Genomic DNA, 144179 nt, shown 5'->3' with positions numbered 1-144179 from the left:
TCTTCTTCCTTTGGGATTCTCTCTTCATTCTCTTTTATTCTGTTAATGATGCTTGCATCTATGACTCTTGGTCTTTTTTCTAGGTTTTCTATCTACAGGGTTGTCTCCCTTTGTGATTTGTTTATTGTTTCTATTTCCATTGTTGGATCCTGTATGGTTTTGTTCAATTCCTTCACCTTTTTGTTTGTGTTTTCCTCTAATTCTTAAAGGGATTTTTCTATTCCCTCTTCTACCTGTTTACCTGTTTTCTGTATTTTTATGGACTTATTTATGTACTTCTTAAAGTCCTCTATCATCATCATGTGATTATAAATCTGAATCTTGCTTGTCCAGTGTGATGGGGTATATAGGCCTTGCTGTAGTGGGAGAACTGGGTTCCGATGGTACTTAGTCTTGGTTTCTTTTCTTATATTCTTGTGCTTGCCTCTTGCCATCTGGTTACCTGTACTGCTACCTGCCCTTGCTTTCTCTGACTGGACCCCATCCTTTCTGTCATCCTGGTTGTATCAGAACTCCTCAGAATCCAGTTGTGTCTGATCCTGTGATTCTTGGATCCTGTGCTCTTGAGATCCTGAGTGTTTCAGAGCTCCTGGGAATCAAGCTGCCTCTGGGATCCTGAAATCCTAGTGTGATGAAGCTCCTGAGATCCTGCTGTGTCAGAGCTCCTAGGATTCAAGCTTTCTCTGGGTCTGGGTGTTGCAGTGTTAGGTGGGGAGCCAAAGCCTTGGGTTTGTTTCAGGCACAGGTACAAGCTGGAAGGAGCTGGTGCCTCTGGCTGGGTGGGGCTTTGTGTTTCCCTGGTTCATGTAGGGACCCAGTTATGGTCAGTGTTGGGAAAGATGTTGTGGCCTCAACTGTGATTTTGAGGGTGTCAGAGCTCTAGTGCTTCTTGGTATCTCTGATCTCCTGGGATACTAGCCTTCCTTTGTCTTTCTGTGATCCTTTGATGCTGGGCATTTCAGAGCACCTTGGAGGCAGGCTCCCTCTGGTTGTTGTAAGTGTAGATGCAGAATCACATGTCTGCTCCAGGTGAGTGTTCAGCCCAGATAGAACCCATGCCACTGACAAAGAGTGGGATCCTGCGTTCCAGGATTCAAGGTGATCCAGTTACTATGGGTGTTGGGGCAGATGTTGTGGGCCCCTCACCTGTGATCCTTGGCATTTCAGAGCATCCAGGAGCTGGGCTTCCTTTGGGTCTTGAAGGAGTGGGTACAATCCATTGCCCCCAGTCTTCTCCAGGTGCATTTTCAAACTGGAAGGAACCCTTGCCACTCCCAAAGCAACTCTTAAAAAATATTTAATTGGGGTTGGCTAACAAGGCAATAGGTTCAGTCTATAATCATCATGGCAGGAATCCAGGCAGACATAGAGCTAGAGGACCTGAGAGTACTATATGCTGTTCTGAAGGCAAATAGGAAATGACTGTCATCCAGGAAGCTAAGGTGATTGCCATGCCTACCCTTCCACCACAGGACCACACCTACTCCAACAAGACCACACTTCCAAATCATGCCACAGCATGGTCCAAGCATATTCAAATCTCCAGATCCTCACCCATCCATCATTATCTATTTTATTTTTCTTTCCTAGGAATAGCCAGTTCTTGTCCAAGTCCATTACTTTATACCAACCTTTTGTGGCCTCTTGAATTGTAACATGCATATCTCTCCATATCTCTTCAAACTAGTACTTGTGATCCCAGCTAGAGCAATTAAAAAACTAAAGGAAATAAGGCAGATATAAATTAGAATGTAAAAGGTAAAAAATAAATCAGTATTCACAGATGATATGATAGTACTAAAAAATATTGCCAAGGAATTTCTGTAGCTGATAAACAACTTCAGGAAAATGAATGGAAACAAAATTACCTAAAAAGAAATCAGTATCCTTCATTTATAAACACAATGAATGGGCTGAGAAAGAAATTAGGGAAAGAACACCCTTTCCAATTGCCACAAATACCATAAAATATCTCTCTGTAAATGTAACCAAGCAAGTGGAAAATATGTATGAAAAGAACTCCATGTCTCTGAAAAAAGAAGTTGAGGAAGATACCAAAAGAAGGAAAGACCTCCCATAATTGAGTATTGATAGGATTAACATGGTAAAAGTGGGCATTTTAAGAAAAGGATTCTATAGATTTAATGCATTTCCTATCACAATTCAAACACAAGTAATTCCAGAACTTGATTTGTTTTGTTTTGTTTTTTTTTTGCTTTTTGTTTTTTTGAGACAGGGTTTCTCTGTGTAGCCCTGGCTGTCCTAAAACTCACTCTGTAGACCAGGCTGGCCTCAAACTCAGAAATCTGCCTGCCTCTGCCTCCCAAGTGCTGGGATTAAAGGAGTGTGCCATCACTGCTCGGCTTAGTTCCAGAACATGAAAGAGCAATTCTCAATTTAAGAAGAAGAAGAAGGAGGAGGAGGAGGAGGAGGAGGAGGAGGAGGAGGAGGAGGAGGAGGACGACGACGACGACGATGACGACGACGATGACGACGACGATGACGACGACAACAACAACAACAACAACAACAAAACTAAACCAATTAGCTAAAACAATCCTGAAAAATAAAAAGAATTTCTGGAGGTTTCACTATCAATGTTCTCAAACTGTGCTACAGAACAATTGTAACAAAAACTACATGGTATTATTGTAGAAACATATAGGTTGATCAATGGAATTGAATTGAAGCCTCTTTTATTTTTTCTCTTTTTTATTAGATATTTTATTTAAATTTCAGATGTTATCCCCTTTCCCCATTACACCCCCAACCCAGGAACCCTTTATCCATTCCCCCTTCTCCTGCTTCTATGAGGATGTGCTCCCACCCACCTATCCACTCTTGCCTCCCCACACTTGAATTCCCCCACACTGGAGTATCCAGTCTTCACAGTACCAAGGATCTCCTCTCTCACCTATGCTCGACAAGGCCATTCTCCCCTACATATACAGCTGGGGTCATGGGTTTCTCCCTATGTGCTCCAAGGCTGGTGGTTTAGATGCTGGGAGCTCTGGTTGGTTGGTATTGTTGTTCTCCCCATGGGGCCACAAACCCTGAAGCCTTTATTATAAACCCACACAATTTTGGACATTTGGTATTTGACAAAAGAGGCAAAAATCATGCAATGAAAAATTGAAAGTATCTTCAACAAAATGTACTTGTCTAACTGGATGTCTACAGGTAAAAGAAAGCAAATAGAACTAGATCTACCACCCTGCATCAATTTCAAGTCAAAGTGGATCAAAGAACTCAACATAAAACTGATACTCTAAATCTAATGGATGAGAAAGTGGAGAATATCTTGCATGCATTGGTACAGGAGACAACTTCCTGAACAGATCACCAATGACTCAGGCACTAAGTTCAATAATTGAATAAAGGGCCTGCATGCAACTGAAAAGCCTCTGTAAGGCAAAAGCAAAGTCAATAACACAAAATAGCAAGCTATAGAGTCACAAAAGACCTTGAAAAAAAACCCTATATTCCAAAGAGAATTAATGTCTAAAATAATGAAGTAACTGAAAAAGTTAGACACCAATAATTCAAATAACCCAATTAAAATATCTACTACAGAGGTAAATGGAGAAATCTCAGGTGGTGTAGTAGCACTGTCATTCATGAAATATATAATCTTCATGAAACCATCCTCATATAAAAGAGATTCACCTTAGGAAGTTGGCAAGAAGTGAACTAGGGCATTGAAATACATTTAGTGTAGATTGAGATGAAGACAGTATAGATTTGAAGTAAAAAACAATTTTTAGTGTATGCGCTTCAGGAAGCTAAAATACTGTCAATTCAATAATGGTTACATTATTTATGATCATGTCATAGAGAAAAGAATATCTTGTTCCACAGAAATACCAGCAGTGATTACATAGATGTTTTAACTTTGGCTGGTGATGAACAATCATTTCTTGTCATAAATAAATATCTCTCAAATTAAGATTGCTGTAATAACTTGTACTTTCAATTCTGTTGCATTTTAATCAGCAGACATTTTGATAGTTTTACCATAAACATTTTTGCATGCATAGCTTATTATCCAACAAACTCTTTAGTGAATTTTTTGCAGGAAATAGTTACTAATTCATATCATATATATGTATACTTGGGGTGACATTTCTGATATTTCACAAGGTCAGGACATTTGTCAAAGATTTTGGATACTCTCCATACTTTAAGAGATATTTTTCTCAAGTCTAAGAACTGTAAATTTGATATTTATCAAAGAGTATCTTTTTACATTTTTTTAATTCCATGCATTTTCTTATGTCTTCAATAAGGGAGATTATGGTGAAGGGTGTTCCACATTTTTTACAAGCTTAAGCTTTCTCTCCTTTATGTATTTTGAGGTACATTTTATGCGTTCAGGTATTATTAAAATACCTCTACATTCTTTATGTTTATAATGTTTTTTCTTCTATGGATTCTAGTAGATACTAAAGACCAGATGAGACATTCAGCCACATGGACTGAGCCACTACTGGCCTCTTCAACCTCCCATTGATATATAGCTATTGTTGGTCTACTTGACCCTCAGCCATAAGCCATTCCAGTAAATCTACTTTTGACAAAATAGAGAGGTTGATTATGTCTGTTCTTTTCATCTAGAGAATTCTACTAATGCACCTGTGGTTTATTTTCTTTTTGTCTGCTTGCTTGTTTATTTGTTCATTTTATTTTAACTTTTGCACCTTCCTCCCAAGAAAAAAGTGCCTGGTAACATTTGCTCTTCATAGTGTTTGTTGTCTGCTTTCTGCTTTTCTCCTAGTGTTGTCACATACCTACCATGTGAAAAGTATCTGCAATTTACCTGATCCCAGCATGAAGCAAGAAACAAAACATTACAAAACAATCTCTGTTCCCTAAATTCTTTTTTTAATTGGTGAAATTCGGGGGAACCTTCCACATGTGGATCAAATTGTTCACTCCATTCCAGGTCTAGTACTATACTGGGAAAGTTATCCACATGGTATACAGTAGGAATAAGGGGAATGTCTACTGAGTGCTGTGATGGGAGCACAGACAACAAGGGAAGTCCTGATTTAGTGAACACAGGGTCACTGCCCACAAAGGGAAGGGGCAGGAAGCTAATCAGAGATGAGATTACCTCTTCCGGTTTAAATAATGCATGGGTGTAGCATAACACCCCTGAGACCAGTCCTGAGACTACCCAGACACTCAGAGTCCATGGGTGCCATTAAATGGAGTAAGTAAGTAGTAGAGAAAAAGAATAGAAAGAGAAAGTAAAGAATGTAGGCACAATGAAGAGAGGCAGAATTGGAGACTTGAGGGTAGTGAGGAACTATGTGACATGAGCAGGCAGTGATGCAACATGGAACCATGGTGGGGTCCTGGCTTCTGCAGCCACCAAGGCCACTTCTGGACAAGTGGTCCTGCTGTAGCAGGAGTCTATTACCACTGAAGGACAGCAGGGCATTCCTGGTCTGGTCCACCACGTAGGAACACCAAAGTTGTATAGGACTGGTGCCAATCCTCACTTGGGCATCCTGAAATAGTTGGTCCTGTAGCTAGGAGAGCAAGAGAGGTGATCTCATCCATATCCAGCTGTAGTATTTGGAAGAATAGTGGCCTTGCATGTTGCAAAAGTTAGGTGGGGTGAGCTGGCCACAAGGACATGAGCATGGGAGAACTGGCTCTGCCATTCATCTCCTATGATGTGTCATAAATGAGGGAGAGATACTGCCCTCCCTTACCACATACAGCAAGTGGGAGACCTAGCCCTGGAGTCACTGGAGCAGAAGAGCTGCCCCTACCCCTCAGTTGCTGTAGCAGTCAGGAAAGAAGGCCTTGCACTTTGCCTGGGCAACACAATAGAGCTGAATCTAGGGGCAGGGCTAGGGGATAGCTTGCCCATGAGGTGTGAGCATGAGAGAGCTGGCTCTGCAGTTGTGTACTATTTGGTGACACAGATGAGGGAAACATGCCCTCCACCCCTCTCTGGCCTGTCTATCCAGCTTCCTCTATGTTCCTGGGTGTGTTAGTGCTCCTGGGAGTCCAGCTTCCTCTAGGTGTTATGAAATTGGGTGCAGTGCTGGCACCCAAGGTCTGCTCAGAACACTACTGCAGACTGGAAGAACTATTTCTACATTCTTTATAATTTGTAAAATCTCTCAGTAAGAACACAGTTTCATAAAGAGCATCTGGAGTTCTTTTATTAAGGACTCTTTGAAAGTGTATTTACATCAGTCACATGGTTTACATTGCACACAGTGGAGACACTATTTTCTACTTTGATGCTTGTCACAGTTGTACAAACCAAAATATGCTCATCAAAGTCTAAGACACATTCTCTGGTTTTGTTACTTACCTGCTATGATATATATTATAAGAGTAAATATAGTACTTGGCAGTAGCTTCCTGGATATTAACTCAGCCAGCAATTCTACCCACTAAAAATAGGATGACAGTCTACAATATCCACTGGTATGCTTATGTCTACAGAATCAAAATGTTTTTTTTTTTATTCTGGCAATCCTGACTTCTGATACCACAGGGACTGTCCTATGAGGACAGTGTCCCTGTGCTCCAGGTTTACACCCATATACCTCCCATTCTTTGAACTAGATCCCTAGGCCACCATCCTTATGGCATTGTCACTGTGATTCCAATCAGAGAAATTCCCTGTTTTGTCCACTAGGCCACAGAACAGCCCCTGCAGGGAAACAGTCCAAAGTCCCCACTCTCCACAGAGACTCTGATCCTCTGAGACTGACTTTCTGAGGTACTTCAGCTCTCAGTACTTCACTTCAGAGAGTAGTCATGGAGACTCCTATTATCCTCTTCATATGAAAAAGGTGACACTGGCCCTCTGGGCTTACCCTACAGACACTACATCATTCTCTTCTGCATCTCTCATTTTAGAAAAGACTTCTTCCTTCAATAATCTCACTTTACAACCACAAATCCTTACCAGCTACCACACTTAGTCTTTCCCCTTCCTGTCTACTGTCTCTAAGCCATTCCAAACTCTAAGCTCTTTCCCTGCTAGTGTCTTCATGGCATCTCTAATTTGGTTTTACTTGATTTTTTTAGAAAGGACCACTAGGGAGACAAATGTCTAGGTCCAACTACGAATGATAACAACGTTATCACCAGCTGCAGATGCCTGGTGCAACAGGGGCTACTCATAGAAAGTGATCTCTGTCAATGAGAAACAGGTCCCCTGGTGACACACTTAAGGTACACTCAAAGCCTGTGAGAAAGAAGAGCACGCCTCTGTGAGAAGAGAATGGAGGCAAAAGAAAAGACAAATTCAACATTAAGAAGGGTTTTTTTATTTTTCCCAGATAGCTTCTTCAGAAGCACACATAATTCTATTTTCACACAGTCTAACTTCTTCTAAAACATAGTAAGAGAAGTGAAATGTACAAATTAAGAGTATTATACAATTTCTAAATCCAATGTAGAAACAGGTTGTAAAGCTCTTACTTATGGCTACATTTTCCAAGAACATTTCTGCTTCAATTTTTTCGGTGTTCATTTCTGAATGCAGTGGTGTAATGTCTCCTCACTACATGCCTCCTCTGACAGTCACTACTGTCAGCCATACTTCCTGGAAATCAATTGATTTATAATCTATAGGTAAGTGAAATATGTATTTGTCTTTCTGTGCTTGGATTATTTTACTTTGCATGCGAAATGTAGATTATACACTGTCTATACTGTGACCTATGCTGTGCTGTGTAGAGATGTACGCTGTACACAGGCAAACACCAAGTCCTAGCAGGATTGGAAAATGTTCAGACTGTGAGCTTCAGATATCAAAGGAGGACACCCCTGAAACAGTTGTAACAATTGTCTCTGTGCAGACATTATATGTTGTGCATTATATGTACACATTTGTACATATAATTTGTACATATGTACAAATATGTACATATGTACATATATACATATGTACATATACAAATATGTACATATGTACATATAATTTGTACATAATTTGTACATATGTACAAATGTGTACATATAATGCACAACACTACACACTCATGTACAAAACTGCACTTACTGAAACATTTATACTTGCCCATGCTGACAATCAAATTCACACACAAACTCATACACACAGTTACAAAAATACTCAAACACATACTCCCAGAGTCAGACACTGTCATATACACACATACATGCACAAAACAGTCACCATCAACAGAATAAAAAAACAATACTCAGAAGAGGAGAAAATATATGTGCATTGTGTATCTGGTCAGGGGTTCATATTTCAGAAACAAAAATAACTATAACTCAATAGGAAGAAAGAATCCAAGGCCAATGAGATGGTTTGACAGGTAAGATGACTATGCCAAGCTTGATAACGTGCAAACAATCCCTGAAATCCATGTGGTAGAGAAATCAGCTCTTGTAAATTGTCCTCTGCCTTTTATATGCAAGCTATAGGACATTCATGCCCACCTAAATTGTGGTGGTTTGAATATGCTTGGCCAAGGGCCTGGCACTATTAGCAGGTGTGACCTTATTGAAAGAACCTTATTTTGCTGACTGAAAGGGAGTCTTCTTTTTGCCTTCAGAACAAAGCCATAGACCTCTCAGCTTCTCCAGCATTATGTCTTCCCGGATGCTGTGATGCTTCCAGCTATGATGATAATGAACTGGAACTCAGAACCCACAAGGCAGCCTTAATTAAATATCCTTTTTATGAGTTGCCTAGGCCATGGTGTCTCTCTATAGCAATGAAAACCCTAACTAAGACACATATACACAAAATAAGTAAGTAAATAAATAATTTTTGGAATGAAAACAAAGTATTCCAATTTAAAATGGGATGGTGGGTGCTACAAAAAATTCAAAAAGCATCCAATGGATTCTCATTTGTTTTCTTCTAAGAAATCTTGTACAAAACAAGAGATAATATATTTGAGTGAGAATGTGGACCATCTTGAGCCCTTAAGTTCTGCTGGTATGAACATAAAATAGTACAGTGAAGTGGTAACAGGATAGCAGTTCCTCAAATTACACAATGGCCTTATGGTATGTCAACTCTAGCCCTCTATCATAAGGAAAAATTCCATGGCTCAAACACATGTATTGTACACTCAGCAGCATTGGTCATAGTAGCCAAAGGTGAAAGCAAACTGCATTTCCAGGCTCAGATAAATGAGAAGCAACAGCATGAGCATACAATGAACAATTATTCTGCCTCACAGAGCCCAAAGAAACCCCACACCTGGCACACTTTTATGAGCCCTGAAATATAAATATATTACATTAATGGAGTCAAGTCAGCCAGAACAAACAAGAACCTAATCAAACCAAAACAAACCACAAGTACTTTATGACTCCAATTCAGTGTGTGACATTAGTCATACTCAAAGACAGAGAGTAGAGTGGTGGATGCCAAAAATTGAGAGTGACTTGTATGGGGGTGGTCTCCTCCCAGGGCTATGGGATTCCATGTAGGAAGGTGAAAATTATCCTACGTTTAGAATGTGGTGTTAGTCTGCATCAAATGCATAGTTATCTGAAAATAATCATGATACAAATATTCTACAGCAATTCAAAGTTTTATGTTCTTAAATCTTCACTAACGCAAGGCTCAGGACTTGGAGTCAAGGTCACAGTGATTTGTGAGTCTTCTTTTAAAAATAATATTTCTATGTGGCACTGTGATTTTGACATTTCATTATAGCACATAATTCAGTAGTTTGGTTTCTTTCTATATAGAAATAGGTATTTTATAATATTCATGTCTTAGTAACCTTTCTAGTACTGTACTAAGGTACCATGACCAAAGCAATGCACAGAAGAAAGAATTTATTGGAGGGTACTAGTTTCAGAGGGTAAGTCCATGACCATTATGGCAGGGTACATGGATGCAGGCAAGCAGGCATTCCCTGGTGCAGTAGCTGAGAGCATACCTCTGATCCACAGCACAAGGCAGAGACAAAGAGCTATATGGGAATATGAGTCTTTTGAAACCTCAAAGCCCACCCAAGTGACACACCTCTTCCAACAAGGACACATGCCCCAATCCTCCCCAAACAGTTCTACCAACTGGGAAACCAAGCATTCAGATCCAATAGCTTAAGGGAGTCATTCACATTTAAATCACCACAATTCGTATACCATATTGAAATGTGTGTGTTCATGCTTACAACTTCCTCAGATATGTTGGTGGCATTATGTGTCTTCATGTGTATGAAGTTCCTCATCTTTGATGAGCTAGCATTAACTCAAAATAATATCAGAGCACATTTTCTTCTTCAGTGAAGTCACATAAGTGACTCTTTTAAAAACATTATTTAGACTTGCTTTTTATTTTATGTATATGGGTACTTTTCATGGAGGATTACATGAGTGTTTGATGCCTGTGGAGTTCAGTAGAGGGCTTGAGATGTCATGGAATTGGAATTATAGATGGTTGTAAGCCTCCGTGTGGGTGCCAGGGACAGAATCCATGTCCTTTGCAAGAGCAAGTACTCTTAACATTTGACCATCTCTTTTTTTAATTTATTTTTTTATTGGATATTATTTATTTACATTTCAGATGCCATCCCCTTTCCCCATTTCCCCTCCCTAGAAAACCCTTATCCCATAACCCCATCTTGTTTTTGTTTTTATACAATTTTTTAATGTCAACCAAAGGCTTTATAAGTTTGGTAATGCTCAATATCAATCAAAAGAGTAACCTAATACCCAATCTAGATATATCAACTATCTTTGACTGGCAGAGACATGTGAACATCTGCCTCCATGTCTGGCCCCCCTCTCTCTTTCTCTCTCATCACCTAGCTCCTCCTCTCTGTACTCCTCCCACCTTAGCTCCTCCTATATATCACCCTTCCTGTTAAAATAAAATTTTTCTCTCAAAATAGAGTTAGAGCATAACTATACCAATTTATGTCAGTAAGGTGCAAGATAGACCTAATACCTGTTCTATCATTTTGTTGGCTAAGCAGAACCTCTGTCATCTCTCCTAAATAAAAGACTTAGTTCTGAACCTGGCTTTTTTTTCTTGGCTTTAGAATGAATGTCAGCTGAAAACCATCCTCTCAAATCTTTTCTCTGATAGTAAGTAGTAAGGATTGGCTATGAAACTATAAGTTTTCAACCCCATCAGAAATCCAGAATGACTGAGTTAACTGAGATTATGAGAAGCACAAAGCATAGCTTCTAAAACATAGCCAATTTATAGAGACCTCTGAACACCTGGACAGTCCCTATACTACAGAATGTTGGAGCATCCGATCTTCAACCTTCTGGCCCAGGATCATCTGACAGACCTAGTGATGCAGAATTATTAAGGGCTGATTACTCTGTCTTGGCAGATAAAATCAGTCGATTATTCTGCAAGTGTGTCCTTTTTGAACAGTATTTTGTCTGTAGATGGAAAGAGGCAATTCTTGTATAGTGACTGTCTCACCACAATTGAAATAACTCCAAAGATGCTCCATTTCTTCTTAGAATCCAAGACAGGAAGCTGTCAGGAGCAGATAGGTCACTAATCAAAATGAACATTATTACAGAAACGTTTGTCATGTCAATTCTGTGGATTTCTGATGTTTTGAAAACCAACTATCTATGTAAGGTAATCTGAACTGTTGTCTGTTAACTCCTCTCAGCTATTTCTAAAGAAAATACAGAAAACTCCCTAACAATAAACTCAAAGCCATGAATTTGCTATAGTCCCTTAACTCACAGGCTAACCATCTCAAATAAGTTAAAAAATGTTAAAGAAGGACTGGGTCTAAGCCTTGTATTCCTAATTCTGTTCTACAGGCACAATGCCTATGATAGTAACAATATTCATCTCACTTTTATATTAATAAGAAGCTCGTACCAATAAAAACCTTAAATTTGAAATCAAAGTAAATTTTGTACCATTTAAGAAATTATAATTTCATCTTAATAACAATTATACATATTTTTACCAGTAAGTTATGGCTATGCAATAAATCCTAGCTAATCCTCCCTGTTCCACCAAAACCATTAATTTTCCCTAGAAAGACAGATCAATATTAACCACCTCAGTCCCCAAGCCCAGGGAATAGGGGCACTGACTCTTCATTAACTTCTTCACGCTGATTATGGGTGTTGAGATATTAGAAGAGGGGTTGGGGGAAGAATAAATTGATAAGCCTCTGACACTGTCTTCACTGCATCCGGCTGGAATTCCAGGACATCAGAGGTTCGAGCAGGTGTGCTCAGCTTGCCTGATGAGTAGATACGCCAAGGCTATGTATTCTGCAATATACAATTCTCAAAACAAATTTTAGTATCAAGATAATTGTTTGTTTGAATTCTGGAATCTAATCTTCTGGCTGCCTGCCTCTATTATGTCTGATCCATATAATTCTGGGTGTTTCTATGGAGGTGTGCTCTCACCATCCTCCCATTTTCACCTCCCTGCTCTCAAATTCCTCAACACTAGGGAATCCAAATTTTCAGGCACCAAGGCTCTCTACTTCCACTGATGCCTAACCCCTTACCCCATCTTTCCTCCTGCAATTACTATGAGGGTGTGCTCCCACCATCCTTTCATTTCCACCTCCCTGCTCTTGAAATACCCCAACACTAGGGAATCCTAACTTTCAGGTACCAAGGCTGTCCACTTTCATTGATGCTTGGCAAGGATACCCTCAACTACCTATACAGGTGGAGCCATGAGTCCCCCTGCCCCCTTTGTGTTCTTTGGGTGGAGATTTTAGAATGGCTACTCCAGCTTGTTTCTTAGGACCATTTGCTTGAAAAATTGTTTTCCAGCCTTTTACTCTAAGGTAGAGTCTGTCTTTGTACTGAGGTGGCTTTCTTGTATGCAGCAAAATGCTGGGTCCCCTTTATGTATCCAGTCCATTAGTCTATGTCTTTTAATTTGGAAATTGAGTCAATTAATGTTAAAAGATATTAAGGAACAGTGATTGTTGTCTCCTGTTATTTTTGTTATTAGAGGTGAAATTATCTTTGTGTGGCTATCTTCTTTTGGATTTGTTCGAAGAGGGTTACTTTCTTGCTCTTTCTAGGGTGTAATTTCCCTCCTTGTATTGGAGCTTTCCTGCTATTATCCTTTGTAATACTGGGTTTCTGGAAAGATATTGTGTAAATTTGGTTTTGTTATGGGATATCTTGGTTTCTCCATCTATGCTAATTGAGAGTTTTGCTGGGTTTAGTAGGCTGGGCTGGCATTTGTGTTCTCTTAGGGTCTGTATGACATCTATCCAGCATCTTCTAGCTTTTACAGTATCTGGTGAGAAGTCTGGTGTCATTCTAATAGGTCTGCCTATCTTGATTGTTTCTACTTCCATTTTTATGTCCTGGATGGTTTTGTTCAAGTCCTTCACCTGTTTGATTGTGTTCTCTTGTAATTCTTTAAGGATTTTTTTGTGTTTCTTCTTTAAGGGCTTCTACCTGTTTACCTGTGTTCTCAAATTCTTTGAAAGTGATATTTATGTCCTTCTTAAAGTCCTCTATCATCATCATTAGAAGTGATTTTAAATCTGAGTCTTGCTTTCCTGGTGATATGGGGAATTCAAGACTTTCTCGTGTGGGAGAACTAGGTTCTAATGATGCCAAGTACCCTGGGTTACTGATGCTTATGTTCTTGTGCTTGCTTTTTGCCATCTGTATCTCCTTAGTGCTACCTGCCCTGTCCCTGACTGGAGCCTGTCTTTCCTATTATCTTGGTTGTATCAGAACTTTGTGGGGTGGGTGTAACTACTGGAGTAAGTGCTGGGGCCCAAAATCTGCTGAGTGCTCAAGCTCAGACAGGATACTGCCCAGGTGAGAGCTCTGGGAGCCCAGTTTCCTCTAGGTTCTTAGAGATTGGGGCCAGAGCTGCCACTCAAGATCTGCTCAGTGCTCTGGCCCAGACCCTTGACCATCTCTGTACCTCTAACAGAGAACTTATTTGTTATGAAGACCTTCAGGAGTTTTAGCCATGGTAAGGGAAGTGCCAACTCACAACATCCTGAAAATATTCATATGCTTCATGATTTTAAATGAATACAGTGTGGCTTAGCCTGCCAATTCTGTCTTTTCCTCTCAAATTTAATGTTAACAGGAAAGTATTTTTTTGTGGACAACTTTGATGATTTTAGAAAGTTGATCATTTATTTTCTATCAGTTTATTAGTTCTCTGAGAATTTTTTACAATTGATTTTGATCACATCCTCACCAACCACTCCCAGATACATTCTTACATCCCCACCCAACCAACTTTAGATCTTTTCTCTCAAACACTTGGAGTAGAGTCCCAGGAGTGATTTTTTGAGGCTGGCAGCAAGTTTGTGCTGCCCATATACTCCAGTGTGTATAGCATTCTCTGGAGAGTTGTCATCCCACCATGGGCTGCAACATAAAAGAATAAAGATCTGACTCTTTTTCCCCAGTAGCTATGACTCCTTAGCTAAGGGTGAAACTGTGTGTCTCTGTTTCCTCTCCACAGTAGAATTTCTTCCGGCCTAGACCAATAGAGGTGATAATATTATGTTTAATGTTAGAGCCCAGGCAAAAGTGGAATAAAATGTAAACATGAACATGCAGGCTCTGACAGTTAGAGTAAGTACAGTCATGCATGCTTTCATGTCTTTTGGTGCTAGGATTTAAAATCCCACAAACAAACAGGATAAACATAAAAACAACAGAAAACTGTTTCTTAGCTTTCGACCCTGGGACTTTAACATCAGAGTGCCAGCATGCTGGTGTCTAGTGGGATGTTACCTAGGTCAATGACCACTGGCTTATGGTTTCTTCTTATGCTATGGAAGGGTCAGTGAGTTGTCTGGGGAGCATTTTGTAAGAACAGCAATTCTAGCCACAAGACCTCGGCACCTGCCAATTGAACATCTCATGAAAGGCTGTGGAGTAGAGTTCAAAAAGTGATTTTTTGAGGAAGGCAAATGTTTACTCCATTGCAGTAAGTGTTTGTGATCTTAGACTCAATCTCAGAGCCATGGATCTGACTGAGTTGGAGACTTGCTATTTATATATCTTTTCAGAAAGTTCACAAAGGACTGGGGACTCAGGTGACAACCCAGGTGGATGCTATCAACAGTGCCACAGTTGTGATAGAGAAGTTATTTCTATCACAAAAGTGATAGAAATACTATCACCATCGTTGGTCCATGCCAGATAGAAGGGGACACATGGTTCCATTTCTAGCTAAGGAGTCATAGCTACTGGTGAGGGTGGGGTGGGTGAGTGGAGTCAAGGTTTTAGTTTTTAATGCTGCAGCCCCTAGTGGGATGACCACTGGCCAGTGAATGTTATATACCCAAGAGTGTATGGGCAGCATCAATTGTACTTAGTGCCTTGTCTGGATAATGCAGTGACAACTCTGGCCCAGTGTGAGAACTCAGCATCTGTGCAGCAAGCAGCTGACCACTATAGTGAGCAGAAGGCCCAGCAAGTGAGGCTTCCCACAGACATCCTCCAGGATTTAACAGACTGTGGGAAGGAAGCCATTGCTGTCTTCTTAGTTGTGAATAAACCACATTTTAAATTCTTGACTTATTCCAAGTCTTAATATACCAGAATATGCTTCTCATGATAAGTAATCAAACTGACATTTCTACTGGGTTCTTTGAAAGTTCCTTTCTCATTTTTTTCCATTTGGTCACATTGCTGTACATTTTCTTTTGTTTTCTTTTCTTTTCTTTTCTTTTCTTTTCTTTTTTGGTTTTTTTCGAGACGGGTTTTTCTGTGAATTCCTGGCTCTCCTAGAACTCACTCTGTAGACCAGGATGGCCTTGAACTCAGAAATCTGCCTGCCTCTGCATCCCAAGTGCTGGGATTAAAGGCATGCACCACCACTGCATAGTGGCTGTACATTTTCCATGCAGGAATCAGTAGCAAATAAGGAGGGGATTTGTACAGAAGAATGAAGAGACATCTGTGAACACTGAGGAAGAGCTGGATCAACTTCAGGGGCTCTAACAGAAAGTATTCAGCCCGGATGGCTTCAGTTTCTGGAGGTCATGAGGGAGAAGATTGAACAGGACTATTGGAGGGTGTTCAGGAAAGGAGTGAAGGTAAAGAGCAGGGAGCACGGGAGAGGAGTGAAAGTGAGGAGTAGGGAGCACAGGAGAGGATTGAGAGTGAGGAGTAGGGAGCACTGGAGAGGAGTGAGGGTGAGAAGCAGAGAGCATGGGAGAGGAGTGAGGGTGAGGAGCAAGGAGCATGGGAGAGGAGTGAGGGTGAGGAGCTTGGAGCATGGAAGCTCTGTGGTGAGCAAGAGGAGGTGTCTGATGGTGTGGGCACACTGCAGCACTTGAAAAACCCAAGGAAACTAGGTGCGTTAGCCCCATTTCAGCTTTGGGAACCAAACTCAGGCACCTGCAAAGATGATATATTAAGCCACCCCAGATTGACCTTCATGTATGTGCATGTGTGCACATGTATGTGCACGTGCACGTGTGGGTGTGCATGTCTGTGCACTGTAATGTATGTGCATGTGTGTGCACATCTATGCATGTATGTGTGTGCATGTTCATGCTTGGGTGTGCAGCAGACCTGTCTACATGCAGTTTAAGTATAGAAAGACTTTAAGAGTGCCCTACATACACCTGTCATGAAATCGTGAATCTGGGGGTTTGACCTATGAGGATTCACCCTCCAAACTGAATGCACTTCCAGCTTAGCAGGGTTGCTGTGCAGCCAGAGAGACAAAGCTCAGCCCTTGGAAGGCATTTCCTGGAACAGGACTCTAATGGAAACTGAAAGCAGCTGAGCTCTTCTGTAACAGGCATTTCTAGGCACTTTGCTTTTTTTGTCAGCAAAATAAGAAAGTGATTTTTTAAGGCTCCAAAGAAGTATCCAACTACAAAATTAAAGTACAAAGACATTTAAACTACTTACTCCTGTTCTTGTTTTTTTAAAAAAGTCTCTCTCTCCTCTCTCTGTCTCTCTCTCTTTTTCTCTCTCAGGTCTGAGTCTTTCTGACTCTGTCTCTCTTTGTGTATGTGTGTGCATGCTGTGTGCATACATGTTTGTATGACTGAGTGCATGTTCATGTGTGTAAGTGCAGTTACATGTGTGCCACACTGTGGTGGAGGTCCTTGCTCTCCATGCTGTGTGAGGCAGGGTACCTCTTTTGTTTCCAGTCTTTTCCTGCCTCTGTCACATGCCTTGCCACACTAGCACCGAGACTACATATGCACACTACATGACTTTCACATGGGGAATCTAAACTCAGGTCCTCAGGCTTGAATGGGCAGGGATCTACAAACTGAGCTATGTGTCCACAACCTGAGTACTTTTGCAGAGTTCTTTTAGACAGTGCATTTCCTCGCTTCCATACCTGTGGGTCACAGTCTAGAAAGGCTTCCTGGCATGGATGGTGGTTTTGGCTGAAAACTTCACCAAAGTCTCACAACTTGTCAATGTGACTCTTCAGTGTCTGCTGTCTCCCTGACCTCCATAGAGCACGGCCCCACAGGGCTTCCAAAGTCAGTGTGGCTGTGTGATTTGCAACTGTCCATGTAATTGCACAGTCTCCCTGTCATCTGCTATAGAATAGCTCCTGGGAAAACATAGTAAAAAGGCAAACCCAGAAGCTTATTGTTTGAAGACACAATGAAAATTCTTGATAAAAAGGGTTATAAAAGGAGACGTATAAAATCTCTCAACATACCTTTGCAGCAGGACAGGGGCATAAATAAGAATATAAACACCAGAAGAAACCCTAACAATGAGAGGATAATGCCAAAGTCCCATTAGAGAATGTTTTCATGGTTGACAAGAGTGAGAGAATAAGGTAGAGAGTGTGTAGCCAAGTGTAAGGCATGAGCCTGTTATTTCCCTCAATTGTGACAGTTGGAGTCTTTAGAAAATATGGTGTTCTAGACCTTCAGTGGGATTCCCACACTCATCTTTGAGTTTTGGGGTCTCCCATTTGGTGGTGGGGTTCCCACAAAGTGTTGAACCCAGTTCTGTGTCAGCTGAAGCCACTGTTCTCAAGCCCAGGGTCACACCCAAGAGCACAACAAGGTCCCTGCTGCAGTAGGCTTCAGATTGGGGCCCAGCAGCTTCTGAGTCTGCCTTTGAGCTCACTAAAGCACCACAGGAAAATGAGGGAGCCTTTGATTTACCTTTTCTTTTGGTGGACATGTACTTTGAGACTGGATACTCAAGTTAGAGCCGACTTGGTCTCAATCAATAAATGATTCCATGAGAAACAAGTGTATTAGTGGAGCTCTGAGAGCAACACCCTGAAGGCAAGTCCATGACAGGGATGCTGGACTCTGCTTGGAACTGGTTCTGTATGTGGGGTGAAGTTGCCCATTGGGGGAAAAAGTGCTTTGTTAGTCTTCTTGTGTTCTCACAGAAGTCCTTAGAAATAAACCAGAATAGAAAAAGAAAAAAAAATAAAAGAGAAGAAAAGAAAAAGCACCACACACATACATACATCAAACATGCACACACACACACACACACACACACACACACACACACACACACACCAACCCAATAAAAACAAAATAAAAACAAACAAGGCAACAGGAGGCAAAATGTCTATACAAACACCACTGATCTCCTTTTGTGCTGACCATCATGCACTGGGTGTGGGTCCTAACCATAATTGTAGTTTATTACCCACTGACTCCTTTGGAGAAAACAGATTTTTTCTTTTGCAAGCAATTGTCATTTGGAGATACCTCCTTGGTTAGGTATCTATCTTGTGTTTACTTCCCATCTCAGCACTGGGATCCCCACTGATATGTACCAGGGCAGATCCTGTGAACGCTGCCACAGTCCCTGTGAGTTTACATGTCTGTCAGTCTTGTGTCTGAAAGACTTTTGTTTCCTGATGTCTTCCATCACTTCTGGATCTCACAATCTTTCTGCCTCCTTTTCCACATAGCTCCCTGAACCCTGAGGAGAGGGCTTTGATAAAGATGTCCCATTTAAGACTGAGAGTTCCAAAGTCTCTCACTGTCTGCACATTGCCCAGTTGTAGGTCTCTGTGTTGATTTCCATCTACTGCAAGAGGAAGTCCTACTGATGTAGCCTAAAAAAGGCACCAATCCACGGGTAAAGTAATGTCATAAGGAGTCACTTTATTGCTTTGTTCTTCTGTCCAGAGAATTAGTATATGATATTCCCCTAGGCCTATGGCATAACATTTAAGGACCTTGGACTCTTTAGTAATGCCATGTGAAGGTTCCATCTCATGGAGTAGGCCTTAAATTCAATGAAAAAGTGAATGGTTACTTCTAAGAACACAACCCACAGTACTGTGGTCATGACTATTGATATTATCATACTACTGATATTAACTCAACATGGATATGGAAAAATCTGGGGATGTGCTGAATGCTGAATGTGGACCTTCCTACTTCTCAGCTGGGAGTTAGTAGTGCTCTGTGAGAAGGATGATGGTCTGTGCTGAGTTACAAGTCAGTCGTGTAGTTACAGAAAGGGAAGCGACCCAAAAAGCTCTCTCTCTGTTAAAAACTTCACCTACTTTCCGCCAAGCCTGATAATGTGAGCCATACTTGGGACTTATGATAAGAGGAGGGAAGTAACTTCTGCAGTAGTTGTCTTCTGCTCTGAAGTGCACAGCTCCTGTACACACCACCTGGCACACCTGTTTAACCTTTGTACTTACTGAATGTGCAGTTAGGGAGCTACTCAGACATAAGCAGGTTTGGGGACACTGAGAATGGGATCTCCTATAACTAGCTTTGGGACTTCTCTCTCTCATTTTAAGGAGAGAGTAAGTGTCTCCTGCTTCCACATGTCTGTTTAGAATTTGAACTACTATGGCAACTGAAGAAAAGTACCACAGTTTCCCCCAGAAGAACTTTTAACACCAGGGTAGAGAGGGAAGTAGCATAATTAACCATACTTATGTTGAAAATACCTTAGGAAAGGGAGGCATGTGGAAGTGGCAGGTGTGGAGGAGGAAGGTGTGGAGGTGGCAGGTGTGGAGATAGCAGGTGTGGAGGTGACAAGTGTGGAAGAGTCAGGTATGGAGGAGGCAGGTGTGGAGGTGGCAGGTGTGGAGGAGGCAGGTGTGGAAATGGCAGGTGTGGAAGAGGCAGGTATGAAGGAGGCAGGTGTGGAGATGGCAGGTGTGGAAGAGGCAGGTATGAAGGAGGCAGGTGTGGAGATGGCAGGTGTGGAGGTGGCAGGTGTGGAGATAGCAGGTGTGGAGGTGACAAGTGTGGAAGAGTCAGGTATGGAGGAGGCAGGTGTGGAGATAGCAGGTGTGGAGGTGGCAGGTGTGGAGATAGCAGGTGTGGAAGAGTCAGGTATGGAGGAGGCAGGTGTGGAGGAGGCAGGTGTGGAGATGGCAGGTGTGGAGGAGGCAGGTGTGAAGGTGGCAGGTATGAAGGAGACAGGTGTGGAGGAGACAGGTGTGGAGGAGACAGGTGTGGAGGTCGCAGGTGTGGAGATAGCAGGTGTGGAGGAGGCAGGTGTGGAGATGGCAGGTGTGAAGGAGACAGGTGTGGGGGAGACTGGTGTGGAGGTGGCAGGTGTGAAGATAGCAGGTGTGGAGGTGACAGGTGTTGAAGAGTCAGGTATGGAGGAGGCAGGTGTGGAGATGGCAGGTGTGGAGGAGGCAGGTGTGGAGGTGGCAGGTATGGAGGAAGCAAAATATGGAGGAGACAGTTGTGGAGGAAGCATGTATGAAGGAGGCAGGTGTGAAAGAGACAGGTGTGGAGGAGACAGGTGTGAAGAAAGGTGTGGAAGAGACAGGTATGGAGGAGGCAGGTGTGGAGAAGACAGGTGTGGAGGAAGCAGGTGTGGAGATGGCAGGCATGGAGGAGACAAGTGTAGAAGATGCAGGTGTGTAGGAGGCACGTATGGAGGAGGCAGGTGTGAAGAGGGCAGGTGTGGAAAAGGTAGGTGTGGAAGAGGTGGGTATGGAGGAGGCAGGTGTGGAGGAGGCAGGTGTAGAGGTGGCAGGCGTGGAGGTGACAGGTGTGGAGGTGTCGGGTATGGAGAAGGCAGGTGTGGAGATGGTAGGTGTCGAACAGACAGATGTGGAAGAGGCAAGTATGGAGGAGGCAGGTGTGGAGATGGCAGGTGTGGAGAAGGCAAACATAGAGGTGACATGTGTGGAAGAGGCAGGTGTGGAGGAGGCAGGTGTGAAGGTGGCAGATGTGGAGGAGACAGGTGTGGAGATGGCAGGTGTGGAGGTGGCAGGTATGGAAGAGGCAGGTGTGGAGATGGCAGGTGTGGAAGAGGCAGGTATGGAGGAGGCAGGCATAGAGGTGGCAGGTGTGGAGCTGGCAGGTATGGAAGAATCAGGTGTGAAAGTGACAGATGTGAGGATAGCAGGGTTTGGTGAGGCCCAGTAGGGAAGGTTATTTCTTCCTGGCAAAGCATGTGTATGTTATAGATTTATTTATTTTATTTATTTTAAAATTATTTTCATCTGCTCTGTTACCTGAGTTTTGCTTAAAACAATTAGAGTTAGGGTAATATCATTAACCATTGGGGCAGAGATTACATTCTTAAGGTCTCCAAAGAGTGTAGTGTTACAAAGACATGCTATTGTGTCTGTCCTTAAGAGTTCATCCAAATAAACCTGTCAAATCACCAATAGACCCTCAGTTAGAAAGTGTAACTCTTTCTTTCCCTTCTTGGTTTTTTTCCCATGGGTACCACTCCAAATCCCTAGCCTGCTGCCCTGATATGAGACACTGAAATGGGCATTCTCTCTTCTCTCTCTCTCTCTCTCTCTCTCTCTCTCTCTCTCTCTCTCTCTCTCTCTCTCTGAAGAAACATCCCTCTCCCATTTTGGGCTAATAGCTGTCCACTGTTGGTCTTCCTTGCTTTCTTGGTCCACGACCAGAAAGCATGACCCACTCTCATTCCTCTTGATGTGATCTTTTTCTTCTGTGTAGCTGATAAGGTTTGCAGTTTGTCTGCCCGATTGCTCTGGAACACCAGTAAAATTGTCTTCAAGTTTGTCCCTAAGCTTGTTTGTGATTTCCTTTATGTGCAAGATTTAAGAACCCACAAAAGGGACCCTGTATCCCTGGGTCATCCTACTACAAAAGAAATAAATTTTATTCATGTTAACGCAGTTGCAGTTGGTATCTGTTGGCATTTCTTCTATGCTCTGCCCAAAAGTTACCTAGCAAAAGCCAGGTAAGCCTGGCTTGCTATAAAAGGGACTATTTGGCCTCTCTGGCTCTCTCTGACTCTCTGATCCCTTTTGCTTGCTATCCCTGACTCCTTTCTCCCTCTTTCCTCTTGCCCCTCCCCTTCTCTCCATGTGTTCCCTGGCCAGCCTCTTCCCCCTTCTCAATCACTGTTTGTGTGTGTGTGTGTGTGTGTGTGTGTGTATGTGTATGTGTGTGTGTGTGTCCTCTGTTTCCTCACTTTCCCTGCCTCTATTCCCCTCTCAACTCTCCTTCCCATCCCTCCAAATAAACTCTGTTCTATACTAGACCCCTCCTATGGCTGGGACCTGGGGGTTGGAGAGGGATGTCTTATTCTGGGCCTGCTGAAGTACTCCCTTCCCACCACACCATACTGTGCTCTATAAAACATATCCTTGGCTTTATAAAACACGTCAGTATCTGCTTTCAAACCAATGAAAATATCACCCCATTTCAAAAGAGATAAAATAAACCATACTTTTAAAAATTACCAAAAAATGTCTAAATTCTCTTTCTGCAACTGTGGGCTACTTCTGTGAAAGTCTGGCAAGGACACCCAAGCCTTCCATCTGACATCATTGTGGCAATCCCCTTAACAGTGTAGCCTCAACTTATTTTGTCGTTTCTGTTTGCTTTGTAGGTTAGAAAACTGCGTTGGCTTCCATGGTTCTTTGAGTAGGAGAGAACAGGGAGGAGAAGGGAGTTCCCAGTCTTTATCAGAAACAAACACAGCTCAGGGAGGGAATAACTGTCAGCAATCTTGCCAAGCCCTCGCAGAAGCAGCTTGCTTTCACTTTTAAACATTGTAGTAAGCCTCTGGCAGTGGTGGTACAAGCCTTTAATCCCTAGCACTTGGGAGGCAGAGGCAGGCAGATCTGTGAGTTCCAGGCCAGCCTGGTCTACAGAGTGAGTTCCAGGACAGCCAGGACTACACAGAGAAACACTGTCTCAAAAACTCAAAACACAAACAAACAAACAAACAAACAAACAAAAAACCACACAAAAAAAAAAAAAAAACAAAAAACAAAAAAAAAAAAAAAAAAAAAACCCACTGTGGTACACTTCTTTATTGCTGAAACAGGTTCTACACACTATGTGTACAAACTCATAACCTAGTGGAGAGTTACTTTTCTCCTACATTCTGAGCATGTCTGAGAGAACTGGTTAGAGCTAGGATGAAAAAATTTCCCTTTTATTGGAAATAAATTTATTTCTCTAACGTAATGTACACTGATTCCAGTTTCCTGTCCCCAAACTTCTCATTTCCCCTCCCATTAGAAACAAACAGGCTTCTAGGGAGCAATAATAAAATAAAATAAAACAAAAAGTAACGCATCAGGATAAAACAAAACAAACAGAAGTGGGGGAAAAGACCAAGAGAAGGTACAGAACTTCTTTGCATGTCCTGGAACCCTGCGAGAGCAGCTTTCTCGCCAGCTGTGCACTCTGCTGGTGAAGTAAGATGAGGCATAGGTATGAACAGACTGTTTTGATTTAGTTTTAAAATATTCTGTCCAGGATAGAAGGCAGCCAAGCCTGGGATAGTCTTGTCAGAGGTTAGATTGTCATATTATCAGACAAGCAGGGTTGCTCATCCACCATCAGAGGGTTCATTCACTGTCTGGTTACATTTGCCTCCTGAGGATGAAAGGCCAGCATCCTTAGGGACTAATTGAGAGGTGAAAATAACCTCCCAACTCTTTCTCTCCCATCGCTGTATTTGAACCTCTTGGGGTCCCGATTGCTACTCAGTTTGCTCCTTTCATCGTAAAACCCTAAGGAGCCTTTCCCATTTGAGGCCTGTAGGATTTAAGAGTGATGCTGGAACCATTTGCCTGAGGAAGAGTGAGGAATGAGCTGCAGTGTAAGAGCCAACACTGATACATTCAGAACAAATGAGAAAGAAAAGGAAAAGGTGATAGGTCAGCCCCTAAGAGAAGCTTCCTGAGGCAGGTGGGCTGTGAGCTGCAGTGCAGCCTGAGGGAGGGCGGGTCTCCTTAGAGACTATCCTCATACCCTGTGTGAGTTTGCATGGCACTTTCTGTTTTTTTTGTTTTGTTTTGTTTTGTTTTGTTTTGTTTTTTTGTTTTGTTTTTTTTTTTTCCCCTTTCACGGGTTCTGTCTCTGATTTCTTACCTCTACACAAGCCTTAGCAGGTGCATCATTCTTAGAGATTTCCACTGAGCTACTTAAAAACATTTCCCCCACCCCTCTCTTTCTCCAAACAGACCCAAAGCAGTACAAAATAAGGGAAGCCCACGTAAGAATAAAAAATGAAAACAGCTTAAAGCCTTGCTTTAGGGTTTTCTTTCTTCCAGAAGCTCCACCCCAGTATCTCAGGATCTTCTCTCCTGTTTCTTCATACTATTTTTCACCATAGTGTCCCCCACCTGCCCCCGTAAAAATTGTGAAAATTGAAAAAATATTTTATATTATTTAAGCATGTGTGCCTGAGAGTATGCATGTGTACCACATGGGTACAGGTGTCCACAGAAGTGAGCAGTGGGTATCACAGCTATGGGAAGTGAGGGTGTAAGGCACTTGAGAGCCACGAGTGCTGGGAACAAAACCCAGGTCTTTTACAATAACAGCAAGTGCTCTTAACCTCTGAGCCCTCTCTCCACACTAGCCCCACCTTTTTCAAGCCAGTAGGTTGCACTGATGGAAACACATATTTATGTATTTATTTACTCATGGATTGTAGGGTCTGTAAGGGGATAGAACTACTGTCATTTGTTACTTCTTTTTATTTATTTATTTATTTTTATTTTTTGAATTTTCAGAAACTTCAGCCATACTAAGAGATCACTTGTTACTAGGTTCAGTGGGTAAAATATCTTCCCCTAAATGTTAGAAATCCCAGACCACACCACCTCTTCCCCTGCAGACAAAGTAACACCTTAGACATGGCCCCAGAGAGCCATATGCCAGAACCCATGAGTATCATCTGGAACAATGAGACACAGCTAGTGACCAGTCAGGAACCCTGGAAATCTTGTCTGCCATTCTGCAGCCCCTGGTGGTGGGGGCAATCTTGAACCTCTACCACACAGGCAAATCCTACTTGATGAGCAAGCTGGCTGGGAAGGGAAATGGTTAGGACCACCAGGCAGGTCTTCCTGAGTCCCATCTCCTGACCCACATGGCAAGCCTGGGGTGTGAGGAGACACATTTCGGGAAGGGCTGGAATTTGAAAGCTGGTATGTGTGCCTCAGCCGCTGTTAATGTTTCTTGATAAATGAAGGGATGTTTTATATCTAAGACTGCACATCTGTTTATTTCTTAACAGCTTCCTGGAAAAGCAAAACAGGTTCTCCTGATAGTGAGTAGGACAAGGATGAGATAATTCTATGCACTAACTATCAAACTTTTAGTAGTGTAATGTTGCCTGTGCCCAGCTGCCCTTGAGGGTGGGAGGTGAGGTGGCAGGGAAGTCAACAACACAGACTCCAGGAGCAAGTGAGAAACTGCAGCAAGCTCCTTAAAACCCTCCACCTGAGCCACATTGGTCCCACGAAAGCATGTCTTCTGAACAGCAGTTCCTGATTGGCTGGCATTGACTGCACCAGCAATTCTTGGTCTCTCAGGCAGTCCTCAATTAGGTCCTCCTGTAGGAGATGCTGTTGTGGCTTAGCAGGCTCTGGTATTTACATAGAGGTGGCCCTGCTGTTCCTGCTACAGTGTGATATGCTACTTTTAAAAAGATCATTAACTCTGCCTTTCTGTGCTTACTATTTGCCCATTCCTCTGTTGCTGGTTGGGTTATTACTTGTGGCTCTGACTACCTCCATCTTGTCTCCTGCACATACCAGCTTAGTCATTAAGGGAACACTGGATTCCAGACCCGTCCTTCATTGACGCTTTGCTTTTCAGTTTGTTGTTGTTGTTCAATCAGCACTGCAGCCTCACTGCAGAGGCCTCCGCGCAGCACCTTTGTAAACAATATCATGGACAAAACTGGTCAGAGGCTATGAAGCTACTATGCCATTCTAATTGGTCAGGAGACTGTCCACCTACTCCTGTATCATTTTGTTGTCCAGGATGGCACCACACTAGTGAGAGCAAACCACCTGTGCATCTATAACACCACATGGACTCCTAAGATGCCTTATTCAGTGAAATGTTTGTTATGGAAGCAAAGGGACATCAAGCTGGGCACAGCAGTGTGTATTCCTGTAATCCCAAGGCTGGGGTGGGGTCAGAGACAGGAAGGCCCCTGAGGCTCACTAGTCAGCTAGTATAGCAAAGCAGTGAGTTCAGTGGGTACTATACACACATGGTGCACTTGCATGCATATGGGCAAACATCCAAATAAATAAAAATAAAAAGAGAGAATGAACCTTTAAACAAAGGGAATGAGAGCACACTGTAAAGTCAGGGCTGCCAAGAGATGGCAGACAAGTTTCAGAGCAGTTCACTGAGGGAGGAATCTTTTCTGGGAAAGGTCTGAGGCAAGTGCTGGTTGGGGTAAGTTTATCCTGAATAAACTCCAATGAAAGCTGAGGCAGAATGGAAGTCTTCTATTACAAGCTAAATCAATTCTAAAGACACAAGATTTCCAAATTGGTCCCCAAAACAGGGCAGCCCGACCTCTGACCTCTGGCCCACTGTAGTAGGATGTCTTGCTGTGGGGAGAGCTGTTTATGTTACAGTTAGTCACAGGTGACAAGAGAAACAGGGCTGTGATTTTATCCTTTGGGTAGGAACCCCGGGGTTTAAACTTAAACCATCAAATGACCTCATCAAGATTCACCTCAGAGACCATGTGTCTGCAGCAAGAGCTTTGGGAACCTCAGGAATTTAGCATAGTGACTCAAGTCAAACCCTTTTTGATATTCTCTTAGTAAATACCGTTACTTGTGGCCAAGTAAGGAAAACAACATTTTCTGGAAAATCCATAGAATATTACACACCTATTAGAAATAGTTACTATGTCAGGGAAATACTTTTTATATGGTTTCTTTAAATTAAAAAAATTATTTATTCATGTATTTTATACATGTGAGTGTCCTGTCTGCCTGTACATGTGCAGGCCAGAAGAGAGAATCGGATCTCATTATAGATGGTGTGAGTTACCATGTGGTTGCTGGGAATTGAGCTCAGGGCCTCTGGAAGAATAGCCAGTGGGTTTTTTTTTTTTTTTTTTTTTTTTTTTTTTTTTGCATCCGAGGCATCTCTCCAGCCACACAAGAACTTTAATTACAAAGAGTTCAAGGGGTTTACAGAAGATGCAAAGAAACATCTCAATGAAATTAAGGAAACAGAAATTAAGGAGAATAAATTCCTAAGTGATGCCCGAGAGAACACAAACCAGGCTGAAGGAAATGATGAACACAGGCCTGGGCTTGAGAATGGGACTCCATGAGGAGACAGAAACACTGTGGACTCAATCTGAGACAGACAGGGAGAGTCCAGTAACTCAGCTAGAACCCACAGGAACCCTGATGCATAGACGATCAGGACTCAAAGTTAAAGCTATATCTAAAGCAAATAATCAAGGAACATGGAGGAAAAAACATAGGAAAGGAAGACCCGGGGAATGAGGAAAACATGGACAAACCAAACCTTGGAATTACAGGTTCAGGTGAAGGAGAAAAACCCCTAGTCAGTGGCAGAGACCTTCAGCAGGGTCATAGAATAAAACTTGCCTAGACTAATGAGAAGCACTTACAAGAAGCACACAGAACACCAAATAGACAAGGTCAGAAATGACATGCTATAGCATGTGTATCCACCTCTCTCTCTCTCTCTCTCTCTCTCTCTCTCTCTCTCTCTCTCTCTCTCTCTCTCTCTCCCTCTCTCTCTCCCATACACACACACACACACACATACATGAAATAATAATAATAGTAATAATAATTGTAAAAACTGGAGGTCAGTTCCTAAACAATCTTTTTTTGCTTTTGTTTTTGTTTTTGTTTTTCGAGACAGGGTTTCTCTATGTAGCCCTGGCTGTCCTAGAACTCACTCTGTAGACCAGGCTGGCCTCGCCTGCCTCTGCCTTCCAAGTGCCAGGATTAAACGCTTGAGCCACCACTGCCTGGCTGGAAGCAGTCTCATAGTTTTTATTTTCAAGTTTACGGCACAGATCCTTGGTACCTCACCATCACAACTGAGGAAGTCTCTTGACAAACTTCTATTCAGTAGTTATTCCAAGAAAGTGAGAGGGCTCACTTAATGGTACTGTCTTTCTACCAAACCAGAAAATGTAGACTTGTGATTGATTTTAAAAGCTCCCAGTCATGGCTGGAGAGATGGCTCCATGGTAAAGAGCACTTGCTGTTCTGCCTGAGGACCAGGGTTCTATTCCCAGCCCACCACCATCTGGAACTCTAGTTCCAGGGAGTCTGGAGCCCTCTCTGGCCTCTGCAGGCACCAGGCATGGAAGTCATGCACAGACATAGACGCAGGCAGTAATGCCCATACATATGAAAGTAAGGAAAATAATCAAGAGATTTTAGTCAGGTTTGGGGTACAACCATCTCCTTCATTCCAGGACAGGTGGCCACGTCTAGAAGCTAAAACTGTAGAACGGGAGTGAGGGTGGGGTGTGGGGGGGCTGACTCGGATGTTCCTTCTGAATCCATGTTTGAATGTTAAAAACTTCTTGAGTACTAAAATTTTACTTCAACACTGGCCTAGGGTGCGTCCTATGCTGCACACACTGCACAGTCTGACCCATGCTAACAGTCCACACTTGATCACTACGCCCTGTTCTTGCTCTTTTTGAGATAGAGTTCGATGTTCAGGCCTAGCACCCAAACTCCCAAACTCCTGCCTCAGCCTTTCAATTATAGGGACACTCAATTATTTCTTAATTGGCCCCTTCAAACATATAAAGAAGCTAAGAATCAAATTATATTAACAACATAGGCGCTTAACAAAACATATCCTTAGTTGTCCTGACCCGTGTTTGTCCTGTCCTGTGATACTCTGTTTTATTTTCTCCCTTTTGTTAAATAAAACAAAACAAAATTTAAAAACCCAAAACACACCACAGAAACCTTTACTTTCACTTTGTCTCTTCCTGTAAGGTGGCTTCTCAGAGTCCAGCACTGATGTGAGTCTGACTTAGGGCATGATGTCCGCCCAGGTCTCTGGATCTGGCTGGACCCCAAGTGAGCCCTCAACCCAAGATGCCACTCCAACAGTGCCTCACGGAGACTCCCCCGCCCTGAACCCCCCCACCCCCCGCCCTCACCGCATGGCTAGCTCCTGCCCCAAGGTGCATCCCCAGTCCACAGAGCCCCCTATGGCATCCTCCCCACTGCGCGCCCCTCCCCAGACACTTGGCATGGCCCGCCCCCTTTTCCACCCTACTGACTGCTACTTCCTCTCCTGTCCTCTGTTGATCTCTGCTCCCAGATCACCACCCTGACCACAGAGGCTTGAGCAGGCAGCTGAGCAGAAGCCAGAGCCTCTTGAGCCTTCCTGAAGGTCAGAGCTGCAACTCCTCCTGTACAAGGAGCAGGGCCCCTGCATTATCTGACAGAGGTGAGTGCGGGAGAGCAGGATGCAGAAGAGTGCAGTGGAGGGCCAGGAAACCCACTGAAGTTTCAATTGCAAGTGTGAAAGGCAAAGTAACTTGGTCACATCATGCAGTCCATAGAGGGTCCCTGTTTGGGGCGGGTTGGCAATGTACAACTTTTGATTTCCAAATGTATGAAGGCAAACACAGTTGGTGTTGAGCAGGTAAAAGTTTTATTGAGTAGCAGATATACCATTAAAAATGCATAAGAAATTTATTAACACTGTCATTTTAAGGGAGCTGGGGGCAGTTTATTATTTTTCTTTATACCATGATATAAAATTTGTCCGGCAGTCTCTAGTTCGATATACAAATATTCATCAACTTTTTAAGACTTTTTCTCAGATAGTGCCTGAAAGGTTTCAACAGACGGAAAAATTAAAGATCAAAATCATTAGATTGCACACCTTTTAGTAAATTGTGTATCTATAATGCTATCATGTTTTATTTTCTTCTGTAGTACTAGAAATGTAATCACTCCTTTTAGTTCTAGAAAGACAAAACGATTCTTAGGGACACCACTTTACTAAGCATTGTGTGTGCAGCCTATGAATTTACACATGACATCTTCTTATGGTGTTAACCCAACCTAGTGTGTCCTCTTGGATCAATGTGCATTAAGATGCAAACACATGCAGAACCTATTTCTGCACATATTATGGCTGAGCATCTGTGAAGCATTTGAAAAGAGGAGAAATATCATAAGCGGAAATAAAATGCCATCTAGAGTGGAGGGCTGTGCGAGAGCCATGGACGTGAGGAAGTCAGAAGGGACACGGGTGCGTTGAGGGACCCTCGAAGCTGAAAGTTGCATTTTCAGGTGATTGATTTGTTTTTATTTTATGTGTCTGAATGTTTTGCTTGCATGTATGTAGGTGCACTGCTTGCATGACTGCAGTCCACAGAGGCCAGAGAGGGCACTGGCTCCTCTGGAACTGGCGTTGTAGATGTTGTCAGTCCCTGCATTATGTAGGTGCCGGGAACAGGAGCAGTGTGTGCTCTTGATTGCGGAGCCATTTCTCCAGCCCCTGACGTTGCAGTACTGTGAGCATAACAAGAAGGGCTTGCTCAGCCCCACAGCTCAAGAATAAGGGAAACGCACTGCTCTTCAGAGAGGCTCTCACCAGTTTGCTTTTGAGGGAACCTTTTTATGCATGTGTCAATTTGGCATGTAGAGGAGACCCAAAGGAAGACTGTGCCTGAACCATGTCATAGTGTCAGCAGGAGCGCCCATGCGGGGAACTGTGGCTGCCATTTTCCTTACCCTGTGAGGTACAGACACCCTTGATGAGCAGGTCTCATTTAAAGATATGCTGAGAGTTCATATGTGATTATGTGAGTCTCGTGTTCTGTAAGTATTTGGTAAACACTTACCTTATAGCCACATTACATATATTTTGGGGGCACCATGTGACATTCAGTACATGAGGACGAGGATCAGTTCAGCACAATTTTCCTGTCACTGCAGACATTTTGTTTAATATTTTTGACTTAAGTTTGGTCATAATTGAAAACTGTTTGAAGTAGGAAGTCTTAGAATCAGCTCTTGAGGAAATTATTTAGAATTAAGGTGGATTATGAAAGTTAAAGAACTTGAAAACGTTACATACACATAAACTCACACAAGCATACTCATATGCGCACACATACATACACACATACATATATACACAGACATACACACATACACACATGCACACATACACACATATACATATGCACATATACACACATACACTCACACACATATATACACACCTACACACTCTCATACATGCATACACACACATATATACACATATACACACATACACTATGTATGCATATACATACTCACATATATACACACATATAAACTTATACTACACACACATATACACATACATACACACATATAAACACATACACATACAAATACACTGATACAAACATTACACACATGCACACACACTCACACACACATATACATACTCACACATATACACACAAACATACATACACATGCATACAAACACACACATATACAGACACACTCATACACGCATACACACAGATACACAGATATATACATATACAGATACATACATACATATACATACAAACATATATACACATAATACACACACTCACACACATACACACATATATACATATACACATACACACACACACACAGAGAGAGAGAGAGAGAGAGAGAGAGAGATTGATTGGTGGTCGTGTTTTTTGCCTCTGAACATGTACTATATCATAATATTCTTTTGAAGTAAGTAAAATCTGCCCTCTCATCTGTCTCTTTCTTTATTAATTATAGATAGCATTTATCTTAAGCTCAATGTGCTCATTTGTTTCTTAAGAATATGGTGTCTAAGGGGTCTGTGTACTCAGTAATGTCTGTTTCTCATCTGGGTCCTCAGGTAATCACAGAGATATGGACTGTTCATCAGGAAGGAGTCTACCTATGAAAGCCCAGTTTAAAACCATCCATGAGTGTGATGATTTGTGTTATGACTTCTTGTGTGGACCTTCAACTTGCTATTGCTTTTCTTTACACAGGAAGGAAGAACATCTCGAGATGGCCTCCAATAACGACCCCACTGTAATCCCAATGATAGAAAGACATCCTTGTGACCTTGCTGAAACAAACACCAGTGACCCGAAGACACTGACTGGAGAGGCTGTGTTAAGTTTTCACAACATCAGCTACCGAGAAACAGTGCAGCGTGGCTTTCTACTTCGGAAAAAGACTTCGATAGAAACACTATGGAACATCAAGTATGTCCATGAGCTAAAGACAACAGTGTACACAAACCTTCCTTTATAAGTCAGCTGTGTGTGTGTATGTTTGCACATATGTGTGTGTATAAATGTATCTGTGTGTGCATGTGTGTGTATGTATGTGTATGTCTGTGCATGTTTATGTTTTTTGTGTATGTGTGTGGTGTGTAAGCACACATGTGCACACAGATATGCATGTCTGCAGATGTGTGGATGCTATGACACACATGTGCCACAAGGCTCTCAGGACAACCTTAAGCATTAGTCTTTACTTTTTCCTTGTTGGAAATGGAGTCTCAGATTTTTCTCTGCTATGTATGGCAAGATAGTAGCTTGCAAGTTTCTGGGAATTCTCCTGTCTCTGTCTCCTCTCTCCACTGGCTTTGGAGATGCTCACTACTGCACTCAACTTTATGTTAGTTCTGGGGGTTTCTCTTAGGTCCTTACCTATCAAGTGCTTCCCCATCAATCCAGCCTTACCATGTTTTGCCTACAGATAGGATCAAGACCACAGTGAATTTAATGAGGTGGAGACTAAAGAACAATAGAATGGATGAATGACACAAAAAGTTTGCTCTTTGGAAATACAAACAAGTTTGACAAAGCCTTAGACACCTTACCAAAAAAGAACATAATAAATGATTTTCATTCAATAAAATTAGGAATGAAGAAATAATACTGAAGACATACTGCTAAAATCAAGGGACGATAAAGGAATATTGAAATTTAAATCCTAGAAATTTAAAAATCTAAAAGTGTTGTGTACATTTCTGTGCACACAGCCCTCCTGACACTGAACTGAAAGGCTGACCGGGTCAGTCACAGGTGATGAAATGGGAACAATGAGCAAAGTCCCGACAGCAGACAGTCAGGGCCTGATGTATCTGCTCAGAGTTCATTGACAGCTAAAAAGAGCAAAAGCAATGTGGAAACAGTGTTCCACAGAGAGAGCAGCCCATAACAAATCCTAAGGAGAGCAAACATATCAAGATTTCCCCCACTCAGTCTGAACACTCTTTCTCCCAAGCCCAACCCTACACTGCTCTTGGGCACTGGTCATTTCTGCTCCTTTATCTCCAACTTCCACCATTTCTTATAAAGAAGGGCATGAACAAGGCAAAGGGCTGGCACATTATCTGAATGTGAAATGATGAAAGGGAAGGTAACTAAGCTTCTATAAGAATATGCCCTTTCCAGTCTGAATGTTCACTACTCTGAAGCATTCAGTCAGTTTTCTGAGACTGATTCATGTGTGCACTGTATCTGTACATCAATAAGGAATATCCATGTTCTGCACGGTGTACTTCAATTCTAAACTGAGTGTAGTGTATTCTAATTTGTGTATTGAAGAAGGAAACCATCATTTTGTGGGATGTATATTCTTGTTTTCTATTTTGATTCAGGTTGTTTTTCTTGAGTGTTGATCTTGGCAAAACTTTCTTATCCACTGTAATGCTTCTTTCTAGTCTCTGGATTTCTACCGAAGGTGTCTTGATTTTGGTTCTAATCCATTTTAATAGTAATGACAGAGATTCTGATACCCTATGAATTATTGGTTTCTCATGTAGAGGTTCACTTAGTAGCAAGCAGGGTTATGAAGACACTGATCATCACACATTAGTGGGAAGCTGTATGTGACACATTAAGGCTGTGTGTACAGTGGAGTCTTAATGAGAACTGACTATCACTTCAAGGAACACTAAACTTAGATGAATTGCTTTTCAAAAATGACAAATGGTTTAAATATTAAACAAAAGGAATTTGTGATATATGAGGCATTTTTCTCATGACTCCTTACTAGCAGTTGACATATTTCATAAATAATATGTCTCTAATAATATTTTCCTGTGAGTTTGTCCTTATTTTTGTCTACTATTGCAACCAACTTCAAGGACCATTCTCAATCTAGACCATAACCTAATTTAACTTTTTAAAAATAGAAACATAAACCAGTATGATTTTGTGTTTGCAGTGGGATCATGAAACCTGGCCTCAATGCCATTATGGGACCTCAAGATGGGAGCAGATCTTTGTGAGTATAACAGAAAGCATACATAAGCCATTTGCATCCAGTTCATGTGTTTTAAAACCAGTCACCTTTATGGCTATTATTTAAGTTGTTATTACAGCTTATCTGGTACTCTATGCTGGGGATGATGTGCAGGAGGGATGTGTTCTAATATTCCACAAAGTACATAAAGTCTTTCTGGGTCCACTTTATGAATAGCACGTGGTAAAGTGATTGGCATATGGTGTTGATAAATACTATTCTTATTTAATGACGTAGATAGATAGTATTGTAATAGGGAAAAGAAGAAGAAGAAGAAGAAGAAGAAGAAGAAGAAGAAGAAGAAGAAGAAGAAGAAGAAGAAGAAGAAGAAGAAGAAGAAGAAGAAATAAAAGTAGTTGTTGTTGGTGGTGGTGTTGGTGGTATTTCCTGAGGCTGAGAAAGCATCAACAGGCCTAATTCTCAAAATACAGCAGCACATTAACAGGATTGAGTCCCGAGGTCAGATAGCAGGGAATGGTAGCCATGTGGATCATGTCCTATATTCAAAAATCTGGGCTGTCTTACAGCACACAATGAACATTAAGATGTGTGTGTGTGTGTGTGGGTGTCCAGTCATGTGTGTACTTGTACTTGTGTGTGTACATGAGTGTGTGTGATTATAGTTCAACTGTTTCCTTGTTCATTACATTATGTTTTGTATTATTTAATATGCAAATTTTTTGGTTTTTGAGACAGGGTTTCTCTGTGTAGCTCTGTCTGTCCTGGAACTCACTCTGTAGACCAGGCTGGCCTCAAACTCAGAAATCTGCCTGCCTCTGCCTCCCAAGTGCTGGGATTAAAGGCAGGAGCCACCACTGCACAGCTAATATGCAAAATTTTTGTTTTGAGAAGTTAAAGGATGATAGTTTTCATTGAAGGGAGAAAATAAACTCCACAATATAATTAACCCTTTGTAGGTTCTTAGATGTCTTAGCTGCAAGGAGAGATCCACGTGGATTATCAGGAGATATTTTGATAAATGGTAAACACCGACCTGCTAATTTCAAATGTTCATCTGGTTATGTACCACGAGTAAGTGTTGGTGGGTTGCAATTTTAAACCACTTCTGCTTGGGTATGGGCAGGTGCTCAGCTTATGGACATATGACTTTCCAGTTAAGTATATGACACACTCAGAGGCCCCACTTTTTCTATGCTAAAACTTTATAGTGACTCATTACCCTGAGTCTGATATCTGTGGCACAGTATTAGCAATTGCAGCTGTGACTTAAGTTTAAAGGACCACTCTGTCCACCTCTGTCCTTTCTTCACCTCTCTCCACTCCTTAGAATATGTCTTCTTCAAATAATTACAGGCAGCAGTCACCAAAATTCCTATCCTCTGTTCTGAAGGCAAATGGGAGTGGGGGGAATAAAACATTTGGATCAGGCTCTGAGTTTGGGATTAGTGAAATTGAAAGCTAATATTAAGTGGAGCATTACACTGAGTGTGTTGTTTGTGTGGACTAGGTTACATTTGTTTGAGTCTCAGTGATAATTGTACCTAATTAAAATTTCATCTGCCATTAAGAATGATGTGGTGTTGGACACAGTGACTGTGAGAGAGAATTTAGAGTTCTCAGCAGCTCTTCGTCTTCCAATGACCATAACAAGAGATGAAAAAAGAAGACGGATTAATGAGGTGCTGGAGCTTCTGCATCTGGATAAAGAAGAACAAAAGAGCAAGGTAATGTGAGGGAAATCTTGAAAGGCTCAGAGAGAGAGGAGAGAGAGAGACAGAGACAGAGAGAGAGACAGAGAGAGAGACAGAGAGAGAGAGAGATCGGTGTGTGGATGACCTGACCCTCTACATGCTGTTTCCTGTAGTTTGTGTGGTCAAAGGTGGCTGCTTTCTCTGTTAATGACTAAGTGACTGGATACTTTATGTTAAGGTGGAAATAAAACTGTGAAGCCATCTTAACAATGGTCAAGCCTGGGAATCGAAAGTGATCCAGCAGGGAAAAGTGCTCCTCGAATGGCCATTTCCATATTTTCCTCACATGACCCCTCTGCCCTTAGAATTGAGAATTTGATGAGTTTTTGTTTTCTGTTTATCTTCCCTTCCTCCAGAGCAATGGTTCTCATCATTCCTAAAGCTGCAACCCTTCAATACAGTTCCTCATTCCTGGTGATCCAGGAGCACACAATTATTTTGTTGGTACCTCATGACTGTAATTTGCTAGTGTTGTGAATTCTAATGCAAATATCGGATATGTGACACCTAAGGGGACAACAGCCCACAGGTTGAGAAGCCCTGGTCCAGAAGACTTTGTTTCCTTGTTGTTTCAAATGTATTTCTGGAACTGGCCTATGCTGGGAGACTGAGGATGCATGTATGTATGTGTGTTGGGGTATTGTTAAATGATTACTAAATTACTAGAGATATTTTACCTTCTCCTCTCCCCTCTTCCTCATTTCTTTTGACAGTCATCTCACTTTGCATGTGACAACTCCTCCTCTAGAATATGTGACCTGATAGGGAGCCAAACAATAAGTGTTGTTAACAAGGCTTCATTTCAAGTCTGACCTGAGCCTCATTCTACTCTCTTGTTAGAAGAGAAACCTTATTCTCCTAGGTGCCCATATTTTGGCTCTTTGGAATAATGATTTAACACAGTCTTTTATTGCTGGAACAAGCTAGTTCACCAAATGGCAGTGATATGTTCTTGTTGATAACAATGGTCATTGGTGTTTTAGCCTAGATCCAAAGAACTCAAGAAAAGGACCAGGATAGCAATGGAGCTGGTCACTGAGCATCCCATCTTGTTCTTGGATGATCCCACCACTGGCTTAGACTTGAAAACTACAACTGATATCATCTCAGTCCTGAGAAGGTATGTGCTAAAGGGACATTATATTTATTAACTTATTACCTAGTCACTTCTGTGCATTTTTTGGTGCAGGAGATTCAGAAGTAGGGCATAAAACTCTTGTTTGTTAGAGGGAAACTTCAACCAACAGAGAAGAGGCATCAAGAACAAAGCCTAGAGCATAGGATGGGTGGCTGTGGAGAAGGTGGAACACTGCATTAAATAGCATGTCCCTAAACCTGCAAACATGTGACAAGTGAGATGGGGCTGAGTGGAGAGATCTAAACACAGTGACAGCTGAGGCAAAGCAAGTTTGATGTGTCTGGAACATTCAAAAGACAGGGGGCTGACCCAGTGGGCTGAGGGGAAGGAAGATTCTTGCTAGTGCACTGTTAGGGACACCCCAGACTAAATGAGTTGACAGAAGTTAAATTTCTTACAGACTGGATACATTAAGGCAGATATGAAGGTATCCACAGGCCATATCTGCAGAGCATGTCTCACTGAGCTGAGGATTGTGTACTTTCCTTCTCTCTGTGTCTATGCCCTGATCTGTCATTTAAGAGAGGTTCAGTCCATAATCATCAAAGCAGGAGCATAGCAGCATCCAGGCAGGCATGGTGCAGGAGGAGCTGAGAGTTCTACATCTTCATCTGAAGGCTGCTAGCAGAATAAAGACGTCCAGGCAGCTAGGATGAGGTTTTAAACACCACACCTACAGCAGCACACCTGCTCCTACAAGGCCAAACCTACCCTAACAGGGCCACACCTTCTAATAGTGACATTCCCTGGGCTGAGCATATACAAACCATCACACTGATCCAATTCATTGTCTCAGATGAATTGGATGTCTACACTGCCTGGGTATTGGCAGTGTCAATAAAACTCTGATGGACTGTGAACACCTGATATTCCATATGTTAAGAAGTTGTAGACTTTTAAATAAAAGCATAGAGTGTGGTTTGTCTCTTGGATGCATAACACAAGTGAGATGAGGTGTTTATAAGGAAAATTCAACATGAAATGAGAACAAAGTGTATAACTTTTGTGGATAACTATTGTGTGGAGAATTCAAGGTTCCAGTGTCCAGTAACTTAGCATGTTTCCCTCTCTGAACTTAGGGTATCGGAGAAGGGTCGGACAATCATCTTCTCCATCAATCAGCCTCAGTACTCCATCTTCAGTGTTTTTGATAGCCTCACCTTAGTGGCTTCAGGAAAACTCATGTTTCATGGACCTGCTCAGGATGCTTTAGGGTACTTCAAATCTGGAGGTATGGGGTTGTCTATTGTTATAAGAGCTTCTTCATTCACAGGATCTGCAAAGAGAAACAGGGGATATCAGGGATGCTGTTTGACTCCTGTGCAGACTTACTATGTGTAGGTTTCTCCACTTTAAATACTGTTGGTTAATTTGGAGGCAGGATTTTTGTTAGTTTGACAGTATGGCTTGTTGGTCATGTCTCTTTTTTGGCCTCAGGGCCCACTATCCATCACTTGAATAGCTCGAGAAAGGCCTTACAACATAGTGTTCTTGCTCATGTAGCTGATGATGGTTTTCAGGTTTCCCGTAGTATGTGAGTTGACTCTGAGGTGCTGCAGAGATGTTACTTACTTATGGCTATGTTTGTATTTTAGGTTCAGTCCTTACATAGGGGCTTGAGAGACTTAAGTCTGACTTCACATTTTTGGTCTGCTGGTGTTTTTCATAGTGTATGGTGAGATTTTTTTCAAAAGTTCATGCAGTCAGTTTTATCATTTAGAAGTATGGTTGCAATTATGAAGGATTATCTGAGTCCAAGTATAGGCTTAACTATTTAGTTTCTAGCATTCCTTATTTGTTATTAATTAACCATTGTCATTTAAAATGTACAAACTTAGTGAGTCTATGGAGCCCAATAAAAATTTAAGCTTAGTTCAAATGTTTGTCTCACAGGAAGAGTTTGCATGTATATAAGAGTTTATGTACACATAAACATATATACTCTCTATATATTAGACAGGAAACAGAGATTGCTGAAATATTGTATGAGGAAACCATACACACACACACACACACACACACACACACACACACGTATATGTAAAAAATAAATAGTGGAGGAAAACTGCAAGAAGAGGAGGAAGTTATACTGTGTCTTTTCTCCCCTCCCCCACTCTCTGACAGAGTGTCCTCAGGTTCGTGTTCTTGGGCTGTATTCTTTGTAGGTTACAAGTATGAGAACCACGACAACCCTGCAGATTTCTTCCTGGACATCATTAATGGAGGTTTCTCTGCTATATTAGGCACAAAAGAAGATGGCCATGACGGTATGTGAGTCTTCTAGAGTCAGACATTTTTGCCTAAGTGACTTCATTTAAACACCACAATGTGGTTCATTAGAATATAGCATTTTATGTTAATTAAGTGTCCTAAAATTAGCTGATAGACTTTGCTGCTGGTCAGTGCTGGGTGACTTTGATTTAATTTATAAAGAACATTCATATGATATTGTCAGTAGTAGAAATTTCTGTTAGAAAGTAAATTCGCTCCTTGATCTGCATATTATCCTTGTACTGTTTTAGATAAGGTTTGCTTAGGTAGCCAGGCTGGCCTTGCATCTGTGCTCTTTCTGCCTCACCTCCCAAGTACAGGCATTGTAGGGCTATGTCAACTTGTCACAGAAAGTCACCTGAGAGGAAGAAACCTCTGTTAAGAAAATTCCCCCATAAGATTGGGCTGTAGACAAGTCTGTAGAGTATTTTTCTAATTAGTGATTAGTGGGGGTGGGGGGCTGACCCCATGAGCTGGCCCTGGTGGCACTGGAGCAGGTGAGTCAACCCTAGGGCAAGAGAGTGGAATGTGGGCTCTGCCCCTCACCTGGGCAGTGCAGTAGATCTTGACAGGGTTAAGAAAGCACAGGTGAGCCTGCCCTGAGGGTTCCAGAGCAGGAGAGCTGGCCTTGCCCCCTCTGGCTGCAGCACTCTACAGGGTGGGCCCAGTACCTCACCTGGGTACCACAATAAAGCTGACTCTGGTGGCATGAGGGATGGTGAGCTGGTTTTATGGGCATGAGAGGGGGAGAACTGGCCGTGTCCCTTGATGACTGCAGCACTGGGTGAGCTAGCTGGGGCAGTGCTACAGAGGTCACCCTGGTGAGGAAGATACTGGAGAGCTGGTGGGCTCTGCAGCTCAGTTACCACCGAGGCCCAAACCCAGGGCTTTGAGTTAGCCCACCCTATCATCTACTCCATCTTTGATCTGCTGGAGCTTGTGAAAGGACTGGTTCTATAGATCCAAAGATACAGGACCTCCATGACCCAGGGCAACAACAGGATATCTGAGAGAAGTCTTCATAAGAATCCAGTATTGATAGTGCAGCAGAAGCCAGAGGTTTCAAAACAGACCAATGACTCATTGCAATAAACAATTGCAAAATGGTATTCTGTGTGACAAACTGTGACACACTATAACTTAAAGAAAGAAATTTGGTATTTTATACATTTGAATGTACACTGGCATGTTGTAGAAAGCAGGGGCCAGACCTTTATATTAAGAAATGTAGAACCATATGAGAAAGAAGCCTTTGTTAAGAATTAGAGTCCAAAAGGGAAAAGGTATCCAGTTTGCTGAACCTATGGGATAATAACAATAGTCAGATCAGTTAGTGCATTAGTCAGGGTGTTCTAGAGTCACAGGACTTACGGAATGTTTCTATATATTAGGGGAATTTATTATAATGAGTTATAGTTTGTAGTCCAACTACTCCAACAATGGGCAGCTGTGAATGGTAAGTCGAAGGATCTAGTAGTTGCTTAGTCCTATGAGCTAGTTGTTTCAGCTGGTCTTCTGTAGAAGTAGGTTCCTACAGATGTGCTGAAAGGTAAGTGCAAGCAGTTGAAGAAGAGGGAATCTTCCTTCTTCCATTGTCCTTATGTAGGTCTCCAGCAGAAGGTGTGGTCCAGATTAAGGTGTGTACCACCACTCCTGGGTCTAAAACTTGCTTTGTCCCGGGCTGACCTTGAACTCAGAGATCTCCTTGCCTTAGTCTCCTGGGATTAAAGGCTTGTACTATCTTGCCTGGCCCTTAATTTTTTAAGGCCACTATGCATCAAGATCTTCATATCAAGATCCAGGTCAGAAACCTGTGTCTTCCAGCCTCAAGATCTGGATCAGAGGTGTGCCCTCCACTTCTGGATTGTAGTTCATTGTAGATGTAGTCAATCTGACAACCAGGAATAGCCATCACAGTTAGGGATGTTCTTCTAATATGTAAAAGAGTTCCACAGTAACAATTGTTTTATTCTCAAATTTTTGTGAGATGAGGATGTAAGTCAGCCAGGATAATGCTTGCCTAGGAAGCACAAAGCCTTGAGTTTGGTTCCTAGCCCCAATATCTGGGTGTTATGGTGGATGCCAGTAATCACAGCACTTGAGACATGGAATCAGGTTGACCAGGAAAAGTTTGAGGTCACCCTTGGCTACATAGCAATTTTGAGGAAGGTCTAGGTTACATAAGACTGTCTCAATGAAAAATCCACACATAAAACATGTGAAATGTCAACATATGATACATTCAGGAATTCAATATGCTATTCAACAAAAAATCAGTTAAATTATTTTCTGCTGTTTCTTGTCTTTATCCCCTTTCATTACAAAGTTGACAAATATGAAGAGCTTTGTAAGAGACAATCTCAAATCACAAGAAAATTGGCCAACATGTATACCCAGTCCACCTTATACAGGGAAACAAGAACCAAACTGGATCAACTCTTGGGGAAACAGAAGCTGGAGAGGGTCTTAGCTGTGGAGACCACATGTATCACCCCTTTGTGGCATCAGCTCGGGTGGATTATCTATCGATCATTCAAAAATCTCATGGTTCATCCACAGGACACTGTGAAGCAGGTAACCTGATGAATTCTTTTAAATGTACTGTGAAAAACTCAAGTGGGGACAATTTATGTCTGTGTCAGTGACTTCTGGGTCACTCTTGCCTTCTGCTGCTGTCCATGTATTTGAGTTCTCTCTGTATTTGCCATGCAGAATTTTTCACTGCAGCAAGTAAAACATGATTAACTTCATGCTACAGAAAGGGTTTTTAGTGGTTGTTTTTTACTTAGAGGGACTGTAATGACTAATCCAGTATGAAATTTAATTCAACAGTTGCATAAAGTAATGAGAGGCACACTTGGGAGTTCCTCTCAGCTGTATTCTTTAATTCACTTGCACATCCTCAAGTTCAAGTACAGGCATGAATAAAGTGAGCACAAAGGATTTTTCCTGATGCAAATTCCATGTGGGTAGATGGATGGTACCTGCACAAATAGATAAAATTTGTAGCATGTCAGGTGAAAGAACAGACTTTGGAGAAAGTTTAAGTGGAGAAGGTGTGGAGATGACTGGAGAAAGGGAGGGAAAGAAAGGATGATCTATAGCTGAAATCAGGTTATGAGGAAACAATGCCATTCCACATCTCTGATGGGAGCCTGTGCATCTACTGCCTGAGTGATGATTTTTGCTGTGGAGCACTGTTTCCCTATTTAGGGGCAGTAGCTATTCAAAGAGAATAGTTCATGCACAGTGCACCCAGACTTAACCCAGCTCCTCCCTGTCAGCTAACTGGGAACTGGGTGGAGGTCACTCTCTACTTTTCTTAAAACTGTCTCTGTAACAATGGTCATTCTTCTGTAACAATGGTAATTCTACTTTAAATTTTCTGTTATTCTAACATGAATGTCACAGAAATGTAGTTGTCCAAGCTTATTGGGGTCAAAACATATTCATTGATATTTTTATCTGGTGATGATGTTGACGATTCTGCTGCATTATCAATTGGTTTCAGGGTCTTAGCTATTAGAGGGCAAGCCTCTGCTGTGGATTTACATGCCCATTCCCGTGCGATCATTATAGTCAGTTTACCTGGTTATACTGTGGGTTGTTACTTCATTATCAGGTGTAATAGTAGATATTTGAAAAAGTAGTGCAGCGTGGAGCAGCTACTTCTGGACCATCACTGTATTCCCCACTAGTTTCCACACTAGTGACCAGCCATGCTAGCCAGGATACCTGCCCTGGCTCCACAAAATGGCATAGCTGGTTCCTCCACCAGTCAGCTTTGTGGACCCCATTGCTATCTTGGCTCATGGGCTAACTCTGCCAATCCCATGCAGTACATATAACAATTCCCATATCCAGTATAAATGAGACTGTTAATTCTTAAAGATTATCCAATGAATTTATATATTAGCAAATGGGCACTACACAAGATGCCCATGAAATTAGAATTGTTACCAAATATCTAACCTTTTGATATGTTTAATTACTGCTAGAGACCCAAATGTCTTCCTCCATCTTGCTTCTCTTCCTCCTTCCCCTCCTCTTTTCTTCCTCTTTTCTCCTCCCAACTCCTCGATCTGCCTACCTCTTCTACTGCCCAATCACAAAGCTCCACCTCAAATACAATAGGCAGAAAAATATCCTGCCACAATCAGAAATGTAGTTTTTGTTGAATACAGAAAGACAGCCAGTGATGGCTGTGATGAAACCCTGCCTAGCTCTTAACATGTGTACAGCCATTTTCATGTTTCAAAGTTGCTGCCTTCTCTGTGTGTATGTATGTTATCATTTGAATTATACGGTCAGTTGCTTCAAACACATTAGTCTTCACACTTGGAATTTTATGTCATAGGGTATTATTATGTCATATCTCATTGGGGAAAAAGGATCTGATATGATTTGGAAACAAGTGAGCAGTTACATTCATCAAATTGTGTCATTCATTTTTGAACATTGAGGCAATGGTATGACATAAAAAGACTGTGTGTGTATGTGTGTGAGTGAGTGTGTGACTGTGAGTGTGTACATGAGTGTGAGTGTGTGTGAGTGTATGTGAGTGTGAGAGTTTGTATGAGTGTGTATGTATGAGTGAGTGTGGTGTGTGAGTGTGTGAATGTGCACATGTTATTGAAGGTTATTGAGGACTAAAAATTTAAATTTGTATTTATTAATTTTTTGTGCATGGTGTTTTAGTCTGCATGTATAACTGTGCATCACTGGCATGCCAATGGAGGTTAGTAGAAGGCAACAGATCTTCTGGAACTGGAGTTTCAGGTGGTTGTGATAGGTCTTTAAGGTGCTGGGAACTGAACTCTACTCCTCTGCATGAGCAGCAAATGTTCTTAGCTGCTGGGCCATATCTCTAAGCCCGGGGATTTGGTTTTTAATTTAAGTTATCATGTTATATGAAAAACTATTTTTCCTTAGATTACAATTTCATGTTTTTAAAAAGTAACCAGTTGAATAATAGAATAAATATCTCAAAATGAGTCACAGAATCATGTTACCCTACTCCTTAGCTAAGTGAAGCCAGTTTTAAAGCCATTTAACTCTAAGACCAAAGGTTGTTCAACCTCCTTGTGAGCTGTCTGCACAGAGTAGATGGGGAGCTGAGGGTGTGGAGGAGTTGGGTGAGACTTGTTGGGCACAGGCCCCTCTGCTGAGGTGATGGAGCAGCACTGACAGAGATGGTGGACAACAGGAGCACTGGGTTCTGCAGAGCTAGCTGTGTGAATACATGCTGGCAGCAGAATTGCTCTTTGTTGCAGAGGCTTAGATGTCCCAGAGGTTGCAGAGGTGAAGACACACAAATGCACTGTTAGGAACTGCATCGTGAATGAATTTGAATTTTATTATTGGACCTTCATGGCCATTCCTCTGGGGGTACAAGAAGAAATCTTAGCTTTTCCAGGCTTTGTACAGTTAGGGCCTTAGATTACAGGGCCCTCAATTTTGAATTTAACATACTGGCAGTCTATAAACATGTGTGTTTTATATTCTGCCAGGATTCCGGTCAAAATATGATGTTCATCTCACTGTGGAGATATGATTTGGAAACCACGCATCTTAATATAATGGACAATGTGTTGAGCACTTTTTACTCCTAATAGAAATTTTCCTTTTTTTTTTTTCATTTTCTGTTTGATAGGTTGTTATCACAGTCATACTGGCGGCAGCTGTAGGCATCACTTTCCATGTCATAAAAGATGATTGTGTTGAAGTCCAGATGAGGTAATCGAACTTGGGTCCTGATTTTGAGACAGTGCTGTCATTTTGTTCAGGCTTACAGAAATCAATTCAGGCTTGGAATTCATGATGAGTAAGCATTTATTATGTGGTCGAGTGTGTTCTACATTGAAAGCTGAGTGGAAGAGCTTACTTTTCACGTGTTTATGTGTAGATGGTATGATACTATAGATACCAAACTGTTCACATTTTTGTATTCTCATCTTATATATTACATCCTTACCATATTTCTCCTTCCCTTCCCCAGTTTCTCTCCCTCCATCCTCTCTCTCTCAAATGCAACCCCATCTCAGCTCCTAAGAAAAGAGCAGCCCTCCTAGTTGTAGCCACCAGCAGCGACAATTGAACCGGGTTTTCCTGCAAGAGAGGCTGGGGATAGGAGAGAGGTGGGAAGAGATGAAGCCAGGACAAAGATCGAGGCTCAAAGTTTAATGTAAGACCATCAAATAAAAAGGGGGAGACCCTACTTCCACAAGAAGAGTCTCTTTAGTACTTCAGGTCAACAGCATAGGTGAGGGGTAGGCATCCTTAATCACAGGCCTGAGGTGCATCAAGGAAGCTCAGCAGGCAATCTATTCAACACGACTCTTGTGGCAGACTTTGGGTCTCCAATGCAGGTAGCCTATCAGGTCCTATGTTATTCAGTCTCTAGTGGTAAACTGCGTGTTCCAGCCTGCTCAGCCTGGACAGGCTGGCAGCCTCAGGGAAGGGTACAGTTCCCCCCTTAATTTTTTAAGACAGCAGTGCCAATATCTGGATGGGGCACAATATTTCATCCCTTCTAGGTCTCCAGTGGCTGGGCGACCATGCCTGGCTTAGGTTGGCATTTATATTACACCTATATTACCCATCATCGAGGAAATCATACATAGCATATTGATGCATGCAAGGTTTATAGGAGCTAAAAATTACTCCTATAATTACCTGTCATTGAGGAAAACATACATAGCATCATGATGTATGCCTCTGTCTTGGGTTTATAGGAGCTCAAAACACTCTTACCCATCATTGACTAACCAGCCATCATTGGCTCACTCTTTAGATCCAGACCACAATTAGACCAAGGAACCCATGGGAGTGTGCTAGCTGCAATTGTTCACAGATGTGTAACTGCCAGGAGTAGGTAGCTGAGCTTGCTAAAAGTGATCCTTTGTGAGGGTAATCAGCCTCCTTAAAATACAACATTCAAAGGTTAAAAGCAACATGATTATCTGAGCAAGGATTGAAAGCTGAAGTATTCCAGTATCTCATTCAACTGCTAATTAGCCGGGATCAGAAACAGGTCTGGCCACCAGGTGGGTGGCTTAAGAACAATTACTTACTCTCCAGCAAGAGTGGAGACTATTAAATCAAGTTAAATCAGCTGGCTGTTTTTGAGTCATCTTCATCATTAGAATCATGATTGTTAGGCTCAAGATTCGTGTCCACTTGACAGACCAATCTTTCAGGTAGCCATCGAGCTCCATTCTCTTTGTCTGAAAAAATACAGACTGATCCATGGCCCCAAATTAAAACAGGGTTGGGACCATTCCAAGTATTAGTTAATGGGTCTCTCCACAAGAACCTGGCAAATGAGCTGGAAGTAACTGGATGCCAGTGGCGAGCCACTGCAGACTGACCCTTAGTATCAGTTTGCAGAAAATTTAAAACAAATTAAACAAAAGCAAGGTGTGCTTTTGGTGACCTTGGAGGGTATATTTCCCCCTTTCTAGTTTTAATAAGCCAATTTGTTAAAGTGCGATGTGCACATTCAACAATTCCTTGTCCCATTGGGTTATAAGGAATTCCAGTTTTGTGTTTAATAATTCCTTACAAAATGATATAAAGTTGTTTCCAGTATAGTCTGGCCCATTGTCCATTTTGAGGACTTTATGCAATCCCATAGCATTAAAGGCTTATAAGCAATGATCAATTGCATTTCTAGAGGCTTCCCCTGAATGTAGAGAAGCAAAAAGGAATCCTGAGCAAGTGCCAATACAGACATGTATATATTTCAATTTTTCAAATTCTGCATAATGAGTTACATCCATTTGCCAAATATGATTAGGCACAAGGTCTCTTGGATTAACCCCTAAATGGGGAGCTGGAGATAAAATAAGGCAGTTAGGACACTGTATTACAGTCATTCTAGCCTGCTACTTAGTGATCTTATGTTGGAGCCTTAAAGTGTGACTAGAGAGATGAAATTTATTATTATCTCGTCTAGTCAAAGCAACAGGATCCAGAATTAAGGCTTCTCCTATTTAAGCTCTGTCAATATGATCATTGCCTGAAGCTAAAGGTCCAGGAAGGCCAGAATGAGCTCTTATATGGCCAATATAAAAGGGATTTTTCCTGGTAAGAATGAGGTTTTGTAGTCGAGAAAACAAGGATCCAGCTGGAGTATTGAACTGCAATATACCACAAGTTTCTAACAAAGGTATGGACTGAGCCACATACAGGCTATCCGTAAAAAAATTAAAAGCATTGTTTGTCAATTGAAACACATTTAGAACTGCTGTCAGTTCTACTAGTTGAGCTGAGAGTCTAGGCATCTCTATGACTACCTGTTGATTATTTAAGAGGTACCCTGTTCGTCCTTTAGAGGACCCATCAGTAAAGATTAAAAAAGCATTATACAAAGGCTGCAAAGAAGTCATGTTAGGAAATATAACCTCATGTACATTTAGAAACTGTATCAATTTATCTGGGGATAATGATTATCAACAATGCCATTAAATCCTATTTGAGCAAGCAACCAATCTGTACTACGTTGCTTTAATCAAGTAGTCTGATCTGCATTAAAAGGCTGAATAATGACATCTGGCTCTTTGCCAAAATAAGTCAATGCCTGTTTTCTTCCAAGTACAATCATATGGGCTACCGCCTCATAATACTGTAGGATGTTATGTTTAGGGGATGTCTTTGAATTTATCCACATGAATGGAGCCTTTTACCACAACAATCTGGTAGGAGTATAAGTTGTATTAAAAATTAACAAATGCAAAGTCAAGGAATAATCTATGTAAGTGACAAATTGTTCCTCAATGGCTCTTTCTACTCATTGTAATGCCAACAATCCTTCTGGATTTAAGGATCGAGGGTAGGTAGGATCATCATTTCCCTTGAGGATATCAAATAAAGGTTTTAGTTCCCCTGTTGTAAGCTTTAAATAGGGATGAAGCCAACTGATATTGCCTAGCAACTTTTAGAAATCATTTAGAGTTTTTAAACTATCCCTGCAAATAATTATTTTCTGGGGACAAGCAGCTTGATCTGTAAGCCTGAAGCCTAAGTAATTATAAGGCTCCTGAGTTTGTGCCCTTTCAGGAGCTATCTGCAATCCTTTATTAGCTAATGCCTGTTGTAAATCTCTGTAACATAAAAGCAAATCCTGAGGATCTTTCCCTCCTAAAAGAATATCATCTGTGTAATGACAGATGTACATCATTGGTCATTGCCGTCTTACAGGCTCAATAGCTTGTGCTACAAATTTCTGACATAATGTAGGACTATTAGCCATGCCCTGAGACAGAACTACCTATTGATACCTTTTCATCTTCTCTTTAAAATTAACAGAAGAAACATTGAAAGCAAATATTTTGCAATCCCGAGAATGCAAAGGAATGGTGAAAAAGCAAACCTTTAAATCTATTATTTTATGAAACTTTTTAGTAATGGCCACTGGAGATGGAAGCCCAGATTGTAGAGCTCCCATAGGTACCATGGTCTCATTAACCTTTCTTAAATCTTGTAACAACCGCCACTTTCCAGATTTTTTCTTTATGACAAATATTGGAGTGTTCCAAGGTGACTGAGATTCTACTATATGTCCTGCCTCTAATTGCTCCTGTACAAGCAATGAAGCAGCTTCTATTTTCTCTTTAGACAAAGACCACTGATCAACCCACACTGGGACAATATTAAGCCATTGAATTTTATCAGCATGGGATGCAGGCAAGATCGTGGCCATTATGAAAAATACCCCAAACCCCTATTGTCAGAATAAGGCTCAGGTGCTTCAAAAGTATTAATACCTTGCCCTTCTTTTCCTAGTCCTTGGCCAGGCAAAAATCCTTGTTTTAACATTTGTTTTGTCACGACTTCACTAGGACTGCACATCATAATACCCATCTGTGACAAAAAATCTCTTCCTCAGAGGGTGACAGGCACATTCGGCATCACATAGGGCTGAATTTGTCCTGAATTGCCCTCTTCAGCTCTCCAATTTAGGAGTTTAGAACACTGTTTCAGGTTATTAGCATAACCAATTCCCTGAAGTTGAGTGAGTATATCAGACAAGGGCCAAGCTGAAGGCCACTCTTGTCCTCTTATGATCGTTATGTCAGCTCCCATGTCCACAAGCCCTTCAAAACTTTTTCCTTCAATTATTAACTTAAGAGTAGGTCTCTTAATAGTAATAGATTGAACCCAATACACATCAGAAGAACCATGGCCAGACCCTTATTCTAAGAGGGTCCAATCTCAGTGCACAGACTAATATATCCATGTAAGTCTGCTTTTGTTTTATAAGGCCTGATAGCCTCGGGGCAAGCTGCATTAGCGTTTTCATAATCCAGTTGTGTAACAAAAGGATTTCCTGACTGAGCATCCCTGAAAATTCTACCAGCTGTCTTTTGTAGCCTGAGAAGTCCTGGAATAATTCATCAGGACTCTGCTTGATGCTGGATAAGCTCCCATTAACATCCCCTTTAGTAGGTAACTGATTCCAAGCACTGCAAGCAGCCATTGCAATCTGTGAGTACACACCTGCAGGCAGCTCAACCTGATTAGCATTACCTTCATATTGACCCTCTCCTAAGAGCATGTTTAGATCCCAGCTTGGATTACCTGCCTGAGCATTCATCGTGGTGGTTTTACTAGTTTCACGCCATTCTGAGCTCCAAAGCAAGTAATCTCCTCCTGACAAAGTAGCCTTACACAAAGTTTTCCAATCTTGGGGTGTTAAATTTGATTCTACCACAATATCCAATAAAGCTTGTGTAAAGGGCGCCATAGGCCTGTATTGAGAAACCGAAGTTTTTAATTGTTTTTATCACTTTAAACTCCAATGCCTAATATTGTCTAGTTCTTTGGTTCTGTTGATCAATTACTTCAACTACAGGAAATGATAACATGTCAGATGTATCTTGCCCATCCCTACAGACCCAATTTATAGCTCTTTTTAATGGCGATTGATGTATCTGAGAATCATCACCCCTTTTCGCACCTGACTGACACCTTAACTCCTGTAGCTCATTAGTCAATTTCTCCATCTTAATTTCCATCTCTAATTTATATACCTTCATGTCCATCTGGGCAGCTTCTGCTGCATCAATTACCATAGGTGGAGCAGAAGGTACATAGCAGGGGGGCAATCTTCATGATGTTTGGAAGCCCTTTCCTTTAAATTGGCTCTTTCCTCTAGATCTGATTCATCATCAGAATCTCCAACTTCTTTTATCTGAGCTGTAGGAGATTTATTAGGTTCAGATATCTCTGACTTAGATTTCAGAGTGCCCCTTCTTGTAGAAAGGCTCTCTGATAGGCATTCTTGGAATTCCTCAAGCTGTGCCTGGGCAGTGGCTAATGCCTCCAAGGTCTCTTTATCTATCTGATAATCGATAGCATCTTTTACAAGCTCCTAAAGGCAAAGAGTGATAGGATCTGCCTTCATAGTTCATAAAACCTGTCCAACTGTTTCCCAGGTTTTCTTATTCAAGGTTCCTTCCTGTGGGAACCATGGGCAGTACGAATTTATGTCTGCCAAAAATTTTTCTAACATACTATTTGAAAACCCTGATCCTCCAGCCTGGAGCAATTCTTGTAAGCTGCGGGTAAATGCCCGTTTGGAATTCTCCTGACCCATAATTCATTGTCAACTCCTAGGTAAATTTGACACTGAGCCAACGCCTATTTCTTAGACCCTATCCCTGACAAACACACTTCCTGCAAACCTGGCCTTCAACAATTAACCATAACTAGCACTAGTATCAAAATCGTTTGCTACTTATTAAGTGCGCAGGATACTCTTCTAATTATTCCGTTTTCCTTAGAGCCCTACACAAGACAACATCCCTCAGCTGGTCTTTTGTCCTCAGGTCCCTGTTCAAGGCGCCATTCTGTAGCCGCCAGCAGCCACAGTTGAACCAGGTTTCCTACAAGAGAGGCTGGGGATGGGAGAAAGGCGGGAAGAGATGAAGCCAGGACAAAGTTCTCTGATTGAGGCTCAAAGTTTAATGTACGACCATAAAATAAAAAGGGGGAGACCCCACCCCCACAAGAAGAGTCTCTTCAGCACTTCAGGTCAGCAGTGTGGGTGAGGGGTATGCATCCTTAATCACAGGCCTGAGGTGCATCAAGCAAGCTCAGCAGGCAATCTATTCAACAGGACTCTTGTGGCAGACTTTGGGTCTGCAATGCAGGCAGCCTACCAGGTCCTATGTTATTCGGTCTCTAGTGGTAAACAGTGTGTTCTGTCATGCTCAGCCTGGACAGGCTGGCAGCCTTGGGGAAGGGTACACCTAGTGACACCAACCAAACATGGAATAAAAAGCTTCAAGAAGACTAGGTACATACCCCCATATCAAGGCTAGATAAGGTAACCCAGAAAGAGAAAATGGTTTTAACAGGTTTTGGTGTATGTGCTTCTACCCACAATCTAAACGTAAGGACAATGTTTCAACTCTCTACATGGAGTCCCAAAGCTCTGAGAGAAGACTCCCCCACTCCATACTGAACACTCTCAATTCCTGGCAACCACCACTCTACTCTTTGCCTTCGAATATGACTAATGTTGGACCCTAAATTGGAGTCATAAAGGTCATAAAGTGTTTATGGTTTGTTGTTGGTTTGATTAGATTCTGGTTTGTTCTGGCTGACTTGTTCCATTTTTGTAATATATGCATATTTCAGGGTGCATAAAAGTGTGCCAGGTGTGGGGTTTCTTTGGGCTCTGTGAGGCAGAATAATTGTCCATTGTGTACTCATGCTGTTGCTTCTCATTCATCTGAGCCTGGAAATGCAGTTTGCTCTCACCTTTGGCTACACTATGACTGATGCTGCTGAGTGTGCAATACATGTGTTTGGGTCCTGGAATGTTGTCCTTAAGATAGAGGGATAGAGTTGACATACTGTAAGGCCATTGTGTTCCTTGAGGCAATTCTATCCTGTCTCCACTCACTGTACTATTTTATATTCTTACCAGCAGAACACAGGGGCTCAAGAATGTCCACAATCTCACCCAAACATATTCGTTCTTGCTTTGAACAAGGTTCCTTAGAAGAAAATAAACCAGTACCCATTGGATGCTTTATGAATTCTTTGTAAAACCTGTTTTCCCATTTTAAATTGGAATATTTCCTTTTCATTCCAAAATTATGTATTTATTTACTTAATGGGTGTATGTGGTGAGTATGTATGTCCTACAGCATGCATGTGGAGGACAGAGAACAATTTACAAGAGCTGATCCCTCCACCACATGGGTTTCAGGGATTGCTTGCAGGTCATCAAGCTTGTCATAGTCATCATCTGCCAAACCATCTCATTGGCCTTTGATTCTTCCTTGCTATTAAGTTATAGTTATTTTTGTTTCTCAAATATGAACTCCTCACCAGATACATGATGCACATACATTTCTCTTCTTCTCTGTGCTGCCTTTTTATTCTACTGATATGAATGGTTTTAGCTTACAATTTCATTCTCCATTTGTTGCTTAGGGGACAATTTTCTTGAATATAATTGGTTTGTTTGAACGTGAGTATTGGGTAGCAGGATGTGATTCAGTCATTCTGACTCCTCATATAGATGTCACTTTTGTGGTCATTGTCTAGTTTGAGTTACAATGTGGCCTAAAAAATACTTGAACATAAGTATTGGGTAGCAGGATGTGATTCAGTTATTCTGACTCCTCATATAGAAGTCACTTTTGTGGTCATTGTCTAGTTTGAGTTATAATATGGCCTTAAAAATATCTGTTCATGTTAAACTATAACACGTTCCAAACATAGTTTCTCAGCAGCATCACCGCTGTCAGAACTCTTACTAAAATTTATGTATCACAAATGCTTTGCTCAAAACTGTGCTCCCTGCTACACATCCACAGAGCAGGGTACCTCACACTGGCTAAAGAGGTTTGACAACTAAGGAAACTTCAGGAAGTTTCTCTCTCTCTCTCTCTCTCTCTCTCTCTCTCTCTCTCTCTCTCTCTCTCTCTGTTTGTCTCTCTTTCTCTCTCTGTGTGTGTATGATGGTGTAAGCATGTGTATGTGAGGTATGTGTGAGTGTATGTGTCAGTGTGTTTGTGTGTATGTGTGTGTATGATGGGAAGTGTGTGTGAGCATGTATATGTGAAGTGTGTGTCAGTGTGTGAGTGTTTATGCATATGTGAGAATGGTTGTGAGAGGGTGTGTGCATGAATATGTATAAATACATGACAAAGACTGTGTTAGTGTATTTGAGTGTAAGTATGCAGTGTTGTATGTTTTCTCTTCACTCTTGTGTGGACTTCGTCCATGTTTATGTAGGTGTGTATACATGTACATGTGGGTCAACATGCATATGTCTCCATGTTGTGGCTGGAGGTTGAGGCTAGGTTTTCCTTGATGATTTTCCACTGTCTCTTTTAAGACAGGTTTCTCATTCAACCTAGAGCTCAGTGATTGGCTGGGCTAGCTGGCCAATGAGTTCTAAGTTTCACCTCTGTATCTTTCATCTGTGTAGTATAGGTATGAAGTATGTGCCTGGCTTTCACATTGGTTCTGTCTCTAAACTCAAGTCTTCATGGTTGCATGGCTGATATTTTGCTGAACTGGCCTTTGTGTATAGTTTATTTCATGCTTTCTGTGTAGTGTTTATTTCTTTTGGTTGGTGGGCTTCTCAGTTGTCTACTTGGCACAAGCAAGGGGCATGTGGGAAAATGAACAGTTGAGAAAATGCCTCTGTCAGATTGGCTGTAGGCCAGATGATTGATGTGGCTGAGGCTAGCCCACTGGGAGCAGTGCAACCTCTGAGCAGGTGATTCTGAGATGTATGAGAAAGCAGTCTGAGTAAGTCATGAGGAGCAAGGCAGTAGGAGCATTCCTCCATGGCCTCAGCTTCCATTCCTGTCTCCAAATTCCTGCCTTGAATTTCTGTTCTGACTTCCCTCAGGGATGGAACATTACTTCAGATATGTAAGGCAAATAAACCCCATTCTCCCAAGGTTGTTTGGTTATAGTGTTTACCACAGCAACAGAAACCTGAACAGGACAGATAGAAACACTTCCTCAACATCATCTATTAAATTATTTTCAGGGTCAATATTAGCATTTGAACCATCGATAATGTTCAGAAGGACAGAAGTTACTTCTCATGTTTGGACCCAGCATTGCCTTTGCACTTTATCCAAACAGTGCAACTGGGACCTGGATTTGAATTTTGTGGCATATGAGCCCTTTTGGCTCAATAGCCTTATAGGGTTGAGATAGCAACAGAATTGGAAGGAATTGGCATTAAAAGAAATAATTAGACTCAGAAATTTATCCTGTGCATATGTCTTAGTTAGGGTTTTACTGCTGTGAACAGACACCATGAATAAGGCAGCTCTTATAAGAACAACATTTAACTGTGGCTGGCTTACAGGTTCAGAGGTTCAGTCCATTATTATCGAGGCAGGAACATAACAGCATCTAGGCAGGCATGAAGCAGGAGGAGCTGAGAGTTCTACAGCTTCATCTGAAGGCTGCTAGCAGATTACTCCCTTCCAGGCAGCTAGGGCTAGGATAGTAAAGCTCACACCCACAGTGCACACCTACTCCAACAGAGCCAAGCTGCCACTCTTTGGCCCAAGTATATACAAACCATCACAGCATACTAACAAACATATCTGAAATAACTTCCCAAAATGCATCTGTAGTCTGATGCTCATTGGAGCATTGCACACAGTAACCATGTTAAGGAAGTTAAGTGTCTGCCAACAGATAACTGGCAAAGAAACTGGGAATTGTAATGTGCTTATCTTGAAAATGGGAATTTCAACAATAAAGAATAGAATTGAAGATTTAAAGAGTATCATGAAAAAAAGTGTATGTGTAGAGTTAAGAAGCTCTTGTAAATTTATGATTTAATAAAATAATTCTAAAGGGAAAAAAGAATATCATGCAAAGTAAAAGACTCCAAGGACAGAGAGACACACACAAGTTTCACTTACTTGTGGATTGTATAGAGATTCACTTCCAGGCAGCATGTCTGACGATAGCGACTGCCAGAGATGGTGTGCATTGAAGAGACACATGTGGGCTAAGAGTATAAAATTTATTAAACTGAAGAAGTAACATTCTCTTCTACTGAAATAACTTCTATGGCACATTCAATTCAGTAAATGCAATACACACTTCCAAGTTTCTGAGCATATATTTCAAATGAGGTACCATAAGAGTGATGTAGAGATGGGTATCACTTCAGTTAGTTTGAGTAAATTATTTCACAAAAGTTTTTATGAATTATATTTTCTTTATACCTTATACATTTAACTATAATTTGTTAATCTATAACTAAAATATTTTAAAAGTCAGTTCAGTAAGTAGATATGGCATATAGTGAACTATAGCCAGGGCCACAAATTTCCATTTCTGAGTTCTTGGTTTTGTCAATGAAAACAAAACACAGATGGGAACTGGAGGACAATTTATTGCAGGAGAGGGAGAGGGAGGGGAAGGAGGAGAAAGTGAGGGAGAAGTAGAGAGGGAGGGAGAGGGAAAAGAAGAAGGAGGGAGGACACCTGCAACCTGAGATCAGATGTGTGGGGGAAGGGAAGAGTGGAGAGGGAAGGTGTGCACTTTCTAGAGTAGAGGTAAACCAGGTGAGCCTTGACATGCAGGGTTGGCTCCTCAGGAGAGGAGGGAGAACCCAGGCCTACTGTTCAGTGTTCTGTCATGGGCTACCCAAAGGTATGGCCAAAGTTGTAACATAACAGGCCCAGCATTGTTCTGTAGCACAGGCTAGCCTCAGTCTGCAGCTGTCTTCCTGCCTCTGCATCCCAAGTTTTTGGAGACCTGGAGGACAGTCTTCCTGCTCTTCTCAGAGTCTCAATCTCATTATTTCATTTACAACATGTTAGTTTAATTTGGTAGATGGTAAAAAGAATGGAATTCTTTACATAGGAGAAAACTTGTCTCCAGTAAGGTCCCTCATCTAATCTGGATATCCATCCACTATGTACCTATATAAGGAGAGTCACTGACTCCTGACTGTCATATGTGCCAGGATGTTAGGATCCAAATCATGGCTTTTGTCTTAGACAAACCTAACACACATATCCAGGAAACGCATTACTTCAGGGGATTTTTAACCCCTTCTTCCTGCTTACTATCCCTTGTCACATGGACACAAATTGTTTCTTCATAAATAATCATGACTTAATTTATCTGTTGGAAACCATGCAAGAAGATGGTTGTCCTATTTTAAGAATAATCATCTTTAAAGATGACTCTATGGGCAATGCCTGTGGTAAGCTACTGAGTGGGGATTACTTCCACTAGCTCATGTTTTCATTCTTACTCATCTATGAAAGCAAAGTGTCTAACTGGATGTGAAAACCCCTTGGAGTTTTATTTATCTTTCTTTATCTCTATATTAGGAATGATACTTACCAATTTTGTTAGTTAAACTGAAGTGATGGGTGATTGGGTTGCCATGATTAAATACTGCAGGCTCAGTGAATTTAAAACTAAATGTGTCTCCACACACTGCAGTGTGAAAGTCTAAGGGGAGAGTTCTGTCATAGGCTCTTCCTGTCTGGGCACCTTCTCTCAGGGCCCTCTCATGGCAGAGGCTACATTGCTGAGTTTTCCCCTAATGAGGACACAGACCACACTGTGAGACTCCACTCTCATCATCTTGTGTAAATCTAATTAACCCCTTAAAGACACACTAAAAGGTCATTGTATTAGGTACCATTATCAAAGTGTTGAAGTTTTAGAGAACACACAACAATTCATAGATGTTGGGGCTCGAGCTGCCCCACGTTCGGGGGCCAAAATGTCTTGGACTGTTCTGTCAATGTTGGAACCCGCACTGCCAAAAGCCTTGGGGACTAAATTGTTAGAGCCTGCACTGCCCCAAGCTGCTCTGGTCTGTGGGTCAGGGTTCAGCAAGAGAGCAAGTGGGGACAGATGCGAAGAATGGAGACCAGACAGAGTGTGATTCGATCCTGTTTATTCTTCAGTCTCTCTTCTTCTCTCTAAGTCCCAAGTCCTAAGTCTTGAGTTCCTAGTTCCTAGTACCTCCAAGTTCCAAGTAACTTCTTCCAAGTGCTAAGTGCCTAATACCTAATCATCTGCTGCAAGTTGTACTCCAAGTTGTACTCTAAGTTGTACTGATAATAATACTGAACTCTTCTGTCTGCCTCTTGCCTTTTATATGTCTCACTTCTAAGCTACACCTCTAAGTCACGCCTTTAAGTCATGCCCTTAGGCCTTGTCTCTAAATTTGATCTCTAATTCATGCCCTTAAATCACACACCTTTAATCTCACACACCCAAGGAAAGATATTGGGTATCTAAACCAAGATGTTATCAGAGTGTGCTCAGCTGTTGTAGGCTGATGTAATGAAGTCTCTTGTCAGGGTATATGGCTCAAGATGGCTGCAAGGATGATAGCCACCTTCTGTCAGCTCCCCACACATAGATACTGATGTGGAGACATAATGGGTGAATGCCTCATGGGACTTACACTTTCTAAGGGTTCTTTGTTTTAATCAGAACAGCTTTACATTTTTCCTTCCTTTTAAAAAAATATTTATTTACCTTTTACATGTATGAGTGTTATTCTGCATATATCTCTGTGTATTATGCATGTGCCTTGGTGCCCGTGATGATCACATGAACGTATCAGCTCCTGTCTTAGCTAAGGTCACTATTACTGCATTGAAACCCCATGACCTAAAGCCAAATTGGAGAGGAAAGGGTTTGATTGCCTTTTATTTCCATATTGTAGTTCATCACTGAAGTAAGTCAAGATACTCTCCCACACACGGGAGGAATATGAAGCAGGAGCTGATGCAGAGATCATGTAAGGTGCTGTTTCCTAGCTTATTCTCCATGGACTTCTCAGCCAGCTTTCCTATAGAACCTAGGACCACGGCCCAAGAATGGCACCAACCACAAGGGATTGGGTTCTCCAATATCAATAGCTAATTGGGAAACTGCTCTACAGGCTTGCCTACAAGTGGATCTTTTGGAAACATTTTCTCAGTTAAAGTTCTCTCCTCTAAGATAATTCTAGCTTGTGTCAAACTGACATAAAACTAGCTGGCACAGGATCCCCTCAAACTCTAATGACAGATGGTTATGATGTACCATGTAGGTGCTGACAACTAAACCTGTGTCTTTTTCAAGGACTTTTCACTGTGGAGTCATCTCTCCAGACCTGCTATCTATCTATCTATCTATCTATCTATCTATCTATCTATCTATTTATCTATCTTCTATCTATCTATCTATCTATCTATCTATCTATCTATCTATCTAAAAGCGAGGTCTGTGCAATGTCATTTAAACTATGGAGCAAGCTGTGTTGGGATGAAACCGTGCTAATGTTGAATTTGCTTCTATTCTCTTCTGACAGAGCCAGCCTGCTTTACGTGCTCTCGATCTTCCAGTGTACCACAAGAGTATCTATAGGAGAGCTCTTTATGCTTGACAGGGCTCGATTTCTGTGAGTAGACCCTACTGCACCAGGCATTCACAGCTGGTGATCAAAACCATTATATTCATAGTTGGACCTAGAGCTTTTTCTTATGAGTTACCAGTATTTTTCCTTGTTTGTTTTAGTTGAAAAATTAACAAATTATGAATTTTTGTTTATCACATGGTACCATATGTTTTGAAGTATGATTAGAAATTACTAATATTAACTGAAGAAATGTGTGGGAATTCAAGAGCAGAGATATCTGCAGCTCAGTGGAAGTTTCGAAGTTGGGGTATGGTCACCAGATCTCAGTGCTGTAGACAAAGCAGCAGTAGGGGGATGAAAGTCATAGTTCATTCATGAACCTCTAAAATGATGTCAGGGCTTTGACAGAGTTTGAGTGGAGTGGGTTTAGTAGCAAATTGGAGCTGGAGAGGTAAAGCTTCACAGGAATGAGCATGTGCAGCTTCCTTTGGATGAAGGGCTGGAAAGAGCCAGAGAGATACTGTATAGTGAGCAGCTGTCTGATCTCATCTGCTTTTCAAATGTGGAAGACTTCCCTGGCAGCCTATGATTAGGTTTCATGGTTTCAAAGCAGGGCAAATTTGCCTACAAATGTGTGCCGAGAAAAAAAATCATTAGAGATGAGCTGAAGGCATAGCTCAGTTAGTAAAGTATTTGCTTAGCAAGCATGAAACCCTGGCGTAGATTCACAGGACCACATAAACATCAGCAGGGAGATATTCCTGCAATGCCAGCACTTGAGGTGGGGCAGGAGGATGGACATTTTAGCTACATATGGAGTTTGAGGCCAGCCTGCACTAGTGGTCCTTTCTCAAAAATCAAATCAAATCAAATCAGAGATGCAATGAAGACACTGGCATGGTAAGATCTTGGAGTTTGGGATGGCTTAGGGCCAGGGGCCAGGAAGAGGAAGCACTGGGTGTGGTAGCTGGTAAGAATTCATGGTTGTAAAGTCAGATTATTGAAGGAAGAAGTCTACTCTAAAGTGAGAGATGCAGAAGAGTAGCAGGTAGTGGCTGCAGCATGACCTCACAGGGCCAGTGTTACCTTCTTCCTATGAAGGGGATAAGAGAAGTCTCCATCACCACTGTCTGAAGTGAGGTACTGAGATCTGAGTTACCTCAGGGAGCCAGCCTCAGAGGAGCAGAGTCTCTGTGAAGAGTGGGGACTTTAGACTGTTTCCTTGAAGAGGCTGTTCTGTGGCCTAGTGGACAAAACAGAGGATTTCTCTGATGGGAGTCACAATGAAAAGGCCTAAGGATTCTGGTTCTAAGATCAGGAGGTGTATGGGAGTCAGCCTGGAGTATAGGGACACTGTCCTCATAGGCTCTGTGTGGTATCAGAAGTCAGGGTAGCCAGCTTCTCACCTCTGGACTAACCTAAGGATGCATAACAAGGACTTTGGTTTCTGTAGACATGAGCACACCAGTGGCTACTACAGAGTGTCATCCTATTTCTTTGGGAAATTGCTGGCTGAGCTAATACCCAGGAGGCTATTGCCAAGTACTATATTTACTCTGATAACATGCATCATCACAGGTAAGTAACAAAACCAGAGATGTGTCTTTAGTGTTGGGGGACGATGTTTTGGTTTGTAGAACTGTGGTAAACCTTAAGTGAAAAAGCGTGTCTCCTCTGTGTGTGATCTAAAACAGATGATTGTGTGAGTACAGTCTCCAAAACCCCTTAACAAAAGAACTCCAAAAGCTGTTTACAAAGGAGAGAGAAAAAGTTCTCAAGATTGAGGCAGAGCTAATGGAGCAAAAACATTTATTATTAGATATCTCTCCATATGCATTTTAAAAGACTTTTTATTTGTGTGTTTCCATCCCCCAACACTTTCTCTCTCTCTCTCTCTCTCTCTCTCTCTCTCTCTCTCTCTCTCTCTCTCTCTCTCTCTCTGTGTGTGTGTGTGTGTGTGTGTGTGTGTGTGTGTGTGTGTGTGTGTGTGTACTAACTGAACCCAGTGCCTGGGAGGCCAGAAGAGGATGCCAGATCCCTAAAACTGGAGTTAAAAGAGAATGTGAGCAACCATGTGGGTGCTGGCAAGTGAATCCAGGGTTTCCTCAAGAATAGCACATGCTCTTCTTCACTGAGAATCACTGAGACATGTCTCTAGCCATGCCATATATTTTTCTTGTTTTTTTTTCCATTAGAGTCTTTATGTAAGTAAAATATTGGAAAGTGGATTATATGGCGTACATATGTATGTGTGTAAAAAGACTAAACATATACAGTGTCTTACAGTACTAGCTTGCAAAGAGAGAAGACACTGAATTGGGGATTTGTTGAAAGAAAATAATACAAATAGTTATTTAGAATATGTGTAGACTTTTGTATTTTATGGTTAGGGTTCATCATAGACTCTCTAGAATTTCCAAATTTTTAACATACACACACATGCTGTTATAAAATGAGTACAGGTAAAGCTTAGAATTCATTTAATAAGAGATTTATCATCTAAAATCAGTCATTTAGGTCATGCCATGGCTTATGGGTAGATGTTCTTGCCATGTAAACCTGAAAACCTAAATTTGATCCTCAGAATCCAAGATAGAAGAATCACTCCAGAAAGTCATCCTTCTCCATGATACATGAACCCCATGACACATGTACACCATGACACATGTACACAGTGACACATGCACACCATGACACATGCACATACTGACATATATACACTATGACACATATATACCATGATACATGCACACTGTGAGACATACATACCATGACACATGCAAATGATGATATATGTACACCATAGCACATGTAGATCATAACACATTCACTCCCTGTCACATGAACATCATAACACATACATACCATGCCACATGCACACCATCCCACATGTATACCATGACCCGTGCACACCATGACAAATGCACACCATGGCACATGCACACCATGACCAATGCACACCATGGCACATACACACTATGACATGAGCACAGCATCATACACACATACACACACACACACACACAATGAAACATGTACACCATGGCACATGCACACCATGGCAAATGAATACCATGATTCATATACACTATTGCATATACACAGCATTAGACAGGGTCCCCATGTTTAGTTGCCAGCACACACATTATTGGTTAGCTTTCAGATGCTTGAAACTATGTCTGTAGAAGATATGATGCTCTCTTCTGGCCTCCATAGGGAAACTGCACACATGTGGCATACTTTCACATAGACTAATGTAAATACATATTTAAAAAATAATAACAAAAACCCTATCTAACAACTCTCTGTGGACACATGGAAGGAAATGAGGAAATGGGAGATCCAGAGTAGTTGACTGGCTTTAAAGTGCTTACAAGTCCCTGTGATTATTAAAGTATTATTTGAAAAACGTACAGTTCTCTTGATTCAGAGAGTTGGACTAATTCATTTTATTCTCTAAGGAATAGAAACAAGTATGAACTGTTTCTTCACTATGATATGTACTGCCATGATGCTGGCTTATGCTGCCAGCTCCCTGTCACTGTCTATAGGAGCTGGGAAGAATGCAGAGGCAGTGCCGACACAGCTTGTGACTATTTACTTTGTGTTCATGCTGGTGAGTGTGTTTTTCTAAGAAAAAGAATTACCTCTCTTCCTTCTTGGACATGTAACCTGCTTGATTAATCAGTACTTGGGACATGAGGCCATATGCTAAAGTAGTAGAGAAGAAGCTGCCTTTCTTCCTCTTCTGTGACTATTGCTCTAATGTCAGCCCTAGGACGTAGTTAGCAGGCCATTTCTAGTGGGTTCTTAAAAGACATTTCTTGGAATCATGTTAGAAACCATAATAAACTGTCATTTAGGAAAATGCTGTGGTTGGCTGATTTTGTCACAAAGGGAACAGATTGCTGCCTTGCTTTCATGCTGGTGTAAGAGATTTACTGTCATTTTAGTCACAGCAGAGATGACTTGGTTTGTTCAGTAGTCTCTAATGGGACAGCAAAGGTCATGAGAATGTGAGTGTTTTCAGGAGGACTCTATCTCAGGTCTCCCTTGGGTTCTGAAATGCATTAGAAATAGTGGGAGATTCCAGAGTCTTTAGTACTAAGACAGTCTCCTATATTAGCATACTTCTGCTCATCTTTGTAGAACTGGTTACTCAGTTTTAGTCTTAAATGCCCATAAATTATACACTTAATGTATATGAATCAATGGATAAACAGAACCAGATTCTACACTTTCCCACCAAGCAGATAAAGTGAATAGAACTATGGAGTGTGCTACTATTTACAGCATTTCTTTTGGTACAAGACCATTCTGTAGTTTGGCACTGGGAAATGCATGACTTTGAGAAAGTGCTCAGTTTTGTTTATATTTTCTATTTATATGGTCCTATACATATGGCCATGCAGTAATGTAAATCTTCAATAATATGTTTTTAATTAAACTTTGTTTGAGTTGTATTAATGCCTATAAGGTATTTTGATCAAGTCTACCCCTATTTTCTCCCTCCCAAATTGAATGAGCCTTAGGGGAGACTGAATTCACAATTTCTGTGTGAGGTAGAGACATGATGGGGAAAGTATGTCTCTGGGCGCAGGTTTTGAGTGGTTGTGGTCTTCCCCGCTTGCTGTTCCCTCCCTGCTTTGTGTATTAATGTGAACATGTGAGCACTCTGCTTTCTGATCCCATGTCCATGCTGGCTGCCTGCTGCCATTGCCCCTCTGCCAAGATGGATTCTTATCACTCTGGAAACTGAAGGCTGAACAAACTCTGTCTTCTACAAGTTGTGTTGGCCATGGCACTGGATGACCATCTGAAAAGTAGCTGCTCCATGTCCTGTCACATTCATTACTCCTCCCATCCTGCCTCATGTTTTGTTTTGCTTTTTATAAACCCACTGGGTCACCTTAGACTGTCTGCATGTGCCTGTGTATAGGGCCATATTCTGGAACAAAGGTTGGCTTCCAAAGTCTACATCCTTAAAGAAAACAGATGCTACATTCCCAGAAGCTGTCAATAGGTCCTCAGATAAGTGTGGAACTTCATGTCCACCCCTCCCCTCCATGCTGGGATATGTCTGGCTTGATCTTGTTCAAGTGTTTCTCATGTTGTCACAACTGTTTTGCATTCACATTTGTCACTGCACAACTGGGACTAGTCGGCACTGCTTCACTGTAGTTACCCACTGCTTTTGGATCTTAAAGTCTTTCTAAACTGTGTTTCATAATGATCCTTGAACCTTGAGGAGAGAGGTGTAATTCAGACTTCCCAATCAGGGCTGGACCCTTTGCAGTCTCTTTTTCTGTAGTTGTAGGTCTTTGTCTATCACCAATACTGATGTTGTCTCTGTCAACACTGTCTACTGATGTTGTGGGTCCCTGCCAGTCACCATCTACTGATGTTGTGGGTCTCTGTGTCAGTTACCATCTATTGATGTTGTGGGTCCCTGCCAATCCCTATCTACTGATGTTGTGGGTCTCTGTCTATCACCATCACCTGTAAAAACAAGCTTCTCTGAATTAATGTCTGAGATGTACTAATCTATGCATGTAACAGTAACTCATTACAAGTCAGTTTAATACCATATTCATTTAGAAGAATAACAGCAGATTCTCCCCTGATACTTATGACCTCACTAGCCACAGCATCACACAGGGTTTGTATCTTGTAGAGCAGACCATAATACAATAGGAAAATGAGTGCTTGGTTACTGCCATTGTAGTAGTCTGTCCAGTATCCCCCATGTGTCTCCTTTTCAACCAAGGGAAAGAAAAGAAGAAAGAGGCAGGTGAAATGGTCACTTTCCTTGAGCATGCATGTAATTTTACCACATGTGTCCTGGAACCCCTTCCCCCAGGTTTCAGCACTTTTAGCTCACTGCCCATAGTTTATAACACCCAATCAAAATGTTAAGTCACTACACACAGGAGACAAAGTGATGAAACATTCTGTCTATTAATTACATCAGGACTTGGACTCACAGTACTCTGCGTAGCCTGCTGGCCTGCCCATCAACAAGTGTCTATAAAGGAAGCCTCAGCATTTTGGTTCTTAGAGCTAAAAGTCTGTAACATAGTTGGGCGCTCCTGTTGGGAGCACACCACCAGGAGTTGTTTGGTGCATTTCTCTCTATGGAATCCTGACAAATGCAGCTCAACTACTCAACATAAGGCAGACCAATGTGTGCCTGTTGTTAGCAAAGACTCCTCCATCATGTGTCCTTCACGTGCTTGCTTTAGCAGAACATCCTCTCTCCTGTAACCTCCCTTTAGCAAATTGTTCCTTCAGGAGTCTGCCTTAGTTCTCCACCTATGTTCACTTCAGGAAAACACTCCCTCATGTGTTTTCCCAGCAAAACACTTTGCAATGCAACTGACTTTCCAAAGAACTCTTACATTTCCACTTCACCCCTAACAAGTTTCAGAGCAAATAAGGGCACCCTGTACTGAAGCTGACAGGCTTCTTAGTGAGATAGTGAAACTCACTGGTAGATTTCAACAGCAACATCAAAGACCAACTTTAAACTACTGTATTCTTGTTATTGGTTTAAAAGACTTCATTTCATTCTTCTGTATCCTAAAGATAAAAAAATAGTTGCTTTTTAAATGTAGACTGTAAACAATCAAACACCCATGTCCCATGGAATTTTTTTAAAGTTAGTTTTAAAATATAGTAATGTAAAAGTGATGCTCAGAATGTTGGAGCACACCTTTAATCCCAGCTCTTGGGAAGCAGAGGCACGAAAATCTTTGTGAGTTTGAGGCCAGCCTAGTCTACAGAATGAGTTTCATGGCTGCAGAGTCTAAATATAGAGACCCATTCTCAAAAATGAAAAACAAACAAATAAATAAGAAGAAAGAAGGAGGAGGAAGTAGTAAAGATAAATTTTTTAAAAAGAACAATTCATGAATGAAAATTAAACTAAACATTTCCCGAACAGAAAGAAAAACTAGAAACTTTATGTAGGTTGCAAGTGGCCAGGTAAGTTATTTATGATATATAAGCAATAAATCTTAGAGTTGATAGACAGGATATTATAGTTTGTAAGTGAATGGTCAGTACATTGATGTCAAAATTTTACTTAAATCAACAGAGTCAATATAAGTGTTATCAACTCATGGTAACAGCTGTAAACACTGGCTTCTACAGCTTTATGCAATCAATTTCAATTATTACAGATACAAAACAAAAATACATGTAATCAATGTAATTACCTGTGGTTTTGCTACCTTTGTTTGACAAACTACTTGATAGAAAAAAAAAAACCAAATTCATTTTAAAATGTCTGAGCTTTATCCGTATGTTGCACAGAGTTAAAGTAACAAGACTGGGAGAGCTATCCTATTTTCAACAAAACTTGAAGGCCACAGCAAAGAGGACATGATGTTCAGAGAGGACATGGAGTATTTTGTCTTCCTAGGTCAGAAAAGATGCAGGACAATGAGAGCCCTCTAGTAAATGGTCTGTTTCAGGGAGGCTATGGAGTTTTGAGAAATTAAACTCTAACCATCCCACATCTTGTAAGAAATCCACTTGGGACTACAGGCTAGGAGTGATGCAATATAGAGGTTATGATTTCAATAGTTGGGTTTTTTTGGGTTTTGTTTTGTTTTGTTTTGTTTTGTTTTATTTTTTTGTCAACTTGAAAGAAGCTCTGGTCATTTTGAAGAGGGAACGTTATCAAAAGGTGGTGGGGCTTGCCCAGGCCAGCCTGGTTTACAGAGTAAAATCCAGGACAACCAGGGCTATACAGAGAAACCAGACAGAGAGAGAGAGGGGGGGAGAGGGGGAGAGAGAGAGAGAGAGAGAGAGAGAGAGAGAGAGAGAGAGAGAGAAACCAGCCTTAGTATCTCAGTTGGGAAAATGATTCCATCAGATTCACTTGTAGACAAACCTTTGAAAGTAGTTTCTGGATTAATGGATGTGGGAGGCCCAGCCCACTGTAGAAAGTACCATTCTGGGAAGGTCATCCTGGGTTGTATAAGAAAGTAGGCTGAGGAAGCCATTGGGTGGGTGCTGGTGATCATCATTTTTCATGGTCTTTGCTTCAGCTCCTGCCTTCAGATTCCTCCCTCTCTTGAGTCTCTATCTTGGCTGCTCTTAATGATAGAATATGGTCAGGATGGTTAGCTAAATAAAACTGCTTTTTCATGGACTTTTGCTCATAATGACTTTTTTTTTTACAACAATAGAAACCAAAGTGAGGTAGGAGTCTACACAGGTATCTGCCATCCATGTGTGTTAACAATGTATAATTTTCCAAAACAGAAAAAGGGGGTCGAGATAATTACAAACCCAGATGTGAGTTCTGAACTGAAACCCTGTGGAGGTATCCAGATGGATTGCCACAGACACCAAGGAAACAAATCAACAGACAAACATAACTATATTCTGATAGCATATGCCACCTCTTCCAATGTCACAGGCCTATTCCCCTCCACCGCTGCTGCCGGTAGCATGAAGCATCTTAGGGTAACTCATGACTAAATAGATTTAATTAAGGTTAAAATAGCTCTCAGGGAGAGGGGTCCTCTCTCCATATGAATGTTAAATGGCCTCCTGCATCTCAGCAGATCTACAGGCCTTCCCCCCAAGGAAACTTAAATCAGTCTCTCATAAATGATTTCCTGAATCTCTCCTCCCTAAGTTCTCTTTTATGTTACAGTTTCACTCAGACTCCTCTGCTAAAAATTACCAACCCATCATTTCCTGCTTGGGGACTAAACACTGATAAACAAACCAAAACAGAAAACAAACTGAAGCTGACCTGGTAGGGCCCCTTTCCTGAGATGTGAACTGAAACCACTGTTCAGAAGGTTCCAAAGGAGGACACATCACCCATAACAGTGCTCAGGGAAATGGATGCTCTCACCACAGTAACAACCTTAATAATTTAAAAATTTTGTTTATGATTTTTAAAAATGATAATAAAAATTGGATTGTATCACTAAAGCAGGTTTTCTACTAAGGGTTCAGTTATGAGTATCTAGTCTTAGACTTATTTTGAAAAGACAAAACAAAGCAGAAAGCTTTCATAGGATTAATTCATGTGTCCAAAGTTTTCCCCTTTGAATCATGCAGGCAGTTTTCAAAGTTAATTCTCAAGAGCATCCTAACAATACCTCCTTCCCTAAAGGACACAGTGTTGCTAGAGTTCACTAAGTTTTTACTTTTGCTAGATGTGCTTATAAAACTAGGTCTAGAGAAGCGAATATTTGGGTTCACGGTGCACCCAATGCGTGCTTGCTAAGCTTGAGAGGGAGGAAATCACGTGGTTCATGTATTCTTTGATTTGAATGAGACACTGATCTTACAGAGCAAACAGGAAGCTAGCCTCTTTATAAGAGGACACATGGGGTGATGAAGGTTGCCAGAGTCAGCTGTTCTTGTTCCTTGATATCCACACAATCCTCCAGAAACACTCCTATCAGTGGAGATGATGAATTATTCATCATATAAGGGGATGGATTCTCTCACCAAAAGGTTGTGATCCTTCCAGTGAGTGGTGATCCCTCCAATGAGTGGCAATTCCTCTAGTGGGTAGTGATCCTCCAGTGAGCGGTGATCCCTCCAGTGGATGGTGATCCCTTCATTGAGTATCTTAAGCAGTCTTGTTGTTGTTATTCAGGATTGTTCTGGCTATTCTGGGTCTTTTGTTTTTCCATGTGAAATTTGAGGGTTTTTTTTTTTTAATTTCTCTGATTTACATTGGAATTTTGATGGGGACTGCACTGTATCTGATGATTGCTTTTGGTGGGATATATATTTCATAATATTTATCCTATAGAATATAAGCATAGGATGTCTTTCTGTCTTTTAGTATCTTCTTCAATTTCTTTATTTTCAGTTTCTTAAATTTTATATTGTAGAATTATTTCACTTGATTGGATTTATTCCAGGATATGTACTTACTTCCCCAGTTTTGAAGTTATTGTGAATGAAAATTTTCCCTCATTTCTTTCCCATTATGTTTATAATTTGTATTTAGAAAAGCCTCTGACTTTTGGATGTGCTCTCATGGTGTTTTATCACAGCAACAGGAAAGTAACTAAGACAAATGGTGATTGTATAAATTTTCTATATGTGACCTTAAACACTAGTTCTGAAGCTGAATCTTCAGAAATTTTCCTAAGGCTGTATTTTAATTGAATCCCAAGTTACTCCTAGTCATGTTTAGAGAGTCAACACTCTTTTAACAAGTCTTATTGGTCGTTGAAAGTAGAAGTAGGTATATGACATTCAGTGTTTATCCTAGTGAGGATTTCTACAACTGTGAGAAAACATTATGCCCCAAATATCTTAGGGAAGAAAAGCTTTATTGAGCTTCTACTTCAACTTGTTCATCAGCAAAGGAGGTCAGGGCAGAAATTCATGCTTGGCAGGGTCATAAAGGCAGGAGCTTATATAGAGGTAATGGAGGGGTGCTGCCTCTGGGATTGCTTCCTATGCCTTGCTCAGCCTGTTTTCTTATAGAAACCAGGACCACAGCATAGGGATTATATCACCTACAATGAGCTGGGCCACACCCTATTAATCACTAATAAATAATGTCTCACTGACTTGACTATGGATGCTTTTATACAGGCATTTTCTTAATTGATGTTCCCTCCATTCCAGTGAATTTAGTTTGTGTCTGGTTGACATAAAATGAGATAGAAAAGCATTCTTCTGGTATGCTTCCTAAATGGCACTAGTTTTATTAGAATAGTAACTACACTTGGCCTATCATATTGTCAAGAGATTCAACCAATCAAATATCAACAATGTATGAATGTTTCTCTTCTAAATATCGCTATGCCCTCAATTATACAATATAAACTCTGTAGCTACATAAATTACATATAATAAGGAATCTGGAATGATTGTAAGTATGTAGCCTAGATGTATTTAAAGCTTAACATATGTGTATAGATTGAATGCCATCTTGAAGATAACATAAACATCTATGCAGTTTGGCTTCTGCAGAGTGGGGTGATAGGTCTTTCTTTTAAAAACCATAAAGAACCTTGGCTTTGCCAAGAGTGAAGACTTTTGTTTAGAGTTCACTGAAAGAATGTTTTGAAAGACCTGGTCTGAGGGCCAAAGCAGAAATGGTCAGAGGGATGTAGTGTTCTGGAAGAGGAAGGAACTTGTCTAGAATTCTTAGTCACAGGACTGGTACTAACTTGTGTTTTTGCTCTTTGTAGTTTTTTTCAGGTCTGTCACTATATTCTGGAAGCTTCCTGCCTACACTCTCATGGATTCAGTACTTTAACATTCTTCATTATGGATTTAAGGTAAGCTCTTCTGTCTGTCGCTGTACTTAAATACTCCAATTGTAGTAACAGAAATAAATCCCACCCAGACCCTTCACCAACTATAATCTCTAAGCAGCTCCTGCCCAGGAATGTCCTTCCAGGAGCAAAAGGGGGAAATTTTCCTGTTAGTTTTGCTTAGCCTGTGGTCAGTAAGTTGCCTGTGCCTTACGCTTGCTGTGCCTTATTTGAGAGAATTGAATGGGGAGAGAAAGCTCAGAGCAAAGAGGAAAGGTAGTTGATATGATGAAAAACGAATGAACCGCAGTGTTTGTGCCCAATGAAGTATTGATGACAGGATCAGACACTACAATGTGTAGTTCATAGCAGGAAATTAAAAGAAACAGAAACTATGTAATACCCACAGACATACTGGCTTCACAAGATTTCTCTACAGTGGAGTGTATCTTAATATAATTTTCCTCCTATAATTACAGCTGGTTTTAATGAAAACAAGCATGAAAATACTGTTACTATAACTCAATAGTATTCTTTTAATTACACCTTTTATGGGGTTGTAAAATTAGAGTGCAAAGGAGGAGATTTCATGGCTTAATGTAGTTAGAGATTTCACATTTTAGGCAATGGGAAACATCATTATTTCAATCATAAGCCTCTGGATTCTGAGGCAGTCCAGGTGGGCACATTGATGTGCTGAGCTTACTGTGAACTTGGTAGGGCTTTTTTTTAACATAATACTTTGCGAATAGTGGTAAAGATTGAACTTAAAGATATAGGTATGTTTATTGTTTGGAAACTTATGGAAATATAAGACTACTGTCTTTTTTCTGTTCCTGCTTGTGTTACAGGCTTTGATGCACAATGAATTCCTGGGACAAAACTTCTGTCCAGAACACAACACAGAAGAAGTCAGTACATGCCCTGATTATGTAATGTAAGCTTGAGTTCAGTATCATAATGGGGCATAGGATGTTAGTAGACTTGGAGGGACCTGCCCTTCCAGGGTTAACACTCTATCCTTGCCTATTTCCCAGAGTGAATCCATGTGCACCAGAGGTCATAGGAATGGGTTTCAACCCTACTTCTCCATGTTGTAGATAATGTGCAGAAAGGTTTCTTTAAGGCAACATGGAAAAAAGTTTTGGTGTTTTGATTGTGGATTTGAGTTGCTTGTTTCAGAATATATAAGTTTGTCATAGGCCGCTCTGATAGGTTAGCAAAGCCAAATAGTTTCTAAATTTATAGGGTATGGTACCTATTAGCTGACCCTGGTAATGGGCAGCAAGGGCAAGCTTTGCCTGCCAGCATTCAGGGTCTTCTTTCTATCTCACACTCTGGAAGACTTCAAGAAATCAAAGGCTGTGTGAGAGAAACAGAGAGAGAGAGAGAGAGAGAGAGAAAGAGAGAGAGAGAGAGAGAGAGAGAGAGAGAGAGAGAGAGAGAGAAAGTGTTTGTAAAATGTCCTATCAGATAATATGCCCTGCAATGGAAGAAACAAATATTTCAGCATATTGAGAAAAATCTCCTTTTTGTCTAATACTATTAAAATTCCAACACAGAATTTTGATACAATTAAACTGTTTTGTTTTAAAGTTAGAATACCTTGATTTTATGATTGTTCTCATGATTTGATTTTGATATAAAAATGAGAGAAGAATATTCTGATATCTTTCATAGAAATTCAAAATAATAGTAAATAATAGCAATTCAAAATTGTGTTTTGAATTGCTGATAATAATACCTGTTTGGAGAGAGATTTTATTTTTTCACATCTGCTCTTCTCTGATGTGGCCTGGCCTCTTCCCAATACAACCTTCTTACCAGTTTCTGATCAGAAGGACATGGATGGGAAAGGGAAAGCAGAGGGAGCTATACAAAGACTTCTTCCTCATAGGTTTGTCCTCTAAAGAGGAAGAAATCTGCTCTTTCAGAAGATTTGTGATCTGTTACATCATAACAGATAAAACGGAACAGAGAGTCACAGGGATGGAGAGACACAGGCAGTAATTGTAACTGAGGCAGAATTTTTAGCACCAGCTCCTGTCCTAACCTGTGTCAGGCCCACTCATGCTGCTGTTCTTTCACTGCTACCACAGGCTCAGTATGTGACCTCTGCTGCTGGAGATGTCCTGTAGCTAAGCAGCTGTGGTTGTCACTTCAGTCTTAGTACAGGAGAAGACAGCAATTCACTGACTCCTAGCTGAAACTCTTGACCTCCTCTGATCCAAGGTCTAGAATTCCATACTTCTGTTCTTGTACATGACTGTCTCCTGTGTTAGCAAAATGCTGACAAAACTTTTATCTCCTTGGAATATCTGTGTCCTTAGAAAGCTGGGGTTTTCTGCTTCAGGAGTAGCAATACTTGATCCATGCATTTGCCCTTTGAAAAGAGCAGCATTATAGATTTAGAAAGGAATGACACCATGAAGTCTACAGAGTTGGATCATAGTGTGACTCTAAACTCGCCATGGTTATGCGTTCAAGTAGACATGGCAGCTACACTTCTCTGTATAGTTTTTGAAATTAACGAAGGTGCCTGACTCAAGTAGTTTCAGTTGATTGGCATTATACATAACATATTTATAAGCATATCATGACTATTTTATTTAAATAAAAGGGAAAATTTTAATGGTATGTTGAAATTATGAGTTTTTAAGAGACACAACAGTAAATATACTGAATAAACTTTGACCTTACCTTTGTATGCGTTGAATTACAGATGTACTGGTGAAGAATTCTTGATGACCCAGGGCATTGACCTCTCATCATGGGGCTTCTGGGAGAATTACCTGGCTTTAGTTTACATAACAATAATACTCTTAACAATTACCTATGTGCGTCTATACAGGTTAACATATTAGAAGTTCTTAGATCCTGGGGGAGAAATTTTCTGCAGTTGTTTAAATAGATGTGATTCCAAACTATCTTATGAATGTTTGTAATTATATTGATGGACAAATGCTATAGCCAGAATAACCCAGAGAGGGTCATACTGTGAACTGTGGTGAATGCAGAAACTCATAGCTGCTCACAGAATAAGGATAAGGGACACTCAAGTGCTTAACTCCAAACAGGACACCTATAGCATCCCCTCTATAGCTTAGACCATTGTGAACTATAAGTAGAAGAGTGCAGGAGCCAGAAGATGAGAAGAAGGAATGGAAATGCAATATTGTGGTCATGTACAGCCAAGGAAACCATGGTCTATATCCTGACTCTACAGCTACCAGCACAAGTCTGAATCCCTCATCAGCAAAGCAAGGAACAGAGGGAAACTCAATGGGCCCAACCGCCATTCTGCTGAACTGTTGGCTACTGGCAGATCATGGGAGAAAAGCAGTCATGATTTCACATGTATACTCACATTTGAGCCAACACAACTCAAGTGGAAAGTCTAAAACCCAAGATCACACAGACAGCCCTGTTTAAACTCTGTGGGTAATGAAACAAATCCAAAGTTGTGAATGTGAGAAAGAGAACTGTAAAAAAGGAGTATTTAAAGGGAGTGTAAGGGAGATGAGAGAGGTGGGACAGAGGGGAGTGGCTGAAATGCATTATATATAGAATTGTATATTTTTTAAAATAAAAATTATAAATACGAAACAAAAACTTGATGTAAAGTATCTAATGAACATCCCCCCCCTTTCCTTTTCCTTCTTGTTCCCAGTGTGTGTACTCTAGCCCAAAGTACACTGTAGCTGTCTTCAGACACCCATATGAGAGCATCAGATCTCATTACAGATGATAGTGAACCACCATGTGGTTGCTGGAATTTGAATTTATGACCTCTTGAAGAGCAGTTGATGCTGTTAACCTCTGAGCCATCTCTCCAGCCCTCTAATGCAGTTTTTTTGTTTGTTTTGTTTTGGTTTTTTTTTTTTTTTTTTTTTTTTGGTATTTGGTATTTGGTATTTGGTATCTGTCATAATGTAAATAAGCAATGATTTCTTTAAAAAATTTACAAAATAACAACAAAACAAATTATAGAGTCTAAGCCCTAAATTAATGTTCTTAAGTAATGTTCTTAAGTATTAAGTATTAAGTATTAAGTATTCATCTCATCCATAATAATCATGAAAGACAATCAAAAATTTTTCACCTGTAAAAGAAGAGTTTGTCCTAGAAACTCTTACATTCATTTGTATCAGTTTCTTCATCTTTATAGTGAGAGTATAAACTATCATCCTCCAAATGTAATAGCCAATGAATCTGTGATTGGTGGTAGGAAGATCAGGTTCAAGCCCATTCTCAGCTAGATACTATGTTTGAGGCTAACCTGGGCTACAAAAGACACTATGTTAAAACAAAATCAAAGAAAAACCCACATATAATGAGTGACTATAAAAATATCCTAAATCAGCTCATTAAGTAAGTAGGATATATGAAAAGTATCTCAGAGTTTCTATTGATTCAACAAAACACCATGACCAAAAAGCAAGTTGGGGAAGAAAAGGTTTGTTGAGATTATGTTGCTGTTAATTTTTTAAATGGAGGTGGCATCTGATCTGTCTTGTGTTACAGAGCCACCATGTTCCCAACTAGACAAGGCCTGAGGTCATGAGCAGGGCATGTTCTTGCTGCTGCCCCAGCTCAGGCCATCAACTCAGGCTGGCCAGAACACTGGCCCTAGCACCCACGAGAAGCCAGCTTGGGAGATGGCTCTGCCAATCTTCCACGCTGTCTCCACAAGGCTGGGCTTAGACTAGCAATCCTGCCATCCATGCAGTACCCAGTAGAAATGATACTCTAATGTTTACAGATTATCTAAAGGCTTAATATATTTGGTAATGCTCAATAATAAGATGCCCACACAATTATAGATGTACCCCAATACCCAACCTAGATATATCAACTACCTTTGACTGCTAGAAACATGCACAGGTCGGCTGCCATGTTCCTCCCCCCTCATCCTCTCCCACTAGCTCCTCCTCTTCCTTCTCCTCTTTCTCTTCCTACTCTTCCCACATTAGCTCCTCCCAACTTGTGAGGAAAATATGTCACTTCAAGATTATACTTAAGCATTGCTCTGTTCATCACATAAGGAACTTAGGACATGATCTAATGCAGGGCAGTGACCTGGAGGCAGCATCTGATGGAGAGGCTATAGAGGGTGCTACATGCTGGCTTGCTTCACATGGCTTTCTTATCCTGCATTCAAACAGAACCCAAGTCCACCAGCTCAGGGATGACATCACCACAATGAGCTGGGAACTCCTCCATCAATCACTAGATAAGAAATTGCCTTACAGCTATTTTATGGAGGCATTTTCTCAATTGATGTTCCTTCCTTTCTGATGACCCTAGCTTGTGTCAAGTTGTCATAAAACTAGCCACTACTGATGGATACTCTCTCTGGTGATGTAATGGGTCAGAAGTCTTAACTTGGGACTTTGGCTATAGGTACAATAAAAAAGACAGGATTCTTGTGATATGAAATGGCTCTTCTGACAAGAATGCCTTCCTTATCTGTCATGGAATATGCATTATCCAAAGCAATGCACTTCTGTCTTAGGTTGGTAAGGCTCTGTGCAGAATCTTACCCACCCTTTCCTTGCCATGCTGTTCATTTAATAACTCTGTCTAGGGGTGCATTTTCATGTTCAAGCCATGTACTTTGGCTGCCAACATGTTGATGTTGTTTAAGAAAAGATTTAACACGAATTACAGGAATAAAAGTATTCCCAAAACAAAATTCAAGCTATATATGCCATTCTTGAAGCTTATCAAAATAGAAATACTGACCTCAGGCCATGGATAATTTTATCTGTAGTATCTACTGCATCAACACTCAGCAGAGCAGCATTCTTGAAATTCATAAGCTATGTATCATTAAAACATCCAGAGAGGTGTTAGAATTATGCCAAATACACGGCGATTGTCTTTAAACTTCTTCCTAATTATAATGTCTACCACTGTAAATTTTAGAACATACGTGAGTCCAATAGTATTTGGCATGGCACTCTAGATAGCTCCTTATGCTTAAATTCTGAACCTCCTTCCGATAATTTGAATAGGATAAACAGGCTCAGTCTTGTTAATGAAATAAAACAGGGGGAGAGGTGGAAAGCCTTTGGGGTTGCTTCTCAAGAATCTGACATAGGCCAAGGATAAGGAAATGGGCTGCTTGGCAGGAATATGACATTGGCCAAGGACAAGGAAGTAGGCTTGAGGCAGAAATCTGACATTAGGCTAGAACAAAGAAGTTATTTCAGGTAGGAATCTAAATCTTAGGCTAGAACAAAAAATAATTACAGGCAGGAATCTAAATTTTAGGCTAGAACAAGGAAGTGGGCTTCAGACAGGAAAATGACTTTGGGCTAGGACAAACAAGTAGGCTCAGATACTTTGGACATCCTGATAAGCCCTTAGAAAAAATGATCACAGGAGTGTTCAAGTAATTGGGTTTAATGCCTTCCTTGCTCTTTGATTATTTTTGTTTATTGTCTTGCTTGTTCCTTTACTATTTGCATCTATTGTATTGCTAGACCAGCAACCTAGAACTGAGCTTAGTATATGCATGTAACTAAAATGGTATAAAATCAAAAAGGAGGAGTGGGGATGGAATAGGGGGTTCTAGGGAGGGAAAATGTGGAAAGAGGATGATATCTGAAATATAAATGAATAAAATATCCAATAAAAACTAAAAATAAATAAGTAAATGTTGGGAGCCAACAGAAGGCAGCTATCATCATTGCAGCCATCTTGAGCCATATAACCTGACAAGAGACTTGTTTTCACCAGCCTACAACAGCTGAGCACACTCTGATAGCATCTTGTTTTATATACCCAGGATTTCCCCTTGGGTGTTTGCGACTTAAAGGTGTGACTTAGTGACGAGACTTAAAGGCATGACTAAAAGGAGTGACTTAGAAGTGAGACATATAAAAGGAAAGAGGCAGACAGAAGAGAAAACTCAAGACTTGAGATTGGAAACTTGGAGGCTGGAAACTTGGATCTTGGAGGCACTAGGGACTAGGAACTCAACACTTGGGACTTGGACTAGGAACAAGGGACTTGGAAAGAGAGAAGAGAGACTTGAGAATAAACAGGATTGAATAACACTCTGTCTGGTCTCCATCCTTCATGTCTGCCTTCACTCTCTCTCTTGCTGAACCCTGACCTGAGGACTGGAGCAGCAGTATGACCTGGGACAATTTAGCCCCCAAAGCTTGGGGCAGTGAAGGTTCCAACATTTGGCAGAGCGGCCCCCTGACAAATAAATAAATGGCTCTTCTGACATTTTTGGTTAAACTCTGGATGTGAAAAGTCACTTCACCTCCAGGATTAGCTCAGAGGTAGAGAATTTGGCAAGAGGCTTTCCTGAGCAAAGTCGCTAAGACAAAGATGTTTAGGCTTTGTCTTATACATTAGTCTCTGTACAAACTACCTCTTGGAATAATTGCCCACTCTCAGATCTGCTGGTTCCAAAGATCCTTTGCAGCCCTAGAGATCACAGGTTATTGGTTACTAGCTGCTGTATCTGTACATCCACAGGTCTATCCCTTGTGTTTCTACAATTTACTGTCATAACTTCTTCATTCAACCTATTTCCACAAAAGGAAAGTACTTATCAGTAATAAGAGTGTTTTTAAACATCTTAAACACAGATGCATAATGTAACAAAATATCCAGTTTAATTATTAGTACAGGCTTAGTGTTCCTGTTTGCCCCTTTCAGTCATTTTTTTCTACTCCTCTCAGTCCTCTGTGACTCTGCTGACCCCAGAATCTCTCTCCAGCAAGGACCCACAGCCTTGTTCAGGGAGTACCTTATTAGGGCCCACAGGCTGTACAGGAGGGCTTTCAATTTTTAACTGGATCTTAAACACAATCCCCAAGTCTGTTTCTGGAAAGTACCAGTGCAAGCCCCACATACCTTCCTGGATCCATTGTTGGTGTTTGCCAGTCTCCTTTCCTCGAGATTTAACAGAAATGTTTAGAGGGAGCCATTGATTTTTTGTCTGATGGTTATATGTAGTGGGCTTAGAGTAGTTTCTATCCACCATGATGAGGTCCCAAAAAGGATGAGGGGTTCCAATAAGCTTGTTCTGTTGTCTCACAATCCCAGGCCATGCAATAATAACTCTAGTCCTCCACACCACCTATCCGCACTCCTGTCCCTACCCTCCCTTGGACAGATGTAAAAATCTTGTTGAGCCAGACAACAGCTTGCTCTGGATTCCTGCACCCAAACTTCACTCCTGCTCATCCAGAGACGCTTCACCGAGGGTCTGTCTCAGGGAGGTTCTGGGGGTCTGCCTCAGGAATATCCCACTGTTCCAGGCCTGCAGCTAGCTGGCAGAAGTCAGGAGAGAGTTGAGGCCACCATGTCCAGTGGTGGGGGCTATTTTAGAGATTGACCAGACAACTTCTCCAGTTTGGGAAGCTCCTTGTCAGGTAAGTTTTTGAGAGGCATGGGGGTTGTTACCCTTCATCTGAAAAGCACCTGCGATGTAGGCGCAGCTTAAGAGGGTCCACAGTTTTTTCCAATTCCCACTTGTTGGGCCTTGGATGAGGTAACTCCATTTAACCTGCCACCTTGAGTCACATAATACACAGGTAGAGGGCGTGATTAACAAGTCTCCACCTCCAGAGATTTAAATATTAATGAATTATCAAAAGGCTAGGGGCATAGCTAATTAAGTTATTCCCTCCCTTTTTCCCCTCCCTATAAAATTAGGCTCCCCTGGCCTTTGGCTGGGGAAGCACATACCACCTACATCCATTTACCATGCCATGAACAATAAAACCTTTGGAAAACCTGATCCACGTGTCACCTGATCTGCCACTGCCAGGTTCCCAGCCTTTGGAAACTTGAGCCACCCACCGCCAGCCCACGGCAGCTGTAGCAATGTGGGACCCTCCGCTGGCGGCATGGGAAGCCTGCCCAGGACCCTGATGCCAGACCACCGTGGGACCGGCCGCCGGACTCCCTCTTCCCCCCGCCTGCGAGATTTTTTCCCCACACCCACTCATCCTTGGAGGGTTCAGGAGCTCTCTTCATGTGGGAGGTGTGAATCCAAGCAGAGATGTCCTCGACTTTCACCACAGTGGGGGTGGTCAGGAGTACCAGGTATGGTCCCTTCCAGCGAGGCCCAAGACTTCCACCTCAGTGACCCTGGACTAGTACTGCGTCTCCCACTTGAAATTGGTGTGGCACATTCAGATCTCTGGTCTCCTAGGCCTCTTTCAGCTGCTCCCAGACTTCACGAGAACCTCTTCAACTGCTTTCATTCCAGCGAACAAGGATTTAGAAAGAACAGCATCAGGATCTTGCACTCTGCCTGCCTCGGTAAGTGGTGGTGCCCCCTCCCCCACAGAATTTCATAAGGGGTCAGCTTAAACCATCCCAGGGTATTCTGAATCTGGAACAAGGCAAAGGGAAGGAGAGTTTTCCAGTCACCCCCACCAGTCTATGAGGCCAATTTAGTCAAGGTCTCTTTTAGAGTTCTATTCATCCTCTCTACCTGTCCTGAACTCTGGGATCTATATGCACAATGTAATTCCCAATTTATCCCCAGTTGGGTGGCCAGTCCCTGAATTACCTGGGCAACAAAGGTGGGTCCATTATCAGACCCTATTACCTTAGGTATTGCAAGCCTGGAAAAGATTTCTTCTAAGATCTTCTTGGCCACTATATTAGCATTCTCAATTTTGCTAGAGAAAGCCTCTACCCATCCTGAGAAGGTATTTATAAAAACTAGCAAATACTTGTTACCATATTTGGTGGGCTTGACTTCTGTGAAGTCCACTTCCCAGTAGGCTCCTGGCCTGTCTCCTTGGAGCCGCTTTCCAGAAGTATACATGGTGGGTCTGGCATTGGTCAGGACGCAGGCCCTACAGTTTCTTACCACTTCCTCAGTCAGGTCAGACAGTCCAATTACATAGTAGTCTGAAGATCTTACCACCTCTCTCAGCTTTTTAGCTCCTAGGTGGGTTAATTGATGTAGGTTAGTCACATACTTATGCCCCTCCTCTTGAGGGAGGACTTGTTTTCCACCTTTGACCTCTACAACTCCAAAGGGCAATTCTTGAGTCAGCCCCAGTTTTTTCATTATCTGGCAATCTTCGGGAGTGTATCTGAAGCTAGTATCTCTGGTGGCATAATGGTCTTTTGGGTGGATCCAGGGTGGTAGGGCCCTGGCCACCAGTGCTACAGATCCCTGCACGGCTTTTTTGCTTCTTTGTCTGCCATCCATTTGCCTCAGGCTACCACACTCTAATCCTTCTGGTGCCCATGGCAGTGAATGATAGCCACCTTCTTTGGTAACTGGATGGCCTCTAACAAACTTGAAATTTCTTCTTTATTTTTAATATCTTTTCCTGCTGATGTTAGCAGCCCCCTTTGTAAATAACCCTGTGCACGACTGGTGGCAAATTCATACCAGCTGTCAGTGTAAAGGTTGATGGGCTTGTTTTCTGCCATCTGCAAGGCCTGTATCAGGGCTATTAGCTTTGCTTCCTGGGCAGAGGTTCCTTCTTGCAAACTGCTGGCCCATATACTTGTTTTCCATTTACTACCACTGCTCCTGCCATCCACTTACCTTCTATCATGAAGCTACTACCATCCATGTACCAACTGGGGACACCAGTCCATGGTTGATCCATCAGGTCTTTCCGGACTCCTGTTTCCTCCTCCAGTATCTCAAGACATTGGTGTGCTGAGGGAGTGTTTCTCGTGTCAGGTAGCAGAGCAGCTGGGTTTAGGACAACTGGTGGGGCAAAAGTCATTCTTTCTGTTAACAACAATCTTTGGTAGTGTGTTATGCAGACATTAGTCATCCACCAGTCTTGGCGGTGGCTGCTGAATGATGCTCTCCAGAGTATGGGGTGCTACTACAGTGATATGCTGGCCCAGAGTCAGCTTATCAGAGTCTTTGACAAGAGCAGCTACAGCAGTGATGGCCTTCAAGCAAGTGGGCCACTCACTGGCAACTGGGTCTAATTTCTTGGATAAATAAGCCACTGGCCTTTTCCATGGCCCCATGGTCTGTGTCAGGACCCCTCTGGCAACCCCTTCCCTCTCATCTATGAAAAGCTTTGTTAAATCAGGCAGAGCCAAAGCTGGAGATTTTCGATGTCTTCAAAGGCTTTTTTCAATGTCTTCAAAGGCTTTTTGGTGTTCAGGAGTCCATGTAAATCTTCCTCCTTCTTTTGTAAGAGGGTACAAGGGGGCTGCCAATGTGGCAAAACCTGGAATCCACAGTCTACAAAAACCAGTTGTGCCCAAAAACTCTCTCACCTGTTATGGGGTGGTCAGGACAGGGATCTGGGTGACAGTCTTTTTCCTAGCTTCTTTCAGCCACCACTTTCCATCTTTCAGGGTATATCCCAGATAGGTGACCTCAGATTTACACAACTGAGCTTTTTTAGCAGAGGCCTGATATCCCAACCCACCCAGTTCTGTCAGCAGTCTCTTCATCCCTTGGAGACACTCAGATTCAGTAGATGCTGCCAAAAGTAAATCATCTATGAACTGAAGCAAAGTTATTTGAGAATTTTCAGCTCTGAAGGTGGCCAGGCCTCAGTGAAGAGGCTCATCAAAGAAGATGGGAGAGTTCTTAAATCCCTGAGGCAACCTGGTCCAGGTCAGCTGCCCAGTTAATCCAGTACCCGGATCCCTCCATTCAAAAGCAAAAATTGACTGGCTAGAAGGATGTAGTTTTAGACAGAAAAAAAGCATCTTTCAAGTCCAAAACAGTATACCAATTCCTTTCAGGTGGCAGTGAACTGAGGAGATTGTAGGGGTTTGGTATGGTCGGGTGAATATCCTGGACTCTCTTGTTAACCTCTCTCAGATCCTGAACTGGCCTGTAGTCATTAGTGCCTGGCCTTTTCGCTGGCAACAAGGGAGTATTCCATGTCGACTGGCAAGAAACCAGGATGCCCTGTTGAAACAGTTTCTGGATATGTGGCCTAATTCCCACTCTGACTTCTTTACTCATTGGGTACTGTCACACCCTGATGGGGAGGGCTGTCAGTTTTAGTTCAACCATGATAGTGTGAACTCTTTCTGCCATACCCATGCCCCCAGTCTCAGCCCACACTTTTGGGAATTCTGTCAACCATCTGCTAATTTCTGAAACATTCTGCACTCCTGGAGGTTTCTGAAGCAGATATCCATCTTCAATTTAATGGCCAGTATCACTGAGGTGGGGGTCCCACAGGTAACCTCCAACTCCATCTGTGTAAACTGGATCTGGGCTTTTAATTTCATCAGCAAGTCCCTCCCTAGAAAGGGCGTGGGACACTCAGGTATAACCAGGAATGAGTGGGACACTTTGCCACTTCCCAGGTCAACAATTCTGGAAGTGGTCCAAGGATATTTTTTCTGTTCCATGACCCCCACCACCATGGTCTTTTTGTCTTTAAGATTCCCTAATGGTTGTTTCAAGACTGAATATTCGGCTCTGGTATCTACCAGAAAGTCCATGGGAGTCCCCTCCATGCTCACAGTTACCCTAGGCTAGTGGAGGGGTTCCGAGCCCCCTCGCTTCTAATCATGTGCTTTGAGGGCCAGAACCTGAGGAGTCCTAGCCTTCTTCTTGGGGCAATCTCAGGCCCAATGCATTTTTTCTTTGCAATAGGCACACAGATCTTTGTCCAGCAGGCGTTGCTATAGCTCTCCATTTCTACTGGGTCTGGGTCTTCTTTTTTTTTTTTCCAAAATGCTTTATTTATCAATATTTGTATAAACATATATACATGTATACATATATAAACAATAATTAAACAATAAGATGTATTCAAAAAGTATGGGGGGTTGGGAAAAGTGGGAGGAAGGAGAGAAAGGGAAAAATTATGTAAATACAGTGTTTATATATGAAATTCTCAAAAAGGAATCCAGTTTTTTAAAATGTTCAACAGATTAACATTTTACAATATGAAAATAAATATGACCTATAATTATGTTAAAGGACATTTTAACTCACTACAAACTTTGATGTTTAAAATGAGATCAATAAAGATTATTTTACCCAGCATACTATCAAAAGCCACAATAACGTTCTACAATTCAAAGTATTTCTGAGAACAAGAAAATAGATTGTCAGGAGCTAAGTCAGCAGAACCAGGGAACACTCTGTGTGTGTGTGTGTGTGTGTGTGTGTGTGTGTGTGTGTGTGTGTGTGTGTGTGTGTGTGTGTTTTAATCAAATTATAATTTTTACTTTTTAACATGGGGGTTATAAACACAAAAATACAAGATGTGGGGAAGAGGATGACACAGGAGCATAGGTGTTCAGGGGGAGTACAGATATCTTTCAGAACAGGGTATCAGCTAGGTGAAGGTTCAGGGGTCAGGTCACTATGACTCTGCCTATGATTCACTTGTCCTTATCTAATTTGGTACTATCTGCTAAAGGCTGCCTATTTACCAAGTCTATGACTACTCAGGCTGGTAGATTTCAACAAAAGCTACCTGTTTACAATAATTTATAGCCCTCTGTTTCAGTGTTTTTTCCATAGAGACCCAAGACTTTGTGTTAGCTGGCATGTAAGTCAGGCCTATTTCTGATTTTAGGCTTATGGCTGCTTTTAGGCCTTCAGTATATAAGCAGGGCTGCCCCTGACATCTCCTCCTTTCTCCAAGTATAGAAGGGCTATGGCTATTCTAATCTTGCCAAGGTGGGGATAGAGGCCTGACCTCCAGTAATTAAAGGGGACCTTGTAATGGCTCTAGGCCTCCTGTCGTTGTTCAGTGAGGCATGAGGGCCATACCAATCCCGATGTCTTTTTCCTGGAGAGGGGATACTTTTGACATCAACCCCTACGCAGTCAGGCTTGTCCCTCAGGGAACCCAGAAATATATTTTAAACATTTTTTATATTCCCTTGCAGTGCTTAGCCTCGCAGCCTTAGCAAGAATTCAGATCGCCAGACAGAGGGGGTTCTGGGTGGCCCTTCTCTGCTTGGTCTAGGGGTGGAAGTCCCCTCTTTTAGGTTGGGTGGAAATGGGATTTGGGAACTCCCTGGATAGAGTAAAAACCTCATCTTGAGTCTCATGGTCCCCCATAGCTAACTTATGACAATGTATATGAATAGATTTTGCTATCAGATTATCTATCTTGTGTTTCACAAAGTTAGTCAGCCTATTTAAGGCCCAGGGACCAAAAGAAATAAGCAAAAATAACCCAATTAATGGTCCCAAGATGGAAGGAAGTAGGGTTGACAATCATGGAGAGGTTGAAAACCAATTCTTGTACCAGCTCTCATCTTTCTCTTTCTCTGTCTTCTCTCAAGACCTTCTCTGGCCTTTTTCATGCTCTCTTTAACCATCCCCCTGACTTGTCTATGTAAAAGCGACATTCTTCTTTAAGGGCTGTACACAGTCTAGAGCTGTACACGTCTTTTCAATTGTAAAAGTGTAAATCAGGTCTAATAAAGTCCTTCACAATTTTTGACGATCACTTCAGACAAGGAAACGAGGGATTTCTTCAGATTAGTAATGGCAATCTCTAGCTATTTGATGTCCTTGTCATTGGCCCATCGTAGGTCTGAGTAGTATAAGTCCAGAAGCCAGCATCAGGATTAGAACTCCTAACAGCAGACATCACCAGTGATTAATTTTTTATATGGAAAGAAAAAAAAGAAGGGAATTCTCAGGGAAATTTCTCTTCCCTGGATGTCAATTGTTATTCATCTTATTTATAATTGGGCCTGGTATTGTCAGGGTATCTATTTAGTTCATTAATCTTTTTGGTGGCCATTTAGCTGTGCCTTCTGTGGTATCAAACATGCATATCAGTCTTCAGCCCCATGTAGGAACTGGGTCCTGGCCATTCCATCTAAGAGTAAAAGGGTCCTTCCACATAGTTGTGGCTAGTTTTTATTGGTCTCAGCGATGCCAGAGGCAATCAGCAGCAGATTTTCCATGAGCTTTCAGTTTTAGAAAGTTAAGAGTAAACAAGGCATGCCCCTTCCACCCTCAGAGAGTCATGAAGACACTATTTAAAGAAATATAATTCTTTATTAATAATTTCTTTTATCAAAGGACTATTATAAAACAGCCAACAATTAATCAATCTATATCAGTCTATATAATATATAAATTAATGAGAGCTTCTACTTTTTGTAAAATTACTCCTCTTTTGTCAATTAATTGTTGAGAGAAATTAGGATTTGCATCTCTCTTGATAATATTAAACAGAGACATAAATTCTTTTGTGAAGAGCTTAAAATAAGATCTTAGCCAATAAACATCTCCTGGAAACCTTTGAAAATCATTTCAAATAAGTAAACTATCTTTTTTTTCCAGACCCATTATCTGGGGTTTTTTTTTTTTTTTTTTTTTTTTTGGATATTTTACATATTTACCTTTCACTGTTATCTCCACTTCCTTTCTCCCCCAAAACCCCTTATCTCATACCCCCTCTTCCAATTTTTATGAGGGTGTGCTCCCACCATTCTCCCAATCCTGCCTCCCTGCTCTCGAATTCCCCAACACTATGGATCCAATCTTTCGGGGAACATGGCCCTCCACTTCCACTGTTGCCTAATGAGGCCACTCTCAGTTACCTATACAAGTGGAGCCATGAGTCTCTCCCTTTCTGTTCTCAGGCTGGAGGTTTAGACCCTGGGAGCTCTGGTTAAGTATTTTGCTACTCCAAAAAAAAAGCACCCACTTTGGTCTTCCTTCCTCCTCTTGAGTTTTATGTGGTCTATGCATTGTGTCTTAGGTATTGTGAGCTTTTGGGCTAATATCCACTTATCAGTGATTGTATGCCATGTATGTTCTTTTATGATTGGGATACCTCACTCAGGATGATATTCTCAAGCTCCATCCATTTGCCTAAGAATTTCATGAGCTCATTGTTTTTAATAGCTGAGTAGTACTCCATTGTGTAAATATACCATATTTTCTGTATCCATTCCTCTATTGAAGGACATCAGAGTTCTTTCCAACTTCTGGCTATTATAAATAAGACTGCTATATACATAGTGGAGCATGTGTCCCTGTTGTATTTTGAAACATCTTTTGGGTATATGCCAAGGAGTGGTATAGCTGGGTCCTCAGATAATACTATGTTCAATTTTCTAAGGTACCACCAAACTGATTTCCATAGTGGTTGTACCAGCTAACAATCCCACCAACGATGGAGGAGTGTTCCTCTTTGTGCACATCCTCACCAGCATCTGCTGTCACCTGTGTTTTCGATCTTAGCCATTCTGACTGGTGTGAGGTGGAATCTCAATGTTGTTTTCATTTGCATTTCTCTGATGACTAGGAATGTTGAACACTTCTTTTGGTGCTTCTCAACCATTTGAGATTCCTCAATTGAGAATTTGATTATATAGTGAATTACATTGATGGACTTCCGTATATTGAACCAACCCTGTATTCCTGGAATAAAGCCTACTTGATCATGATGGATGATTGTTTTGATGTGTTCTTAGATTTGGTTTTTGAGAATTTTATTGAGTATTTTTGCATTGATATTCATTAGGGAAATTGGTCTGAAGTTCTCTTTATTTGTTGGGTCTTTGTGTGGTTTAGGTATGAGCATGATTGTGTCTTCATAGAATGAATTGGGCAGTGTTCCTTCTATTTCTATTTTGTGGAACAGTTTGAAAAGAATTGGTATTTGATCTTCCTTGAAGGTCTGATAGAATTCTGCACTGAAACCATCTGGTCCAGACTTTTTTTGGTGACTAGATTTTTAATGACTGCTTCTATTTCTTTCAGGATTATGGGACTGTTTAGATGGTTTATCTGCTCCTAATTTAACATTGATAACTGGTATTTGTCTAGAAAATTGTCCATTTCATCTAGATTTTCCAATTTTGTTGAGTATAGGCTTTTGTAGTAGGATCTGATGATTTTTTGGATTTCCTAAGTTTCTGTTAGTATGTCCCCCATTTCAGTTCTGATTTTATTAATTTGAATACTGTCTCTCTGCCCTCTGATTAGTCTGGCTAAGGGTTTATCTATTTTGTTGATTTTCTCAAGGAACCAACTCCTAGTTTTATTGATTCTTTGTATAGTTATTTTTGTTACTATTTAGTTGATTTCAGTCCTGAGTTTAATTATTTCCTCCTGTCTACTCCTCTTGGGTGTATTTGCTTCATTTTGTTTTAGAGCTTTCAGGTGTGTTGTCAAACTGCTAGTGTATACCTTCCCCAGTTTCTTTTTGTAATCACTTAGAGCTATGAGTTTTCCTCTTAGCACCACTTTCATTGTGTCCCATAGGTTTTGGTATGATGTGTCTTTGTTCCGTGCCCTTTTGTGTCCCCTTCGCCCACGAAAAGAGACACGTGAGGCAGTGTTCGGGTGGTTACTACAACGAGGCTTTACTTCTTGTATAAGCAGAAGCAGAAAGACGGAAAGACCAGAAAAGGCACTGTTTATATACACCCTAGAGTGACGTGTTCACTTCTGATTGGCTGTTCACTCATTACCCATAATATACCCCGGGATGGGCAGTAACTTTGGCACACTTTTTGCCTTTTGCACCTGTGCAGTCAGTTGTTTACTAGTAGGAGGACAGGATGCCCGCGCCATCTTGGAATGGCGAATGCTGACACGATCACTGTGGCTCCCAACATCTCCCCCTATCTATATATTAAAGATGGAAGAGCTTATTGCCTATCAAGCGTGGCACCAACTCAGTGAGGGAAAGCAGAGGCCTGATCCCCTGTGCAAAATGAGATATTGTAATGGGTTTACTTCCCATACCCATCTCGATGCCTTTTGACGAGGAAAGGGAGCCTCCACCCTGGGGCGCCACCGGGGAGGTTTCTTGGCATCAAACCTTTGTGCAATCAGGCATACTTTTGGGAAATCTAGCCACACTCATGGAACATTCCCTGTCGAGTACCCACTGGCAACACCTCTAGATATTCAGGTACCACAGTTATTCAGGCAAGGGCTGGCTAGACTTAGACCTCTCATCAACCCAGTGCAATGGGCTGAACCCTTGGGGTGCATCGACTGAGGGTCTCAGTCATCGGCTACTTTCTTAGCCTAGATAGCCAAATTTCAGGGGGAGATGCTTGCTCCAAGGCTTGGGCGATAGCGACCTTGTCACGTTTTTGTTGGGCTCTGAGCTTACAGACAACCATCACGAACACTAATCTACAACATAGGGCTGCACCAAACAGGCCTATCCCCACCCTTTAAGAAAGAAGGAAAAAGCAGATGTAAGCCAAGAAGTAAAATCGCCAGGGGTAACAGGATCCACTCATGTTCCATTAAGGCTCAAGATCCGGATCTGTAATTGCTGCTGCATCTGGTCCAGCTCCCCAGTCCACTTCCCTTATAAATAAACAGAAAGATTATGGCTTTGAACAAATGCATCATTCACAAATCTCAGAGGTGTAATACAAGATGTGGGGTTGTTGACACGAAGCTCATTGGAACCACATCTGTGAGCTGCTACACATGGGCTTGGAGCAAATCAACTCTCTGATTGACCAACAGAATGTCTGATGCCAGGTATGTATCCACTTTCTGTAGAATGGTCAATGTTGCGGTAAATCTTTTGCCCATAGGGAGTCCAGAGAATAACGACACAAGTCAATAAGTATCAAATGAATGCTGCATGCCTAGATTGGGCAGATTTACCATTAAACTACACTATTCCCGAGCTATGAGAGCTCTTAACAACTTGCGGTTTCCTAGGTCAAGGTCTTCTTCGTCTTCTCTCTCTCCACCAACTGCCTTCTAGCTTCAACCAACTGCCAACTCCGCCACTTCCCTCTCTCCTCTCCAGCTCTCCTCCTCTTCTCCCCTTTTTCTACCTCTGGCTCCTCCCACTCCTCTTCTACTGCCCAATCATTGGCTGTAGCCTTTATTTAACAAATTTGATTGGACAGAAGGTTTACAAGATTCACTCCTCCTTCACAGCCCCTCCCAGGAGTGGAGTTACCATGACAACAAGAGGCTAGGGCTATCCACCACATTTCCCCCTTTTTGTCCAATAATAAATTTTTTTTTCTTTTCACATATTAATTGAACACTAGCTATATTACCATGTTGTGTTTGTTAAAGTACAAGATAAACCTAACACCCAGTCCATCATTTTTGTTAACTAAATAGAACCTTTGCCATCTCTCTCAATTAAAAAACTTAGTTCTGAACCTGGCTTATGTCCTGTCTTCAAAATGAATAGCATCTGAAAATCATCTTCTCAAAGTAAATAGCCTGGGTTGGCTGTGAGATTATAAATCTTCAATCCCATCAGAAATCCAGGATGACTAGTTAATTAAAGATATGGGAAGCACAAAGCGTGGCTTCTAAAACTCAGCCAATTTAAATAGACCACTGAACATCTAGACAGTTCCTTATTTCAAAATGTTGGAGCATCTGGTCTTCAGCCTTCTGGCCCAGGAATCATCTGACAGACCTAGTAATGCAGAATTACTAAGGGCTGATTACTCTGTCTTGGCAGATATAATCAGTCGACTATTCTGCAAGTGTGTTTCTTTTTTGCACACTATTTTGTCTGTAGATTAAAAGAGGCAATTCTTGCCTAGTGGCTGTCATACCACAACTGGTGTAACTCCAAAGATGCTCAATTTCTTCTTAGAATCCAAGACTGGGAAGCTGTCAGGATCAGATAGGTCTCCAATAAAATAAATGTTTATATCAGAATGTTTGTAATGTCAATTCTATGGATTTCTGACGTTTTTGAAAATCAACTATGTAAGGCAATCTGAACAGTTGTCTGTTAATTCCTTTCCACTAATGGGTTTTTTTTTGTTTTGTTTTTTGTTTTTTTTGTTTGTTTTTGTTTTTTTTGTTTTTTTTTTTGTTTTTTTTGATTAAAAAGGACTGGGTCTAAGCCTTGTATTTCTAAATAAGATATATAGGTACAATGCCTACATGAGAGTAATATATTAATCTCACTTTTGTATTAATAAGAAACTTATGCCAGTGAAAATCCTAAATTTGTATAAAATAAATTCCATATCAATGTAAGAGATTATAATTTCAACCTTGTAACTATCATAAAGATTTCTTACCAATGTAAGATATACCTTTTTTTTTTAAACTGGGTCTAAGCTTTGTATTTCTGTATAAGTTATACAGGCACAATGCCTATATAAGAGTAAAATATTAATCCCACTTAATTCCTGAGATTTAGCTCTCTAATTCCCTTCCTGTCTGAAGCTACATTTGTAAAGTATTCCTTAAATTACAACACATGTATAATTTACAAAGTAACCAGAACCATCCACCCCAACATAAGGAACTGGGGCGATGATCTCCTTTTGTCTGCTTCCAGCTGAATTGGGGCGAAGAATTCCCATCTGGGGGCCCAAAGGGAAACAGGAAAATTGGCTTAGTCAAAGGAGAGCTAGCTGGCATCATTTGCCTTGAATTCACTGTGTACTGAGAAAGTTCATAGCAAAGCTGACACCATAACTGTTACAGTCAGAAAGGTTGGACAGGCAAGCTAGATGTTCTGGAAAAGTTCTGGAAGCAAGTCCTTAAAAGAAGAGGCTTCGATGCAGTTGCAGTAGAATCAAGCACGAAGCTGGAATAGGAGGTCCTAGAGACTCAGAATCCCCGAGTATAAATCATGCTAGGGCTGAGTTTCTCTTCTTTCATCCTGTAACATATAAAACTTAAAAGCAACAGGTAGTTTTATAAAAACATTTACGTGGAACATGTAGGGCACACAGCTTTGTCAATGAAGATCAATAAAGAAAGGCCACTGCCCTCTTCAGGTTAGTTTGATTACTTAATCAAACTATATATAACTTATATACATGCCCTCATAAAGGATGGCATGTATTAAGTCATAAGAAATTATTACCCAATTAAATGTTCTTGGCTTTGTATTGACATTTTAGTCCCAGCCAGTTAAGTCCATATAAGAGACATAACACCATATATACATCACCCATTTGGTTGGTTGAGTTAGTCTCCCTTTTCTTCTGTGTCGACTAGTGCTTCAGGGGGTCTCCCTTTGTCATTTCTGATCTTTATCATTTTGGAAGGAACCCACAGCTTTTCTTTTCCTGTGGAAACATAAACATAACCTCTCCCCCAGCGTAATACATTTCCCACTTTCCATTCTGACGTCATAATATCCTTAATATAAACAGGTTGATTTAGTTCAGAAGTTTTTTCCACAGTCCAATGTCTCTCAGCAGCTGTGGAGTTTTGTTCATTAGCATTTAAAAAATTTAGAGTTAATAAAGCACTATGTAATCTATCTTTGGGGGTTCTTATTGATCCCTTTTGCCTATTAAGCATCTCCTTTAGAGTTCGATTGAATCTCTCCACAACTGCTTGTCCCGTAGGATTATGTGATATGCCTGTAACATGTTTTATATTATAATATGTAAAAAACTTCTCCATTTTATTAGAGGTATATGCTGGACCATTGTCTGTTTTAATTTGTATGGGTATTCCCATAATGGCCATGACTTCTAACAAATGTGTAATTACAGAATCAGCCTTTTCTGATGCTAATGCAGTTGCCCATTGAAATCCTGAATATGTGTCTATAGTATGGTGCACATATTTCAGTTTGCCAAACTCTGTAAAATGAAAGACATCCATTTGCCAAATGTCATTTCTTTGAGTACCCTTAGGGTTAGTTCCTGTAGGCAAAGGAGTTTGGTTATATAATGAGCAAGTAGGGCACTGCCTCATAATTTCCTTGGCTTGTTGCCAAGTAATAGAGAACTCTTTCTTTAAACCTTTGCTATTAACATGATGTTTTTTATGAAATTCTGAAGCCTCTAGCACGCTTCCTATCAATAGCTGGTCGATATCATTATTACCTTGTGCTAGAGGGCCTGGCAGACCTGTATGGGATCTTATGTGTGTTATATATATGGGGTTACTTCTATTTCTAATAATTTGTTGTAGTTGAAAAAATAATGAGGTCAATTCAGAATTATCTTGAATAAGTTCAGCAGTCTCTATGTGTAAAACAACCCTTTCGGCATATTGAGAGTCAGTTACTATATTAAGGGATTCTTGAAAATCTGACAATACCATGATAATTGCGTATAATTCAGATTTTTGAACTGACTTATAAGGACTCTCAGCCACCTTACTTATGTCTTCTGATTTATATCCTGCCTTTCCTGATTTACTAGCATCAGTGTAAAATGTAGGGGCTCCAGATATCGGAGTTCCTTTTAAAATATGAGGGTTAATCCAATTAGTTCTTTTTATGAACTGAAGCCGCTTGCTTTTAGGATATTTGTTGGTAATCTCTCCCAAAAAGTTACTACATGCTCTTTGCCAATGTTCATCTTGTGCCCATAACGAGGTAATTTCTGCATTAGTAAAAGGTACAACAATTTCAGCTGGGTCCATTCCAACTAATTGTCTAAGTCTCATTTTTCCTTTCAGTATTAATTCAGAAACCTTCTCAACGTAGGTTTTTAATTTTTTACTCTGTTTATGGGCTAAAAATATCCACTCTAGAATATAATCTTCTCTCAGCATAAGAATTCCAGTAGGAGAGTGAGTAGAAGGTAAAATAACTAAGATGCAGGCCATTTTTGGATCAATACGATCTAGATGTGTATCCTGCAGTTTTCTTTCTACCAAGGCTAACTCCTTCTCAGCATCAGGAGTCAATTTCCTAGGACTATTTAAATCTTTATCACCTTGTAAGGTTTGAAATAAATTACTTAGTTCTTGAGTGGTCAAGCCAATTGCTGGTCGCAGCCAGTTTATATCTCCAAGTAGCTTCTGAAAATCATTTAGGGTTCTTAATTGGTTTCTTCTAATTTGTACCTTTTGTGGCTTAACCGTTTGTAGACTTATCTTATACCCTAGATAATTAATAGAATCTCCTCTTTGTATTTTTTCGGGGGCTATTTGCAATCCCCAGCAAGGCAAAATTTTCTTTACTTCATCAAACATTTTTTCCAAGATATTAATATCTGAATCAGCCAACAAAATATCATCCATATAATGATAAATAATTGATTTGGGAAACCTTTTGCGAATTATCTCCAATGGCTGTTGTACAAAGTATTAACACAAGGTAGGACTATTTACCATTCCTTGTGGTAAGACTTTCCAATGATATCTCTTTACTGGGCAACCTTTATTAAAGGTAGGTACTGAGAAAGCAAACCTTTCCCTATCACATTCATGTAGAGGAATTGTGAAGAAACAATCTTTCAGATCAATCACTATAATGGGCCAATCCTTAGGCAACAAGGAAGGCAATGGGATACCAGGCTGCAAAGAACCCATAGGCTGAATAATCTTATTAATTGCTCTGAGATCTGTCAACATCCTCCATTTGCCAGATTTCTTTTTAATGACAAATACTGGAGAATTCCAAGGACTGGTAGACTCTTCAATATGCTGAGCCTCCAGTTGTTCCTGGACCAGCTGTTCTAATACCTGTAATTTTTCTTTTGTCATAGACCACTGCTCAATCCAAATGGGTTGATTAGACAACCATTTTAGTGATAATGTTGTTGGTGTCTTGGTAGCAATGGCTCTTTGGGGTAGAACTAAATTGTCGGCCTCTACCATATGTTGTTTATGAACAGCTTGGACAGTGTGAGACTGCCTTAAATAACGTTTCTTAACAAATTTTAAATTTTTATTAGGAGCCTGATGAATTTCATGATTAAACATTGACACTGAGGGGATATTAATCTGGGTTTTCCACTGTTGTAATAGATCTCTTCCCCATAAGTTAATGGCTATATCAGCCACGTATGGCCTCAATTTTCCTAGCTGACCTTCTGGTCCTATACATTTAAGCCATCTGGTGCTTTGTTTTATTTTGGATAAAGTTCCAAGTCCTTGAAACTGGATGTCTACTTCATGAAGTGGCCAACTTTCAGGCCAAGAATTTGGAGAAATAACAGTGACATCTGCTCCAGTGTCAACCATCCCCTCAATCTCAATATTATTCACTAGTATTCTTAGTTTTGGTCTTTGATCTTCTATAGAAGTTTGCCAAAATATTTGCTTTTGACTCCCTGTGAGGCCTTCTGAATTGTCTATAAAACCTTCCTCAGCCTTATCTGGTCTTACAACATTTGTTTTTGAAGCAGTGACATTTAATTTTCCTGGGAAAGAGAACTCTTTTTGTCTGGCATTGGGGCCTGCAAGAGGCCCCCTGGAAGTTTTTTGGCAGGGTATTGCCCCATCTGTCTGTTGTTGCTCTACATTCCCTGGTCAGATGTTGGCCTTTGCCTCATCTTTGACATATTCCAGAAGGTCTAGGCCCCCATTTTGTATTACTTTGATTTGTCCTGTAGTCATTTCTGAGACGACCCCATTTACCACAATTAAAACATTTGAAATCTTGGGTCATCTCTAGGTTTCTAGTTGTAAATTTTCCTATTACTGACATATCAGCTGAGTGAGATCCAACATCAGCTGTGTATCTAATCCATTCATCTATTGATGCTGACCTTGCCCTCAGTGGTCTGATTACTTCCTTGCACTCAGCAGTTGCATTTTCAAAGGCTAAAGACTCAATTATTGCCTTTCTTGCTACTGAATCTGATATACTCCTTTCGACAGCTGAGGTTAGCCTTTGTAAAAAGTCAGGGAAGGTTTCTTTTGGCCCTTGTATGACTTGAGTAAATGGTTCAAGTCTCTTCCCGGATTCTGCAACTTTGTCCCAGGCATTTAAGGCTGACAATCTACACAATGCCAGAGTTTCTTCATCATATACAGCCTGCACCTCTATTTCAGCAAAACGACCTTCACCAAGCAGTTGGTCTATGGAAATCTCTCTTCCTCTGGCTCTATTTTGTCGTGCTATCTCCCTCGCCTCATCTCTCCACCATGCAACCCATTGTAAATTTGCAGCAGGTTCTAATATAGCTCTTGCCATATCTTTCCAGTCTTGGGGGATTATTCTATTTTTAATAGCCCAAGAAGTCAGAATTTGTTTAACAAATGGTGAGTGCATACCAAAATTATTGACACTCTCCTTAAATTTTCTCAGATCTAACACATCCACAGGTTGCCATTCAAATTCCTCATAACCCTGTGGGTAAACAACATTTGGAGGTCTTTGTTGTACCATAACTGGATAGACCAAGGTGTGTTTTCTAATAACTCTTGGTTGACTTTCTCTATTTACTTCTGTCTTAACCTCAGTATTTTCCTCAGCTGAAAATTTAAATTCCTCCCTTAAGGTTTGTATACATGCTTCATATGTTTTTTTATATTGTAATTGTTTCCATTCCTCATTATTTTCTATCTGTTTCTCCATCTGATCTGTGAGCTGTTGCATGCTCTGTTTGATCATCTTTTCTAGCTCCTGTCTCCCAGTTTCATTTTCATCTTTCTGTCTCTTATTCTGATCTATAATTTCTTGTGTCTTCATTATTTTTTATCTGTTTCTCCAGCTGATCTATTAACTGCTCTATCTTCTGTTCAATTATCCTTTTAATCTCCTGTCTCCCACTTTCATTTTCATCTTTTTGTTCCTGTAACTTCTGTTCTAAGCCCTGCTTCCATTTCTCATTATTTTCTATCTGTTTCTCCATCTGATCTGTGAGCTGTTGCATGCTCTGTTCGATCATCTTTTCTAGCTCCTGTCTCCCAGTTTCATTTTCATCTTTCTGTCTCTTATTCTGATCTATAATTTCTTGTGTCTTCAATTCATTATTTTTTTATCTGTTTCTCCATCTGATCTATTAACTGCTCTATCTTCTGTTCAATTATCCTTTTAATCTCCTGTCTCTCACTTTCATTTTCATCTTTTTGTTCCTGTAACTTCTGTTCTAAGCCCTGCTTCCATTCCTCATTATTTTCTATCTGTTTCTCCATCTGATCTGTGAGCTGTTGTATGCTCTGTTCGATCATCTTTTCTAGCTCCTGTACCAAAAGTTCTATTGTTTCTTGTAATCTCTTTTCCAAGGCAAAGAATTTTTTATCTAGAGCTTTGTCTTTTGAGAAGACATAGTATATCAACAAAATAAATATAGCAATACTGATAAATAATAAAGTGTTCCCTAAGTTGATTTCTGTCAAACCATTTGAAATATCATCATATAAAGCCCAAAAGATATCCATTGTTTTTGTCATCTTTATCAAAATATTTTTTTAATATTAAAAAATTATCTGGTTTGGAGCCCTCAATTCACTGTTTCTACCTGAAAACTACCTCGCAGGCAGCTGTTTTCTAGGATCAGCAGTCCCTCATTACAATTCATTACTCTAACCTTTCTATTTATCTGTTTGGCTTTCTTGACTCAGAGCAGCCTGCAATTTACTCCTCGCAACCTTAAAACCTTTTACATCTATTTATCTGTGTCTATTCACCTTTTTTTAATTTAATTTTTTAATTTAAGTGACCTACTGGTCTGGCTACAATAACTTTTGTTTCACTGTTGAATTTTCGGAAGACCCTTCTTTCAGTTTTCACAGGGCAGTGAGCAAGCCCAGCTGTAAACTGAGTGCTGCTCCTGACCTTGGCCGTTGGGGAAGTTTTTGTACTTTGTAACTTTTCTTTTGTTCTTTTGTCTCAAGTTAGTTGAGTTCTAAATAATACGTTAGGCCCAATTTGTTGCGGTAAATCTTTTGCCCATAGGGAGTCCAGAGAATAACAACACAAGTCAATAAGTATCAAATGAATGCTGCATGCCTAGATTGGGCAGATTTACCATTAAACTACACTATTCCCGGGCTATGAGAGCTCTTAACAACTTGCGGTTTCCTAGGTCAAGGTCTTCTTCGTCTTCTCTCTCTCCACCAACTGCCCTCTAGCTTCGACCAACTCCGCCACTTCCCTCTCTCCTCTCCGGCTCTCCTCCTCTTCTCCCCTTTTCCTGCCTCTGGCTCCTCCCACTCTTCTTCTACTGCCCAATCACTGGCTGTAGCCTTTATTTAACAAATTTGATTGGACAGAAGGTTTACAAGATTCACTCCTCCTTCGCAGCCCCTCCCAGGAGTGGAGTTACCATGACAACAAGAGGCTAGGGCTATCCACCACAGGTCAAAGCCTCAGAGGTCTTTTCTGAAATTTGATTAACAACAGTAGCTGCTGTAACTTGATTAACCAAGGCTATGCCGACTGTCACAGCTGCAGCGATGGTAATAGCAGTGATAATGGCTGCAGTAATGCCAAAGTCTCTTTTATGTCTCAATAATGATGTAGTGGGGAAAGTTTCAGGATCAGCTTCTACTGGGATGGGCACAAAGGTAGGCACGTGCACAACCAAGGCTAGGTCTAGTGATCCATTCCATCATTGTGCCAAAAGGCATGTAACATTCTAACAATCCAAGATATCAGAATTATTCTGAAAGTTGGATAACATAAAGAAAAATGGGGGGTCCACACACACTGACACCGGTTGTGCAGATGCATTCCTAAACACCTTATTCATTTTAATGTTATTCAAATGGCTAGAGATATTAGATCGTGTAGCTGAAACATTTTGTACTTCATGAAATATACCATTCAACAAGACAAAGGCAGATACACATTTTTTAACATTCTAAACAGTGGCTACAACACTTAATTTAATTGTGCTGAAGCAGGGTAAACTCAAGAAAATACACATATGATTTAATTACATATACTGTCTTCTCAATAGATGAGGCATCAGTAAATATAGTAAATATAGCAAACATCTTTTCTATGGTCTGCATGCATAGTAAATTTTAGGAAATATAAAAGCATGTATAGAGAAAAAACTGTAACATGATTATCAAATTTGTCTAAAATGTTTGTCATGTAATAGGCCAAATTTAATAATTCAATAACCAATTTAATTGTTATTTGGAATAAAGGAATAAACCTTTTATCTAAAATGTTTTTAGGATTTTATCATATAATCTTGTATAAATCCACATTAATGATTTCTTTTATCAAAGGGCTGCTGTGGACACATGAGTAGCAACAACACAAACAGCCAACAATTTATCATAGTCCATATACTTTATCTGTTGATAACTAACAGCTTACTTTATTTTCAGCAAAGCTATCTATCTTTCATTAGTTAATTGTCCAGGGGAATTAGGACTTGCATCCCTTTGAAAATATCAAACAGAGGTTTAAATCCTCCTATGGTAAGCTTAAGATGAGGTTTTAGCCAATTAATATCTCTAAACAACTTTTAAAACTCACTAAGAGCAAATCAAGATTAAAAGTAAACCATATTCTTTTTGCATGTACACTCACAAGCCAGAAGATGGCATTAGATCCCCACCACAAATGGTTGTGAGTCACCATGTGGTTGCTGGGAGTTCAGCTTTTATATTTTAAAAGTCTAGCCTTTAACGGCTGAGCCATCTCTCTAGCACCAACTATCTATTTTTATTAGAATTTTCTGTGTCACAATCTGATTAGGATATAACTGAGGTCTCAAATATTGACAGACACTGTCTTTGAATCCTTTCTGGAGCAACAAGTACTCTAAAAAAAATTTTAAAGCTCGTTATATTGGAGCAATGGCTTGCAGAAAAAACTTCTTTAGAGAAATCCACTAATAACGTATCACACAATGAATAATATACACTAAAAGATTTAACCTCTTAATTTTTTGTATTAAAGCAACAATATTTATATATATATATATATATATATATATATATATATATATATAGTAAAACAATTAACCATTTTCTAAAGCAATTATTTCTAACAAATATCGCTTCATGGGCTCTTAAAAATTATGAATAAATTTACTGCCTGTAAACCTCTCATCTTTACCAGAAATGTAAAGGGATGGTATAAAAACATCTTTTATATCTATAATAATTCTACAAGCATTTACTGAAATGGCAGCTGGAGTAGGCAAATTAGGCTGTATAAATCTTAAATTTGAACTTTATTTTGGATTAATTTAATAACCCATCTTTTTTAGTCCAATGAATATATCAGATAAAAGCCAACCTTATTCTCTAATAATTGTTACATATATTAAAGGAATCCAAAGCATCTCATTTTTAACAACTTTGAATATAAAGGAATTAGAACAATTTGAACAATATTTTATCAGCAGGTACAGTTATACTCATGGAGGGAAGTAGGCATAATTTTAATTTCTGCAGCATAATTATAACTCTCAGCCCACAGACTGTTGTAAAGTCTTTGGGTGTTAGATTTATCCCTCTTCTCACAAGAAACAATGAAGACAAAAGGCAAATCCCGGTAAGCACATTTCTAGGACCAGGTGGTGAAGACCCAGGACAAAAGGAGCTTTTAGCACCTGAGCTGCTGCAGCTCAGTCTGCATTGTCTTAATTCAAATGTAAATGCGCTTAACATCCCTCCAGCCTGTTCTCTGAGGCTTGGCTAGGCTGAACTGTGCGATTTTGACTTTAACTTTAAACCTTAAATTTAAACTGTAAACTTTAAAAGACACGTGTTGTATCTTTTCTCTATAAACATAGGCAAATCAAAAAATTTTCAAACTCTCGGTTGAACTACCAACTGTAGCCAATGGAATATTGGCAGTTTAACTATGTTTTTAAGCCTCTTTTGTAATATTAGAGTGTAACCATATTTTTGAGAAAAAAAAACAATCTTTAACGATGTAAGCAATCTATTTTCTCTAAAATCAACACCAAGTGGATTACCTTTATGCTATAAAGTTTTGCTGCCACAAAACAAAGTGTAAAATTTAATGGAAAACTTGTAGCATTATATAACTCAGGCTGCTGGCAGGTGCGCCTGAGGACAGGGCAACCAAGTAACACTCAATAGCTGTAAACAAAGGCAGCACTGCAAAATTTGAATGTATTGGCATGGGAACAGGCCAAGATCTAACTATAGCCCATAGTGGTATACTTATCCCCAAATCGAACATCAGTATCAGGAGAATCGGAGCCATAATCTTGCAATCTAGCTTCATTCTTCACAATCTGCACCAGCCACATAGGGACCCAAATTGAATTGTCTTCACCTGTGGAATAAGCACAAACAGCTCCCCACATCGGTCATGGCAGGGGCCTATCGTGTCCCTGACCTTGGAGAAGGGCCACAGCAAGTCCTGTCTTAGTGAGGAGGCCTCCCAGGCTGCAGCAGGCTCTCAACCAATCTTGTAGCCTCTTGTTCCTACGAGGGACAATGGCTGCACGGCATTCAGCTGTGGCATTTTCAAAGATCATCTGTTCTATCCCTGGCATTGTTTGCTCTGGTTCCCCAAAGATTCTGCCATAAAGGAGGGTCCTTTTGTCCACTCTCTCTCTACCAGCAGTGGAGGGTCCTTAACCTTAACAGACCCTGCAGTGGCCCCTGTTCCTCTTGAGTACTCTTTCCTTTCTCCACGATCTTTGGCCTTATCTCCAGGCTCCTTGGCCTGATCTGTTTCTCCAGGCTCTTTGGCCTAATCTCCAGGCTCTTTGGCCTGATGCTGGCTAACACGCTCTGGTTCTGGTATGCTAGGGTGGCCCTCTCCTGAAACCTCTTGACTTGCACTAATAGCTAAAAGCAAAAGCAACACAAACAAGAGGCTAGCTAGTGGAGCGGCGGCGGTGAGTGAAAGTCCGCTTGCAATGAAGGCTTCCACCCCAGGCATATCTCCCAGAGACATACCTCGATCCTGTAGTATTTTAACCTGCCCCAAAACTTGGGAGGTCTCCGCTGCACCTTGAAATTCCCGGGTTTAGGCACCAGATGTTCCGCGCCCTTTCGTGTCCCCTTCGCCCGCGAAAAGAGACACATGAGGCGGTGTTCGGATGGTTACTACAGTGAGGCTTTAGTTCTTGTATAAGCAGAAGTGGAAAGACGGAAAGACTGGAAAGGGCACTGTTTATATACACCCTAGAGTGATGTGTTCACTTCTGATTGGCTGTTCACTCATTACCCATAATATACCCCGGGATGGGCAGTGACTTTGGTGCGCTTTTTGCCTTTTGCACCTGCGCAGTCAGTTGTTTACTAGTGGGAGGACAGGATGCCCGCACCATCTTGGAATGGCGAATGTTGACACACTCACTGCGGCTCCCAACATGTCTTCATTTTCATTAAATTCTAAAAAGTTTTTAATTTCTTTCCTTATTTCTTCCCTGACCACATTATCATTGAGTAGAGTATTGTTCAATTTCCATGTGAGTGTGGGCTTTCCCTTGTCTTCCTGTTTGTGTACCCAGCCCATTAGCCTATGTCTTTTTATTGGGGAACTGAGTCCACTAATGTTAAGAGATATTAAGGGGAGGAGATAATTGCTTCCTGTTATTTTTGTTAACAGCGGAGTCATTGTTTGTGTGTTTACCTTCTTTTGAGTTTGTTGGAAGACGCTTACTTTCCTGTTCTTTCTGGGGTATAATTGCCCTCCTTATATTGGTGCTTCCCTGCTATTATTCTTTGTAGTGCTGGGTTTGTGGAAAGATATTGTGTAAATTTGGTTTTGTCATGGAATATCTTGGTTTCTCCATCTATGGTAATTGAGAGTTTTGCTGGGTATAATATCCTGGGCTGGCATTTATGTTCTCTTAGGGTCTGTATGACATCCATCCAGGATCTTCTAGCTTTTATAGTCTCTGGTGAGAAGTCTGGTGTAATTCTGATAGGTCTGCCTTTATATGTTACTTGGCCTTTTTCCCTTACTGCTTTTAAAATTCTTTCTTTGTTTTGTGCATTTTGTGTTTTGATTATTATGTGACGGGAGGTATTTCTTTTCTGGTCTAGTCTATTTGGCATTCTGTATGCTTCTTGGATGGTTATGGGTATCTCATTCTTTAGGTTAGGGAAGTTTTCTTCTATAATTTTGTTGAAGATATTTATTGGCCCTTTAAGATGGGAATACTCTCTTTCTTCTATACCTATTATCCTTAAGTTCTGTCTTCTCATTGTGTCCTGAATTTCCTGGATGTCTTGTGTTAAGAACTTTTTACATTTTGTGTTTTCTTTGACAATTGTGTTAATATTTTCTATGGTATCTTCTGCACCTGGGATTCTCTCTTCTATCTCTTGTATTCTGTTGGTGATGCTTGCATCTATGACTCCTAATTTCTTTCCCAGGTTTTCTATATCCCTGGTAGTCTCCCTTTGTGATTTCTTAATTGTCTCTACTTTCATTTTTATGTCCTGGATGTTTTTGTTCAATTCCTTCACCTGTTTAGTTGTGTTCTCTTATAATTCTTTAAGGGATTTTTGTGTTTCCTCTTTAAGGGCTTTCACCTGTTTATCTGTGTTCTCCTCAATTTCTTTGAGGGTGTTATTTATGTCCTTCTTAAAGTTCTCTATCATTGTCATTAGAATAGATTTTAGAGCTGACTCTTGCTTTCCTGGTGATATGGGTAATTCAGGACTTTCTAGTGTGGGAGAACTATGTTCTGATGAAGCTGAGTACACTGGGCTGCTGGTGCTTGCCTTTCCCCATCTGGATCTCCTTGGTGATACCTGAGCTGTCTCTAACTGGAGCCTTGTTTTTCCTATTATCTTGGTTGTATCAGAACTGTTTGGGATGAGTGTTTCTGCTGGGGTTAGAGCTGAGGTCCAAGATCTACTCAGTGTTCAGGCAGGAAGGAACCAATGCTCTAGGCCAGGAGTGAATTCCTGGGTCCCTATGGGTCTTGGCTACTCCCTGTTTGGGTAGAGTATTGCTGTCTCCTGACCTGAGATACTGCCCAGGTTAGAACTCCTGAGAGCCCTGCCACCTCTGGGTTTTGTGAGGTTGGGTACAGAGCTGCCTCCTGGGATCTGCTCTATGCTCAGGCCCAGACAGGAAGGAACCAGTATGCCCACCCAGGAGTGAATTCCTGGGTCCCAGTGGGTCCCAGTTACTTTCTATTTGGTGTGAGTGTTGCTGCCTCCTTAACTAAGATACTGCCTGGCTTAGAGCTCTTGAGAGCCTGCTTCCTCTGGGTTCTGTGAGATTGGGTGCAGAGCTATCCCCTGGGGTCCACTGAGCCCTCAGGCCCAGACCAGAAGGTACCAGTGCTCCTGGCCAGGAGTGAATTCCTGTGTCCCTGTTTGCCCCCGTTACTCCCTGTTTGGGGTGAGTGTTGCTGATTCCTTATCTGAGATACCCCTCAGGTTAGAGCTCCTGGTAGCCCCGCTTCATCTAGGTTTTGTGAGGTTGGGTGCAGAGCTGATGCTGGTGGTCTGCTCAGTGCTTGGAACCAGGTTTGGATCTTCTGTTTCTCTCTCTCTCTCTCTCTCTCTCTCTCTCTCTCTCTCTCTCTCTCTCTCTCTCTCTCCTACCACAGCCACAAGTATCCTGGTCAGATTCCTCTTTTTTTTGCGATCCTGCATATCTTCTCTCTCTTCTCTCTTTCTCTTTTCTCTTTCTTGCTACTCTTCCTTGGTCTCTCTCTTATGATATACTTTCTCTGCTTCCTTCACAAGATCCTGTAATGTATAAACCTGCAATCCTTCTAAATGCTGCAGTTTCTTTTTAATATCAGGTGCTGACTGTCCTATAAAGGCCACCTGTTAACCCTCAGAGGTAGGATCAAAATGAGTATAGTGCCTACAAGCCTCCATGAGTCTCTCTGAGAAAACTGACGGTGGCTCTACTGGTCCCTGTAGAACCTCCCTTACTTTGGCCAGATTGGTGGGACATCTTGCTGACCTTCGGAGACCTGCCACTAGGGTCCAACGGTAGATGGCCAGTCTCTCCCTACCTTCAGACATGTTGTAGTCCCAGTAAAGTTGATCAAGAGGAAATCCAGTGTCAATCTCATTGGGAGATTTGTAGGAATTAGTAGGAGTCCCAATCATGCCAGGGACATTTTTGCTTGCCTCCAGCAGGATTCACTCCTGTTCCTCTGTGGTAAACAAGACCTGCAGGAGCTGTTGACAATCATCCCAGGTGGGCTGGTGGGAAAACATTAAAAACTCCACCAGCCCCATCAGGCTGGTTGGGTTGTCTGAAAAGGAAGGGTCTTCCAGTTATATAAATCAGCAGAGGAAAAGGGCCAATATTGTAATGGTTGCAGAGCCTCAGGGTCTCCAGTGGGAGGCTAGTAGATGCATAGTGGCAAAGCCACAGTTAAATCGGGTCCTTCTGGGCTCCATCTTCTCTGATTCTACATCCCTGCTACTGGCCTGCCTCCTTTTGCTCCTTGTGGTGCTGGAGCCAGCGGCTAATTCCTTCCTGGTTGAGGGGGTTATGAATAAGGGGGAAGTAAAGGGTTTGCCCATTCAGGGGTCCCTCGATCTCAGGATAGATCCTAGAAGGAGCTGAGGGCTCAGTCTTGAGTGGTGCTTTTGGTTTTGGCTTGTGCTCCGACTCTCGGAGACCCAGGACTCAGGAACCTGGCTTCCATCCCCAAACCCATGGTTTTACTCATGGCAGGGGTTCTGGACCAGGTCCTGCCATACAGTGAGGTAGGGCTGCTGGTCAGGGTAAGACCCTGGTTCTTCCTGAAAAGCAATAGCTTTTACCTCAAAAATAACAGTCAAGTCAAAAGTGCCTCCTGATGGCCAACCTACATCAAAATTCGGCCACTCGGAAGCACAGAAAACCTGCCACGGTCCTTTCTTTATTTCAATTGACAAGTTGTGGGCCCTAGTTATTACTTCAGTCCAGTAGTCCAGAGTCAAGCTCAAGGGGTTGTCACGATCTGTCCCATTGTCACAAGTAACACAAAACACAGACAGAACAAACACACGAAGAGACTAACAAAGACCCGTCTCAACCACGAATGCCAATACCACTCCAGAAAAACAGGAGGCCAGGAGGTCTCTTGTATCCCCTCTACCAAGAGGACCAACATGTCCTCCCTGACACCCAGATGGGAATTACCCAGGCGTCCCTGGGGCCTCTCACCTCCTGGGATGTCTCCAGGGCTACAGCCAGTGATCCCCCAGCACATCTGCTGATCACTCCTTTTGTTTCCTTGAGAAATGGACACAGCTGCAAAACAAAAGTGAACTTTTGAGAAACTGAACAGCCAGACAAATGGACAGGCACACAATGACAAAACAGAATGAAGCAGGTGAAATCTTATCTCCAAGTGGGTTCTTGGAGATTAGGGTGGTCACAAATTCCAAATGAACACTAAAGATGAAAGACCCCTGAGAGGGGAGACCCTCACTCAAATCTCAGGATATCACGGCCACCCAATAACTCACAAGACACTGATCTTGATACAAACACCAAGAGGCTTTACTTTGGGATCAGCTGACTGAGGTCGAACCTCATAACCCACGCAGGGTTAGAGGTGTTCGACCTCAAGTGAAGAATGTGAGGGGCATTTAAAGAAAAAAAAAAAAACCCACAAACCAAGTGGGGTGAAGGGGAATATCAGTGGAAAGTACCAGCTCATAATTTAGGCCATCAAGTGAGGAACATCTTGTCCATGCTTTTCTCAGGAATTTAATCTTGCTCGACTATATCTACTTTGTGGTTACCCAGTTCTTAGAACCTAGAGCTCATGAATCAGCTGACCTGCATTCTTGGTTCCACCTTTTTGTGGTCTGCTAAGTTCCTAGAACACAGCTGGTCTGGCTCCATTCTATCTGCTAGGGTGGGTTCAAAAATTTCCATTCCTTTCAGTAAATATGTGTGTATCTATGTTTGTGTGTGTATACATGTATGTGTATAAAGGTGGGTGTATGTGAATATTTGTGCATGTGTCAATTTCTATATATAAGTGTGTGTGTGTGTATGTGTGTGTGTGTGTGTGCATGCAAACATGTGCAGATGTTTAGATGATACCACTCACACTTGGTGTAAGTCTCTGAGAGAACAACCTTGATCATTGGTTTTCATCTTTCCCTTGATGGAGACAGTCTCTGACTGTTCACTGCAGTGTATGATAGGCTAGGAGCCTGAAAACTTCTGGGGATTCTCCTGTCTGTGTCTATGCTCTCCACAGTGCACTGCAGTTAGAAATACCTACTGCCACATGCCAACTTTATGTTAGTTCTGTGGGTTACACTTCAATCCTATCCTTTGCACAGCCCGTGCTTCCCCATTCAGCCAGCCTCACCTTGTTCTACACACAAAGATTCATGATCACAGGGATGTTAATGGAATGGAACAACATGTCAGGAACCATCATAGGACAAGGTATTAACAAGTAGGTGATCTTCCTGAGATGACTGACTTGGATTTAAAAACAATTCACAACATATTTTTACTGATAGGCAAGGCCCAGGAAATAATAATTTTAAGAAAGATTCCTGCTATAATATGCTTTTCCTATTATTACTAAATATATAACAATCACTAGGTATTAGCCCACTATTTTGAGCCGAACTATACAGAACCTGGAATATGCACTGTCTTGTACTCAGGCTATATACACAATTAAATGACTTCTTGATTCTTAATGATTATCCTATAGAATTCCTAAAATCATATCAGTATTTATAAAACTCTTCTATAGTGGGACAGTTATTACATCCTTTCTGATATTCAAAACTAATCAGAACTCTACCAGTGTCACCAGTTAATTGCTTCTTAGTTAGTAAACAGGTATTCTATGACTCAGCAATTTCAACAGGTTATAAAAACATTAACAAAAGGTTATCAAAGGGAACAATAATTTTTTATAGGTGCTAGAACAAAAGATAAAATATTACTAGGTTTATCTAATCAAAATTACAAATAATTTGGTTCTGTTTTTTAACATAAACCTGTAGATCTCTGACCGGTGATGAATGTTTAGCCAAATAATTACTCCTAATGGACATGCATGTAAACATTCTCTGTTGTAAACATTTTATTTGATCTATAATAGTAAAATTGAAAGCTTACTTAAAGTTGAGCTTTACACTGGGTGTGTTGCATGTGTGGACTAGCTTACATTTGTTAGAGACTTAGTGATAACAATATCTAAGTAAAATTTTACTTGCCCTTAAGAATGATGTGATGTTGGGCATACTGATGGTGAGAGAAAATTTTGAGTTCTCAGCAGGTCTTACTGAAGGTAGTGAGGTACTTAACTTAATGACATGCTCGAGCTTCTGCATCTGGATAAAAAACAAAATATCAAGAAATTGTGAGGGAAAATTTTGAAACACTTTGGGAGTGAGAGAGAGAGAGAGAGACAGAGAGAGACAGAAAGACAGGACAGAAAGACAGAAACAGAGAGACAGAGAGACAGAGATCTGTGTGAATAACATGACCCTTCACAAGTTTTTTTCCTGCAGTTTTCTGGGGACAAAAGCAGCTACTTTGTGTGTTAGGAAGTCAGTGACAGACTACATTGATTTTAAGATGAAAATTAAGCTGCAGAGCAGTCTAAATAATGATTAAGCCTGGGAATGGAAAAATGATCCTGCAGGGAAAAGTGTTCCTCACAGGTCCATCATTTTCTCCTCTCCTTTGTTCCTTATTTCTTTAGAGATGTGCAGGTCTTTCAGTGTGTTAATTCACCCATAGAATATGTGACTTGATAATGACCAAATAATAACTGTTATTAATGTGGCTTCATATCAAATCTAACGTGAGCTTCATTCTACTCTCTTGTTAGAAGAAAAACCTCCTTCTTCTGCCAGGTGCCCATATTTTGGCTCTTTGGAATACTAATATAAAATAACCTTTAATTGCCTGAATAAGCTATTTCAACAAATGACAGTGAATGTTTTGTTGATAATGATGGTCATTGGTGCTTTAGCCTAGATCCAAAATGTCCAGGATAGCAATGGAGCTGGTCACTGAGCATCCCAAATTGTTCATGAAAGATCCCATCACTGACTTAGACTTCAGAACTACAACTAATATCATCTCAGTTCTGAGAAGGTATGTTCTTTTTTTTATTGGAAGTTTTATTTATTTACACTTCAGATGTCATCCCCTTCCCAATTTCCCCTCCCTAGAATCTCCTATCCCATCCCCCCTCCTCCTTTTTGCTTTCATACCATTTTAATTTCATGCAAGTATTCAAGTCAGTTCTAGGTTGAGGGACTGGCAATATAATAGATGCAAATAGTCAAGGAACAAGCAGGACAATAAACACAAATAGAACAAGCAAGGCAATAAACTTTTAAATAAAATTTTAAATAAAATTGCCTCAACACTCCCATGATCACTGTTTCTAAGAGCTTATCAGAATGATCAAAATATTTGAGCCAACTTCCCTGTCATTTTCATGCATGAGCCTACTACCTTGTTCTAGCCTAAAATTTAGATTCCTGCTTAAAATTACTTCTTTGTTTTGGCCTGAGATTTAGATTCCTGCCTGAAATTACTTCTTTGTTCTAGCCTAATGTCAGATTCCTGCCAGAACCCTACTTCCTTGTCCTTGGACAATGTCAAATAATTATGTTAATAGACTGCTGGAATTCAAGGTGTACACTACAATGCCTAGCTCTTTCCCTCTCTTCTTTTCTTTTCCTGCCTTTCTCCCTCCTTTCTCCCTCCCTTCTTCTCTTCTAGTCTTCCTTCTGGTCTGACCCATGGACAGAAACCACAGCAACTTGTCCCCACCAGGGCAACACTTGGCTTGGCAAAGGGGTACTTTTTAAACTGTAGCTATACAAGGAGAACAATGAAAATAGATCTATATTCTTCATCCTGCATAAAACTCATGGCCCAGTGCATTAAAGACTTAAACTAAAAACAGACACAGAGAACTTGACAGAAGAGGAAGGGGTGAAGATCCTTCAATGTCCCAGAAGACAGCTTTCTGAACTATTAGTAAATAGTTCAGGGACTAAGATAAACAAATTATGAACTGAACCTCACAAAACAGTAATGTTGCTGTAAGGCAAAAGTGCAGTCAATTGGACAAAGAGGCAGACTAATGAATGAAAAAAAAAGTAATTAATTGTACCATATTCACATTCGAAAAACTCATAATGTACAAAATATATACAGGCCTTACAAAACTAGATGTTCTAAAATTTAAAAATTACAGTTAAAAATAGGGTACAGATTTAAACATAGAATTCTCAACAGACAATCCCAAATGACTGAGAAACACTTAAAGAAAGGTTTATCACCCTTATCCATTATGGAAATGTAAATGAAAACTATTTTTGTGATTCCATATAATACAGGTCAGAATGCTTAAGATATATAACTTGAGTGACTTTTTATATTAGTGAGATATGAAACAAGTGAACCACTCTCTACTGCTTGTAGGAGTGCAAACTAATATAGCCAATACAGAAATCAATATCATGAGTTCTCAGGAAACTGGAAATCAGTCTACCTCAAAATCCAGCTATATCAGTCTTGGGCATACATGCAAAAGGGACATCATCAAACAAAATACAAAGACACATTGTCAACATCCTCAACTACGTTCATTGCAGCTTTCTTTGTACTAGCCAGAAGGTAAGAAAAACTTAAATGTTCCACAGCTGAAGAACGAGTAAACAAAATGTCTGCATAATAGAGTATCACTTAGTTGCTAAAAATATGGCATGACATGAATGCATGACAACAGGCTGATGATTGCAAGCAGAGTAAAATCACCCTACATGAGGTAACTCAGACTTAGAATGATGAAAATGCTATATATTCCCTAAGAAGTAGATATTAGCTCTTAGGTAAACTTTAATCAAGCCATCCTCCACATACCCAGAAAGGCTGTAAATAGAGAAGGCATATAGTGGGGACACATGCATATTTCTGGAAAAGGCAAATAGAATAGACTCTAGAGAGAAAGAAGTCAATGAAATGGGAAAAAAGTAGTAGGGATGATTTGGAGGGGGGATGTAGGGAGAGAGTACTTTGCAAGGAGAAAGAGCTGTAATTAGGGAGTATTTGGGCGGTAATATGGGAACTTAGTGTCCATTCAATGTTCAGGGAACTCTGAGGATGACCCTAGTCACCACTCATAATAATGGAGGAAAGAGTCTGTACTGGGCATCATTCATAGTAAAGAACCATTCAGTATTGGGAAAAGTAAACATTTCCTTGATGTGATAGCCAAAAAGGTCCCTAAAGAACCCATGATAATTCTATGACAAAACAGTTTGCTCTCTGTAACCTGCCTATTACGCCATCTTGTTCTGAATAACTTACACACACAAAAAAACTATATTTGAAAATCAAGTTTGTAAATGCTTGCAGCCTTCATTCTATCTTGAAGTCTCTTTGTAGAGATAAGGTACTCCACAAGCAACAGAAAGAAAATCATGGACACAATACAAGTTACAACATTCTCCACCTACTCTTGCCAGCATGCACTATGACACATGAATAGAAAGTTCTGTTTTCAACAAAATAAAATCACTTTCTGGATTTTCACAATATACTGTAATAACTCTTTGCTTCTCATTGATCTAACAACCTTGGCTATAAAATGCTAAATGTTTATGTTTTCTTCTCCACATCTGAACTACAAGAATATTATTAAAACTGTTTGATAGTCAATTCAATCATATAGATTTTGTGCTTTCTTTCCCTTCATGTTGTATTTCAACCTGTAATGTACCCAAGATAGCTGAAGCTTTCACATTCCTGTAACAAATGGCAGTGTTACTTGAGATTTAAATAATATGTGAGAAAGAGACAGCAGGACACTGCTTAAGCTGTCATTGTATGCTGTTTCATGACCAGTAGGACACTGTCCTTTCTTCCAAAGAGAGAGACCCCAGGCTCTATAGATCTCTCTGAATGAAGGTGATCAGAATGGTGGCTATGGCTCTGCAGTCCCTCATGCCTCTTTTTGACTTCAGGAAAACCCATGCCCTGTGAATCCCACATACAGAACAATGTTGAAGAACATTTTTATGGCTTCTTCCTGCCAACCCCTATGAACACCTGAAAAACCTCTGAGACCCAAAACACCTTTTGTAACCTGGAATTTAGTTTCCATGAAACATGCAATTGTCGTTGGTAGTACAGGATGCAAAAGAATTCTCAGAAAAGAAAGCTGAAGGATGATACTCTTCACATTTTTTTCTTACAGTTTCCAAATTCTTAGTAAAATTTGTCACATAAAACTGAACATGGAATGAAAAATACTAGAAACTTCTATAAACCAGATATTCAATTTTGAAACTGTCTTCCAACTGCAAACCAACTATATTGCCTGTTATGCACAATACACAGTGATATAATAAGCAACCAAGCTTCCAGTGCCCAGAGTTGTAGACTCTCTACCTTTCCACAGAATCTACATTGAGTGAGGCTCAAAGGCCAAGGGCCTCTGCACAGGCTATCCCATGTATCAACAAACCACAGTCTGTCTCACAGTCCACCTCTGTCCCAGCAGATTGAACTCTACCTGCTTAGCCATCCAGGCTTATATTTTGCCCCACCCAAAACATAGTACAGCTTAAGGCCTCCCTCACAGCTCCCTACAACTGCATCAAAGAAGAATCTTAGAAAAATTATAAAGCTTCCTCCCACTGGTGATCTTCATTTATAGAGTTGCCCGGATCCCTCCTCCGCTATGACCTCCCAGCATGCACATAAGACAATATCAGCTCCGCTTAGTCAAGATTTGAGCTCACTTCAGTCAGGTAGAACAGGTCTTGATAGATTTGTCTTACCACACTAGGGGCAGACACAGTCCTGGTCTTATCATTTTTTATTTTCATAGAATTTTCCACTTTCCAGGGGCAACTGTTCATCATCCAAGGCAAATGTACATCCTTTGCATCTACATTTCCTTATATACTCAATGTCTAGGGCAGCATCTTTACCTTTATCTTTGGATGTCCAACAGCTAAAGGTCAATCAAATTCAAAAAGTAACAACAGTTCAAGCAAGTAGTGACCATGAATGTGAAAGCAAGAAGTGGTTAATGGAAGGTGAATGGAAAAAGAAATAAAAATGAAGGTACATGGCTTCTCCTGGATATGGTGGAGTAGAAAGTTTATTGTGGATACAGGGGAGAGGATTTAAAGCCAGGGACATCTGAAAAAGTCTAGAGTGGACATGAACCTGAGACATGTGAAGAGAGGATGGAGATGAGAAGAAAGCCAGAACAAGAAATGATGTGGGGTCAGGCAGTGGTGGTGCATGCCTTTAAACTCAGCACTTGGGAGGCAGAGGCAGGAAGATTTCTGAGTTTGAGGCCAGTCTGGTCTACAGGGTGAGTTCGAGGACAGACAGGGCTACACAGAGAAACCCTGTCTCAAAAAACCAAAAAAAAAAAAAAAAAAAAGAAAAGAAAAAAATTATGTGGGTCAGTGATAGATAAAAAAGACCATATAACAAATTTGGGTGGATTGTATAAGGCAGAGCAGCTGGGAAATGTGCAGCACAGCCCCTGGGCTCCAGGATGGTTTTCCAGTCATACACTATAACAAGGACAGATTGAGCCATTCTGGAAGAAGCTGGCTTCCTTTAATTTGTTAAATTGGGAATCAGTCATGTGTGCCAGGGTAGGAGACATAACAATAGTGAGAAAATAAGAGTTTAAATGATTTAATTATAATCTCACAAACTGCTTTAAAATGTTAAAATAGGGTCTGTGGTCAAAAATTATCCAGATATTCAATGTATGTACCAAAGCAGACTGTAGAGTGAAAAATTAAAAAGACACACACACACACACACACACACACACACACACACACACACAGGCATTTTCTTTACCCTAGACCTGAGCTAAAGAATGTAAGTTCCAGAAAGCAGAACTGGATGTAAGATTTCAGGCCTTCACTGTCCCAGGACCTATTCTGGGTGGAGGACATTATCCCTGAATCAGAGGACACTTGCTGGATTAACATTCCTCGGGCCTCAGGGAGGGGCACCCGCCTGTGGGTGGGGAAGGCCCAAGGCAGGAGGACACATTCCTGACCACAGAAGGGGATGCAAGTCATCTGAGTGGTTCCAAGAAGTAGCTAACTTTCTAGTGTTCTTGGTTACCCTCCATTGAGGTTTTCCCAGTGTTACAGCCTACTGATGTTCAAAATTTGTAAAACAACCAATCATGTGTAACCTCGCGAAAATGCAACCAATCATGTGTAACCAAGCAAAAATTCCTTCCTTTCCCCACCCCATGCTATAAAAAAGGCCCCACAGCTTGCTCGTCTTTTGTCAAAATTCTGTTCCTTTGTGGACAAGCAGTTTTGACCTTGGCTAGCCAACTCTTTCCCCAATAAACTTCTGCTGATTGCATCCAGGTATGGTTTCTTGTGATTTTTGGGTGGCTGTGATTTTCCAAGACTTGAGGAAGGGTCTCCTGAGTTTGGAGGTCTTCATTTGGGAAGTGGGGGAACACTGCAGTTTTCTGTCTGGTTGTTGTGTAAATTGCCTGGTTTCTGGTGTTTCATGTGCTGGGTTGTCTAAATCATCTGATTTCTTGTGTACCGTTTTGTCTAGGTTTGTCTAAGTTGATTGGTTTCTAAGTTGTTTGTGCCCATCTATCTGAATTATTTGGTTTCTGCAAAGTGCACTTTTGGTTTAGACTGGCAGCTGTTTCTGTCTCGTGAGGAGCAGTAAACCATTTCTGTCTCAAGAGGAGATAAACGAGTGACTGGCAGACGAGTGTTGTGAGGTCACTAGCTGCTGCACCCCAGAGATATCTGGGGGGTTCATCTAGGTGCCAGAGAGGATGTGGAATCCATCTAGGCTTGCACTGGCGATTGAGATAGGCTTTTGTTAGTCTCTTTGTGTGTTAACAATGGGGCAGAGAGGAAAGGTCAGAAATGGCCACCACTGCCTAGGGCAGCAGTTGTTGTGCTCTTGTGACAGTATGTTTATTGTTTGGTTGTTCATTGCCAGCGTGTTAGAAATCTGTTAGACATGGTACAGCATAGGCTGGCCAAGTCATCTGAGTCTGTTAAATCTGAGTCTGTGAAGACTGACTGTGTTGTCTGGTTATTGGAGTCTTACTTGAGAGGTAGAGGCAGGTGAATTTCTGGCTATCTTTCTATGCCCTTATTGTGTAACCTGGTCTCTGCACCCGAGGAAGGGGCAAGAACTTCTGTATCACCTGGTTTATGTGCCACCTGTGAGAGGGGTGAGCTATCTGTGTTGTTTGTGTGTGTGTGTGTGTGTGTGTGTGTGTGTGTGTGTGTGTGTGCTTTCTTGGCAAATTGTCTGTGTGTTAGCCATTAATCTGTGTTAAATATCCTGAGTTAAAAAGAGATAACATGATCGCCAGCAGAGAAAGAGATAAAGCCACCAGTACAAGAGTGCTGCTGCAGAGCAGAGAGGCGGGCAGGTCTTTTAATAAGGGGCACCAACTGCAGCTTGGGTTTGGACAGCCCACCTACCGCATATAGGGTGCTCTTTAGATAACACCACATGGAGGGCACCCTCGCCCAGCCCACACTTGGTGGGAGACAGCTCATGGTTCCCCAGCACAGCCCCCTTGAATCAATCAGCCACACAAGTTGGCCACCACCTAATTTGGTGTGTATAACTGTACTGGGGACCTGGGGTCACTGCTATAACAAATCGGCGGATTTCTACCTACTGCCTATGAAGATAGATAAGGCCCAGGTGGTTAAAAACCTGGAAGAGAGCCAGGGCAGCTAGACAAACAGCCCCAGCAAGATTATTCACCTGAGAGTTATAATTATATATTTTTATTAAAAAATAGTGAGTGAATAGCACTGAGATTTTGAAAAGAGAAAAAGTGGTTAAGTAGCGCTGAGACAAGTCACGTGACATGACTCCAGCTTAATGCTGAACCAACAAAGCTGCCTGTAGACAGGTCAGACAGGTCAGGCAGGTTGCCTACTACAAAAAGTTACAGGTTGTCCTGAGTCAGAGATCCAAAAGAATAAGCCTCCATTTTGGTACAGATACAAATTTATAGTAAAAATTAAATTAGTTATCAAAGCAATAGATAGGCCAGGATCCCTCAGACACCTAGATCTAGTGCCCAATATAGTCACCTAGATAAATCTAGTGGAAGAATACCCTTCACCCGATAAAAGCCTTTTTTCCTCAAGACCCTTGTAGGTTCTGGTCTTCAGGAATGAAGAACAAGAGAAGACACTGGAAAAAGAATGTTCCCTCAGACATGAGGACCCCATCAATTGATCAGGCTGTGATCAACAGCTGGTTACAGAAGATAAGGGACACCCAAAGGCCCACACCACATCCCATTGATAGATCTTGAGAGAGAGCTATATAAGACCCCACTAATTTTCACCAAGGCACATGAGTTTAAGCAGGGATCAGATGAGCTGCCCACAACCTTTCTTGACATTCTGTCAGTATAGGCAAGGCTTCAGAGGCTACAGAGATTACAAGATAAGTCATTAAAAGATTTAGTATAAATTGCTGAGAAAGTCTAGAGGAAAAGAGTGGAGAAGAAGAGTGGAGAAGGTTTAGTGTAAGTCTAGAGGAGAAGAGTAGAGAAGATAAAAGATTTAGTGTAAGCCTAGAGGAGAAGAGTAGAGAAGATAGAAGGTTTAGTGTAAGTTGCTGAGACTAGAGAGAGGTGAAGAAAAACAAAGGTGACAGGAAAAGAATTTACAGAAAGCAGAGAAGAGGGACTCCAATCAAAAAGAGATAAGAAACTCCTTGAAAAAGACCAGTGTGCACATTGCAAGTAAAGGAGCCCGCTTTGGGGTCCAAGAGGGCCCCAACAAATAGAAGCCAGGGTCAAAAAATCCCAGGCCTTGAAAAACACCACAAATAATGAAGATATTAGCTCTGTGTGAAGACACCTATTGAGATAGACAAGGCGGTTTGGAGCCGCCCAACTCTTGATAGACACAGGGTCCTCCTCCATGCCAATGGGCCAAAATGTATTCATGGGTTACCTGAAAATGGTGGACTAAGAGATGGGCTGGGTATCCCATTCATTTATGGTCATCCTAGACTGTCCCTACCCTCTGTTGGGTCAAGATTTACTCCCCGGATGGGGGTCCAGATACACTTCCTACCCAATGGGCTGCAACTAGCTGACAAGAACTCACGGGTAGAAGAAAGGATTTTCCTACTGACTCCAGACAGGAGCCGAGGTAACCTGCTTTACAGACAGGAGCAGTTTTCTCCATGCTGGTCAGAGACAAGCCAGTGCTACTGTGGTGGACACAAATGTCATCTGGGCTGACTCCCCAGCCCTGGGATCGTCGGTGCAAAGAGAAACCTTGGAACTTGGGGCCAACAAGAAAATCAACATCTGCATGGACAGCAGGTATGCTTTTGCCACAGCCCATGTACACAGGACTATATACCAAGAGAGGAAACCCTGATGAAGCCAGCAGCTGTAAATATTCGTTGCCCAGGACACCAAAAGAGAGGAGACTCTGTGGCCTGAGGCAATAACTGGACATATCAAGTGGCTTGATACAGGAGCCCTTCCCGGTTTTGGGCCTAAGAGATGCCCTCACTTAAAACACAGAGTAAGAGAAAGAACTCAGATTGCTAACCATCCTGCTAGCTACTATCTAGAGGAAAAGAGGCAATGGTGCACACAAGAAGGGAGAACTATAGTCCCCAGAAAACAAAAGACTTACCAAGCTAAATGCACAGATGGACTCTTAAGATATGAATACAACCAAGCAGCCAAGAGATTTAAAACATATAATGGACCTCAGGTTTTGGGCCAGAGAAATAATAAGAAAGTGTAAGATATGTCAGCAAACAAAGGCTTATGAGACTTAGAGTAAGTAAGAAAATACCTAGGAGAAAACATCCTAGAATAGGGACCTTCCCAAGGTTTCAAGTGTCCTAGGTAATTAGATCAGATAGCAGTTTTACTTTTGTTTTTAAGGTAAGTCAGGAATTGTCACAGATATTAGAGACTAGAGGTTCCACTGTTTATACTGTCTCCAAAGCTTAGGACAGGTAGAGAGAATAGGCAGAACCCTAAAACTAAATTGCCCTCGGGAACTGGCGCTGGCTAGAGTGCCCCTTGTCCTTGTTCCACACCCAGAATGTCCCTCTTGTGTGAGAAATGATTTTTCAGGCTACTAAGAGACTGTTCCTGGTGCTGATGACCATCCGACCTCCTTGAAGTTTACCACCAACTGTGCCTGATGCCAACTGGAGAACATCCAGAACAACCCCCTACTGTTTAGCTCAAGATGTTCTGCTATTCTACAAGGCCAAAGAACAGCAGGCCTTGACTCCTGAGACATCCCACCCTAGAGGCACAGGGGTAATGCTGCCTTAGAGGGTGGGGCTTAGGGTGTGTACACCCAAGGTTAAATGACAACTTGTGATTCCAAAATTGAAATCGAAATTCGAATCTAGAGTTATGTAGATTTGTTCCTTTTTCAATTTCTCTGTATTATATATGTGATTATCTGTATTATATATGTGATTTTATGTGTATGTATATAACTATGTGCCACAAAATATATAAAAGTCAGAGGACAACTTTGAAAGTGTTGAAAGGAATAAAAACTTTTTGAGACCCCTAGCCAATAAAATAGAGCCTGAGGACCCCTGCTAACAGATACTTAGTGTCTAAGATTGATAAATGTTGAGCTTGCAGTTCAAGATTAACCCTTCTTCTTAATTAATCTACTTCTGTCTTTGATGAGGTCAAAGATTATTGTGTACTTGTCCAGCTAATTCCCCAAGTTTATTACCACCCTACAGGTACTCTTGAACATGAGTTTGAGATACACCCTAGAATCTTCTGCAGAGAGCCTTGACTCTAGCTGTTACATTGAGACTAGGAGTGGCCCAAGGTGTGGAGACAAGTGCTGCTAAGAGGACTAGACTTGCTGTTTCATAAAGAAGGAGGTCTGTGTGCTGCTCTAAGAGAAAAATGTTACTTCTATGTAGACCATTTAGGAGTGACTAGAGAGTAAACTCAGAGAAAGGTTAGACCAGAGACAGAAAGATAGAGAGGTGAAGCAAAGTTGATTTGAGAGTTGGTTCAATAAGTCCCCTTGGATGACGACCCTATTATCCTCCCTTGCTGAACCACTTGTGAACCATAGGTCCTTACATTTTAAATAGATTAATAACTTTTGTTAGAGAAAAGATAAGTGCTGTTCAGCTTTTTTTTTTTTTTTTTTGGTTTTTCGAGACAGGGTTTCTCTGTGTAGCCCTGGCTGTCCTGGAACTCACTCTGTAGACCAGGCTGGCCTCAAACTCAGAAATCCTCCTGCCTCTGCCTCCCAAGTGCTGGGATTAAAGGCATGTGCCACCACCGCCCAGTGGTGTTCAGCTTTTTATGTTGCACCATCAATATAGAGCTTTAGGTCAAGAAAATGAAAATCATGATGATACTGAGGTCTAAGTTTTTATGATTAAAAACTTTCATTAGCAAAAATGGGGGGATGGTCTCCCCCTTTTCATTTTATTGATTGGGTAGGGTGAATCAGTTGTATCTGAGTGCAACTGTACAGTGAGGGAAAAACAGAGGCCTGATCCCCTGTGGAAGTGGGGATATTGTAATGGGTTTCTTCTCTTGTCGTCGCACAACAAGTAATACTCCCCATACCCATTCCAATGCCTTTTTTCAGGGAAAGGAGGCCTTCTCCCCATGGCACCCAGCAGCTGTCCGTGTGCATAGAGGGGGCTATGGCATCAAACCTTTATGCAATCAGGCATATTTTCAGGAAGTCTATCCACGTCCGTGGAACATTCCTTGTCGAGTGCTCATTCGACAACCTCAACTGATAATATGGCACTCTTTAAGGGCTCATGTTAAAAGCCCAGTAAAGGCCAGGAACACCTATCCCAGTGCAATGAGGCGAAGCCTCGATGGGGTCCAAAGGCTGTTCGTGGCTAAGCAATAAAGACAACTATTCACCGCTACTTGGAGATATGAATTCAGTTTTTCCTCAGCATAGATAACCACACTGCTGGACTAGCTCCCTGCTCCATGGCCATAAGCGCTTGGGTAATGACGACCTTGTCACGTTTTTGTTGAGCTTTGAGCTTGCAGACCAACCAGAGCATGAACACTAAACCACAGCATAGGGCTGCACCAAACAGACCTACCCCCACCCACTCTTTAAAGAAAGAAAAAGTCGAAGAGATCCAGGAGGAAAGTCCTTCAGTCAGCAACAGGTCAATTCATGTTGCGTTGATGGTCACAATCGCTGCTCTCAATAACTCCATAGTTTCCTCAAATCCTTCAGACCAGTTTCCTGTAAGATATAAAGACAATTTTCTAGACAAATTGGCAGCTCGAGTAAAATTTTCATACTGTACTCTAGTAATGCAAAGCTCTCCAAGCTTTCTTTCACATCCCAATTGGGCCAATTGAAAGAGGATGTCTAATCTCTCTTCCACTAAATCAAGGCATTGGTTAACAACCATCAGCCCGCCTTTTAATTGGGCTGTAGCAGATGCATGGGTATTCATAGCCTCCGCAACTGTAGCTGATATATGGTTGAGTGTTGCACTTGTTTGTACAGATGAGGCCATGGCAACTCCAGCAGCGGTTGCAGCAACAGCTGCAAGAGATATAGCCGTTACAATGGCTGCAGTAATTCCAAAGTCTCTTTTCTGTTGAAATAGAGACAAGGTAGAGAGGGTCTCCACTGGAACTGGAATCCATCGTGGAACTCTAGCAACCATGGCTCGGGATGCCCATCGGGTATCCCAGCACAGAGACATTTCACAAGTTTCATTGGTGCAGTCTATAAATGAATTATTTGAGAGAATAAACAAGAAAGGAGGATAAACACGGACAGGGGTAGGTAAAAAAAAAAAATCTGTCTGTTTAATCAGGGTTTTATTCACTCCGGTGACCAACTGAGTTGATTTTGTTAATTGTGGAGCCCGATCACCTTCCTGCTTCACCATGGTTCCATTAATAATTCCCGTGAAAGATGTCCTTCCAGCCGCCCCACCTTGAAGAAATACTAGGGAGTTAAGAGTAGTACAACTACCATTAATTCCACAGAGTAGCCATTTGTGAAAAGGATTCATACTATGGCCCTGTAAAAAGGGGCCTTCTCTCATTACCGTATTAGCTTTGGGGTCCAACATCATGTTGGGTGAGAAAGAGAAAGTCTTATTGTCATCTGCCCATTGTGTTATACGGGACTGACATTCAGACCAGGGCAGAATTCCTCCCTCATCTTCTACGCTACAAAGAGGGGAGACTTTGGGTTGATGGGAGTACTCCCCGTCTGAGAAGTTGGGTGGTAAAAATGTCCCGTTTAGCCAAACAGCTGGTTGCCAAAAGGGTTGAGAGAACTCAGTATGTTTATTGTTTCTCTTAATTGTCATTTTCGCCCATTTTCTCTGATCATAAAACCATCCCAAAGCCCTCCTCAAGAGAGGTATACAGTCTCTGTTCTCAGTTGTTTGAAAACAAAGAGAGCCTCGTTCTGGCAAGGAGTGAGTCTCACCTAATGGGGCCCTTGTAGGGTCATATGGCATATAGGGCAGATCTAGAGTCTTATTTGTTGTGAAGAATTTAGGTAAAACTGCTGCATTATGTCTGACCGGCATAGGTTTTGGAAAAGCAAATAGAATAGCCCAATGATATTCTCCCCATATACTAGGAACCCAATTCTGGAGAATCATCGTGAGAACTGGAATTAACTTCCAAGGAATCCATCCGTTTATTTCCAGGTGTTAGGATCTTTCTTGTCAATCTCTCAGGTAACCAGAACGGGTTGTCTTCTTCCTGTGGAAAAACACAAATAGCTCCCCTGGATCTTATTAATATAGGATCCGGGCCTTTCCATTGACCAGTCAAGACATCTTTCCATTTGACCATCTCCTTTGGTGTGTCAGGCTCTAAGCAATGATGGTCAGCCGCCGTATGGCCTTGACTGTCCAGATTTAGAAAATTAAGAGTGAACAGTGCTATAGAGATGGTTACTCGTGGCACTGAGGGTAGAGCTTCCTCGACTCCTTCTTTTTGTCTTATTAAATAAGACTTGAGAGTGTGATGAGCCCGTTCTATAATGCCTTGTCCTTGAGGGTTATAGGGGAGACCCATCAGATGAGTCACTCCCATTTGGCAACAGAATTGTCCAAACTTTTGAGAAGTGTAAGCTGGTCCATTGTCAATTTTAAGGATTTTAGGCTTTCCCCAGGCACTCCATGCCTCGAGACAATGTTGAATAACATGGGCTGCTTTTTCTCCGGCTAATGGAGAAGCAAATATAACTCCAGAACAAGTATCAATGGAAACATGTAAATATTGTAATTTGCCAAAGGATGGGATGTGAGTAACATCCATTTGCCAGATCTGTAGTGGCCAGATTCCTCGAGGGTTAATTCCAACATGAGGCACAGGTAAAAATTGACAGCAATTTTGACATTGAGTCACTATATCTCTAGCCTCTTTTCTAGTTATGTCAAATTGACAATGTAATGTCTCAGCTGTCACATGGAATCTTTTATGAAAGTCTTTAGCCAAGTCTAATTTTGGCGAAAGGGCAATCGTAATCAACTTTGTGGCTCGATCTGCCAAGTCATTTCCATGGGACATGTGTCCCAGTAGGCCTGAGTGAGCCCTAATATGTGTAATAAAAACAGGGAATCTTCTATTAACCAAGGTAAACTGAATCTTTTGAAAAACTTCTACAAGTCTACTGGATGTCTTAATTATTCCGGCCAATTCTAAAACTTTTACTGCATTTACCACATAACAGGAATCTGAAACAATATTTAAGGGACCTGGAAAAATTTCCAGAACCTCTAACACCACTAAACATTCCACAATTTGAGGTGAGGTTTCATGGTAATGTTTGGATGTGACCTTGTTATTAACCACATAGGCACCTACTCCTGTTTTTGACCTGTCTGTATAAACTACCATTCCATCTGGGAGTGGTTCCTGAGATACAATGCGTGGAAATACAATAGCTTGAGTTAAGGCAAATTGTAAAATGGGATGTTTGGGATAGTGATTATCTATCTGACCATTAAAGGAAGTGACTAACACTGCCCAAACATCAGAGGTAGCAGTTAATATTTGGACTTGATGGGCAGTATAAGGCACTATTAAAACCCTAGGTTCCCTTTCAAAATGGGTAATGGCTGCTTTTAGTCCATGAAGGGCAAGTTGAGCAACTGCATCTGGATACCATTCAATAATCTTTTCGGGAGAGGCATTGGGATGAACCCATAACAAGGGTCCCTCCTGCCATAACACAGCAGTTGGTAAGTGTCTAGTTTTAAAAACACATAAGTCAAAGGCTTTGGTTTCATCTATGCGTTTTAGTTGGGCATCTTGTAAGGCACTTTCTACCACTTGTAGAGCATGGCTTGCAGCCGGTGTTAAGACTCTTGGTAAGGAAATATGAGAATCCCCTTCTAAAATATCAAACAAAGGTTTTAATTCAGCAGAGGGAATTTTCAAGAATGGTCTCAACCAATTTATATCACCCAATAATTTTTGAAAATCATTCAAGGTATGCAAATGGTCTCTGCAAATCTCTAATTTCTGAGGAACTATTTTCTCTGGGTAAATAACTGTCCCTAGAAAGGAGCCAATTTCTGAAATTTGAACCTTCTCAGTAGCAATATGCAGGCCCCATTGTTCCAGGGTTTTTAGTAATAAAGGGTATGAGGTCTGCAAAATAGCTAATTCCTTATGACACATAAGAATGTCATCCATGTAATGAGCCAGCAACAAAGAGGGAAATTGTTTCCTAATTGGCTCAAGTGCCATTTGTACATACAGCTGACATATGGTGGGGCTATTGGCCATGCCTTGAGGCAAAACTTTCCACTGATATCTTTTGTCTGGTTCAAAGTGATTAACAGCAGGTAAGGTAAATGCAAATCTTTGCCTATCTTGTGGGCATAAAGGAATGGAGAAAAAACAATCTTTACTGTCTATAATAATAATCCTCCATTGCTTAGGTAAAGCAGAAAGTAAAGGTAGGCCTCATTTTACAGAGCCAAATAGCCGCATCTGCGCATTAATGGCCCTCAAATCATGGAGAAGTCTCCATTTTCCTGATTTCTTTTTTATGACAAAAATGGGTGTATTCCAAGGAGAGGTGGAAGGCTCTAAATGACCAAGCTGTACTTGTTCTTTAATTAACCTTGTAGCAGCTTCTAATTTTTCAGAGGATAGGGGTCATTGAGGAACCCATATGGTCTCCTCTGTAAGCCAGGGTATGGGCATAGAACCCTCAATGGCAACTAGGAAAAACCCAAACCTTGTCTTCCTGTATTACTCTCTTGTGAGACTGGGCTTAACCTTCCTTGTTCTTTTCTGCCAAGGCCTTTTCCTTCCTTATATCCCATCCTTTTCATAATATCAATAGCTTGTTGAGAGTACTCATTAGTTAATGTTAATCCTAGGTCTTGTAAGATGTCTCTTCCCCAGAGATTAATGGGGAGAGGAAGCACATAAGATATAAAGCTTCCTGTTTGACCTTCTATTGCCTGCCAAGTCAATGAGCATGAACTGACTGCAGGGCTGGCTTCATATCCCAACCCTTGTAAGGAGTGGGACAATTGTATAACAGGCCACGCCTTAGGCCACCAGTTGGAGGAAATAATACTTCTGTCAGCTCCTGTGTCCAGAATTCCAATAAAGTTCTTTCCCTCTATCATTAATAGTAAGGTGGGTCTAGTTTTAAGGTCAACTACCAAGTGAGCAAAGTCAGTCCCTGAAGAACCAAGTCCCTTGGTGTCTCTAGGTACCCTGGTGGATGGAAAACAATTATGCAAATTTGGAAAAACAACCAATTAAGCAATCCTATCTCCAGGAGAGATAGAAAATATACCTTGTGGGCAAGAACAGAGAACTTGAAGTTCCCCGGTATAGTCTTGATCTATCACACCAGGATGAACCACAAGCCCTTTCAAGGTAAGAGAGGAGCAACCTAGAATGAGGCCGACACTTCCCTCAGGCAGGGGGCCTTTAAAATCAACTGTAATAAGTTGTACACCCATATGAGGCATTAATAAGAATTGGGAGGTGGAACAGAGGTCCAATCCTGTGGAGCCTCTTGTAGCTCTGTGGCTAGAAGTATCCTCTGGTTGCTGATTTGTGTCCCATATTTTTGGGGGCCCTGGGATCTGGGGCCCTGAAACTCATTTTTTGGAATACCTTCATCTCTTCCCACTGGTGGGGAATCATGTTGAATAAGCTTTCCCTTAACATCTCTAACTGAGCAACACTCATTAGCCCAATGATAACCTTTTCTGCATTTTATAAAAAGCCCTGGAGTCCTTTTTTGTGTGGAAGCACGGCATTCTCCTTTCAAATGACCTGGTTTGCCACAGTTATAGCAGACTTTACGGCTGCCAGGACTTGGGCGATTTGGGCTTTGTAAGATAGCTGCTGCAAGGCCAGCATTGGTAAGCAGACCTCCAAGTCATTGGCAAACCTTTATCTAGTCTGTTAACCCTTTGTTTCTTCTAGGGGTAATGACTGCCTTGCACTCTGGTGAGGCATTTTCATACACCAGTTGTTCTATCAATGGTTTGACTCGCTCTGGGTCTCCAAAAATTCTGCCTGCTGTTTCTGTCATCCTAGCCATAAAGTCTGAGAATGGCTCTTGGGGGTCTTGTAATGTTTTTGTTAGGTGTCCCCTGGCCTCTCCTTTCTTTGAGAGGGCCTTCCATGCTTTAATAGCAGCAGCTGAAATTTGGCCATATGCTCCCCAATCGTAATTTATTTGGTCATTAACATACTGTCCTTGTCCTGTTAACAGTTCAAACGTCCACTGTCTTTGATTGCCTTCTGCATTGGCGTTGGCCCTTGCCTGTACTTGAGAAGCATCATGCCATAAGGCTTTCCATTCCATGTACTGTCCCATATTAGGGAGAGCAGCTTTTACTGTACTTTGCCAATCATTTGGAGTCATAGCCATAGTGGCAAGTCTCTCAAGCTGCATGACTATAAAATTAGCATCAACTCCATATCTGTTAACTGATTCAGCAAGTTCCTTAATAGGACCATATTTTACCGGTGCGTAGACTCGACCTCCTTCTGCAACCTCAAACACCGGAAAGGCCTGTAATAACTTTTTCTTATCTCCCTTTGACAGGAAGGAATCTGAGCAGCACTTCTCCGAATAAGGCTTCTCCACATAAGGCGGAGGGGCACTGGAAACAATGGGTTGGGGGAGTGCAACAGGCTGAGAAGCCGTGCAGTCCCTATTTCCTGTTTTCTTTTGCTTTTGAGTTTGCAGCGGCAACTGCTTATCATAGCAGGCTGTCTGTTCATCTGAGATTTCCTCCTCAGATGAGCTTAGTCCCTCTGACTCAGAACTATCAATTCTTAAAGCTTCCAGTTCCTGTACCGGATACAGGGGTTTCCTTTCTGGAGCCTTGGCTCCCTGTCCATGTTTCTCTCCCAGGGTATTTTTTTCCTTATCTTTGTCCTCCTTAAGTTTCTCTCCCAGGGTGTCCTTCCCCTTACCTCTCTCTTCCGAAGTCTGTGTGCCTTTGGAAGGGCCTGATACTTTTGGTATACCTTTTTCCTTTTTTCTGTGAGCTCCCAATCTCTTATTCCGCTCTGTTTCTGACATACTATCCTGCAGTTCCTCCAGCACTCCCTGGCCTGACATTATAGCCGGATGGCATTCCTCATCCTGTAGACATGACCTAACTAGCTTCCACAGTGGTCTAGTTCCAGGCATTAATTTCCCATTCTGCTGTTCTCTAAGCAAATCACCCTCCAGTTTGTCCCAGGAAGTGAGCGTTAACAACCCTGAGCATATATACCAGGGAGCTATTCGATCCACTTCTTTTACAAACCTCTGCAATGTCTTGGTGGGAACTTTTAATTCATGTTGTCGCAAGAGCGATTGAAGAGCCATAACCACGGAATGTGAAGTTCCCATGCTGCCGTCTTATGTACGAGAGAAGCTAACACAGAGGGAGGGATGCTATGGCTTATATACGTCCAACTAACCACGCCCAACGGCTGCAAGTTTCTTTTTAAAACCAGCCTTTATGGAAGCAAAATGAAACTAAAAGAAACAGAATGAGTGCTACCAGCACAATAGGGAGGGCTTCAAGGGCTCCTGCTAGCTGGAAATAGAAATGCATGCCTCTCAGAGCTTACCTCGTCTTGCAGTTCTGAATCCTGCTCCGCAAAAACGGAGGGTCCCCCTCTGTGGCACCAGTGGTGGTGAGGCTTAACCTGGGTTTCCGCACCAACTGTAAACCGCACGTACTTTTCTCGCCTGCAAGAACGTACACGGGCGACCAGGATCCAATCATGTGTAACTGTGTGAAAATGTAACCAATCATGTGTAACCTCGTGAAAATTCCTTCCTTTCCCCACCCCATGCTATAAAAAAAACACCTCAGCTTGCTGGCCTTTTGTCAAAATTCTGTTCCTTTGAGGTTGAGAAGTTTTGACCTTGGCTAGTCAACTCTCTCCCTAATAAACCTCTGCTGATTGCATCCACGTATGGTTTCTTGTGATTTTTGGGTGGCCGTGATTTTCCCAGACTTGAGGAAGAGTATCCTGAGTTTGGGGGTCTTCAGTATGCACTATGACAAAGCAAGGACATTTAAGATATTGCTCTGAACTTATAATAGAATAAAACACTGCTTTTAACATATTCTTGACATTTTGCTGTAACTCCCCTTGGTGTAATATTTTATGGATGAGGCAATTTTTTCTACAGAGAAGACTTTTGTCTAAAATGCTATAAAAAGCTGACAGCAAAAATTAAAGCTAGGTGTATCTGCATCTGCTTCATTCAGTGTCTCTCTCTCTCTCTCTCTCTCTCTCTCTCTCTCTCTCTCTCTCTCTGTGTGTGTGTGTGTGTGTGTTAGTGTGTGTGTGTTAATGTGTGTGTGTGTGTTTGTGTTTGTACCTGACATTTTTTTCTTTCTCTCTGGCTCACCAAGAGTTCAGCAACTCCTAGCTTTTACTTTAGCAAAAGGCTCCTGAGTCAAAGAGTAAAAGACCTAAGTCACTAACTTTCTTCACTCAATCCCTTGCTTCTACCAGCAGTAGTCCATTTCCAGAAGACAGAAGCTTATGGCCCCATGATGCAAAAGAGAGTTAAATTGTCAGAATCCAAGAATTTCTTGCCCCCAGAACTGTAAGGAAAAGTTAATGAGCAGAGGTCATCAGCCTTTGGCCTATTCTGCATCCCACCTCAATACCTAACTGTTGGGGTGAGGGGGTGATGGCACATGTGTGTATATCATGCCTATACAGAGGCATGAACTCTGTTGTTGATTCTGCAGTCTTTTTTAAAAGAATTATTTATTTGTTTTACGTGTACACTGTAGCTCTCTTCAGACACGTCAGAAGAGGGCATTGGATCACATTATGGATGGTTGTGAGCCACCATGTGGTTGCTGGGACTTGACTTGGGATCTCTGGAAGAGCAGTCAGTGAGTGCTCTTAGATGCTGAGCCATCTCTTCAGCCTGATTCTGCAGTCTTCCTTATCTGACTCCTACAGGGCCATGCTTGGGGAGGACTTTTTAGCCAAATTCTATAGGCTTCTCAGCCTCTCTGGACTTTGGTTCCATTGTATATGATATTCTAGAAACATGTCTCTTTGGTTTTACTACTACCCTTATTTCTGTGTTCCCCTAACCCTCTTCATTTCCTTGGTTTCTTTATGAAACAGGTAGAAGGTGGGTTCACTGGATGTTTGTCTTTCTCCTCACTGGCAGAGCAAAGCATCAGGTACTAACTCCCATGTGAATGAATCTTGTCCCTGATTTGTATGATGCATTTAGAGTCATCACTCTTGGACAAAGTGAAATCAAGGGTAGATATGGAGATTTGGGAAGGAAAGGAACCAAAATCTGATAATTAACATAAATTTTCACTTAACATCATGGAAAACAAAAGCTGGTTGATAGACCTTCATAACTGACATGCTGGATTTTAAAACACAAACACAATTAGAAAGTGTACAATCAATGCCACTTACATTAAATACTGTAGAAGAAGCAAAAGTATTTTAACTTGACAATTAAAAGAGCCTTAACACATGTGCTAACACCTGTTTGAAATCCAGATCCTGCCCCAGCTTTATCTATTGCTAACATAACATCATAGAGAACTGCATCTAATTTCCATATATGTCTCTAAAATGTCCAGAACCAGACTTCCAAATGAAGACTGTTATTTCCAATTTTGGATTGCTTTCTAGACCAATCCATGATTGAGTCAGATTAACTGGTCACATTTAATAACAATATGAGTGGCATTATAACTTCTCTTTTTGATTCTCTGTTCCACAAGGTCAAAGAACTTTAGGCAAAGCAGCTTGTCCCATCAGGGAAATAGGTAAGCAATGGTGGGTCAGGAACTTATGTCCAATACAGCTTCCCGGTCACCATTGTCGGGGCACTCAGCAAGCTCACAGGTCAGCATCATTCTCTGTCCTGACATCAGCATGTCTCACCCATCACTTTGGCGGCCACCATGCTTCTTCAGCATCCTGCAGAAAAAAACACAAACTTACCCTTTTCCCCATATTACTTAATTGGGATCATGCCTTATGCCAATAAGTGGATCCTTCCCTTTTACCTATGCATAAGTGTGCCAGTTGTAGAGTGCCATAGACACTCAGCAGAAAGTTCCTTGGCATCCAAATATTTTTATAAAAAAATTTAAAATAAAAAATAAAAAGAACATGATTTAAATAAATTGGTGATGTACAGGGATATATCTCCCCCCTTTTTAGTCTATTGTGGGAAGTGGCTCTGCTCTCGCCATTACAAGGTGGCACTTGGCATAGGCATTGCTTGAGAGAAAAGACAACTCCATATATGGAGTTGTATGTGCTGAGAGGTGTGGTTACCCGATCACCCCACCTCAAATCATTGAGAGTGGCCAATTAGTGACTTTGTGGCACCTGCTGATAGAATCAAGGCAATGCTTATAAGGGGCTGCAGGAGCTGGGGAAAGAGACAAAAGAAGAGAAGAGAAGGAGAGAGAGGAAGCGTGCTGTACAGGGATAGCTGAATAAACCGCTTGAAGAAGAACACGGTTGCCTTTGCCTTATTCTGCGGGTCAGACATGGGTAGCGACAAGTGGTGCCAAAACCCGAGATCCACCGAAATCTCTTGGGATGTGTTCAGAACTTCTTGCGGCTTCAGGACAGTCAACTGGGTAAGTTCCCAGGTAAGTGGGACAAGTTAGGTTCTCAGGTAGGAGACAAGATAAGTTCCCAGGGAAGAGGGACAAGTTAGGTTCTCGGGTAGGAGACAAGATAGGTTCCCGGTATTGGGACGAGTTGAAAGTGACAGTTGAAAGTAACAGTTGAAAGCAAGAGTTGAAAGTGAGTGTTGAAACTGACAGTTGAAACTGACAGTTGACAGCGAGAGTTGAAACTGACAGTTGAAAGTGGAAGTAGGTTCCCCTTTAGAGGAACAAGTCAGGCTCTCGGAAGAGACTATGAAGTTCCCAGGTAAGTGGGACAAGGATAAGTTTTAGATTTGGAGACTATAAAGGTCCCGGTTTTGAGACAAGTTAAGCAGAAAAATCTAAAGGAGTAGAGCTTAAGAAGGCTACTTTGGAAAAGTTCTTACAGGTCGTGGATGAGGTTTCATTTTCGGGGAAGGATCTTAAGATGGCCAAGGAACGAAGGGTCCAAGAATGATAATGTTAATTGATTTAACTTTTAAAATGGGTGTGATTTTGAATTGTATAGTTATATTTTTCCTCTGGACAAAAGGTCAATGTATAGGTTTTTCTGGTTACTGGCTTAAGGAAAGGCTAATTTGGGAAAAAAGGTTTTTCTATGAGTTTTTTGATGAGGTCATTAAGGTAGTAGTTATATCTTCCAGAATTATATGGATCAGATATGACAGAGGTAGGCCTCCAGAAGACTAGATTCCAGAAAATCAAACAAAATAATTATCTTGATACTAAAATTTGTTTTGAGATTTGTATATTACAGAATACACAGCTTTGTTAAATGAATCTTATCACCTGCATGTTCAATGGTGCCCTGTACTTCCAGCTGGATGCAGTTAACACAGGCATCTGAGGCTTATCAATTTACCATTTCCCTCATCCCTCTTCTAATATCTCAATGCCCATGTTCAGCTTGAAGAAGTTAATGAAGAGATGGTACCCCAATTCCCTGAACTTGGGGACTGAGGTGGTTAATATTAGACTGTCTTTCTAGGGAAAAGTAATGGTTTTATTGGAACAGGAAAGAAGAGGTAAAATTGATTACACAGGTATAATCTATTGGTAGAAATCTGTATAATTGTTACTAAGCTGATGCAAATTCACGGATTTCATTGGTATAATTTCTTCTATTGAAAATTTGTGAGTACAAGGCTTGCACAGGCCTGCTTAACACCTGGCCAATATTTAGATTGGAAAGCCTATTTCATAGAATATTCAGCTGAATATGTGGCTCAAAATCAGGCAGCCAGACAGCAACTATGGGATCAGGACATGCTTTTAGGACAAGGTAGATGGACCATCTTGAACATCAGAGAGAGAAAGGGTTTTGAAAAGCAGTTGTTCTCTCTCTGGGTTGTGTCAGCAAAAAAGAATGAAAAGGCTGTTTCAGAGCTCTCCTAGGAACAAGAGAAAATTCAGGAGACGTCTTGAGTTTCTCTCTTCCACAGGAGAAATCCTTAGTTCTGCTTTCTTTGTTTATTGTCTTGTCCTTGGTGCACCAATGTCCATGTGTGTCAATAGTTGTTTGAATGATTGGTGATCTATGTTTTATGGTATTCTATGTTTCAGGTTCAAAAGAAAAGATCGTTAAAACTGCTTGATCCAGCCTTTGATCTAGTTTACCTTGGTTGGAAAGGCAGTCTTAATATGCGCAGCAGAGGTTGATAAGTTACCCTACCTGTAGCTAAGAGTCGAGCTGAGCTGGAAAAACCTTTCCAGGAACTGATTGTCAGCATAAGCTGCTTTTAAAAGGCCCAGTAGCTTTTTGGATTCTATGATAAAGAAGAGTTGTTTTTCTTAGAAAAATCTCAGTGACAAGGTGCTTTTCTCTTGAAATTACAGCTAGAAAGACAAGAAAATTTTGTTTGGTCTAAATATGAAAATTTGTAGGGAAATAGGAGGACCTTTATATAATGCAGGGCTAGCCGCTGCTGTGATGCAAATGACTTGAGGTACAGGTGCAGCAAATAATAATGCGTGCTTTAAGTGCAGGCAACCAGGACACCTGAAGCGTCAATGCCCACAGCTGCAGGGTAATCAGGATCAAAGAAGCCAAACTCCAGGTTTATACCCGAAGTGCAAAAAGGGAAATCATTTGGAGGCATCATCAGCTATGACCCTGTTTAGGACACACAGGGATTTTGGTATCACTGCCGCCATCCTGACACCTATTGCAATGTCAGCTACTGCTGCTACTGCAGCAGGCCAATGCCACTATGGCCCTGGATACACAGAGGCAGATTAATTCTCAATTGAGAGCCAGCATTATGCTGGTGAATCAAAGAGTGGATCTAGTCCAGGAGCAAGTAGACGTGCTCATGGAATTAGCTCAGTTGGGCTGTCAGTGGAAGTATACAGGTCTTTGTGTGACATCTGTAAGATATGAAAATGCAAGTCAAGCAACTCATTTGTCTAGAAATTTGTCTCAGTATTTTACAGGAAATTGGATGGAAGATTTCAATGGCTTGATGCAGAAGCTGCGGCTAGCCATGGTGCACGTGAATTCCACCCATGTTGACCTGTCTGTTGCTGAGGGCCTGGCCTCCTGGATCCGATCTGCAATGAACCACCTAAAAGAATGGGCAGGAATTGCAGTCCTTAGCCTTTTGCCTTGTTCTTGTCAGTTGCCTAGCACTATGGTCCATTCTGAAAATGCATATACAACAGCACAACACTAATGCCATGATTGTTCAAGCATTTACTGCTATTGAAGGAGGCCAGTCCCCACAAATCTGGCTAAGCTATTTGAAGAGCTCTGAGTTGTAGCATGCAGCAGGATGTAGGGCATAGCACCGCAGAGGGCGCTGTACGCCCTCGGACATATGTCTGACTGCATACAGGTTTTGCCATAGTTCCTGTCCCCTGGAAAACAGCATCAGGTTGGGTCGCCCATGGTAACCATACTGTAGACCGCAGGTGGTGAAAATGGGGTTGACAATCTCCCTTCAAATACAGGGGGTCAGACCTCTGTGTCCTTCTGCTTGCATACAACAAAAAAGGGTGAGCTGTGGGAAGTGGCTCTGCTCTCGCCATTACAAGGTGGCACTTGGCATAGGCATTGCTTGAGAGAAAAGACAACTCCATATATGGAGTTGTATGTGCTGAGAGGTGTGGTTACCCAATCACCCCACCTCGCATCATTGAGAGTGGCCAATTAGTGACTTTGTGGCACCTGCTGATAGAATCAAGGCAATGCTTATAAGGGGCTGCAGGAGCTGGGGAAAGAGACAAAAGAAAAGAAGAGAAGGAGAGAGAGGAAGCATGCTGTACAGGGATGGCTGAATAAACTGCTTGAAGAAGAACACGGTTGCCTTTGCCTTATTCTGCAGGTCGGACGTGGGTAGCGACAGTCTATGAAGATATTGTTTTAAAGTTCCATGGGCCCGTTCCACAGTCTCTTGTTCTTGATAATTATAAGGAATCCCCATAATATGGGTAATGTTAAATTGCTTTTAAAAAGTCTCAAATGTTCAACTGCCATAGCCCATTCCATTATCATTTTATTGTTTTTCTTGTCTTTTTATTATTGGGTATTTTATTTATATACATTTCAGATGTTATCCCCCTTCCACACCCCCAGAAACCCCTTAACCCATCATCCCTCCTTCTATTTCTATGAGGGTGTGCCCCCAGCCAGCCAGCCACTCCCACCTCCCCTCCCTTGAATTCACCCACACTGGGGCATCCAGCCTTCAAGGGACCAAGGCCCTCCTCTCCCACTGATGCCTGACAAGTCCATCCTCCTCTACAAACACAGCTAGAGACTTGAGTCCCTCCATGTGTTCCCAGGGCTAGCTGTTTAGACCCAGGGAGCTCTGGTTGGTTGGCATTGTTGCTCTCTCCATGGGGTTGCAAGCCCCTTCAACTTGTTCAGTCTTCTTTCTAACTCCTACTCTGGGAACCCTCTGATCAGTTTGATGGTTAGCTGTGAGCATCCACCTCTGTATATGTCAGGCTCTGGCAGTGCCTCCTAGGAGACAGGTATATCAGGCTCCTGTCAGCATGCACTTCCAGACACCCACAACAGTGTTTGCATATGGTAATTGCAGCTGGTCTCTGGATGGTCTCTCCTCCAGTTTCTGACTATTTGCGTCCATTGTATTGCTAGACACTCAGCCTAGAGCTGACCTTAATACATGCATGTAGTTAAAATGGTATGAAAGCATAAAAGAGGAGGGGGGATGGGATAGGGAGTCTAGGGAGGGGAAATGTGGAAAGGGGATGATATCTTTATTGTAATTAAATAAAATATACAATTAAAAAAACTCAAAAAATACAATCCTGGAAAACTAATTAGAAATGTGTCACGGTGATATTGAGCAACATTGTGACTACCTCACTGCCTTGTACACTTTAAAATGGGAAAAAAAATGGATACTTGGAGAAAGCTCAGTTGGCAAAATGCCTACTGTGCACCACAAGTGCTTGAGTTCAAATTCCTTCCACCCACATAAAAGTCAGCTTGGTGGTACATGTTCATATGGGCAGGAACACCTGAGGTTCCAGGGAGCTCACTGCACAGCCAATCTAGATGAAACAGTAATCTTCAGGCTTAACAAGAGATCCTAACTCAAAGAATAATGTGGATTGCAACTGAGGGGACTCAGCCAGTTATTATACTATAATGGATGTAACATAACATACAACTAAATATTATGTAATATATATAATTTTTAGTATTTGTTTAGATGTCATAGTCTTTCTCTGATGCCTGAGTAGATGGCATCATACTTTACAAGAATATGTAAATATATAAAAAAATCAGTACAAAGATGTAACCAGGTATTTCACTACCTCTTTGAGAATTAAAAACTGCTGCCTATCTCACATTCATTTTCAAAAACATGTTTTTAAAATACAATGAGAATTGGAGGCCTAATTTCATTCATAGAATGCTTGCTATCTCCTGAGTGCTTGGATTACAGGCCTGTTCCCCAGGGCTGGTGGTCCTGGGTGCTATAAGGATGCCTCTGAGCAAGCCATGAAGAATAACCCACAAAGAGTAAGCCAGCAATCAGAACTCCATGGCTTCTGCATCAGGTACTACCACCATCAGGTACTACCACCTTAAATTTCTGCCCCATCTTCCCTGGGGGATTGACTATAAGCTTTACGATGGAGCAAGTTCTTTCTTCCCCAAGTTATTTTTGGTGATAATATTTTGACATGCATAGAGAGATCTGTTAATCACTACTGTTCACCTAGAGAATTATACTAGTACTCTGTGTTTTTGTTTTTGTTTAGTTTCTTGCACCTTTGAACTGAGACATGTTGACTATCAATAGACCTCCACAGAGTTTGTCATCTGTATCCTGCTTTTCCCCCAATGTCACACATCTACCAGGTGAATGGTTGCTGCAATAACCCTGAAATGAGCAGGAAGCCACAAACAAAAATCTTATTTCCTAAAGTCTCTCTTTAATTGTCAGTACTCTGGGCAACGTTCTACTTGTAGGACAGATGGATTGATCCACCGCAGCCTTAGTAATATGCTTGATTGTGGCAGGAATGAGGAGTAATGCCTCCTGAGTGCAGTGCTGGAAGCACAGGAAGGAAGTCCCGACCTTGAGCACAAGGTCACTGCCCACAAAAGGGAGGAGCAGACAGCTAATCAGAGGTGAGATGGAGTGGTGGGGCCTCCCAAGGGCTTGCTGTGTAGTCATATGTGTAGGCTCTTGGAAAATAGGAAAAATTGCCATGAAAATACATAGCTCTAAAGATGTGCAAAAGGTTTTTATCTTGAATGGAAGCCTGTGCCAGGAACCACAATGGTGAGTTGTTTCAGAAAACTCTAATCCTGAGGGAGGTCCATGTCTCTCAAGATCCATGAGGGATATGAAAAGTGGCCATGAAACATGGTTGATAGAATGGGTGGAGACCAGGGAGACTAGGTGGGCAAAACCTGAGACTTAGGTGACTCCCTGCTGCCCACTAGACCCCTGACCTGGAACATTTACCATGCTCCCCACCTATGTGACCTGTGGTCTTGTAGGCCTAGAACAGAGATCTCCATGCTAATAAGAGGCCCTGAGGGCTTGGCCATTAAGCTAGCCTTCCCAGAAATTTCTTCCTGCAAAAGGTATTTAATCTCAGGTCAGACCCTGAGAAAAGGGTGTGAATGAATTTTCTAGCATGAACAATCAATTATCAGTTTAGAACCATGGACTGTCTCTTTCATCTCCCACGACCATAGAGAATCATCACATGGTCTTCTTCACCTAGAGACCTGCAGCATAGCTCTCCCATAGAAGGTCCATTTGTGCTTCCAGCCTGCCTCTGCCAAGCTAAGGGCAATCCTTGCTGAGCTGAGCTGGAGCTCCCTATTTCTCTCTTGCCAGAGGGGCCCTAGCTTGGTTCTTGGCTCTTTGGTGACACCCAGTAGTGTCTCCATGTCCAAGAGTCAGAGATTCCCCCTGAAGCCTAACCAAATGGCAGGCCCAGGAATCTCCAAATTAGCTCTGGGGTTACCCCTCATCTCAGACTGGTTTTCCCATCCCCAAGCATTCCCCTGAAGCCCAGCACCAGCCAAGAGGCAGCATTAGAAAACACAGTCAAGATAAACCCAGGTTCAGTGGCACAAGAGGCTGTGCCCAGTGTAAGGGGAGATATGGACTGACATATTCACTGGCCAATCAGAAACTCCATGAGGGCCTGCCACTCAGAAGAGGGAGGGTTTTGCTGGGAATCAGGTTCCATGCACTTGAGCAGGTTTAAGTGATTTGGTGTGTTGTTCTTAGACCTCACTGCTGAGTACTGTGGGAACTTAGGCAAGCTCTGAAGTTGCAACATGGCTAGGATATGCTCAATGTCCACAAAGGTGAGGGGTGGCAGCTGTGGAGGTGGGTCCTACTCAGGGCTGGGTGGGAACCAGCATCTTGATGCAGCCATGTGTGAGGTCCCTTTGGTGTTAGCCATTCCTGGACACATCAGTGGCATCTGAGTAACTTCCCTCTCCAGGCTGAGTCTGCACAAGCTATTGGAACAGGAGCTTGTGTATAGAATCATCCTTGATAGGATGCCAATGGCAGACAGGCTTAGTTTTTCTAGTAGAGTCTACAAGATCTTCTTTTCACATGAAACATTTGAGTTGTGATTCATTTGGAGTTAATTTTTTCAGGGTTGTAAAAGGCATCTCATGTGTTCGGTAACTGAAAGCTCATTCTTTCAATATTTCTCTTGTGTACTTTAAAAAACAAAAAATAGATGCATTAATTTATGTACTGTGGCACCTTGAGTCTTTTAGAACAATATTTCTGAAACAAGCTATCATATCACCTGGATCATTGAAACTAGTTTCTTCCTTTCTTTCTTCCTTCTTTTCTTCCTTTCTTTCTTCCTTCCTTCCTTCCTTTCTTTCTTTCTTTCTTTCTTTCTTCTTTCTTTCTTTTTTTTCTTTCTTTTTATTTTTTTGAGACAGGGTTTCTCTCTATAGCCCTGGCTGTTCTGGAACTCACTCTGTAGACCAGGGTGGCCTCTAACTCAGAAATCTGTCTGCCTCTGCCTCTGCCTCTCAAGTCCTAGGATTAAAGGCCTGTGCCACCACTGCCTGGTGAAACTAGATTCTTATACAGTATAGCAGGGCCACTCTTTCTTCTCCGTGTACTCCTTCCAATTACCACACCACCCCTTTTATGCTCCTCTCCCACAGATTCCCTTTCATTCTGTTTTCTCTTTAGAAAAGAGCAGGCTGCAAAGAGAAGATTGCCAAGGAGAATAAAGCAAGTAGAAAAGGTATGTTGTAAGTCCTCATTTTGAGGCTGGACATGGCAAGCCACTAGAACATCAACATCAAGCAAAGAAATCAGAGACATACTTCTCCCAGAGTTAGGGTTACCACAAATCACCAAGGTAATTGCAATAACAAATCAGCTGAGGATCTGTCTGAGACCCATGCAAGCCCCATTTTGCCATTTAAGTCTCTTTGGGATTTCTGACAACCCAGGCATTGTAAGGATTGTGTTCCCTCTGATGTCCAGCTCCTCAACTTAAACTAAATGCTGATTGGCCATTCAAAAATTTTATTATTACCTTAGCTCAGCACATTTTCCAGGCCAGAGGGAGTAGGAGGCGTATGTTATAGCTTGCATTGTGTCCAGGATTTTCTTTCTGTGGCCTGTGGAGTACCATTTCTCCACATAGAGATTTGAACATAGAGGGAAGGCTCCAAGCTTGCACAAATTTGATTTTCACATTTAGTGAGTTGTATGGAAGTTATTCTAAACCATGTGTTCCCGTGATAATGTTGCAGAGAGCAAAATGTTTTTTATGGAGTTAGTATGGATTGTTTTGAGACCTCCTTGACTACCACCTCAATAAAATGTAACCTGTTCCCAACACTGAATCCATGCTGCCTATTTAAATTGGCCAGTTCAGACTCTGTCCTCCATTAGGAGTGGTGACTGGGGTCACCCTCAGAGTTCCCTGATAGTTCCCAGGGCACTTTGTTCCTTCACTAACCCTTAAATGCCCCCTAATTCCAGCTCTTTCTCCCTGGACTTTACTCTCTTCCTACATCCCCCTCCAAATGATACCTACCACTTTTTTCCCATTTACCTCCTAATTCCAGCTCTTTCTCCCTGGACTTTACTCTCTTCCTACATCCCCCTCCAAATGATACCTACCACTTTTTCCCATTTACCTCAGTCTACCCAGAGAGTCTATTCTATTTCTGCTTTCCAGAAAGATATCTGTGTCCCCTCTACATTTCTTCTCTTTATATAACCTCTCTGGGTAGGTAGAGTGATAGCTGGATTAAAACTTATCTAAGAGGTCATATCCACTTATGAGAAATTGGCTGACATTTTTGTCATTCTAGGTCTGGGTTACCTCATGTAGGGTAATTTTACTCTAGTTGCAATCATCAGCCTGTTGTCAGGCATTCATTTTATGTTGTCATATATATAGCTGCTGAGTGGTACTCTATTGTATAAACATACCACGTTTTTTAATCCTTTCTATAGCTGTAGGTCATCTTTGTTGTTGTTACATTCTGGCTAGTACACATAAAACTGCAATGAACATAGATGGCCATGTATCCTTCTGGGTGCTGGAAGGAGTACCTTTTCAATATATGCACAAGACTGATACAGCTCAGTGTGGAGGAAGACAAATTCCTAGTTTCCTGAGGAGTCATGATATTGATTTTTAGATTGGCTATATTAGTTTGCACTACTACAAGCAGTAGAGGGTGGAACACTTGCTTTGTATTCTCACTAATATGGAAAGGTCATTTGTGTTATTGATCCTAACCACTCTGACATGAGTCATATAGAATCACAAAGTATTTTTCATTTGCAATTCCATAATGGCTAAGACAGTGAACATTTCTTTGAGTGTTTCTGCATCATTTCAGATTGTCTGTTTAGAGTTTGTGGTTTAAAACTGTACCCTATTTTTTTATCTGACATTTTTGATGTTACGACATCTAGTTTTGTGAGGTCTGTATATATTTTTGTATATTACAACTTTATCAGATGTGGATATGGTACAAGGACTTTTCTCATTCCTTAGACTGTCTATTTGCTTTCCAGAAACATCACTGTTTCATGAGATCCAAGTTATAAATGGTTGATCCTAGTGCCTGCACTATTAGTGTCCTGTTCAGAAGCCTGTCTCCTGTGACAGTGAATTGGGGGAGGTTCTCCCCTTACTATTCTCTCAGGTTTACTGTATCTGGTCTAATTTTAAACCGTTCATCCACTTGTTTATGAGTTTTGTGCATGGTGAAGAAGATAGGTCTATTTGCATTGTTTTCTGTACAGAGCTAGAGTTTAACAAGCACCACTTTGCTAAGTGCTGCCCCTGGGACAGGGTACTGGTGTCAGCCTCAAGGAATGTTGATGGCTGCTCTGGCCATAAATAAGCCTTGTTTGTATAATAATGTACATATTTTTTTGGCCCATGAGCAGTGGAGGACTCTTTCCTTCAAAGGAATGTCCTTCCTGTGTATGTTGAAGACTCCATGATGATGAGAAACAGCAGGAGTCCTAAATTTGAGGGTGTGGCTATTGCTCTGCAAAGTGTTAAAAACTGGGATTTCAGGACAGCCTTTAAGGCTATGGGAAAAAAGCTCTAAATACATGAGTTTAAAAATATATAATTTCTCAACTATGCAAAAAACACAGATGCAATATAAATTATATGAGGGGCCCCTTAATGAATCTAAAAAAACCAAAGACACCCTATGAGCTAGTGAGTGAGAAAGATGCAAAGGCAGGGAGATAAAAAGGCAGGCACATTCCTGAGTTCAAGCTCAGTTTGGGACACAGCAAGTCCGGGCCCAGGAGTGGTAAAATGTTAATTTCATGGTAGGGTCCTAATCTACTAGCTTCTCCTGTGGTTAACAAAGACAGTCAGATCTCTGAATTCTTTTGCAATGTTAATAAAAAAAATCTATGTTTGCCATCTCTTAAGAATTCAGGGACTTGGGTTATAGGATGGTGATTCCTGAGATACTCCAAAGGAAACCTTGAGTAAATTGATATTGGATTGATATGTAACATAAAGATTGGACCTGTGTTCTTCTAGTGATGAGGTATCCAAAAATTTTATAGGAAAGATAAAAAGAGAGAAGTACTTGGAGAACACACACACACACACACAGAACATTTCACACAGAAATCTCTTAAAATAACAAGAATGCTGGACATGAACAGAGAGAAACAGTGCAATGCATTCTTCCCTCCCATATTTTGTGCTCCAAGTTAAACCAAGCATTGGTTGGCCATTCAAAGTACTTTGATTGCTCCATGAACCTGTACCTCTTGTATGAAGGATGCCTTGTAGGATGATGGATTTGTAGCTGTGTTGATATCCTGGTTTCTCTTTTTGTAGCGTGTGGAGTACCTCCTAACCTGGGACTGAAACATAAGGGTGAAGGTCCAAGCCTCTACCTCCTAGATCTTTCTATATTTAGTGAGCTGTGTGGATGTTGTTCTCAGCAATGAGTCCTTGCTGTCAGTTTATTTTTTATTTTATTTTATTTTATTTATTTATTTATTTATTTATTTATTTGGTTTTTCGAGACAGGGTTTCTCTGTGTAGCCCTGGCTATCCTGGAACTCACTCCGTAGACCAGGGTGGCCTCAAACCCAGAAATCTGCCTGCCTCTGTTGTAGAGTGAAAAATTACAAAGATATATATACAGGCTTTTTCTTTACCCTAGACCTGAGCAAAAGAATGTAAGTTCCAGAAAGCAGAACTGAATGTAAGATTTTCACTGCCCCGGGACACATTCCAGGTGGAGGACATTATCCCTGAATCAGAGGATACTTGCTGGATTAACATTCCTCAAGCTTCAGGGAAGAAAAATAGTTAATCTGAAATAGTTGGTAAATGACAGGGTGGGGCACAGTGACGTGGTAAAGCTACAATCTTGAGAGGAATGAGTGTGCAGAGTGATTTTCACATGACTCTAGATCATTTGGGATGGGTTCCTCTGAAATGTTCCACTGTTCTTGGTTACCCCCCCCCCCTTGGTCTTCCCAGTGTTATGTTCAAAATTTATAAAGCAACCGCATGTAACCGCATGAAAATGCAACCAATCATGTGTAACCATGTGAAAATTCCTTCCTTTCCCCACCCCATGCTATAAAAAAAAAAAAAAAAAAAAAAAAACCCTCAGCTTGCTGGCCCTTTGTCAAAATTCTGTTCCTGCGTGGACGAGCAGTTTTGACCTTGGCCAACTTTCCCCAATAAACCTCTGCTGATTGCATCCAGGTATGGTTTCTTGCAATTTTTGGGCGGTCGTGATTTCCAGAGACTTGAGGAAGGGTCTCCTGAGTTTGGGGGTCTTCACTGCCTCCCAAGTGCTGGGATTAAAGGTGTGTGCTACCACCGCCTGGCTCTTGCTGTCAGTTTAAATGAATGCTAATTATGTCCTAGTGTCAGCATGGGCTATATTAGGAAACTCCACAGGACCATATTGGCCAACAACTCACATGAATGTTACCCAGTCTCACCATGGAAGCCTTGCTCATCTACGAGGACAGCCAATTCAGACTCCATATCTTCTATTATTATGAGTCTCCATTAGTGTCACCCTAATGATTCTATGAAGTTGCCAGTGTACTAGGTTTCTACGTTAACCCCTGGATTCTCCTTAATTTCAGCACATTCTCCCTGAACTCCTCTTTCCACCTTCAATGCACACTCACATTACTGTCCCCCCCAATGCAAGTGCAGCCACAGAATCTATTCTTTTTCCTGTTTCCAGGGAGATTGCTGTCATTCCCTCCACAATATGCTTTTTAAAAAAATATATTTTTTTAGTTTATTTATTTACATTTTAAGTGTTGTCCCTCTTTCTGGTTTCCCCTCTGCAAACCCCGTATCCCATATACCTTATGCATGCTTCTATGAAGGTGCTCCCCACCCATCCACTCCCACCTCACTGCCCTAACCTTCCTCTATACTGGGCCATTGGGCCTCCATTAGACCAAGGTTCTCCATTTCCATTCATTCCAGAAATGTCAGTTCTCTGCTATATATCCAGCTGGAGCCATGGGACCTTCCATATGTACTTTTTGGTTAGTGGTTTAGTCCTTGCAATCTCTTAGGGTGGTCTGATTGGTTGATATTGTTCTTCCTATGGGGTTGCAAAACCCTTCAGCTCCTTCATTCCTTCCCCTAACTCCTCCTTTGGGGTCATCATGCTCAGACCATGGTTGACTGTGAACAACCACATTTGTATTGGTCAAACTCTGTTACAACTTCTCTAGTGACAGCTATGTCAGGGTCCTGTCAGCAAGCACTTCTTGGCATGAGCAGTAGTGTCTTGGTTTGGTGGTGGCATATGGGATGGATCCCTAGGTGGGGAAGTCTCTGGATGGCTTTTTCTTCAGTCTCTGCTCCACTCATTGTACCTGTAATTCCTTTAGACAGGAGAAATTCTTGGTTAATATTTCTGAGATTGTTGGGTGGCCCCATTACTCAACTTGGAGCCATGCCTCACCACTAGATATGGTCTCTACTTGATCAATCTCCTCTTTGTTGGCTATTTGGCTAATGTCATCCCCATTGGGTCCTGGGACATCTTGCATCCCTGGTGTTTAGGACATTCTAGTGGCTATACCCAGTAGCATCCTCCACTGCTACACACCTCTCTTGTTCAATTTCCTGACCCTCTGTACTTCTATTCCATTACTTCCACACCTAATATAGCCACCTTTTATTCCTCCCCTTTCTTTCTTCCTCCAACTCTCTGCATCCAATGATTATTTTGTTCCCACTTCTAAGTAGGACAGAAGCATCCACACTTTGGTCTTTCTTCTTCTTGGGTCTCATACAGTTTGTGTGTGCCATCCTGAGTATTCCCAGCTTTTTGGCTAATATCCACTTATCAGTGAGTATATACCATTTGTGTCCTGTGACTGGTTTCCTCTCTCAGGATAATGTTTTTAGTCCCATCCAGTTGCCTAAGAATTTCATGAAGTCATTGTGTTTTATACCGGAGTACTACTCCAATGTGTAAGTGTACCACATTTTCTATATCCATTCTTCTGTTGAACAACATCTGAGTTCTTTTTAACTTCTGGTTATTATAATTAAGGCTTCTATGAACATATTGGAGCATATGTCCTTGTTAGATATTGAAGCATCTTTTGGGTATATGCCCAGGAGTTGTATAGCTGGGTCCTCAGGTAGAACTATTTCCAATTTTCTGAGGAACCAACTGTCAGACTGATTTCCGGAGTGGTTGTAGCAGCTTGTAATCCCACCAGCAATGGAAGAGTGTTCCTCTTATTCTGGGAGCCTCCCAGCCTGGAGAGCATAGTGGCAGGGCACAGAGTAGTACTCTGGTGTGGCTTCAAAGTCTGAGGGTCTCTGGGCATTCTACCTCTCTAACTGTAGGAAAATGGTGATGATAACTTCTAAAAATTCCTAAATACTTTATTGCTCTTTCAGAGGGTAAAGAGCTGCTTACCTTGGAGATTGACACCTGTAGCCTAATCTCAGGAGATAAACTAATGTGGCATTTGTTCTATGTCAGCAGGAACTTTACAACTCTACCTTTCTGCCTGCTAGTCAGAAGTCACAAGAAGAAAGGGGGACATTTTGCAAAGCAATTATAGTATTTATTGCTAAGTTGTAAAAAGTTTCCTATGAAAGCCACCTAAGAAAAGGGGGAAGCGAGAAGGCTCAAAGTGGGTCAAGGGAAAATTTTTTCTTAGCCTTTCCTCTTTGTCTAAGAAGTATTCTCTCCAAAAAAGTTCTTCTCAGCTCAGTTCCTCTGACTCTTCTCTTTGCCCTCAGCACTTAATCATCTTTCAGAATACATGATTACATGTTAAAAAGTTCATCACAAGTTCTCACAAAAATCAAATCATATATTGAAACAGAATTTTACAACAGAGAATGTTTACATGCATATCTATTAGGAATAATTATCTTGCTAAACTTCCTTCACCTGTCACAGTTCCACAGGTTCACTGAAGATTGAAAACCATAACTAAGTTATTACTAGAGCATAGATAAACCCAGTCAATATTTTATCTTCTGTCCTATCACCAATACTAAATAATTGGTTCCCTTTTTATGACCTTTGGTTAATTGTTTTACAACCTCTTGGAATGTGCTCTGAGTAGGAGAAAGTCTGGTTACTATCTGAGAGCAATTAACTGGTGATTCATGGGAGGCTGGCAGAATTCTTACTGCAATTTTGACTATGAGAAAAGGATCTCATAGCAATCCCACTATAAAAGAGCTTAATAATCACCAACATAATTTTAGGAATTCTTATAGGATCATCATTAAGACTTAAGTCATCTATTTGTTTATATAGCATCACTACAAAATCACTACAAGACAGTACATCTCCATAGATCTGCAAAGATCTGTTCAAAAGGAGTGGGCTAATGCCTAGTCATTGTTATATATGTTTAATAATACTGGGAAAACATATTAATAGAAAGAATCTTTCCTAAAATAAATTCTTTTGGGCCTTGCCTATGAAAGCAAATCAGCCTCCAATTATAATCCAAAGCAGACCATCTCAGGAAAACCACCTGCTAGTTATTAGCTTATCCTATGATGGCTCCAGACACTGTCTCTGCACATCCTCTGCAGCATCTGCTGTCACCTGAGGTTTTGATCTTAGCCATTCTGATTGTTGTGAGTTGCAATCTTAGGGTTGTTTTGATTTGCATTTCCCTGATGACTAAGGATGTTGAACATTTCTTGAGGTTCTTCTTGGTCATTTGAGATTCCTCTGTTGAGAATTCTTGTTTACCTCTGTACACCACTTTTTAAATAGGGTGATTGGGTTGTTTGGAGTCTAACTTGTTGAGTTCTCTGTATATTCTAGATATTATCCCTTTATCAAATGTACAGTTGGT

The 144179-nt window shown here is 41.3% G+C and overlaps 1 protein-coding gene and 1 pseudogene across 2 annotated transcripts; one reads left to right on the top strand and one right to left on the bottom strand.

Annotated features, from left to right (window-relative positions):
• Window positions 1–29470: 29470 nt before the first annotated feature.
• On the top strand, window positions 29471–73800 carry LOC117712941 (ATP-binding cassette sub-family G member 3-like). 2 transcript variants are annotated; one of them, XM_076937866.1, is made up of 17 exons: window positions 29471–29594; window positions 30222–30448; window positions 32182–32400; window positions 34376–34435; window positions 35371–35485; window positions 35983–36138; window positions 37149–37285; window positions 38383–38534; window positions 39469–39570; window positions 41901–42148; window positions 45228–45310; window positions 58911–59000; window positions 60412–60536; window positions 62420–62574; window positions 70148–70237; window positions 71065–71150; window positions 72936–73800. In XM_076937866.1, exons 3-17 carry the CDS (start codon window positions 32201–32203, stop codon window positions 73075–73077), a joined length of 1941 nt encoding a protein of 646 aa, XP_076793981.1. In that variant the 5' UTR covers window positions 29471–29594; window positions 30222–30448; window positions 32182–32200; the 3' UTR covers window positions 73078–73800. The 2 variants fall into 2 exon arrangements, with proteins under 2 accessions (XP_076793981.1, XP_034365068.1); XM_034509177.2 differs by lacking the exon at window positions 30222–30448.
• A 46665-nt stretch (window positions 73801–120465) lies between these two features.
• LOC117712728 (igE-binding protein pseudogene) lies at window positions 120466–125564 on the bottom strand (annotated as a pseudogene).
• Between the last annotated feature and the right edge of the window lie 18615 nt (window positions 125565–144179).

Source organism: Arvicanthis niloticus, chromosome 7 (genome assembly GCF_011762505.2).
Source record: "Arvicanthis niloticus isolate mArvNil1 chromosome 7, mArvNil1.pat.X, whole genome shotgun sequence".
NCBI lineage: Eukaryota > Metazoa > Chordata > Mammalia > Rodentia > Muridae > Arvicanthis > Arvicanthis niloticus.
The sequence above is the reverse complement of the archived record's forward strand: the minus strand, read 5'-3'. Positions and strand labels throughout refer to the sequence as shown.

Coding starts and splice junctions, on each gene's coding strand:
- LOC117712941 (XM_034509177.2), top strand. CDS start 32,201: ATGGCCTCCAATAACGACCCCACTGTAATCCCAATGATAGAAAGACAT. Junction 37,286..38,382: donor ATCATCTCAGTCCTGAGAAG/GTATGTGCTAAA, acceptor CTCTGAACTTAG/GGTATCGGAGAAGGGTCGGA. Junction 62,575..70,147: donor TTTACTTTGTGTTCATGCTG/GTGAGTGTGTTT, acceptor TGCTCTTTGTAG/TTTTTTTCAGGTCTGTCACT.